This window comes from Vidua macroura, chromosome 1 (genome assembly GCF_024509145.1).
Source record: "Vidua macroura isolate BioBank_ID:100142 chromosome 1, ASM2450914v1, whole genome shotgun sequence".
Lineage (NCBI taxonomy): Eukaryota > Metazoa > Chordata > Aves > Passeriformes > Viduidae > Vidua > Vidua macroura.
Window position 1 is genome coordinate 21661703 of NC_071571.1, and position 144179 is coordinate 21805881.

Below are 144179 nucleotides of genomic sequence, written 5' to 3' on the forward strand. Positions count from 1 at the left end.
TATACCATCACCAAACTAACAGTACATGCTTAACAATTATCAACTATTTTACAACAGTTTCTAACCTATTTTTAACATTAATTTTTAGGTCAGTGCCTGACTGTTGCATGTGTTTTACTGGGCAGCACCTCTCTTAATTGCCGAAAATGGCTTACTTGGATATCCAGTGTAGAAAGCAGATGAATGTGCATCCTTATTTTCCTCCCCTGGGAAGGTCATAGTGTCTCTGAAGCGAATAACAAGCCCTGCCAGTGTATGGTCAGCAGATGCTTTGTGCACTGTGACTGCAGAGAAGAGTGAACTGCTGCCATTAATGACTGTCAGGGCTGTTCTTTCGCTTTACTTATTTCACCCTTTATTATGAGTACTGGTTAATGTGCTTTTCATCTCTTCTGTGCCTGCTCAGCAGCTGATGCCTCTCAAAGCAGGGACAAACTATCTTAAAGGATAAAAATGGGAAAAGATTCTATTTGCGCTGCTGACACCTGTGTCTTACCATTTTTTAGTGTCTTTGCCACGCTACGTACCCGTCAGGTTGCAAGAAGACTTGTACTGACATGGGCAAAAGGGTTGCATCTGTAGCAGTTCACAGGGTAAATAGCCCTAATTCAGGATTTTGCTATAATTATCCAACTTAAGCATCAAGACGAAGACTTTCTTATGAATTAACAACTATCATAATGATTAACTTGTTTTAATTGACCCTGGGGTCATTCTGTGGGTTTTTAATTTTTTTTGTAGGGTGTTATTACATTTTTATCTCTCCAAATTAATAAGCTTCTTGTTAAAAATCTCTATCTTCTGTACTGCCCTCAGACATCACCAGTAGGTTGTCCCTCACATTGAGGACGTTCATGCAGGAATGATAACTTACTGATTCAAGGAAATGGACAACCGAGTGCTATGGGCATTGGCAGAAAATGTGCCTTGCATGGTGCAAACCACAGCATGAACAGTGACCGTGTGCCTTGTGGAGGCAAAAATGTTGAACTTCTCTGTGCTGTAGCATTAGCCTACCTTGAGATATGGTATAAGGTCTGCTGGTGTGTGTTGCAGGTTTGTGACACGGCCATTGTAACCAGGCTGACCTTGTCTCATAGGAGATGACATTTAGCCTATTTTTTTTTCCCAGACTCTAGAGTGACCAGGTTCAATTTTAGAGCAGAAGTGGGTAAATGTGTTGCTCACCCTTATGACTGGCATATCTTTAAGAGCAGTCTGATTTCCTCTCATCTGATGCTGGACCATTCCCCAGTAGCTGGCAAAGGCCAGTGTGGAGGTTTGATTTGCTGAGATGGGCAATTATTGCTTTTGAGAGAGCAGAGAGAGGCTCTGTTAGCTATGGGAAGCCAATAGCTCTTCACAAAAGACCCTTGATGTTCTGGACTGAACTGTAGTTGGTGCTTATTTCAGCTTTTAAGGGAAGTCTTAATTATCATATAGGACCTGAATATTTTTAGGAAAAAAATGAAGATTTTTTTTCCCCAGCTTTTGTCTCTTTGCTGAAGATACCAATAGATAAGAACAGCAACCCCAGTCCTTCAGGGAGTGTTTCCAAGAGCAGAGTAAAAGAAGATAGATATGGTAATCATATTTAGTGTTTGGTGGTGTTAGGTCTCTCACATACTGTGATTTCTCTTCTAATACAGTGCATTTTATGGCACCACCTGCTATAAAACAGGTTTAGTACATGTCAAACCCAGCAAAATTTCAGCCTCAGCACTATAGTGAAGCAACAACACTGAACTTCTTGCCCAAAATTACACGTGCTTGAAAAAACCTGCCCTGTAGAGTGCCGTCATGTGTCCTGACTCTCAGTACAGAACCATAGAATCATAGACTCATTAAGGTTGGAAATTACTTCCAAGTTCGTTAAGTCCAACCTTTGACCAAAGACCACCAACTAAACCATGGCACTGAGTGCCACATCCAGTGGTTTCCTGAACACTTCAGTTCTCAGAATTTGTAGCTTTAAGTACCCATACAGCGGCCAAACCCAGAACCTTTGTGTTATTAGCACCATGCTCTAACCGCCTCAGGTAATCACATGCATCAAGTAGTTGGAAAAATACTATCCTCATTTAATGAAGTGAAAATAATTTTTTTTTAGCTTAAGTAAATTTTATTAACTGGTTTGAAGTGACTTATGTTATAATGATAGGAACATAAGTACATGCATAAAAAATATCTCCTGGATGTTAGCATATAACAAGGAATGTTTTGTAGTGATAAGAACTGGTCCTTGAGACTGAGATCATAGTTGTGTTTCTGTCTCCACCAGAATTACCATGAACTCTGGTAGATTGCTGAGTTGAATTGATTTGACTAAATAGAGTAGAATTTGTGTATCTCAATTGTATTTTTCCCAGACAAGAATTTAGAGCTGCTTTTCTTATATTTTTCTTTTCTAGATCTGTATGCATAATTTTTTTCCCATGGATTTATTACAGAATAAATTAATTTGGAAGTACTGTCATGGGAAATTTATTTGATTCTCATTTGGAAGATCAAATCACATTTTTGAGCCACAGACTGGATTCTTAGTATGAAAAAATGTTCCTCCTTTTGAAAAGACATGGTTTTGCAAACTAATGGAGCCTGAGATTCTATTTCTGGTACATATTAACTACATTTTCTGAGAACAAACCAATTTGTGTAATTACTCCAAATTCCTGCCACAGCTAGAAGTCTGTACAACTCCCTACTGATAGTCTTTCCAGTATTATTCCCATATCCATGCACTTATTCCAGTTATATCTTTAACTGGAATGCTACATCAGGAATTTTCTTTAGAGAGTATATTTTTGCTCATAAGACTTTAGATCATCCATATAGTTTGATTGATAGCTTTGTTTGCTAACTGGAGTCTCTCTTTGTTTACTTCTTATTCATATATTCCAAAAGGACCTGAAAATCTTAATCAGTTCCATGATCCTGTAGTGGGGGACACCCTACCGACTAAAAGAAAGAAAATCTCAAGTCAAGAGAGCTTAAAGTAGCTAACATATAGGAAGTAAATAGGTGTAGAAAAGGAGGATAAAATGGAGAAAATGAGCCAAGGTTTCAGGAAAAACAAAGAAGGATATAGTCTCTCTGAAATCAAATTAACTGAGGATATTGGTGGCTAAAATGTATGCGAGTGCAAAGCAGAAATTAAAATTCCTTTTCACTGTTACTTGATCTGCGTCCCAAGTTCTTGATAGTCATGAGAAACGTTGACCCAGGGGTGATGGGTCATACACCTGTAGGGAGTCCAACACTACCTGCGTGGCACCAGTTTCACTTCAGACATCTGAGCAGAGAGGTGTCCCTGGTGAGCAGCATGGTGGTTGCTCTGCAGGTCAGTGTGGTGAAGGACTTCCTTTGACCCAGCTGAGATCAAGGCTGTTTCCCTGTGAGCAGCTGTGCTCTAACAAACAGGCTCCTGTACTCTCTTAAGAGAGCACCTCAAACCAGAGGCACCCATACATTGTAGCTGCTTTCAACAATAGTTTCCACATCTTGTAGAAAACAGAACAGGGTTTCCTGATCAAAACACAAAATTGCCAGCATAGCCTACATGTTTTCTTACCTTTAGCCTGATCTTGATTATTTTTTTTTTCATATTTAAAAAGTAAAATCCAAAAGCATTTAATGTCAGATGTCTAAAATGACTGTGCTATGCATCATGCAAGTGACTGCTGGCTTCTGAAAAAGCTGTAATTACAATTTATTGTAATGCCTTTCCCTCCCTCTGGTAAATGGACATAAATATTCACAGGGCTGGGTACATTAGGCTAGGTAGATTATTTATTCATTTGCTAGAAGAAGTATTTGTAAATAAATGCTATTAAAAAAGAAAAGCATTGAAAATCTCCTTCATAGTCCTTTAACCAATGTTAGTGCATTACAGCATAGCTGAATTTGCTGAGACACTAATAGGTAAGTTATTCTGAAGAGTAGGTGTCAGTGAGAATTTAAGGGATGTTTGAATTGTTTTTCTAATTTTGCATACAAATATTGATATTATGCAATATTGAATAAATGTATTGCATGTCCAGTAGGGCTTACAGCCCTATCAGTGAAACCAGGGGGGATATTTTTGAGTAGAGTCAGCTGGATTTTATTTGAAAGGTTTACATTTTGTTTGCAGAAGAGAAGAGGCAAATATTCATTTTCACTATGTTCCTCTACTACTTATTTATTTTTTAGAATTTCCTTTAGCTTTGGAGTGCTAGTGACTATTCTGCTTTGGTCTTTTTTTTCAATCAAGCATTGTTATTACTTTGTTAGCATACCTTTCTCCTTAGAAGAAGGAAATTGCCTTACCCTCAGAGCAGAGTTCATCCTGTCTGATGTAGTCATGTGCAGAGCAGATGTTGAGTCTAAGCCCCCTACTTCCAACTCTTTTTCTAGTCAATGAAGAAAGATGAGCACTTCTGGAGTAATTTGTCTCTGAAATCCACCTCAGGATGTCAGGGATTTCACACTGGAATTGTGAAATACACCATTTGGTGTACAGTGTCAAGATGATGGTGCTTATCTAAGTACCAAACCAAGGCTCAAAGAAGATGGGATGAACACCCCTATGAGTGATAGTCAAGTCTTGGTGCCACGTCAATGGCTTGGCAAAGTGTTTATGAAAAAGCAGTCTTTGACAGGATGAAGTGTGATGCTGTGGAATGTTCCATGGATTTACAGTCTCAATTTCCAATTTCAGGGAGGAGAACATTGCTATTATCAGGGAAAAATTCGAGGAAATTCTGTATCATTTGTTGCCTTGTCAACATGCCATGGATTACAGTAAGTCTGCTGTTTTGTTTTTACTGACCTTTGTTTATCACTCTTTTAAGCAAAATCAAATTGTTTACAGTAAAATGATACATGTATATAGTAAAATAAGTGCTATTTATTTTCCTACCAGTTTGTCACCAATATTAAGAAATCAAAAATCTTCAAAATTTCCTTTTTTTTTTTTTTCAAAGCTGAGGACTAATGGCAGTGGCCAGGTATTGTTTTAAGATAATTTATTATAGAGATAGCAGAGTAGAAGTAGCTGAAAACATCTTATTCTAGAAGAATAAAAACAATGCCAGTGAATTATGTGGAAATTATGTTCTTTTCTTGTTGCTATAATGATGTATACTTAATTTTTTTCTAGTCTCTTTACAAAGAAAACGTCAGTTTAGAATTTATCTTGCATTATCCATTTTTGTTAACAGAATTTCTGGCCTTAAGCTGTGTGTATGGGACAATAACTTTAATATAGTAAAATCTTGAAAAATCTAGAAGAAAAGGTATAAGAGGGCGCAATAATTTCTATTTGAAGTACATAATTTTACTTATAATTAAAGGCTCTGTCAAGTGAAGGTTACATGAAGTTGTGTATGGATTGTGCATCTTTTGGACCTGTCTACTTTTGGCACTATTGAATGATGCTAGTCAGGTTTTCAGATCAACCAAGTGCCTGTCACATCTGGGAATTACAGGATCTCAGCACTACTAATACTGACATCAGCTTGAAAAGTCATGGCACCAAGTGAGCCTGTGTGGAGGTCACATGAGCTTTACTTTTTTTTTTGTGGAAGCAGAGTGGATGCTGACGGAAATCTTCTTCAGTCTATAGTCTATCTGCAATTGTTCTGTAGTTCAGTCATATAAGTACTTTTATTTGAGTCATATAAGTACTTTTATTTGAGTAGTGTCTTTCTTTTATAGTTGTATATTCTTTGGTATGAAGGGGAGAATGCATGCAGAAGACTTGTCATCCTTTCACTTGTCTGATTTACAGCTGTGCAGCTCAAGAAACTTGAGCCCAGTTTGAAGCATGGACAGTGAGCCTAAAAATAGCAGCTTCCTAATGCATCCTGAGCCACTGCATGGCTTCCATTAGCAGTGATCCATTAGGTCTTGGCCCCTGCTAACTCCTAGGAGAAAAAGCAGAAACAAAGGAGAGCCTGCATATGTCTTCTCCTGCTCTCTTTCTGTGAGTTTATGCTTAACACTGACTGTCCTGCTGCTCTGTATTCTTCAATGGCCTGATATCCAAATTGGTCCCTTCTAAAGTTACATGATAGATGATGCATTTTTTTCATTATATAATTCAGCTCTCTCTTGAGAGGTATCTCCCTGTCTCCTCTCCCCACCCCTCCCTCCATTTTCCCCCTGATATAAAAAAGTTTCAGCTGAGTTCTTTGACACAAGGTTACTCTAATCAGGCTGGTATTTCAAACATCCAATATGAGAAAGTAATGTTTCCTGAGCTGTATTAAACTCACATTCTCTGACACTGCATCTCCATCATTGCAACTAGCTCCTATACAGCTGATTTTAAATTATAAGTAATTACTAGAAACTCACACTGACAATCAGAGCTCCTTAGCTAAAACCACATTTTGCAGTATCTTGCTGGAATAAGGGCAGCTGGGCAGAGTTGTCTTCCGTAAGGTCTGTGGGATAGGAGCTTTGCTTTAATGAATTTTAGGAAGTACACAAGACAGAACAGATGCCTTTAAGAGAATAACAAGCTTCATATTTCTGATGGTCATGCCAGTCTCCTCTTTTGCATATTAGTACCTCTAGATCTCAGCCAGTAACAGCAGAATTATTCATACATGTGAAAAAATGTTGGGGATTTTTAATCATAAGTTACGAGTTCTTCTTCTAGTAATGTTTGCTTTGCATCCTTCCTTTTATTGTTAAATCAATCACATCTGGCTGACAGAATATCTGAAATTATGGATGTCTTCTTAATGACTTGGCTAATGACAAATGTATCTCTGCAACCTTAACTTCGAGCAAGCCATTTTGCTTGGATTTTTGTTTTGTTTTCGGTGGGATATGCAGTAACCACGGTTTCCTATGAGGTAGCCCAAGAAAGACTTTGAATGCAAAGGCCGGCGGTTGCTGGGATGTGAGTGAGCTGTAGTGAGGCACGACTCGCAGCCCGGGCTGGGAGCCGAGGGCACAGGCAGCGGGCACGGCTGGGATCTTGCTGCCGGCTGGTGGTGAATGCAAAAACTGCCGTTGCTGCTGTGAATTCCACTATCACGGCAACAGATGTGATTGTCTGAAGAATACACATCATCAAAATGCAGGCTTTTGAAATGTTTTGCTTTCTGTTTCACACACCCGTGAGCGTGTGGTTTATTCAGAGCACACTAGGTCTATGGTAGCTGGTGGGAAAAGAGCCATGAATGCCTTGAGTGGGAAGGTCAGGTCTGTAGGTCAGCTGTGACTATTTTTCTTGTCACTGTTGAGTGACTTGATCAGAGGTCAGTGCTGCTGGGAGCAGCAGTCTCACGAGAAGCTCTTCGCTGACAGCGCTTCAACTTGCAGACCCTACTTAACTAAAGCTGCAATTAGAGGGAAGGAAGTTTTGACTGATAAAGAGCTACAGGATCTTCCCCAATCTTATTTCCAAGCAAAGAAATGATGCTAGAATATTTTGCTTAAACTGTATAGATAGTATTTATTTCTAAAGAATAGGCACATATAATTTGAAAGGTGAAGCAGCTTTACATTGTAGTTATGTTCATACCTGATATATGTTATACAGTCAGTAACCCAGGTTACTTCTGTGAATGTCAATTTTGCTGATAAAAAATTACTGCATAAGAAAAAAGAAAAGGATCTGTTTTTGTTGCTTGTAATTCCTGTTAGTTTTGGGTGTTTTTAACAGTAAGGTAAGTAAGGTAAGTAAATAAATAATCTCACTTTCATGCTGTTGTTGTTGTGTGCTATGTGCCAAATTTGAACTTACAGCTCCTATTTAGGGCCAAGCTTAAACACCTTAGTAGTAGTAGACCCTTTGAAAAGGACATGCTGATACAGCCTAATCCCAGCCATGTGTGTATGCCACTGCAATAAAGGGAAAACTATTTAAAAATATTGTGGTTTGGTTGGAGATCAGAATGTATTGATATAAGAAATAACATTTGTTTTTCTGCTCTTACAGAATATATAATATTTGTATCAACATTTTATTTGAATGAAATGCTAAGGAAAGAGTTAATAAAAGACCCATTAAAACCTAAGGAAAATTCAATTCAATTCAATGCTATTTTTATCTGGGGAAAGCTATGCATGTGTTCCAAATATGTGTTCCAAATATATGTTCCTAAAGACAGATCCCTTATTTATCTGTTGCAGGTAGATATCTCCTGCATGGACTGGGGGCTTTGGACTTGATTTTCAGTTGGTTAAATTAGTCCATTTTGTGTTTAAATGCATTGTAGAGAAGGTTTGTGGGAGAAAGAAGTCTGCTTCACCACAGGAGAAAATCTGTCTTTCTAAAGTGAAGAAACAAAAAGATTGATCCAGGATTGCATTCAGTTCCTGAAACCATTTTAAACTCTTCCTTTCTCAACTATTTAAATTGTCAAAGTATATTAACTTTAAGAAGTTACTTCCATGTTGCACTACTGTTTGTTTATTAAATCTGTATTTACATTTCCTGCTCTTGACAGTGGGATGTTCTATGATGGAAATCATACTTACCTTATTGAACCAGATGAAAACTACACTTCAGATGTAAGTAGAACTTATAGTAGTCCCGCTGTGTTTTTTGACTGCAGTCATCCATGGGTATAGGGTAGGCATAAGGCCATGGGACCAAAGGGTTATCTTCTCATTCCCAACTAGTTTACCTTGGATGTGAGACTCCACAGACAAAAGCAGACCTGCAAAAATTAGACGGTGATGTGTCTATATGTGTGTGGTCTGTAGCTCTTGGCTGTAGAGCACTGCAGCACTAGAGGAGGGTCTCTTGGAGCCTGTGAGTGCCCAGTCCCCTTCTCTGGCACTGCTCTGGGTTTATTATATCACTCTCCTCCTGGTTCATCCTTGACTCCAGTTCAACAGCTCCTGGGACTTTCATTGACTCTCCCTGTGCAGCTCTGGGAGCTTAATTTAGGCCTAGCTCTATGTGCTCAGCCACTGTGTTTGAGGTACTCAGATATAAAAGGTGGTTAAATGTGGCATAAGCCATCACATTGCAGGTGGGAAAAGAAGAGTGTAAAGTGCCTTGCAACTTGCATGTTCTCTGGGGTATGTGTTGCGTAAAAATTGGAATTGTCTGTTTAATGCTCATGAGATGGATTAATTTTTCCTGATGTAATATGGGCAATTATTTACTATTTCAGGATGACTTCCATTTCCACTCTGTTTACAAATCCAAATTGTTTGAATTTCCTTCAGTCGACCTGCCGTCTGGTATGATTTTTTAGTATTCATGACTTGAGTGTTTTAGTCTAAGGCCAAATTTGTTGATTGTATTTGCTCGATCATCTTCTGAGAGTATATTGTTTTGTTATATATACTTTCTTTTACCCAAACAAATAAAAAAACACTGAAAAAGCCTCCCATTTTGAAACAGTGAAAGCACAGGAAAAGAATCTGAAATGATAAAAAAACCCTGAATCCAATGAATGAAACCTTTCCTACACCTTCAGGTTGTGATGCATGTTTCTTTTAACAGGTCATGTGGTCTGTGGGCTGGATTATATGCTGGTATTTGTAGAGAGGAAAGGACTGAGGTAGCCTAGAGGTGATGAAAATAAACACCACGTTGATGGTGGTTGATAACTCTTCATGAGATTTTCTTGTTTTGAGACACAGGGTGAGTACTATGGAGTGAGCATGAGTCTGGGAGACAAGAAGCTGCCCAATGTAGTTTCTGTTCAGTGACTCTGATCTCCAGTCTGATCAGCATCTTTCACGGTACTGGCTATGATGAGGGCTGTGCATTTCAGTGCAGATGAATTTGGAGGCAGAAATGGTTTCAAGTGCTTGTAGTGATGAATGCCCATATTGTGTGTGGAGGGAGAAAAGATATTTTTAAAAAAATGGGTTTTCATCTGAGAGGTTGGCTTGTTAATTGAAGCTAAAATTGCAGTAGTTGTGCCATATCCCCATTCTGTCAAGGATTTCCCAGTTTTACAGATGTGTTTTCCTGCCCTACAACGCATATCCTAGATAAACATAGCTGTACTTTGTAGATACTGACATTTTGGTAGAAACCACTTCCAGTCTGATTTCTTCAGGAGAATTGCAGATGTTTGGTTACCTTGTTACAAACTATTTGTCCTGTGGTAACATTTGGATCTGAGATCTCTAGGGTGCCGAGTACTGCACGCAGATGGGTCCATCCCTGGAGCACAGTTTGTGCAGGCTTGCCAGTTGTTAAGCAAAGTAGAATCATTCAGGGAGCTAATGAGAAAAGAACAAAAAAAGGAAATTGCTACCTGGGTTGCCTTAATTTCGGTTCTGAAGAAGGAATCTGTCTGAATCCAAACAAAAGCAGTGTCCCAGCTTGGTGCCTCCTGTCCTGTGATGATGATTGCCCAGGCAAGGTAGAGGCAAAGCTGGGATGAAGGGACATGAGCAAAAAGGCTCATGACATTTGTGCAAGGCATTAACTTCTGGGTCACAAAACTTCCTGTGTACCTGCACCTTACACACATATCATGCTTGCTACCTGTGCTTGCAGAGATGATAGTGTAATGAGAGCAATTTATTGAACATAGGGTCAAATAATAGAGTGCATCATTTATCACCTTTTCTTGAGGACATATAACTCCAAAGATTGGAAATAATGCAACCAATGCTGAGTTTAAAATAAGTCTTCTATCTCAGGTTGTTAAGCTAAGATACTGCTAGTGTTGGTACTTACTATCTATAAGCTGTTTTATAAGATTTCCTAATAGTGAATTTTATGTTTTCAAGATTATAGAATAAAATTGTTTTCTGCTTTTAAAATTATGAAAAGGGATTAATTGCAAGTAAATGCCTCATTTTCACCTCCACAAAAGCTTCTTGATTTTCAAAAAACTGTCAAACTAGGGTTTCACGGTCTTGTTTTGTTTATTTGTTTTCCCACAAAAATCCAGATATGCTTGTACAGTTTTGATTTTACTACAGATAACAAATAAATAGTTGCTGGATTTGCTGTACAAAGCCCAGTACGTGACATAATGGGACATGTTGCCATCTAGATTGAATTAGAATCACAGGATGGTAGAAAAATTAGAAAATTTGGTTGCAGAGTCCTAGTCTTCTCAGTTATGCAAGTATTTGTAATGTAGATGAAAGGTAGAGGGTGCTAATCTTCCATCACTTTATGTTTAGGGTCCCATTTCTGGAGAAATAGACTTAATTCACAGTCTACTCTCCCACATGCCCATACTTGTTTTTGTAAATTTGTTTGACAAGGTGTTTCTGATGTTTGTAGTGAAAATTACAGTACAAGTATAACATTATAGCCTCATTAGAACATCCACCATTTTTTTTGGTCTGTGATTATTCAATTTATCTCTCTGTAAGTCATCCTCCATACATAATCAGAACTCCAGTGAAGGATGAGAGTTCCACCAGTATCTCTATTTCTTCCTGGCCAGTCTGGAGAGGTCAGACTGCTGTCTTGACTTGACTTTTTTTTCTTTAATTAACATTTGCAGTTAATTGCTAAAAGGATTGTTGTGATTGATTTTTTGAAAGTACTACAACAAAATTACTGTTAGCAGTAGCAAGCACTGTGCTGGCATATATCATCATAGCTACTCTCATAATTTATCAATTTGACTGGCCTAATGAAATTTTGCCTGAAGCCAAGATTTTTCTCTTATCTTTAGAAGAGTGTGTGTGTAAGGTAAGATTTCCACTCAGCCTTTCCACTGCTTTAGGAATGAACTGGATAGATCACCAGTTTTAATACTGGTGTTAGAAAGGGAAAAAATTCAAGTGGTAGGGATTACTCAGTATCAGTGATAGTAAAAGCACACACTATTCTATCATGGTTAAATAGCAATATACTTTATTCATTCTTTTGCTCCCTGTGTATTAAAAAAACCCCACAAGCTGTTGCAGAAAAGAATTTATTGTACTGTACTTTGCAATGGTCTGAGGAATAATGAGGATTTTAAATAAGGAAGCTTGGACAGATGACTTGGCACACTTAGAGGATTTGACTTTGTGTTTACTAGACTGTGTTTTTTCTCACACTCTCTGTTGAGATCTACAATGCCCTGGCATGGTTTTAGATAACAATATGTTATCAAAGGTGCTGTTTTTCAAATAATACATAACAGATGTCCTTTTACTTTGGGATCACATGAAAAATATGGAGATACAACAGTTAGGAACGTTATTTAGTGCAACTTGATTAGATTTACAGTTGGATTTGATTTTAACAATCTTTTCCAATCAAGATGATTCTATGATTTTGTGAATCTTCATTACTTTTTTTTTTTTTTTTGAGGTAATATATTGCCATCAAAAAATCTGCTAGGCTCTCTCAACTGTCAACATTCCCTGTGATTTTGCTGGTCATGTTCTTTTGCCTGAGGCTCCTTGGCTGGAAATGCAACCTGTGTACATTTATCCATCTTGTGAGTTATAAGGCAGTGTTAATGTGTGTTAATGGTAATGGCTGCATCATTTCCCTTAGAGATGACTGAATTCTGATTGTGAGTAAAATAATCACATTTGCTGGTAAAGTTATCTGAGACCCTATATACATACTATAAATTATTATTTTATTGATTGAAAAGTGTTATTTTTACTAGTTTCATTAAGCATGTTATAAAATCAAAAATGACAGGTTGAGATCCAGTTGTGTGTCTAAACTAATTAACATACACAAAGCATAATCAAAAACATTGTAAAAAGGTTTTCAAGATTTAGTTTCTCATCATTGTTCAAGCTCAAAATCTACAAGTCTTTAAGCAATAAATAAGAAGCTTGGGTGTGATTTAATTTATCCGTGGTCTTTTTTCTAAAGAAAGTCCTCAAGTGCATTGATGTAACCATGAAAACATTTTTAAGCAGAGAGCCTGTGATTGTCCAGGTTGCTCCATGAAAAGCTATCTGCAAACCTCACATACCAAAATGACAGTATAGTCCCTAATTTACACAAGACGATACAGTCATGCTTTGTTTTCCTGGTTTGTCTTATTAGTAATTTGCCACTCCTGGTTAAGATTATCATTTAGGCCTGGCAATGTCTTGTCAGATGGGCAACTCAGCTTTGTGTTTTAAGATTTTGCTGATATGGCAGCCCTATCAAATTCCTATCAGCATGGTTTTTAATCCTGTTTTTGAACCTTATGCAGAAATTTTAAAATTAATGTACAGCAGGATGTGAAGCTGTGAGAAACTAGCCTGTCTCACCAGCAAAACTGAACTGGTCAGGAATTTGTAAAACAAGCAGAAGTTGTTTACTGGATATGTGAACTGGAAGATATGTGAACTGGAAGTCCCTTAATTTACACAGCTCCATCATCCTGTAGCACTATAGGGGTGTCCTATAAACACTATAGGACTATTTACTTCTCTGCATGACTGGTTAAATCACTGGAACACTGAAAGAAATTTTCAGTTCCTTGAAACTGAAAGGATGTCCAAAGGTGCAGAAAGCACAAAGGAGGGAAAACAGTGAAAGGAGAAAGACATTATTACAAACTTAGAAACTGTAAACATTTAATTTGCATGAATCAAGAAGATCTTCTTGGGGTTATGCGAATAGCAAACACATTTATACAAGAAAAGGAAAGAGCTTTATTTTGTGTAGAGAAAAGAGAGGCAGGGACTATGAATCTAAAATTAAAGATGGAAAATTACTTCTTGGACATTTGAAAGGATGAGAGCAAGTGTTATCTTCTGCTTAATTTATGATGTGTCCTTTTCCATGAGGGGCTAGTAATAGATTTGGTGAAAAGGATTTGGCAAAAGAATAAACTACTTGATGCTTACGTTTAGAGATTTAAGAAGTTAAAGACACAGAGGGATTAGCAGGGAGGAATATTGTGTTGGCAAGTGAGCATTGCCAAAATCTTGTAAGGCTTCTCCCAACTCTGACATATTTTGCTTTGTGAATATAATCGTCTTAAAGCATTAATTCTGCCTTCCATACTCTTCTTATTAATTTAGGTAGCTATTGCAAGAGCTCTGTGAATGTCTGCTGAATTCCTGAAAATGTGATTCACTCCATGGAAGCACTATGCTAATAATATTTCATGCCCAGTATTGGTGAAGTTTTGGCATAGAACATCTGCTCTGCTTTCTGAAGCGTGACACCCACAGATCATCTGTTTCAACAGACCCAGATTATCACTAGTAGAGTTTTTAATAAGAGCCCTGTTACTGGGAAGCATCTGTAGTCTTGCCTCCCTTCTAGCTGGAAACTTGAAAAAATGAGTTGATGCTGCATCTGAAATGCTGAAGAGTGCCATACTACTGTCATGTTGCATCAGGGTCACTAATTGCTGGGCTATAATTTTGTAAATATCCCATGTATTTGTCTGTGTTTTCTGCTTAGAGTTCTGGCAGACGAATACTACATCACAGAATTTTGTTGTAAGGCCAAGACACAAAAGAAGGAAAAGGCAGGTATGTGCCAATATGCTTGTTTATAACGAACATGCCATCAAGTTTGTTTCATGTCTGCTGAGTTAATTTGTCCAGCTGGAGTCCTGCTGCTCCTGCTGGTTTGGCATGAGATCTCTATATCAATACAGTTAATACAAAAAGAGTTGTCTAATGTAAGCTAAACATTGATGGGTGCTCTTGGACATTTCCTACCTGAAGAGTTAGAAAATTTTTATATACTGCTACATGGCAAATAAAAAAGTAGATAAAATAATCTTGATAATTTTGAGTATAGTTTTATCAGAAACTCCCATAATTAAACCTATATATTTTTTTATGTTGTAATAGTGACAAGTAGCTACTTTACCTCACTTAATTTTGTTTCAAAATAAATATTCTAAACAGAGACTTCATTCTCTGTTTATTAAAGTGGGGAAGCCACTAAGTGCAGATGTTTGTTACCAGTTACACTCTCTCTGTATTGTTAGACTCTAAGAGTTACATTCTCTCCATAGGTTCGTCAGATTCCCCGTAAAGTTGAAGAGGAAACAAAATACATTGAGTTGATGATTGTAAATGATCATCTAATGGTAAGACTGACACATTTCAACATCTTACAATTAGCATCAAATTGTCTTAATTTATCCAGAGGGCATAACAATAAAGAACACTATAAGGCCAGAATAAATTCAGTATGTCCTTAATAGAAGAGATTATGGTCTCATTTACTATCGATGAAGTTGGTTTTGAATTTTGACAAGTTAATTTCACCTAGAATGCAACTAGGCCCAAGGATCAGAAAGAAGGTTCAGAAAGTAACTAATGTCACTGTGACTTAAGCTGATGATTTTCTTTCTGGCTTTCCTGAGCATTTCTCTTAGTTACAGGCACTCAGCTATCCATAGTGCAGTTATTTCAGTTGTGCAGCAGCTGTTGAGAATGGGGAGATTAACAGTGACCAGATTTTTTTTGATACGTTCCAATCAATGTAGAGAAAATGATTTTGTTAAACTTTTATACTTTCTCTGGGAGAATAGTGGGGTTTTTAACATAGTGGAAAGACACATAATAACAGTGTGTTGAGGAAAAGCCAGACTCATTCAAGTGGGAAAAAGCACATATTTATATCAGTGAAGATGATTTATTAATCATTTAATGAAGAAATATCAAAGGAAATGGCAAATTCTTCATCACTTGCAGTTTTCAAAGGTAGGTTCAAACACAAACAATGGATTTCCTCTTGAAGTAACTGGATGAAGTTCAGCCTGGTAGTGCCCATCTGACTGGTGACATTAGATGTTTTTATGGTACCTTATGGCTTTAAAATCAAAATATTTCTATAAATCTTGTCTACTTCTTCTGTAATGTGAAGCAATTCTCTCACACAATACCTGAATTGGCAAAAATAGACATGAAAGTGTACAAAAAGTGTGCCACTGTCCTTAGACAGCATACTCCTCCACCAGCTCAGTTTGGTGAACACAGGAATAAATTCTTGGATTAAATTAATAATATTGGATGAAAATTCCTTAAATCAGTGTAACTGTGTTTGATCATAAGGACCTGAAGCCACAGCATTTCCCTTGGAATCCTCCTATCTGTTCAGGCTGATTTTCTTCAAGGACAATGTTTCCTAATTTTGTCTAATCACAGCTACTGCAAGAGTCAGTCCAGTTAGTTTATTCTCTGAGATGAGTGCCAGTGATCAAAGAAGCCAAATAATTTCCTCCTGTGAGAAGGAAATATCATTTTCTGTGGGCTTAACTTCCTTGTTTTTTGGTGTTTTTTTCCCCCCATTCCTGCTTGAAAGGATGCCTGTTCTATGCCCTAGTTCTGGGAAACTTCTTGCCCTCTAAAAGATCCTAACATCCAGAAAATATGGACAATTTTCATTCCAAAATCAAGCATCATGGGGCACAAGATGGCAAAACATTTCTGAAAATCTTGTACACTTTGTCTTAAATTCTTCTGATGTACCTGTGATTTTCATGTCCATGATGCTCATGCTCATTCATAACTGTGGGTTGTTTTTTTTTTTTTTTTCCGGAAATAGGAGTACCTGGACAGCTGTTTCTAGTGCCATTTTTATAACACTGCATTACAAATTTCACTAAAGGTGCCATTGGAGTCTGATTGCTGAAGTGGTTTGAACCAGTTACTATGGCTTTATAGAGTGTGCAACTATACAAGAAGAAAACCAGAAAACAGCTTAAAACAGGAAATTGGAAAAAAAAAGGAGCCTGATAGATTAAAACACATATGCAGGCACTTCTGGGATAACAGATCTTAAGGAGTCTCAGCTATGGAAATTTTTGTTGCTAATTTCTGCATTGGCTTTTGTGATTAATTTTAAAGTTGCCAACAATAATGATGGCAACAGAAGAGACTAACAGAATGTTCCTGTTCTTATGTAATTTTCCAGTAAAGATTCTAGGGTACTTTCTAAAGAAGTTGTGAGGACATTCATATGTCCTCACAACAGCTGTTGTAAAGTATATCAGTAATGTGCATTTCTGAGCAATTTTCTACTATTGGTTATTAACATTACACTCAGCACAAGAGACAAAACATCGTACAGGGGCTTTATTGTTGATATAATTGCTTTTTACTTCATGGTGTTTTGGAATTGGATGTTGTTTTTCTGAAATCTGTACCTGTCACTGGTCTGTGCTTGTTTCACAGTGTAAAAAGCACCGCTTGTCAGTTGGCCATACCAACAGCTATGCCAAATCAGTTGTGAACATGGCTGATTTGGTAAGTATCACTCAACTGTATGTTCTTTTACGTGTAAGATGAGTCATAAGATTCTCCTGATGATAGATGCAGAAGTTGTCAGTTCACGGTATAACAAAATAATGTATGTGAAGATTACAAATTTTCATCTAGAACCACAATCATTCACCTATAGAGCCTTTGTCTAACATAAAGCATCAGAGGGGTTTTATTTTGTGGCTTTAAACATTTAAGTATCCTGCTGGATTGGTCCCTTGAGTCGGAGTTTTAAAGAGCACCTTAGATATGACAATTTCTAGCACAGGATCCCTGTTTTGACAACTTTAAACCCAAAAGACAACCTGAAATTCTAATGCATTAAAATTTCTCCAGAAAAAGTGCACTTGAGTAAATCAGTTAGAATAGGGACACACAGGTGAACTGTGTGGACTATATTTAGTGCTAAATCAGACCAGCTGCTGGCTCTTGCACCTCACTGCAGCAAAGTATTAGAAAAAGAAAAGTATTACTAGAGGAAGAAAATACTTGAAAGTATTTGGTGTGGAGTGTCAACGCAGCATTGAAAGGGTGTCCCTTTTTTTGTGATTCAGCCAGCATGAGTTGAAATACTCCTGTAGACGTATACAACAATGAAAAATTATGGCTTTGTAGATCATTATTCCACATAAGAGGGCCCTTGTGTGTCATTGGGTGAGTTGGCTATTATAAAAGCCAACCATTAAATTAAAATCTTTGATCTATTTGGAATGTAGTAATTTTTTAAAAATCACATTTTTCTTCTATGTACCTCTGCCTGTGTAGGCTCAGAGAAGGCTAGGAGAACTGATTGAAGAATTAAGCTTAAAATTTTGGTTTTACCTGGTTTCCGTGTTTGTTGGTTAAGGGAGATAAAATCACCTACAAGAATGCAAAGTGTGCTAGAATAAGTGAAATATTTAGTTATGTAAAAATGCAAGCTCTTAAAAAAAAGCAGTAAACCTCATCTTTGTTCTATTTGACATAATATATTTGTTCATTCTGTTAATGTACTAGATATATAAAGAGCAACTTAACACGAGGATAGTATTGGTTGCCATGGAAACCTGGGCTACTGATAACAAGTTCACCATATCTGAAAACCCCTTGGTGACTCTTCGTGAGTTTATGAAATATAGGAGGGATTTTATCAGAGAGAAAAGTGACGCAGTTCACCTTTTTTCGTACGTAACCTTGTGTGATGTTATATTACTGGGGTTTTTTCTTTCCTTGGGGGTTGCTTCTCACAAGTGGCTGATGCATCTTCTTTCTGTTGTGTGTGTAATCCACAATAATTCAGAAAATAAAGTTTTGGATGGGAAGGTGGGAAAAAAATCAATGCAGAAACTGCTTGCCAGTGAAACTAGAGGTTTGACTTTTATTTTAGTTTTAACATACTAAGCCTGAGCTGCATGTGCTGTAATCCTTTGTTATTCTGTGCAACCACCTGTTCCACAAGTGCAGCTATATGAAGAGTCATGCATGGTTCCACCTCAGAGATTGACTTCTTCAGCAGGTTTTGAAACCAATGAGGTTTTCTGCTGAAGTGCACTATGGCCTGCTTTACTTTGTTGAATAACCTGCATGCTGCAGATTACTGAAGTGTTTCAGATTCTCAAAACAGTTTGTTCTCCCAAGACATTTGAGATATAAGTATGCTAAACTGAGAAGATATTATTTTCTCTAAGTATCTTGTTTTGAAAATAAGAAGATTGCAAAATTTTTATTTTGTAAATAAATATATTTACAAAAATACAGGAGAGATACATGGCTGAGATTTTTGATTCACATATGACATGCCAGATTAATATCTCTGTTGGAGTCCTTTTTTCTCTCTGCTGACTGTTTTAGGAGCCTGTAAGAATAAACTTAACCTAAACACCTCACTTCACATGACTTCAGTAGGGTTCCAGGATACCCAAGCCGGGTATCCACCCTCAGAATTTTTGCACATACCTAATTACTGCCACTGATTTCTGCCTTGAAGAAAGGTAGTAAGATCTGCAAGTGGTGCTTGCAGATTTTGGTTTCTCTGTGTCTCAGATCTTCATCTCTTAAATGGGAATCAGGTTTTCTCATATCCTTTGTGTGTCCTCTCTGGTGACATTGTAAAGTCTTTGAGGGGGAAGTCTGGTTTTTGTGAATGTGTGACTAGGACAAAAGAGAGCCTGATTTGGTCTGTGGCTGGGACTCTGGATACCACTGTAATGCTAATTCCAGTGCTATCCATAGCACCACCACCAATGGCTATTGTCGTATTGCATTCATAGATTGTTTAGAAACAGCACTTTCTGAAATTGTGTCTGTGAGTGAAACACAGCTAAGTTGGGAGGTGGGGGTAGCTGGTGTGATGGTACAATGGTTGCAAATGAGCTTCCACCTTTAGCACAGTTAGCCCACTGTGATCCTTCTTGATGTTTTTTCCTCTCACCTGAGAAAAATAATTTGCTGGATGGATCAGTACTCTCAGGTGGAGCAGAGTATATTTTGTCTCCAGTAACTGGCAGTCATTCATGCTGATGTGGTCAGCACCAAAGAGCTGATTATATTTAGGCTCAGAGTACATCTGTTCCTTGGATGAGATTGGCTGTAGTTCCAGGGAGTTTTCACCTACCACTGCATCTTCTGCTAATGCATCTACCCTTGAGTTTTACCACATCAGCACTGCCCAATTAGACACGTGTAGTTTCACTAGTCCCCTGCATTGGGAGCATGGTGGCCTCTCCTCAACTCTGCCTGGAGCATGTGCCAGCAGAAAGCACTTGCTGCAGTAGAATGTCAAGAAACAAGAGGCTGGGCAGATCCATGTGGTTTGGCAAAGTAGTCCCCTTTTTCTTATATTAGGTAGTCTGAAAAGGAGGAGGGAAGATGGTATAAGTTTTCTGGAGATAACTTGTCATGTGAGGTTTGTGACTGGTTATCTGTTTTTCCCATTTGGTTTTGCATAATTTGCAATGTAGTGGTGGCATCCAGCATTTGCAAATGGCAGCTTCTCATTTGGAAATCAGAGGGATAGATACTGGAATAGGCAGGTGCAAAACTCGTGGACTGAGCAGGGTAAACTTCTTTTCCTTTTCGTTTTTGTCAAAGGGGGAGTCGATTTCAGAGCAGTCGAAGTGGTGTAGCCCACACTGGTGGAATCTGCTCCTTGCTTAAAGGCGGAGGTGTGAATGAGGTAGGTGGGGATACTGGCATGAGCAAAAAGTGGTGGAAATTTATCTGCAGGGAATTCATCAGTGCAGACATGTTCCTCAAAATATTTTGCTTTCTTTTTTTTTGCTGATGTAGACTCTTACTGCAGCTCTATAGAAGGGACACTTCAATGAAGAGTGATGAGTGAATAAAGTCAATACACTTCAAATACACTTTTAAGCAAATTCTGCAATATCCTGTCATTCATATTTCCAGCCACAATGCCAAGAGAGAAGCAGACTTTCTCTTACTTATCTTGTCTATAAGCCAGTGTTTAGTTTTCATCTAGCTACCCTGAAGTAAGAATTCTAACACTGTGTATCTGATCTTACATTTTTTTGCCTTGATATGAGAAAAGCTTCACTTGAATCTGAGATACATGTATGTTACTGATTACTTTTCCTACCTTGCTTGTTTCTTTCAGTTTGGAAAGCCAGACTTAATGGCAGTTACCCTTGCACAGACCTTGGCCCAAAACATTGGCATTTTCTCAGACAGAAGAAAACTTCTAAGTGGTAATTTTATTTGCTTTTTCACTCTGTCTCAAGAGAAAAATCTTAAAAAGTGTCCCATCAGTGTTTTTCTGATATATACTTTATCCTTCTGTTTCTCATAATATTGAAATATTTTTATTTCTTGCAATAATGTGAGAAGGGTCTGACACACTAATTTTCCTCTATTTGAATGCTGTAGTATTGTCCTGCTTATAACTGCTGACGGCACTGGTGTCACCATTTCATCCAAACCAGACCATAATGGTGCCTGCTACTTCCATTCATTTCAGGGAGACTGGTGTCCCACCCACAGACCAAATGGCTGCCATCTTATGACACGAGGGTGGGAATATACATTATTAGATCAGGGTATAATGAAGAGCCTCCTCAGTACTGGTATATAGAACAGCTCAAACAATACAACTTTTTATCTGTTTTCCTTTATTGATTTCCTTTTGTAGATTACCCAAATATCTAGTATTTGGTACCGTACTGCTCCCACTTCTCTGCTGTAACCTTGGTATTCAGCTCCTTGTTTATGCCTGTTTACCTGCAATGCTTTAATCTCCACCATTTGCCCACAACAAGCGCCTCGCCTTCCCCCTTCCATGTTATATGAAGTCCCAGCTTGAAAGGATTAAAATAAAAATACAGTTTTGAAACAATTTAGATAATGAACTGGAGTATGGACTTACTGGACTGTGTGTGCTTATGTGGCCTACATTTTGAAAGATAAATTACTCTATTGATTAGTGGATTTTTTTTTTAGGCATTGTAAAGACATTATATAATGCAGAGATGCAGTTGCATTTAAAGGGTTTTTTGCAGATTATGTAGTACTATTTTTTAAAATACTCAGAAGTGTAGGACTGATATTCTATCCTACAGACACGCTCAGTATTCATTTTCCAGCCACATATTTTTGAGTGGATGTAGGGGCAGGGTAAAAGTGAAAATTATAATAGTGGTGACTCCCTTTCTTTATGGCTGAGAGGGTCAGGACACTGTTTTGGTAGGGAGAGAGGAGAATGCAGTTGTTAGAGCTTTGTTTCCTTTCTAATTGTACTTTTAAAATGGAAGCAATAAACTGATGTTCATGTATATGGTAAGAGAAGTTATGGAACATGCAAGTGGAAAGCATTTCTACTGAAATTAAAGCAAGACACAGCTTTGAAAGAGGAGGATTGAGACCAGAGCAAAATGATTCCAGCTGGCAGGGCAGAAGGAAGTTGCATGGGGAAGGGAGGCAGGCAAGGGAGGGAAGAAGGGAGGGAGGAAGAGCAGAGGAAAAAGCTGATAGATCCTGCTGTACTACCTTGTGTTCATTGATCATTCCATGCTTTTTTTTGGTCTGAATTATTGTTTGGGGTTTTCCAAGGGAAGATTTTCAAAATCACCTTACCATAGTCAAAGAAGAGAACTAAAAAAGTAGAAAAGTAAATGATTCTTTTTTTTTAACTCTGAAAATTTGGGAAATGAGTATCATCACACAGGACAAGACAAGAAAGCTGACTCATGATTTGCAAGTGCAGAAGGCTAACACTGCAGTTTCCTTTAAGAGAAGGAAAGAAAAACAGGACATGTTTTCAAAGCTCAGGATTGCATAGAATCATGCAGAGTTTCTAAAAATTTTGGCAAGATGCACTGATACACTTAAACTAAAGTGTGCAATAAACTAGCAAATTATTCTTTTCAACTTGTCTGGAAATACGAAATGGAATTGAGTACAGTGTGCTTTTTATGATAATAATTGTATTATTTTGGACTCACAAGACTTAAGATGTAACCTTTTATTTTATTTTTTTTTTTTTTTGGGCAGGTGAATGTAAATGTGAGGACATGTGGTCTGGATGCATAATGGGAGATATGGGGTAAGACATTTCACTGGAGAAAAGTCATGTTTTTCATACAATGACATAAAGGAAAGTTGTGAAAAGTTTTCTTTTTTGTGGCTCTGCAGAATATTTTTGATGACTCAATTTTCAGATGAGAAAGTAAAGTATTAGGTATATACCATACAGAGACTCCTTTAAAGAAGTGTAAGAATAAGTGAGTTCATGAGAAGGGCATGTGAGGATTTTTGGTGAATGCTGATTTAACTTGGAAAGCACAAGGCTCAACAGTCAAGCCAGGTCATTGCAGAGAAGCAGAAGCAGGCATAGCTTATTTTCTCATGCAAGATTGCTATTGAGTTGCAGAAAGAATGGCATACCCTAATTCTTGAAATCTTGTAATCAAATTTCTGAGGCATGTCTCATTTTCAGTGTTTTTGTTGGAATCTTTCATCTATCTCTATCACTTTTTCTTGCACAGTTTGTGTGATATTGTTAGAAAAACTGCCCCCATTGGAGGCTGAGTATGTTCATACCCATGTGTAGTGTCACTGGGGAGATTTTAACATGACTGGTGAATCAGCAAATTTTTTCTGCTGGATGAAATTTGATGCTTTCTGAAGTATATTCAGACACTAACACTTTTTATTACAGGCCTTTTTATTTCAGGTCTTTTATCATGCATATGAATTACATTGTAGTCTAGTTTTAGATATAAATTACATTGTATTCTAGTTTTAGATATAGACAGGGCTCAGTTTTTAATTAATTTCGAACGGATCCACAAATTTTCACAATAGCTTTGTGATCAGAAAAAATTTGAGCAAAGAAGTATGTCTCATTCAAACCTCTTTGAAAGTGTGAATGTGTGCCCTTTTCATCTTAGAATACCCGAAAACATACCTGGTGGGATTTTTCTGGTTTTTGGCAAGTGAAAAAGCCACTCTGACAGGCATTTTTGATTCTTATAAAAGTTATAAATTCCCATGTCGGGGCCTTTAAATTCTTTATCTGAAGCTCAAACCTTTCACATAATTTGGTACATGAAAAAGCCTTGTATTTACCTAGCTTACTGCTGAACTTTGGTGAAATCCACAGCCTCTGTAGTGTTTAGACCAAATTAATGAGCATTACAGATGGAAAAAAGCCAATTATGTTTTGGAAGCTATCTCTCCCAGCAGTGCAGGATAGCACTTTGTCTAATATTTTTTATATCCAGTGGTGAGCTGATAGAGGAAAGCCCTTGAGACTTCAAAATCTCCTTGAAGCATAAGTACTTTCATGACTATGGACCTGAGTATAAAGATCACTGCAGTTGCCTTGGGAAAAGTTATTTCCCTGTGAAAAGGATCCATGCAAAGATTCTCTGCATCACATTGTTTTTACATGGTGCACAGTGCCTCAGGGGCACTCTGTACTCAACTGAAATTTACTGAGTGGGACACATGACAGAGGGAAGCCGAAATGTTAGGTGGTGTTTTCTAGAAACATGTTTAAAATGGCATAACTCTATTATATAAAAATTCTGTGGGTCAGGGGAACCATTTCCTCTAAGAGAGAAACAAACCATAAGCTGTCTTTTTCTCCTGCAGTTTGTATGGGAGGAAATAAATGTATTTCTGAGATCAGGCCTGTTAGTGGAACAAGTCATACTTGTGTGAACTACACACTGTAATCAGATTTGTGCTGTTTGGCATGTAAAAACTTAGTGAAATATTCTAGACTTATCACATTCCATGAGCTTTGTGTCACTGTTGAAATTTCCTTGTTATTTACTGCAAGGATTTTCAAATAGAAAGAAATAGAATAGTCAGATAGATTTACAAACAGTCATTCTGATTCTGAACAGCATGTTTTCATTCTTTTTCTAAAGTATAATGTTATATTTCTTCTGTTTCAAAAAAAAAAAAAAGAAAATGCAAGTGTAAAAAGCACCAGAGAAAGTAATCCTTTTACCTTATTCTGTTAGGTACTATCTTCCAAGCAAGTTCTCTGAATGTGATATTGAAGAGTATCATGAATTTTTAAACAATGGAGGTGGAGCCTGTCTTTTCAATAAACCAACCAAAGTAAGCATTACATTAATGTTTAATATGATTTCTATTCTATTGCTGATTTTGATGAAACCAAGAAAAATGAAAATTATAATGTTGGGAAAAAAACATGTAGTTTTGATAGTTCTGGTTCTCTCTAAGTTCTAACTATTCTGGTAACATATGGGTGTAAGTATTTTAGTTAATAGTAGTTTAGAAATTACTTCTAAATAAATTGCTAATAAAGTGGTTTCATGTCCAGTAGATTATCCACAGCTTCTGATCGAGAATCATCCCTCACACAATTAGTTCTGAATATTGTGAATACAATACAGTTTTGTATTTACAACAGGTCTGCAATGCAGGATTTGCAGCATTTTCAGTATATTCCTGCTCCATTTACTGAAGCATGTGTTAAAATGTAAAGCAAGCAGGATAATGATCTTGACTCTTTTCTATATATAATTAATGTTAACCTGTATTTAATGGCTGTCTTTCAACAAGCAAAGGAAGAGAGGCTAATGCAAAAAGACAGTCCAATTTGGAAAAAGGACTTACCTGGTAACTGAAGTGGTCACAGATGTAAGAGAGAAGAAAGTCAATTCAGGAGTGTTTCATGTTCCTTTTGGTGAACGTGAGAAAAATTGCATCTTCTGATAACCACAGAATTTCAATAAAACTTAAAGAAGGAAAGACAAAACATAAATATGGACAAGCTGAGCCTGCTTATCTCTTAAAGGTCCCTTTTGATGAAAGACTATATTATTAAAAATAGAGAGAAAGCACTGTAATTCATTAATAAGATGTAAAATTTCTTATTTAAAATGTACCTAAGATTTAGAAGTTTGCCTTTTTCCCTCCTACAAAGGTGGAGAAATACTGGTAGATGTATTAACTTGCCAAGTGTATTGTTTATATAGTGTAATGTGTCTTACTTTCTTTTATTTAAGCGATTATGTTTATTTACACATCCTTCAGTTGGAAAAAAACCCAATTACTTTTATTTCAATTTAGTTTGGCAGCACTTTGTTTTTTTTTTTTTTTTTGTTTAGTTTTTTTTTTTTTTTTTTTTTTGTTTGTTGGTTTTTTGTGTTTTTTTTTTTTTTTTGATTGGATGCAGAAATGTGAGTTAGGTGTGGAAGCCAGGGTGATTTAGTCTCTTTTATGCATTGTGGTTTGGGTTGGTTTAAAGGTTTTGTCAATGGATGTCTGTCTAATTAGCTATGCTGTCAAAGGTGTTTCCTAGCAAGGGTGGTGAGACACAAACTTGTTTTTGTTTTTCAAGCATTATGAGATAAAGGAAAGCTGATGTGACAAGGTGCAGTGTTTGGCAGTGCTCCACTCTTAGATCAGCTATAATCCCAAACATCACATCAATGGCTCCTGGAGCAGATTGAACATATGCTCTTTTCAAATGAATGGATGAATGATATGACTTTGGGGAAAGGTTATCCAATTTGCTTTTAATGTTTGTTTTTTTCTTCAATTTCATTTTTAGCTGTTCCTATGTACTGCAGCAAATTGGCCCAATATTTCAAGGCAGTATTCTCTGTTACTGCTCTCTCTTTGTCTCTCCTGTACAGCACACTGAGAGATATTGAAGAAGTTATGCTTTCTGGAAAAATACATAGGAAACAAGCAGTTTTAACGACTCTTTAATAGTTCTAAAGGCTTGCCTACATTTAATGTTAAATTCTACATATGCATTGCATGCTGCAGTCAAATTTCCATTTCAATAGGGGATGTAATAATAACACATCAGCCTGTACCAGGCTGTGGTTTGTGGCACAGTGAGGTACGTGGGGTGATGCTCCATCCTGTGGGCTCCTGACAGAAAGGCAGCAGCCGGTGAGAAATGCTCTACACCATGTACAAAGTACTTGTGCAGATGGCTCAGGAGCAGAGTGATTTTTGGAATGGTCCTAGTTTAATTGGAAAACTTGAAGGCTGAGCAGCAAAATTTTAGTCTGGTGACACACTTAAATGCCTTCTCGTTTATGTAATAAAAGCTATTATTATGTTTTCTTATGTCCAAAGGAAAAAATTATTTTCTTTTAGAAGAACTACCTTTAAAAGTTTTAGGAAGACAGAAGAAGTTAAACTGGAAAGACCAGAATGTCAGTATCCCTTAGAAGAGGTTATGGCATACAAATATAAAGATTTTGATCTTTTAAGTTAGAGTCCAGTGGGAAGGCTGAAAGGAAAGGGAGGAAGGCTCATCAGCAATACTTGTGCACATCTGCCTGTGTGTGATACATACTTACAGAAAACTGCCAAAGTTCCCAACTGTGGTAGAGGAAAATGGAAAGAAAAATCCAACTGCAACAAAAACTGATAAAGAAACTGAGCATTTCTCCTTTCCAAGCATTTCTGAGCCACATAAAAGTACTACTTTTTATGACTGTTACTTCTGAACTTACAGTGCAGGCTTTAACCTTTCAGTCTTTGTCACTTGAACTTCAGAACAACAGCATTTGCAACCACTGTGAAGATAATGAAATTCTCATATCTTTAATTTTTTTTTCCTTTATTGTCATACCTTTTGTTTTTCATTGTGACTTCTGCTCAAACAGAATTTACTGTAAAGCTGACACCTATGCACAGAAGATACCATGTGACTCGGCAGCATTGCTGTATTAATTTTCAAGTGTTCATTCTCTGTATGTTTCACTTGTGTTGTGTCACTCTGTGTCTCCCTGAGTCATGGGGACTGCTTTTCAGTTAATGCATTTGGAGAGCTAGCTTAAAAACCATGTTGCACAGAGCAAATAAGACAATGATTCCCTTAAAAGAGACATGCCCTTTGATTTCTGAATTTCCATGCAGCTTCTGGATCCTCCAGAATGTGGCAATGGCTTTGTGGAAGATGGAGAGGAATGTGACTGTGGGACAATAGCGGTAAGTGCAATGTACTTTAAATTAGCAACTAGCTTTGTCCAAGAGTTGCGGAGGAAGGTAAGCAGGGTGAAGGTCGTGTGCCCAAGGATTCATAGTAATAGCTGCCTGTGCAGAATCAGACCTTCAAAGGCATGATGCCTCTAGGTGCCTAAAGGAATAAAAAAAATCCATTCAGGTAGTGTGCTAAGATGAGCAGTAATAAAAGCTTGGGGTTCATGTGCTTTTCCCATGTATTCTGTTCTCTGTGTGTGTGTGTTGCCAGGAGTGTGCCAGTGAAGGAGGAGAGTGCTGCAATACCTGCACCCTGACCGCGGGCTCCCAGTGCAGCAACGGGCTCTGCTGTCGGAAGTGCCGGGTAAGGGCAGTGGCCTTTACTGTAGCAGCCTGGTGGGAATGCATCCAGGTGGCTGCAGGCACTACAGCACTTGTGTTTTCCCTTGCAGAGCTTGTGATTACTCTTCTGAAAGCTTACCTTTTAAAACTGGCTGAAATCTGGTTTTTCTGAGGCTGTACTCTGTCTTTTAGGCTTGGCTTTTTTGGGGCAGGGACTGTCATCAAATGCAGAGGTAAATTGAATCCTTCCAGTTTCAGACAAGTTTGAATCAGGTTGAAGTTCTATGAGATCTCATTAGACATCCTTGCTTAAAGAATGAATTAACCATAAAGGTTTCATTAAATGTCCTTGTTTTTTCACTATGAGGATGGTGAAGCACTGGAACAAGCTGCCTAGAGAAGCTGTGGATGCCCCATCCCTGGAAGTGATCTAAGCCAGGTTGGATGGATCTTTGAGCTAGTGGAAGGTGTTCCTGCCCATGGCAGTGGTGTTGGAGCTAGACAATCTTTAAGGTCCCTCCCAACCCCAATCATTCTGTCATTCTGTGAACACGCCCATCCTTATCCAGGTGCCACTCTCAGTGCCGTATGTGTTGCTCTGGATTTGCCCCATGAGACTGAATGGGAAAATTGTACCACAGAGTGTCTGAGGGAAGGATAGAGTAAAAAACACAAAAGCGCAGCCAGCAGAATTACTCAGAAGGATTAATCTAAAAGACACCTGACTTCAGTTTCAGTTTGGTCTGCCTGTGTCTCCTTCTGTTTGGACTGACTGAAATCCCATTGAGTAAAGGGAATCAAGCCCTGTGTAAACTGTAAGTTATTCTTCTTGATACATCAGTAAATAGTGAAAGGAGGTTTAACCAGATCATGACTGTAAGGGAGCCCTGTTAAATATGACTTCAAATTGTTGTTTGTACTTGTTTAGTAATAAAGATAATTAATATTAATGTAGTTAAAACTGTGGTGTACTATGTGTGATATTTTTATCTTTGCACATTTGAGGGTTTCATTCCCTTAGGAGGATCATTAATAATAACTGTGGACCACATTCTTGACTTTGTGCTCATCCTAATGTTAAAAAAAAAAGCACAGATTATGCTGGAACAGATCACATTTCTTTAAGCACATTCCCTTTTAAAATGTAATAATAATTTGAAAAATCAGCAGATTGCCAGTGTGGGTGAATTTTGCTCAAGAATCCAAGTCACATAGGCACCATATTAAAGACTATCAGAACAAAACAAAGCTTTTGTATACCTATCTTATTTTTTTGCAAATGAGAGAAGGATTTATCTCATTTCAGAGTGGTAAGGGTGAGTGAATGAACAGAAAAGTAGAATTTTACTACTGTGTTTATCAGAACAACTCAAAAGACTCTATGTAATAGCTCCCAAACTTGGGGTTACTTTCCCCTGTAATATCCTGCCTGAAAGCAGGAGTGAAGGAGGGATTGCAAGCAATACATGGTGATTATAAATCCCAGAATCCTGTAGTGTCTCTGACAGCATTTGTGTCTGTCTGCATTTTTCCAGTGACTGGTAGAAAAAAGAAGCTGAGGGCTGAGAAAGTACCATAATCTAGCTCTTCCACTAATGTGTGACTGTTCACACCAGCTTGGAGTTAGCAGTTGTCCCCCAAAAAATGTATGTGCATGCAGATAAAAAAAAAAAAAAAAAAAAAAAAAAAAAAAAAAAAAAAAAAAAAAAAAAAAAAAAAAATCACAGGCCTGCAAAATGAACTGGGTATCACAGTCTTAAGAAAACTTTGAGGAAAAATAAGGAGTCTGTAATATGTCCATGACCAGAAACACTAAAAAATGCCTCAAATGAGATGTCTTCCTTATTTTCCAGGCCTTGAGACTTAGCACGTAATTCTTTAGCCAAAATGTCTGTATTAGGTTACTGGTACACTTTTCATTGTTAAGTATCCAGTCCCTTGGAAAATGGTGTCAAACTGTACAGAATTCAGGGCATTTATTAATAGTTCCTGTTCTGCAACAACAATGGAGGATTAAAATAACCAAAGTGTTTATACGTAGAGCTCTGTGGTGTTCTTCATCCCTAGAGAGAAGATCAGGATTACTTTTTCTGTTCTGTAAAGAAGAGTAAAATAGTCACAAAAAGGCACAGTGACCTGGTAGGATAATTGTCCTGGTTTAGGGCAAATTTGGGAGAGAACCTCTGAAGGGGTTCCTCTAGAAAGCTGATTCAATTGGCCCCTCCCCCAGCCAGTTCAGGAGAAATACTTCCTTGGAGAAAAGTGGAAAAATGAATAATGCTCCCAGCCACTGCAGTATGGGTTTGGACACCACCAGGGGTCCTCTGTCCCAGGAGAGACTTCTCCTGTTTGGGCCCACAGTCCATACCCTTGGGAGGGGGTGCCTCAGAGAGTGGTACCACTTGCACCAGTAAATGGCTTGAGTGGTGCAGCATACTCACCAGGGAAAAGAGAATCTTCCCACTTCAGTCAGTGTGTGGATATTTCCCATTTTTTATTTTAGATAAAACTGTAAGGAAGCATTGCGTTTAAGACAAGATATGGAGAAACGAAGACACTAATTTTCTATGCTTTCTTTTTCCAGTTTGAACCTAAAGGAGTTTTGTGTCGAGAAGCAGTGAATGATTGTGATATTGCAGAGAACTGCACAGGAAATTCCAGCCAGGTGATTTTTTTGTCTTCTATTCGTGAAACAAAAGAACCCCACCTATAATCTCAAAATCGCTATGAATGTTTTGTATAGTATGGTGTATAAAAATTGTGTTAAATCTGTTAATGCTGAAAAAAACCAGAATGATACTGAAATGATTTTTCATATGGCTTTTGTTGTATACTTTGCTTTCATGTTTGTCTGATCTATGATCTATTAATTATTTTCTCTTTCTATAGTGTTCTCCTAATATCCATAAAATGGATGGATATTCATGTGATAACAGACAGGTAATTAGGACTTCAGTTTGTTTTACATTCTTTCTGCTATTATAGATTGCTTTGTATGGATTTTGTTTTAGGATCTTTGGAAGTCACCTGCGACAGTTCTGCTAACATTCATGACTTCTGGATGCTAGTCATATTTTTAATGAAAAGAAGATAGAATCACATATTCTTTGCCTTAATATAAAGCATGTGACTAATCTTTCTATTATAGAAATACCTATTTTGGAAAATCAAGTAATTTGAACTATTTTCTGTGGTTTTTTTTTCTTTCTCTCTAGGGTATTTGCTTTGGAGGAAGATGTAAAACCAGGGACCGGCAGTGTAAATATATCTGGGGTGAAAGTAAGTGAATGCTTTTGTTTCTAAGTTGGTTGTAATACATGTGACTTGAAAGACTATCTTAACTAAGAAAAATTATGGAAGAGACATACTGAGAACCATTGAAAACATCTAGAACAGTGTGTCTCTCCCTTTCTTTCACCCATCATTTTGTCTTTCCATTCTCTTTTGCAGCTCCTTCTCTAGTGTTGGTTAACCTACTGGTGTTTGTTCTGAAATCTGAAACTTTAGTTCTCATTAATAACCATCTAGGAAGCCTGTACTCATGTTCATTAGTTTATTTCAGTGGGGACATTTTTGACCAATAAACTCTCATCAATCTGAACAAAATTTAACAAAAGTCCAGTGGTGGCATCATAAAGCTTTTAACTGAGAAGAGCACTGTACAGAGTTTCATGGGCCACGTGCAGATCATGGTGTGTCAGTTCACAAACTGGGAAGCTCTGCTTGCTTTGATTGTGTATCCCCATTTCTCATGACATGGCTTTTCAAAGTCATCATCTTAGAAGAGATTTGTTTCTGTTTTTAGAAGTGGCGGCTGCTGACAGGTACTGCTATGAGAAGCTGAATATTGAGGGGACTGAGAAAGGAAACTGTGGAAGAGACAAGGACTCTTGGATACAGTGCAATAAACAGTAAGTTGATCCATTTAGAAAGCTACTAGAATGAGGTTCTTACCCCTGATCCAGTTCTTAAGTTGGCAAGAAGAGACTCAAAAAGCCTCTCTATGGATCAGATTTCTGGCCTTCTTCTGCAGACCTTTGTGCAAGAAGTCCTGGAGGGAGTAGGATGCCAAGAAGAGATGATCCCTGACAAGAGAGCACTATCTGAGCTTGGGAGAGTTTGGACCAAAAGTGGTCCTAGAACTCAGTGAGGGTTAGCAGAGGAGAGAAGCCTTTGGTTTCACATCTTAGTGTGGTGTTCACTTTTTATGCTGTGCCATTGCATTGCTATGTTTTGTTCACTTTTCATGGTATTGTAACTTTCCAAGTATATTCCTGCAAGTCGCTGCCTAAAGCATTTTTTTCACATTGTGCATATATCCAGTTGATTATTTCTGCCAGTTTCTGAACCTTTCACCAGACCTTATCAAACTCTTTTTTCAGATTTCTCCATTCTGTCCATGACATTTGATTTCTAGTTCTGCCTACAGGTGAACTAATGCTCTTTCCCACTTTTTAAACTCAGATTTGCTAACCTTACTTCTGCTCTATTACAAATACATAAGTAAAAAATATTCAGTAATATGGGAGATGTTAGACCCTACTGTTCTGTCAGTGCAAAAGTCTCCACACATGAGTAGTGAAGTCCCTTCAGCAGTTGAATTAAACTTGGTGTCTGTAGTTCTCTTACATATGTGTCCTATGAGAGTGTATTTAGAACTAGTATCTATTGTTGCTCCTCTATGGACCAGTTACTGTATCTTAATAGATCATTAAATCAGCTTGATGTAGTTTATTCTTGACAGCTCTCTGCTTGTTATTACTCAGAGCATTTTTGATAATGTGTTATAAAAACAGAGTTTTCCCAATCTAACTTCCAAGGGAAAAATTTTCTTGGGAAACAGCATCATTTATGGGAGTTATTGTCAGTGGGAGAAAAGCAGGGAATAACAAATAGGTTACCAAGCAAGTGATCATATTTTTGATTGTCCATTTTCATTGAATTTTATTTTTTATGAGCATCTATTTATTCTTTCAATGCAGGGATGTGCTTTGTGGATACCTTCTGTGCTCCAATATATCCAGCGTGCCCAGACTTGGAGAACTTGATGGTGAAATCACAACATCAATCTTGCACTATGGAAAAGTCTACAATTGCAGGTAATTGGAAATCCTGAAAGCAGAACAATCAATATCCATCTTGCACAAAAAAGCAGCTTTTCTCATTCCTAAGTGGAGAGAAACTGTTTCCATTATTTTTTTTTCCTATTAACACATAACCATTAGTTCAGTTCAACCTTTGTTAAGCTTCAGAAAATTAACTGCCTGTGGGGCAGTTTCGCAGTCCCCTCAGTAGTTAATTTTGCCTGTAGAGATGTAATGCTCTTCTCAGGCCCTGTGATTTTACATTCTTTAATATTTGTGAAGTACTTCTTGTACCCAGAGTACTTAAGACATATGCCTGCACTGCCAAAGTTAACTGGTAGCCTAATTCATTGCTATATTGTAGCTGAAGTCTAATTATAGATGTGGTATGTTTTGATAGCTTCACACAACTGTAAGACGAAATGATGTCCTAAACAAGTAAACTGAATTTTGTCTAACTCAAGCTGTTTCACAGGAAAAATGGTCCTTGTGTTCATGATTTCATTTGTTTGATGTAGATACACTGATTTGGTCTGTTTCATGTTAGGCCCAGTGAGCTCACTTAAGGCAATACTTACTCTTACCTGGCCCTGGGCATTGTGTAGCACAGACATACAGGCAGCAGCCCTGGGCCCAGTTTCTCAAGCAGTCCCTTCTAATCACAGCACAAGTCTCCAAGGTCCTCTTGATTGTCTTGCAGTGGTGGCCACGTGAAGCTCGATGAGGACACGGACCTGGGCTATGTGGAGAACGGGACGCCGTGTGGGCCGGACATGGTGTGCCTCGACCATCGCTGCCTCCCCACCGAGGCCTTCAACTTCAGCACCTGCCCAGGCACCACTGACAGCCAGATTTGTTCAGGACACGGTGTATGTTCTTGCACTCTTTAGTGCTTTTTGCTGGTTTTGCTGAGTACCTGGCCTTGTGTAGTCTACTAGCTGGACCTTTCAGGAAGCAAGCAGTTTGACTAGAAGCCATAAAACTGGAGAAATTTTTGAAAAGGAAGAGGGAAAGAGGCACATAAATAAATATAATGCATTCCAGTCCAGGCATCTTAGACAATGAGTCATAGTTAGTAAGTATTAGTTTTACAGAGTTTTATCAATCAATGATTTTGCTCACTTTTGCTAACTTGATTGATATTTCCTTCAGCAATGTGCTGGAGGATAAATACAGAGGTTTTATGAACTGAGAAACTTGGGTCTCTGTTCTTCCAGAGACCTGTTCTTTTTAATTCCCTCTTTATTACATAAATAGCCAAGAAGATTCATGAAGTTGTTGATGATGTTGGATTTTGTGGGCTGAGAATTCCTTTACTCTGAAAAAGAGGGCAGCGAGCTGGCTCTTGGCTATTTTCTCTGCTCAGTGTGCAGTCTGTGGCTTTACTGTGGCCCTGGCAAGCCCCCTTGTCCCTCACACAGTTTGACACAACGTCCAAGGCCCTGTGACTGAGCTGGGATCAAGGAAGTTGTTCTCTCATAATGTCTTTTGTCTTGTGCACTGCATTAAAACTTCCTATTCCGTCTGAAATCATGCACTTCATCATATTTTGAAGGAAAAAAAATCATTAAGGTCAGTCTCCCAAAGCAATTATAAATGCTTCTATTAAATACAGATTATGTTAAAGTATGTACTGAATAAACATTACATCTATTTATATAAAATATAATAGCACATTTAATGCATTTATACCTAACATAAATTTAAAAAATTGCTATGTATTAAAAATTATATAGCAAAATTTTGTGAGCAGTAAAATCATGGCTTTATCACTGTACCTATACTTGAGGTATTAATTACAGGAATGGATGAATAATCTGATTTTTTTCTGAGCTACACTTTTGACTGCAGGTTTGTAGCAATGAAATAAAATGCGTCTGTGACCGATTCTGGGGAGGAGATGACTGCAGTTCTCACATCAAAGATGATCTATTTTTTGATAAGGATGCCATCAATAAAGGTATGTTGTTAAAATTTTTAACAACTGAAAATTCTTGGATTTGAAGAAAGTTCATTAAGCAAAACTAGGTCTCCTACTCTTTCAGTTAGTACACAACATGATGCAGCATCAGGAGCCTCATTCCCCTCTCTCCTCCCACAGCAGAAGCACTCAGTGTCTGTAAATGAAGCCTCAGCCTGTGCATCTTTGGGAGCTGATATCAGTGGGTCCAGTTCCACCATGCTTGTCCCAATCATCTGAGTGGCCTTATTAGGCATATTGATAGATTAGGACAAGCAAAAGGTTACTGGGACATTCCATATCTAGATGGAAAGCTAATGCCTGACTTTTATATTTTTGGAGTGGAAGTTTTTATTCCTCTTTAGTCTTGCGTACAAAAGAAAGATATATTGTGGAAAAATGAGATTGTAAATGTTGGTCATTAGAAATCCTTGTGGGGGGACATCTTCCAGAATCCTTCGTTTGATTAATTTATTCAGCTATGGAAGTCATTTGAGCAAAACCAAACAAGTAGTCTGGTTTTATTCCATGGTAAGCATGTATTTGTTAGGGCAGGTTGTAAGGATGTAACCTACAGCAGTTTAATATTGATAATACTGTTTTGGCATACCTGGCACAGGTTTCCCATGTAATAAACATTCAGTTAATGGAAACAGACACAAAAGTCAAAGCTTGATTTACAAGTGATCTTGTAAATCATTTGTAAATCAGTTGTAAAGTGGTCTTTTTATGTCCATGCTCTGCTTCAAGAGTGTATCATGGGTTACAATTCATCAGCCTAGTGAAAGTTGTTCCAACTGGTTTTAGAAAGATGGTGCATTTACAGGTTTTGTGTATTTTTCTCCTAAAACCATGTATATTTTTCGTCTTTCTTGTGTTTCCAGGTGTGGTTAGCACAAATATAATAATAGGGGCTATTGCTGGCACCATTTTAGTGTTGGCTCTCGTTTTAGGAATAACTGGTTGGGGTTACAAGTAAGTACATTTTATTCTTCTTTATCGAGTTTCAAAATATGTGAATTTCATGTGATAGCTGATTATGTTTTGAAAATAACAATTCAAAAAAATCTAAAGAATCCAAATTCAACAATATTTATACATTAACATTTTTATCATATTAACATTTTTCAAGCAATTCTTATCTTTGTATGTGGTTTTAGAGAGCTTGATCCAAATTTGAAATTTATTTATCACTTAGTAATTTCTTTTTCTTTTTTTTTTAGATGATCAGATTATGATTTTACTGTATGTGACAAAGGAAATACAAGAATATGATCTGATTAAATTATAAATTTTTCCTCATGATGAAGTAAATATAGCAAGATTAGCTCTCAGTTAGCCAGCAAAGCATTTAACCATAGGCTTCATTAAATAGATGATTATATTTAGTCAGCTTATCCTGAAATTAATTCAAGCACATTTTTTGTAGGAAAGATCTGCAATTTGCAAATAAGGCTCAAGTTCTCTCCTGGTGTAGAGATGTCAGTGCTCACTGAGAGGCAAAATTGATTATATTAGCCTGATTGGTCTTTTTAATTCTTTTATGAATTTCTTATAAAAACAGAGGGATTTATGTTTTTTGCTTGTAGTAAAAAAATATTCAAGGTACTGACTTTATCATCTGTGTTTGGATGAGACTGTCTCTTGAAGTCGTTTGTCCCTAGATCCTTGTTGTGCTTGGAGGGCAGGGCAGGCTCAGCTTCAGGCAGTGCGGTGGCTGGGGCACAGCCCCAGTGGTTTGGCATAATGAAGTGGCACAGCCCCTGCTGGTTTGCCAGACTGAGGTAGGCTGAGGGCAGCTCAGAAATACGTAAGGAAAGAAGCATTTGGAATAAAAACCATGAAGATGAGGATAGTAGAAAAGCAGGATATACTGTCTTCATATATCACCCTCAACTTCTGGCAGTATCTGAAAATCTGGACTTTTATTTAGAGTAAAACTCTAAAAGTTAATGGCTCATTTTGAGATCATGTCTAGCCAGTGGGATTAATTTTTGGAGGTTCAGGACGAGAGTGCACCTCTCACTAACAGCTTCACAGTGAACAGGCTTAAACCCAGCATGAACTGCACCTTACACTCAGCGCTGACAAGCCATCAACATGAATAATGAATATATTTTTCTTGTTTATTCTAATGTATAATACTTCTGATGTAGTATATTTGTGAATATGCTTATTTCAGAAGTGATTTTGTAGAAATATTTTGAGCAAAAATTTCATTCTGTATACAGTGCTTTTCTTTTTACATTTTTTTAGTCTTACTGACCATGTGTACCTGCATACTAAAAACTCATTCTTCTTCCTTTCTCTTCTATTTATATGGAAAGAAACTACAGAAGACAGAGGTATGTGATAGAAGTAGTGGAATGTATCTTAGAAGTCTCTGAAAATATCTTTTCTTCTCTTTCGCTCATTTACATGCTACAAAGAAAATATTGAGATGGGTTATCATATTTTAAATAATATGTGAAATCAGTATTCTATAATGCATTGCTTGAAATCCTGATTTCACTGGATTCAGGAGCAAAACCAATGTTTTTCATACTTCTGCAATAGACTGTTTCATTTAGGAAAACAGGAGAATATTTCCAATAAGAGACACTGAAAATCAGCTATTAGAGATAAAAGTGTTCTTGGGAGGCTAAGAACTGAATAATTAATATTAACATGATGTTCAGGAGCCTTTTGAGACAAATTAATTCCTGGAGCTTCTTTGCAGTTAAAAATACAATGCAATTAAATTGCTGTGTGGACAAAGAGCCCATTCTTTCCTGTCACCCTGTTCCATTGATTCATAGCTAAAGCACAGGATTGGTTTCAGCACAGGGCTGAGCTTTCTTCATCTCAAGCTTGTGGCCAAAAATAAGCAGTTTTCCTAGTGACTTATGTTTGGCTCCTGGAAGACTACCTCCCTTTGATCAGGCATCTGCCTGGCAGATGGGTCTTGTGGGAAGGAGTTGGCTCCTTCCTCTCCCAGTCCCCAACACATAAGAGGATTTCTCAAATTCCCCTGTTTTCTGCCTGTATCGTTGCCTTCTGCTCCAAGCTGCTGCTTTGTTTGTTGCTGCTACCCGTTGTGCTTGTTCTCCATTTCCCTTTGTGTAATGCTTTCTCTGCCAGGCTCAAAATATTTGTAAAAAGTGGAAAAGCCCTGTCAAGTGCTAGTTGCGTGCTACAGGGTCAGATAGGCCACAGGTACAGTAACAAGTAAAAGACAACACTATTGAAGTCAAGGTTTATACAGAGGCTGGTGGGTAGGGAATGCCACCCAGCTCAAGGAAGGCAGAATTTAAGGGTTTGGTGCTGCTTAGTGGAAACTGATGTATCTATAAACGGAGACTAACATGGCCATCAAGTCATGCTGCTGTGGATGTTTCAGTATTGGCTGAGGACAGAGCAGAAGAAACCTCAAAACAGAGTCCGCTCCATGTATGTTTGCATTGGAATACTAGAGAATGTAACTTCTTCAGATACCTTCATCTCCAGAAATTACTTTATGGCCAGAGAGCTGTGAGTGTGCAGCCAGTCTGCAGCTGTGTGTGAGAGCACAGGCAGAGTGGGAACCAACATGAGCTGAGGCTTCTGAAGGTAATGGAGGACTCCATAATTTTAAATATGAGGAAGATATTTAGTAACTAAATCTCCTTCATGCATAAAATTAAGTACTGTAGGCTGACTTCTAAATAGAATATTTTTGGGTTAGTACAAGGAGTGCTCCATAAATGAAAAAACATACCCACCAGATTGTCCAGACAGTCCCTTTAAAAAAAACAAAAAACAACAACAACAAAAAAACCCGACTCCTTAAATAACAATGAAAACAAGCCATTATAATATTTTTGAACATGACATAAGGATTATACTTGGTACTAAGCAAGTTGAAACAAGTAAACTGAAAGTGGTAAGTAGAGCCAATTAGCAAGGATTCTGCCAGCTGGAATAGTGTGGCTTTAAAGGGCACAGCTACATGGGAAAAGTTATATCTGATGGAGCAGTGAGAGAGCAGTTTGCTAGAGGAACTCTGGGGAGCAGATCTGCCCACATTGAGCCAACTCTGAAGACACCCATGTGCCAGTTGAGGAATGGGATAAGAACTGAAACTCTAGAGGTTTTAGAAGATGGAGAATTGAAATACTGCATTGCACTAATGATTTATGCCATATAGTTGTATACTTTACATACCTCAGAAGGATTAGAAATCTAGATATGGAATGGAGAGGTAACAGTTTAGGTCTGTAGTTGGACACAATATGAATCAACCTGGAGCAGCCTGTAGCAAAAATGTCTTGGAAAGTGTGTCATTGAATAAATACTGATGCTGATATTACGAAATAGTCAACTATAAAAGTAATTACCTGTACTTGGGAGGATTTTTAAACCTAGTGGAACTAAAACTGGAATATTTGCATGGCAGGTATTCTCTGCTGGTGATGAATTCGCCATCTGCAAAAACTTTGCATAACTTGATTAGCACTTTCTAGTGGTTTTTTTTTTTTTTTTGGTGGGTTTTTTTTGGTGTTTTTTTTTTTTTAACCATAGCTGAGCTTCTAGTTCTGGAAAAGGATAAACTATTACATTACTGTCGTGTGTCTTGGCAGATTGAGTCTACTGTGGTAATCAGGAGTAGCTGAGAATCTCTGACACTGGTGTTAGTTACCTTACACAAGAATTCAGTTAAAAAACTGGAGGTTTTTATCCTCCTGAGATTTAAACAGCTCAACAGATTGCTACTCTTGAATTCTATCATGATCACAAGTTAAATGGTAAGCATCTACCTCAGAAGGAAAAAAGCATTCACTATTCCTGAGCTCCTCTTTGATGCAGGCATGTATTCAGCTTAGACTCAGTACTGGTGTTTTTTGCAACCAGCGTGATGAGCTATTTGGAATGTCTGGACTGGTTATCCAGTATCTCAAGAATCACTAACTGTTCACTTTGAAATTTGTGGTCAGAGTTAACGTTTTTCCTTGTTTTCTCTTTCCAAAACCACATAATCCACTCTTCTGCACATAACAGAAGCGTTGTGGGAGTTTTCTCTCAGATGGTTGAATTATTTAATAACTTTATTGTGTGTGGTTAACAGGTTTTCTCAAGGATTGCTATCCTTGTCTCTTTCTTTTAAACTAATGTTCATGCATGTTTGTGTGCATTCTAGTTCCTGTCATGTTTTCTGACTCTACAATGTTTATTACACTTCAGACAAATACCCCAGGGAGATTATGTAAAAAAGCCGGGAGAGGCCGACTCTTTTTATAGCGACATGCCTCCTGGAGTCAGCACAAACTCTGCATCTAGTTCTAAGAAGAGGTCTGCTTTTCTGTCGCATTTTCAGATTTCTACCTGTTCCATCACCCATTATTCCATTAGTCAGAACATTTCATTGTTTTGCAGCAGGTTTGACTCTTTCTTCTTTCTTTGTGGAATGTTTGAAATAGCATCCTTTTTGCTTTGATTACTGATTTTTCTCCTGTGTCCTAGTTGCTAATTAGTATGATTCGGCCAGAATAAAAAAATTTTGCATTGCAAACCAATTTTTGTTTAATAAAATTTTCATAATATCCCTGCTTGGGAATTGATTTCAAGTAGACTGTAATAATAATTGCTGTCTGAAAAAAATTAAATAAAACACCAACAACTTTTTTAATCAATGTCATGTAATCAAAGAAAAGGAACATTGTCTTTCTTCAATAATAGTTATAAACATAAAATGTTAATATAAATGTTATTTTTATATCTTTATTTGTCAGTGTCATTAATCCAGTGTGTTGACTTAGACTTCTGCTGTCTCATATTAAAGAAGATAGTGATTGCATTTTATTCCACTTATTAGGCTAGGTCACCAAGTGTTATCTTAGAAAATAATTCTACAAAGATTAAATGGTCACCAAGTGTTATCTTAGAAAATAATTCTACAAAGACTTTCTGCAGTTTTCTGCTTGCTGTTGTTAGATTAAAGAGAATTAGCTTTTGCCCTTGATCAGATTTCACTAATCCCTTTATTGTTCCAGTTGCCTAAAAATGTCAACATTTTAAAAGGGAAGATTCATTTAAAAGCACTGTAATTGCTAAGATCATGATGTTCACTGTTCCTCTGCAGTTAAAGCTTCTTTATATGAAAATCTTCAGCTAGCACTGTAAAAGAATTTATGAGAAGCACTGTGTCCTAGAGGAATTGACAGTCATGAACTGCTCCACAGGAAAACTGCAATTCTCAATTCTTGCCCCACTAAGCAGCCTACAGCTGTGCAGTTGATGAAGCCATTTTCTTTGCTATTATTTCAATGAAAATAAAGAAAATGTATGGAAGGGACACATATGTAGTGACGTTTTCTATTTTGGTATAGCAGCTTGATCTTATACACAACTTCATTCAGTTTGTTCTAATGATTGTGTTATTAGGGAAACTCCAGTAGTGATTACTTAATTACCTCTGATTTTTAAATTCGGCTTTTTAGATGTGTGGGTGGTTTTTTTTTTTTCAGGAAGCAAGCATTAATCTTAAATGATGCACTGTTTATGTTAGACAATCTTTTTTAATTTGGTTAAAATTTTGAAATAAAGTCTTGGGAAAACAAGTTTTCATAGCTTTGTCTATCAGGTTTAAATACCAGTTAAAAAAAAAAGTTATTTTTAAATACTGTAACTTAATGTGTTTCTTCTTTCATGTAGTATCTGTGTTTATTTCATACTTCATTTATTTCATGTGTCTCTATTATTTGTTCCAAAAAACTAATGATTTCTAAGGTCTGTCTGTACTAGAGAGTTTTGTTGTTCCCACCACCAGTTCAGGTATGTTGTGCCACTGTCAAGTCTGGAAAAGTAAGTCTGACAAATATTCCATTAACATTGTGATACAGCTGACATAGTCCTTCCATTTGAATTCCCAGAGTGCTACCTCCTACCTTCCAAGCTGGTTTTGATTTGCTCTGTGTGCTGGTATGGATGGCATCTCTTGGGAGATGTTAGAGTGACTGGGCCATCAGCTGCCTGGGCTTCTCCATGCTGGAAAGCACTATGGAATATTAGCTGGTACTCAGAGGATGTTCAAGGATTAACACATAACTTTATGATAACTCTTGCTATTATGAAAGAGCAAACACCAAAACCATTATATAGCAAGACATTTCTGAACTTGAAAGAGACCTTGAAGAGGAGGAGGAAGTGTTTGAAAATTTGTCAGTGGATATGTTGTTTCTCAGATCTTTTGTGATGTGATTAAGTTTGAATTAATGAAACCCTGGGCTCACCTCAGTGTGGCTGTGATTAGCCTGAGCTTCTGAAAACTGAACAGCATCTCTGAGATGCCCCCAAGGAAAGCAGAGACTGAAAAATGCAAGTATCCAGACTTAAAAACTTCAAAAATAGTTCCTTTAAGCAAGGCTTTGTAATATGTAAGCCACCTATTGTGGATTTTTCAACTTCCTCTTCTCTTTTGGAAATAATTGTAGAGCTCATGGTAAACAGCTGAGCAGCAGCTCTAGTTCAACAAGAGGCAGCCTGTTGCAAAACCCCACATGTTGGACATCGCCACATACATCTCTGGCTCTTAAAAAGAATGCAAGAGGAAAGAAAAAACAGTTTGCACCAAACACCTAGATAAAAAGACTATTTTTGGCTTTGAGTTTAGCATTAGAAGTATATACTGCAGCAATTGGCTGATAAAATATAAGCGTTGAAAATTAGCAAAAATGAGGCAGAGTTACCTCTCCCCTGGCACTACCAGCTCTGGGTGGGAGGATGCTCGTCACCAATTCCTGAGCCCCTGAGACTAGAAGCAGTGGGTCGAGGGAAGCTGTCCTGGCTTTCCTGCAGCAGCATAAGGAGGGAGTGGGCAGCCTGCAAGCAAGATGTACTTGACTGTGAGATGAAAAAGCCTTGAAATGGGCACAGTAGTAAGAGCATCTACCATCTAGGAACTGAGGCAGAGCTGCAAATCCAAAGGAAATCTGGTGTGCGCCGGTGTTTGTGCATTCCACAGCAGACGAGTGAGAAAGCAGTGCTGATGCCTGGCTCTTGAATGTGGGCACATGGAACCACTGCAGGGACAGCTGCAAGGTGTAACTGCAGAGTTTAATCGGAAATCCTAGATGCTCTGCTAGTGCAGACAGACCTTAGGCTGTGTTTTGTCACTGGCCTCGGGAATGTGACCAAACCACTGAGCTAACATTGATGTGAGACAATACCCTTAACAATAACCGCATCTGAGCCCTCCTATTCCAGGTCAAATGGATTATCTCATTCCTGGAGTGAAAGGATCCCAGATACAAAACATATTTCAGACATTTGTGAAAATGGGAGGCCTAGGAGTAATTCTTGGCAAGGTAAGTGTGAACCACTGTGCTGGCCACAGTGGAAACCAGCCTCTGGACCACTGCTGCTCTGCTGGAAGTTTAGCTGATCTTAGGACAGCAGCATGACTCCTTAAAATTATGCTAGTTGTTATTAACTTGGAATTAGGATTTAGCAGCACCCTACATAAGTGCCTTTTTTGCACAGTGCTTTGTCACAAAGAAATTACACTTAATTTCTCCCTCCAGTGTGAGCTAACATGAAAAAGAGAAAGAAATCTATTTACTATTGCCAGCTTCTGTGATTTTATCAGGCAGTGTTAAGTGTTTTTCTTGAAGTGTAGTGATTTTGTCAAATAACAGCTGAAATAAAGGAGTTTTTTTCTCTGAACAGTTGCAGCAAAAAGTAGAGAAAGTGTCTGAGGTAATTCCAAGAGGAACATACTTGTGAGATTTAAATGGTTAAAGGTTAATGGTTAAAGTTAAAGGTAGCAAGTCTTTTGCTATGGATGCAAAAAGAATATACAGTTTGGCATGGGGCAGGTGAGTTTCAAGTTGTTTTACTGTCTTTGTCCTTTGATTTCTTTCAGGTAATATAGGAGGAAACAGAAAGAAAGTCAGAGGCAAAAGATTTAGGCCACGGTCTAATTCAACTGAGTAAGTCTGAATTTAAAAAAGCAAAGCCAAAAAGTAGAGTTTTCATATTTGTGTTTTGTAGATGGAAATTAAGACTACTTAAAAGTAGACAGCTGCATTTTTGCTCTGTGGCCCATTCTGATTGCTGACTGATAATCTGGTAAATGGTTTGGCTAATGTATTTCAACCTCTTTTTATGTATTCTTTAAAAATTAACTATTAATTTTCTTTTTTTATGTAGGCTTCCTCACAGTCGTTCCCATAGCAATTCCCAATCATGGTGGCAGCCTGCACCATCACTGCAGGCTTTTGTCTACAGTAAACTGCCATTGCTGAGTGTATCCTGGTTCAATGCTGAGTTTCTGATAACCTGACTGTTTCCTACCCTTGTCTTCACCCTGGGTTGGGCCATTGCAGATTTAGAGATTTGTATCTCTGCATACTTTCCTGGAGGTTTTAGGAGAGGTATTATCTGTCTGCTTTGAGAGTACCTTGAAGTTTGCCATTGCAAGCCTGAAACAGCCAGTCTTGACTAAGCCCTGCGATCAGTGGGTAATTAAAGTTTCTACCAAGTGACTGATCCCTAGACTTTTCCAATACAGCTTAGAGTTGATGGCTTATTGATTTATTGGTTACATTTCCTGAAGAGCCCATGTGTGCAGTGCTCCCCACACAGAAAGAGCCTTTCTTATGTACTGTTGGTTCAGGCCCCTCTTGTGAATGAGTGGTGAATGGCTGGAAACCTCTGTGCTCATCAAAAGCACTGGCCTGCTCTTACAGCACTTCCACCCCACATGAATGGCCCCTTCTTTGACCATGGTGGCAGTGACAGTGTCCTTCCCCATATTATGACTACTAACTTTGCACCTTGATGGGCAAACGGGCTTGATACCAACCCTGCTGGAAGCTGATAATGCTAATTGCTCTCTGGGCCCCATTTTCTTTGGTTTGGGAATTCTGAGTTTGTTTTGAAACTTTTATTTCACCTGCAGTGCACTGTCTTGAGGTGAGTAGGCTCAGAAAGGATTCCTAGAGAAAACCCCATGTTACAAATTACAGAAACAATACTTTGATGCACATTGCAATTATATTGCATGGCCAAAATAGCATCATGGAATCAGGAATTTTAGCCCTTGGAGAAGTTTATCTCAAGAGTCTCTGTGCTCTTTGTCTTTGTGTTGATAAACTCTGAAATGTTATTTTTCTCATTTTCTTTTCTCCTTGCATGAGATAGTTTGATAAAATCAAAATTAGTCTGGCTGAACTGCCAAAAACACAAATGAGATTTGCTCTGAGAACTTTGGAGCATCAAATAAGCAGGCAGACATAGATATTGTGAGTTGGAAATATTTTTCCCTGTATATTTGTTTCTCTTTTAAAGGTGCCCCTGAATTTCCACCTAATTCTCTACTTTCCTTCTTGCTGCTTGTTACGGTGGTGCCTCAACCCAGCAGCAGCCCTGATGCTACAGGGTGGAGGCTTGTACTTCCCAAGGGCCATGCAGCAACCTTTTGGGGATGAAGCACAGTGTGTGTGTTCCTGGGAGAGGCCTTCCAGGCAGGAAAATGCTCTTTCTCCTGATCAGGTCTGCACAGGCCTGAATGGCTTGTCCGAGTCTCCTTGGCAGTCCTGTCACCAGCTGGAGAGAGAGCTCCCATGGAATGATCCTCATGCTGTGTCAGTTCAGTGGGGAATGGAGAGAACTGCCAGGGCTGTTAGAGGGCAATTATCTCTGGTTAGAGAGACAGCTTGTTTTGCAAGGAGAAAAAATGGACTGAGAATGATCTAACTGTGACCAGCATTTAGTCATTTAGGAAAAAAAAAAGCCACACCAGCTGCTTTGAGGATGCTGCAGAATACATGGAGGCTTTTCCCAGACCAATTTACCTTTCTACCTTGTCAGGGAAATACAGAATAATATTGAAATCTGTTCTGAAGCAGTATTTAGAAAGTCAGCTTGTGTGGCCCTTAGGAGTCTAGTAAAGCATACTTGTTGATATGAAAGAAAAAGGATAACAGTGTTGGCCTCTTGTAATTAGCAGACTGTAGTTAACCATTATAAAATTTGGTTTATTAATGCCTTATCTTGTGCAGAATTCAATTTTTTTTAAGCAGAAGCACACTGGTGTGGTTGCCTACAAAGATACTTGTATGCATGGGTCTGCAGTAACTGCACACATTATGCACAGGGTTTTTTTTGTATACAGCCAAGAATCAAATCAAATTGTGCCATTAATGGTTTAAACAAAATTTCTTAAGGACTGAGCAAGGTTTGAAGTCTGCAGCCCTCATGAGCAGCACTGACAGGGAGTTGCGAACACTTTGGGCAGCTCCTGAAAAATGTTCTGCTCACACCTTTGCGTGACCCTTGGACCTAGCATACATGAACAAGGCTTATGCTGTGCATAGAGCTCTGAGGAGACTACTAAAGATATTTTGAGACATTTTTAATTGGTTTTGGATGTTCGATAACAAAATAATTGTTCTTTACTAAAGGCAGCTGTTTCATGGAATGCCAACAGGCCAAATGCTTTTTCGGAAACATGGCTGATGAAATAGCCCGATTAATAGTTCTCTGTTAAAATCAATTAGAATTATCCAGGAATTATGAGAGTTTTCTGAATAAGTTGACAGTTTAATTGGGAGCTTGTGTTAAAACAGGTCCCAGGAACAGATAGCAATTCAGACCTTTGTTAATTTGCACTGCTTTTCCTATTAGCATTTGTCTTCCTCGTTGTTGTAACTGATACAAACGTCTTTGGTTTAGACTTTCTATTATATATTGTCTTTTTGCAGCCGGGTAACCCATGCATCTGAGCCTGGGCTTTCTCTCGCCCACCAAATCCCTACCCAAGGCATAAGCCCAGGGGGTTCCGACCACCCCCAAACAGGGAGTCGGGATCACAGGTCAGTCTCACCTGCCCCTGCATTCTGGGCTGCCATTTTGTCCCGTGAAAAGTCCCTTCCCTAGTATCCGATAGTTTCACTGTGGCAAAACACCGTGACTGCTTGGAGGTGCTCCTGCTGATGCAGCGCTAGCTACCCTTCCTCCTCGCCAGCCTGAGGAGTACGAGTACTCTTGAGCCCAGGTCTTTTGCCTTGTTGCATGTTGCGCTAAGAGCCAAATCGAGCTGTCGGTCTAGCTCTAGGCTTATGCGTAAGGACACCTTGTTTCAAAGCAGAATTTCTCACCCAAAGAAAATGTGGATTCTGGCCATTACTAATGAACACGTGGCCAGAAACATCAGCCTGAGGCTTTCCAATGGTATCATGTAGTGGTCTGCAGTAACTTGAGTTTAACCTTTTTGTAAAAGATGGATTGAGGTGGTGAATGATGGTCTGTAATACACCCAGACCCAGGAAACCCTGCAACATGGTTGTGCAACAATTGCATGCTTTGATAGCACCTTACACTGTTTTCTAATGCAGGAAGCCAGATTGGGAGTGTTTCATGGTTACCAAAAGACCCTATCAAATGAAAAAATACCAGTTTAAAGTACTGCAGCAAGTACAAGAAAACGTACAATTAAAGCTAAAGCAGAACTTTATTAGTTCCTGGTGATGCTGGCATCAGTCTGCTGTTTCACTTGTGGTTCATCTGTTTTGCTGTGCTACCGCTTTTGACGTTTTCTTTCTCTAAGACCCCAAGCTGGAAAGCATAAAGCACTCCCATTTCCTGAGAGATAAGCGAGCTGAGGAAGCTACTTAGAAGCACTTGTGGCTGAGGGCGAGTACTTTCTGAGAGCTGTGGCTGTGCTTGCGCGGGGCGGGGAGGAGACGTTCCAGAGCAAAAAAGGAGCAAAAGAAGTTGAAAAAGTGCTGCTGCTTTTGTTGTCATCGTTGTTTGAAATATGGAGGGGGTTGAATGACATGATTTGGCCCAACTTTTATTCATCCGAGCAATAACTTGCAAGGCCTGTTCCCATATGTGAGGTCATTGGAGTCACTCCCATAAATAAGGGTGGCAAGAACTGCACCAGAGGTATCAAAAATAACTTAAAGAGGAATTTTCTTTCCCATTTTCCTTGGTTAAAATTTGTTTCCTATTTCATTGTGCTAGTTTCTATTGTATAAAGATGGTGATCACAAATAATCATTTGATTGTTGCCATTTATCTGTAACAAGAACAAACTTTAAATTGATCCAGGCAGACTCCTATTTTCTGCATCTCCCTTTTTTGTTGACGTGACAGAGGGGGAGGAATTTGCTTATCTTGTTATTGGGAAAAATTTGTTACAAAAAAGTTTTCTTCTTCCTTGGTAATTTGTTGTCAGATAATTAAACATCATCTTTATTTCATAATTTTTCATGTAACTAATATGAGTATACAACTCAGACTTTTTTTTCCTAAAAAATGTGGTTTTGGTGTCAACATTGCTTCTATAAAACATGAGATAACCCTGCAGCCTACCTCCATTAAAGCCAAACTAAATGAACATTGAAAAATCAGAAGGTTGTTTGCCTGTAAGTGTAAAAATTGTCACTATAGTGGCAAAAAATTCAAACCTTTTAACACGATGAGGCTGAAATTCATTCCTGTAAAAAGGGTCAAGCCCAAGATTCTGTGGTCTTTTAGCCATTATCTTACAATTTATCTAGATGGGTGTCAAAGTGTGTCTTTGGCAAGCAAACATCATGACTGAAGTCAAAATGCCCCTTCATCCTTATTTTGTAATCATGAGGGAGTTCAAACCATGAGCTTAATGCTGGCCCTCTGCATAGGAGTGAATTTTACCCTTAAGACATTAAATGAATGATGTATCCCAAAGAGTTTCCAGATTAATCAAACATGAGTTGTTGTAGGTCAGATTTTCTCATGCAGTTGTACACATTACCTAGTCCTCACCCAAATCCATACTGATTTATTTGCCATATTTTGCATTTTGGGGATGAAGACATCCTTGCTAAGCTTGTGCTGTGTGTTCTCAGATTTTCTATTCTTGTTCTTCTGCTTTCTCTGTTCCTTCCATTGCTTTCTGCAGGTATTTAAACCCATGGTTCAAAAGAGAATATAATGTAGCTAAGTGGGTAGAAGATGTGAATAAAAACACAGAAGGACCATACTTTAGGTATTTTGTAAATTAATTCTATAATTCTCATTTTTTAGAGCTGTTCCAGCATATACAAATATCTTGGGACTCCTACCTTGTATAAATCAATACAAGTTACTTAGGTGCAAAGGGCCCCTCTTCTTTTGCTGCATTTTGATGTCTGTTTTTGGCTTCATGTGCAATTTACAATTCTTTTTCTGAATGTTTTAATGAAGCCATTGAAAAGGGTGTGTGTAGTGCATGCGTTCCCACCATCATCTATAGCTTGTAGTAGCTTTCTCATCATTTTATGCCAAATAGTGTTTTTGGGCATGAGACATATTTATCACTAATAAAATAGTATTAACTTAAATAGATTGTTAATTTACTGAAGCAAGTGGTTTCATAATACATTCTACCTACTGTTTTATATAGTGCATACTAAAATTTAAATGAAAACAGTCTAAAATGTAGTGGTATTTTACCCTCAGCCTGCAATGAAATAATTTATATATTGTAATTGGAAAACTAAATGTATGAGAATATACTCTGTGCTCTAATTGTCAAACTGTTACACATCTGTTACAAGTGAGGTAGGGTTCAACCAAAACTATAACTTATTTTTGAAAGGGAAAAGTGTGCATTATCTGGTACATTCCAAGTTACAGAGAAAAAGCATGCATGAGGCTGGGCCCCTGTTGGACATGAATCAAGAGACTGAGAATGTTGCAGTATATTCCCAAAAGACACAGTCCCACAGCTGAGACAGACCTCTGCATCAGCTGAAGAAATGAGCCAGCATAGGAGAGAATTAGGAGAGAATGGAAGACAATTTCTGACAAATAACATAAAGCATGAACAAAATCCATGAAGCTGTAAGCTATAAGGGTAGTTACAGAAACACAAATCAAAACAATAATAAGCAAAATCTTCAGCCAAAACAGTTTGGCTGAAGGATGGTAAGAACAAGTAAATAGAATCTTAATAATTTTGCTACACAAGTAGACCTAATAATAGTGCAACAGGGCAGAAATGTGCACTAAATGTGTGCAGTGTGCATTTGGGGAAAAAAATGTGATGGGAGTTGTATCACAGGGTACTAATGAAACACTTTTATTGCAATAGTAACACTGACAGACATTAAATGGCGGGGTAGGAATTTTGTCATTTTTAGAGCTAAAAATGTCCCAAAGTCTTAAAACACCATAAAATTGTTACTTTTTAAACCATTTCTGTTTGTTTTCAACACCTTATTAATCACAGACAGAGTAAGCTGCAGGAAAGGTTTCCAGTGAACAATTAGGAAAAATGAGTAAACTTTAGCCTGTCAGCCCTGATCTCAGTCCTGAAAAGGGAGAAGAGATCCCTGATGCAAGAATCCAAGGCTTACAGGAGGTTGTTTTGATTGTGCCAGTTGGTATCAGACAGGTCTTGGTACTTGAACATTCCAGCAGGGAGTATTGTGAGTCTGGTTGTTTCAGGGCTGGGATACAGGGTCCAGGTCTGGTGTCTGCAGTTCATCAAGCACGTTCTAGAACTGGGGAGATCTAAGTCCAGAAAAACCACAGAAAGGACTGGAGAACCTTAGGCTGTTCAGTTTAAGGGAGCACCAGGAAGTCCACATCACTGCATATGGAGCAAAATCTCTGTGTGTGGGGGTTCCTTTAGATTTCCAAACTAAGACTGATAATGACCAAAGGTCACTGGAAGCTGAAATTAGGCAAATTCACATAAGAATTGAGGTGTGTTTTATTACCAAAACCTTTTCTAAATATAGCCTCTTGACCTTTATTGTTCAGGCAAGGTCAAGAGCTGCCCACCATAACATAACCCCATAGCTGTCTTTCAGGGTTTTCATATCAGAAGCCCTGTAGTAGCCATAAACAAAGACATTGATGTAATATGAAGATAGCACTGTTTTAATACAGGTTTAATACACTTGAAATGGTTTAGTTAAACAGGGTTAAAAATCTGTTTTCTTACTCATAATTTGGTTTTCATTTTTTAATATCAGTGTATTTTTATTTAGTAACTAGATTAAATTGATGGGAGTGTGCCCTGCCCCTGAGGGTATTCAGCTGTTACACTGAATGAGTCATATTTCTAATTGTATTTGAGATAAACCAAGCATTTTTGGCATGTAGATGAGGATTAAGCTGACCCATGTGAGTTTTAAAGGCTACGTATCAGCAGAGATGAAACATAAATCAATTTTTTTGCACCACAGAAGCTTACTAATCACTGCCTGCAGCAGTTACCCTTAGAAATCAGAGTGCAACTAGAATAAATTTAGAAATCTGTATTGTCCTAATTAAATGAGGTAATCATGGGGAAGTATTCTGCAGACACATGGAAGATCAGATCTCCTGAGATGAGTTGCTGTGGCTTTACAAGAGGTTGAACTAACAGTTTCTCCACAAAAATCAGATGCAATTTTGCTTAATGATAGTATGGACAGGAAAAGACTATTCTTAAGAATGTTGTGTCAGAACATCTTGTGGCTGAGTTTTGAGCCTGGGCCTGTGAAGTGATTCACAAACAGAACAAAGCGGATCTTACTTGATAAACTAGAGTGTCAGGCTGAAGTCAGACTGTGCAGCTGGTACTTTATTTTTGAGTCAGAGTCCCAGGATAAGGCATTTACACCAGATATTTAGCTGAGTAATTTTCATGTCGCTAACTGTCTTTGATTTCTCTGTTCTTTTAAATGTGCTCTGAAAGTAATACTGCTGTTTTGCTTGTTTCCCTGTAGTTTTAGGAATACTATGCTGATGACTGGTGATGTTGTAGGAAGAGCTGAAATAGAATAAGGAAAAATTACAAAAAACACTTTCTAGGAAAGTTGCAAATTTTCAGAATATAGGGATATTAATCATCACCAAGATTTTTTCCATCTACTTAAAAAACCCTGTATAAATCATAATTTGTCTCTCTAATACCTGATTTCCTAGTAAGTTTTTGTAGTCTACAAGTCGGATGGGTATTTCTATATAATTGCTTTTTATTATGATAGTAAAAATAGCATCTGGTGTCTCTGGCACCAGAAATCTCCCTAGTGTGGGATTCCTATCTTTAAGAAAATAAGATCTGTGAAGAGAACTCTCATTTTCTTGTTCAATATCTAGTCTAGATTTTAATTTTGTGTGCCAGACAATAACCACATAACCTCAGCAATAAAATCAGGCAGGTAGCTTCACCTTGATTTTAGCTTTGCTGTAAGGAACATTATTTTATGAATGCGCTACTACTGCTTATTCTTGTTACTGCCAATTACAATGTCCACTGCACAGGCTGACCTTCTGAAATATTATTAAGGATTACTCAGAATTCTCACTGAATCTGAAAGACTTGATGGAGCCCTGATGGAATCAGAGAACAAACTGCCAGAAATCCCAAACATGACGTTTCTGGAGATAATTATAAACAAAAAAGACTAGAAGGCACCTTCTAAAGCATTGAGCCACCTACATTTGATTTAATGCAAGTATTTACAATGAGTTATATTTTATGAATTATTTAAACACAAAAGTGGTTTACAAACAAAGGCTTTTTTTAGATGGAGACCCAGAGCACGTAACCAGAAGGAAAATGGCTGTCCCATATCAGAAGGGCATTGAGAAGGGGCATGGAAGGAGGAGACAGTAGGCTGCCATTTCCCTCCTATTTCTAATGTGCTTTTGTGCCCTTGATTTTTTTCTCAGTTCCTCTTCAGCTGACCATCTCCATTACCTTCTTTTCTGAGCATCCAGCTGAAGCAGAGCCGTGACCAGCCCTAGGCAAGCTGCTCTTGCTGAGGCAGCTCTCGACTGTGCTTAAAGTAAAAAACAAACAACCTATTTTCCCTATTACAACCAAAGCAAAATACTGGGTTTTTTTTAGCAGGCAATGAAAAAATGCCTACTGATGTCAGTAGGATCAGGATTTTGTTTCAAGAGTTAGGGAGAAGGGTTCATTGAAGCATGTGAGTGCCTGCTTCTGAGGCATAGTTCACTGCTCCAAGTGACACCTCAAGCCATAATCATTGTCTCTTCTGCAGCCCCTCCATGAGCCTCCTCTCCCCTCGGCTGCTGCTCTTTCTGAGGACATGTGTGCACGTCTGTGGCTTTAAAAAGGAACTTACTTTAAGATGTTTAGCCACACCAGTGTTCTTAGAAGATCCTAACTTCCTAATGTAGGATCTAGGCTGATGATGTCATACAAAGAGCTGAATCCACAGCAGCACAGGTCAGATTAGGCTGATAGGGTCTATATATGGGCTTTCAATGCTTTCACCAGGTTGAATGTTAATTGAATTTCATTACTTTATTTCAGTCTGCAAAAGAGAATCACTCACAGTTCATGAACAGTTCAGATCTGTCAGGGCCACCTGCCTTGAGTTCTGTTAAAATGACACTCAAAATTGCAAGATGTTTAGTTATGTGACCAGGTGACACATTTTGCACTGTTTCTTGTGGACCAACATTTGCTGTTTAGGGACAAAGAGGCCAAGCAGGTAGGCCCAAGGCTGCAGGGACTTCATTTGGGGTTGGCAGTAAAACCTCTGAATCTCTGTCCTGGTGTGTACTGGTTTCTTGTGTAAGTTTCAGCTGGAAGCAACATTTGGCATGAAAGCTAATGGACTTGATTGCAGGAGAACTGAAACCCTAGTGAAAGCTAAGTGGATCCCACCCTTGACCAAAACTGCCAAGTTTTCCTATCTTTTACCCCAGCATTACCTGCAAGTGTCCCTGAATGCTGTCTCTCCATCCTGTAAATGAGAAAGAGCCAGACATGACCTTTCTCATTTAAAGTATATGTAAATCTGGGATACACAGCACATACACAATTGCAGGGCACAACCTGAAAGGTGATCAAAACCACCTCAAACAATGTTGTTTATCACAGAAAACATACTGTAAGATCTGCGAGCATATGCTGAGTCGTGTATGCTCACGGTCTCAGTAGTTGTCACTAAAGATGAGAAAAACCACCACGTAACTCTATAACAAAAATAAGTGGTGAGGCCCTGTGAGGGGAGGGCAAGGTCATTTCTCTAAGTGTGCAACTGCATTCTCAACGTATTGGCTGCAGTGTTGCAGGTGCAGCTGAGCTGCAAAGCTCACATCAGTTAGATGTGCAAACTGCAGGTGAGCAGACAGTGCAAAGTGGGGTTGAGAATAAGGATATGTAGGCAGCTACATTGGAGGCTTGGCCTTCAAAATCTTTGGAAAAGGCAGCATTGTGTTTGAGTTATGGTGCCAAGCTTCCTGGCTGAAAGGCTCAGTTAGGGATCCTGGTCAGAGAACCTGCATGTGCAGGGAAAATATTCAAGATGCCCCATCCTTCTGGGGATTTTTACTCCTTCCAGGGTCACCTGCTCAGATGGATGGACAGGAAGATTGGCCGTGGCTTTTCCTCTCACTGTGGCCTTCTCTTAGAGTATCTAAAATGTGAAGAGCCTATGGTGTGTTGGAAGTGTCATGCCTGGTGTGGTGAAAAAGATAGGAGATGCCTTCATTCTGTGCCACACCCCTGGGCTGTGCTACCTTATAAATGGCTTTCTGATAGGGCTTGCCAAGTCAGATTCCACTAGCCCAGTTCCTTGTTTCTGATCTCCAAGTACAAATTTTAAAATGAAAACTTAAAATTATACTGCAGCAATGGGGTAAAATTTGTGAATAATTGGATTACTAATGATATGTAAAATCTGCTCTCCTTATTTTCCCCCTTCCCTCTTTTCCTTATATTCTTCATTCTAGAGCCACAAATAGTTTATTAGTGATAGTCCAAGTGGGGGCAGAGATGAGAGGACTTGTATGGATAGTGAACAGCAGGGCACTGTTGACAACCTTTCCCTGGAATTTTTTTTTTAAATTAACCTGTTTTCTTGCATGCACAGTTTGGTGCCCAGATCCATGATGTCGGACATATTAAAACCTTGTTTTATACTGCAGTAACTGTTTCAGGGTTTTTCTTCCTGAAAACATTGATGTATGTCCAGTTCATCTTAATGGGTGATCAATGTGCAGCTACTGAAGATGTATGCTTCCATGTTTGGATAATTGTATCAATGTAGATCTCTTAAGTACTGTTGAACTTAGAGGCTACCACATGAGGCGTTAGAGGATCATGAGCCAGAGTGGAGAGCTCTCATCATATAATTTCCATTGACACCTTGTTGCTTGTGGCTACCATCAGTCATTGTTTGTATGGGAGGCAACAGAATCTGCTATTGTAGGGAGCTACAGACACAACAAAATGATACAATACTCCAAAATAAAAGTACAATTATTTAAAGGTTAATAAATTTCACTTATTGTTATGGAAACTTTCCATCTTCAGGGACACATTAACTCAGAAGATACTAGATTGCAGTGCTCAGGGAGGGCTGAGTGATGTGCCTGCAGTATTAAGAGGCCTCGTGTGGTGAATGCCCTTGGTCTGCACAAGAGAACAAGGTGGCCAGGATAGCTCAATTTTTCTACTTTGAGGCTTTTTTCTGTTTTACTCTACCTAGATTTAGAGCCTGATAGGAACCTCTCAAGTGGGAAAAGTGCAGAATCTCAAAACAGAAGCATAAGAGTTTTTCTTGGGTATAAAATTTCAGTCAATAATGTGCTGTTGCCTTATTGACATGAAAAAAAATGCCTTTCATGTGATACAAACATTTACTTGCTCCTGCTTACTCTACTCACCTTGTACAGAAATGCTGATTGCCATTGACTAATCAGTCCATTTTTGTATATTCTCATCAGACTCTTTCTTTGGCTGGAACAATATGCACTGTATGATGCTTGCATGTATAACAATTTGTTATTAGCACTTTGTATATGCCTTTGTTACTTCACAACTAACAGTTTGGCCTCCAAATGCATGCATTTGTGTAAATTAATGTTACAAAAATAATATATTTATTTGCTATGTTTGTATCAATTTAGGAGATGTGTAAGATATGCATAAAGACACATAATTGCCATTTAGTCACTGGGAGAAGACATTTGTTCAGCTTGTATTTATACAATTACTGTTTCTATTTAGGCTTTATTATACCATGTTTATATTTTAGTTCTGTATTTATTCAATTGCAGATTTTGTTTTAAATAATTTTATAATGATTAATTACGGTACCATGTAAAACAGTTTAAGAAATAATTTTTGCTATACAATTCTATTAAGAAGTAGCAAATTTTTTTCTTCCAGTGTTCCTGAAATCTCTAAATACCTTTATTCATATAATGAAATTATAAGACTACTGATCAAGCAATTTTATCCCCCTGATATTGAGCTAATAATAAGCTATATTCTTGGCTCTGAACCAAGCTTCAGAGTAATGGCAGTTGCTGTTGCAGTGCTAGAATGCAAAGACATCACATTTATTTTATGTGTTTCAACATCTCAGGACACTGTCTCCTGCAAAGTCTCCGTCTTCATCCACTGGATCTATTGCTTCCAGCAGAAAATACCCTTACCCGATGCCACCACTTCCTGATGAAGAGAAAAAAGTCAACAGGCAAAGTGCCAGGGTATGTGTCCCTCTTCTCTCTGCATTTCACCAGTGTCTTGATTTACTGGTAGTTTTTCAAAAGGAAACTGTGGCAGATCAACACCTTTGACCAACAAGGAGAGCTGGAATGGCATTTCCTTTGCACGCTGAAGTTCTGAAGCTGCTGAGCTGCTGGCAGTGATGAAGACCTTGACAGCTGTGTTTACAGGCAGCTTGTCAGGTTGCTCATAAAGCTGCCCTGAAGCCCAGATTTCACTACTTTTCTTATTTCGAGCTGAAAATGTGCCCTGGACAGCCTTTGGGCTGCAGAGTACAGGCAGCCCTGGAGCAAGTAGTGTATTTGGCTCTCCTTTCTTATCCCTTCTCCCAGCAACTCTCATTCAGGCTGTGGGGATAGCTGCCTCCCAGCTTTATGGAAATGTAAAAATTTCCAGTTATGCAGCATGCGGAGTGCTTGCAGGGCTGGAGGGAGCCCACCCTGGTCTTCCTGGAATGACCAGGAGCTGCTGGAATGTGTGGTGGATAGTAACACCTCATATGGAGAGATTTCCAGCTGCTCCAAAAGGCTTTTATTTCCTTTGTGTCAATTCAGACATAGCAGGTATCTGAATAAGCAAAAAAGTCCTGAAATTTACTTTAGGAGCTTTACTTGCAATACCCTTGGTTCATATTGCTGATGGTGATGAGATTCTCATCACTGTTCTCTGTCCTTTTTTTTTCAAGAAAAAAAGAATGGAGTGGTGTTGAGGGAACCTGCAAGCTGCTCCCCCAGTGCTGCTTGGGGCAGAAGATTGTGTGAGGTGCAGCACAGGGTCTCCCAAGGCAGCTTGGAATCTGGGCTGTACTGATGTGTCTCAGCCCTGGAGCTGCTTTGGCAGCAGCTCAAACCCACAGCAGGAAGTCATACTGCTCTGAGCAGAGTTAGGCAGATGAAAATGGGAAGTTATCTCTCCACTAATATTAGTGTAACTCTAAGGTAAAAGCTATCTAGTACAAGTTTGATGCTACACTGACTCTTTCAAAAAGAAGACTGAACTCCTGCCCATGGGCATTTACTATGCTGACTGCAAACAGCCTTTACCATGCTTGTGCTGAAATGCTCAAGACTGTCTGCTCACTTGGTGAACACATACCCACCAGAGGCTGGGAGGAGATGTGGTGACCCAAGTGATGTAGATGCAGCTCCCCAGACAAGTTCCTTGCACTGTTTGGGCGACAGCCTGTTTTATCTTGGTGTTCAATGTGTATTTGTGTTCCTTTTCCCCCTCTCCAGCTATGGGAGACATCCATCTAGCTGCAGTGTTTTCCTGGGGTCACATCAGAACTGTTTACTTTGGATTTTATAGAAACTCAGCATCACTGAGTCACTGCACATTCATCTGCTCTTCAGACAATTCGAAAGATCAACAGAGGTGCCCGTGATATCGCAGTGATAACCTCCTGTCATGTGGAAAGGAAAAAAACAGTCTTTTTTTTTTCTTTCTTTCTTTTTTGTTGACTTGTATTTTATGGATTTGATGAACAACCGAAATCATATCCTTTGAGAGAGAATAATTAGCCCAGAAGTGACAAGGCTGTTCCGCATGGTGACCTAGAATCCCAACTGCAGTCCATTTGCCGGTCCTGTGTAAGAGAGGTTTTTCTCTGATTTACTGCAGTCCTGAGTCAGACCAGAGTGGAACTGGGAATGTGCCTCACAGAGAGCCCAGCTGATGTAAACTAGTATGCTGTATGCATGAACCTTGTGTTCTTTACTTTCCACATGTAAGGGAAAAACAACATACTGTAGTAGAGATTAGCATGCAGGAGTAAGAAATATAGGATTTTTTTTTGTGACAGGATTTCAAGCTTTCAAAGGCAACTATTTGACACAAATGGCAAACAAACAAAGATTATATCTTTTTTTTTTTTACCTTACATGTTTATAATCTCAGTATACAGATTGTATATATGTATGTAAACATTCAATAATGTCAAAAATAGCTGTTATATGTATGTGTATTTTGCCAAATGCCTAAAGGAACAGTCATGACTAACATCATCACACTTCAGATTTTTCTAATGTTATGAGCAGACATCCTTGGAAATACAGAAAGTACAGTACTGTAAAAATGTGTCTCTCAGAAACTGGTGTTTGACCAAAATCTATACAACTTTTTCAGCATCTTATACTGTCTTGACAATCTCAATTGTACAGCAGACTGCGGAAACCAGTACAGCAGCACTTTGTCTTAAATCATCATAAAAGGAACCAGCCAAAATCCCTTGTTTAGTAAGATAACCACTGTATCCTCTCACAGGTGTAATCAAGAATGATTCAGCAGACAACAGTCTTTAAGTCATGTGCAGCCCAAACTTACTGGACATTTGGGAATACTTCTAAGTAGTCAATTCAGGATGTGGTGATGTGAAGTCTGTCTGTGAGAGTTGCTGTGTATTTTTGATAGAAAATTTCAGTCACTGTTTTAGATGGCAAGGCATAGGCTTATGAGAAGCATAATAATTTCACTGCACTAGATAATAACAGTGCTGGGCAAGTGGCCAGTTTCATTGCTGTCTTTCAACTTTTATTCATTACTGGAATCGCATTTACCACGCACTTGAATGCTATGCTTGCTGCCCCTGAAGCCCCCTTGACAATTTTCTGGGGCATTAAACTGAGCACAAGTGAATTTAGCTTAAAAAGAACGGGGTGGGGGGGGAACAACTCTTTACCATGTTAATCTTGTCTGTAAGTTGATGGTTGTATTTCTAACACCCAAGACTTCTAAAGGTTGTTGTAAAGCAAATGCCTTCTGGTTGGGAATTTTCAGTTAGTGAGAAACTGGACCATATTAAATCAGTTTATAATTCTCTAGTTTTCCAAAACTGACTACTTTTTAACTTCAGGTAGTACCATTGCAGAAAAAAAGACCCGACTCTGTGGTGCAGTTGAATACCCTACCCAACAACTGTATGATTAATTAGATATTATTGTAATGGGAACATCTATGGTGTTTCTGAATCTTCTACCTCTTTCATGTATTTTCTTTAGTAGGTGAACCCAACACTTGCAGCCTTTTAATGTATTTTTTTAACTTTTATGTCTCTCAATAAAGTCAGAGATATGTAAGATTAAATTAAGAAATGTTTAAAGATGTTGGCAGCTGTAAAATATGTAAGATTTTTAGAAACACTATATTTTATGATCAGGCTGTATGTTGGATTATGACAATATATTTGCCTTGGCATTCAAATGATTTTCTCACAGTCAACAGGTTCTGGTAAGTATTTGGAAAATGACAAACACCAGTGAGCACAAGTGGGTGCAGACTGACCATCTGGAAAGAGAGAGTCACTTGTAACTGCTTTAGGGAAAGATTCTGCATTTTTGTGAAAGGTAAATCTATCAATCAGCACTGAAGAATATTTTTTTGCAAAGATTTCCTTTGAGTGTAGCTATCTGGATTAAAGATAGTTGATAGCATGTAGCTTATGAAATTAGGGTCTGAGCCATAACTTGAAATCAATATGTCTTTTGTTGATTTCACTGGACTTTGAGCAGGACCCTCAAGAGGTTCACCCACATTAGGACATTATGATAACCCGATCATCGCTGTATTACTCTGTCGCCTGGAAGCTGGTTTTCCCTCCCATATTCATATTTTGTCTTTAGTAACTGGACTGTTCACATGTGCCTTTTATGGTATTTTTTTTGGATACAAACTGGCTTGTAGTTTTGAATGATCCCATTAGATTTCTGTGCATATCTTATATTTACCACTGTTTACTCTCCCCTTTCCATTTTGCCTTACCAAGAAGCAGCAAGATTTGGCAGACAGGACTGGACATAACATGCAGGCTCTTTCTGCTATGTTCATAGCTTCTTGTTTTGCAAACAAATGGCCCTCCTGACTGTATTTCAATGTAGTATGTACTTCCAGCTTCTTTTGTTTTGGTATAATTCATTTGTAGCATGTGATGATACACTTATGTGTGTAGTGTACCTTTAACAATCACCCTCACATTTGGAGATATGTAGTGACTGGAAGTCTAGTTCTGGGCACTAAGTTTAAGTTAAATAAATGTTGACTTTCACTTTGGTGGTCTAGCATGAGAATATCACAGGACTTGTGTTCTGGCAAAATTCTTCTGCAGAGAACTTTGCATCAGGTTGGTAACTTGGGAGACCTGAACTGGCAGGGCTGTGTGAGCCTCCCAAGCCAGTGGAGGTTGGACAGAGAAGTTGTTTGCTTACAAAGCTGTCATTTCCTACTTTTAAAGTGTAGTATGTTAGAAAGCTGCCAGATTAATAACCTTGAAGATTGCAAATATTTTTATCCACTGTAGTTAGTTATGCTGGCAATAGCAATATAAACTGCTGTATAATACCTCATCCAGACTAAAATAGAGTACTTGTCACTAATATAGCTCAGACATTTTGACTCATTGAGACTCATGCTTTTATTTTGGTTTTATTTTAATAAATGAACTAGTTGTTGCCAACTATGCTGTACATGCCTGTTGAAGTGAGAAAGCCATCAGTTCTCAACTAGAAGTAATTGTTTATATGAGCATAGGATCGGCAGGATGAGATATACTTAAGTTACCGTTATGTATTTCAATGTGGGAGAAGAATCTTGTGTTATTTATAATAAAATTAATGTGACTAACTGATGGAGACTGGAAAATTGAGATTGTATCTAAAAATAATGCTGCACAATGATGCCACAGTTTAACAAGTAAAGATTTACCTACTAAGTCTGGATTTGCTGACTTAAGAATTTTAGTAATGTCAGGCAATATACCAGAGATGGGTGTGACTGATAATTTACATATAGTTTTGTTATATTTAAGTAAGTAGATTCAAGAAGATTGTTAATTTTATAGAGCCTATCTTTGCTTAAATTGTGACTAAAGTCACAACTTGCCAGTCACCTGATGTGTGACTTGACTTCAAAGACGGCTTCTTCCAAATGATTTAAAGAGTTCCTGATTTATGAGATGTTGAACCTGCTGACCTCATGTGCTCATGAAATAATTTTGATTGTGCTATTGAACAAGTGAACCTTTGAGGTATATTCTGAATTAAAATCAGAAAGAAATTGTGACAATAGTTAGTGTACTGAAATCCTCTTACTCAAATCCCTATTTCTGCTTTGGACTGATTGGACTTGTCAATGCTAATGCAACAACTGAAAACCAGAGGTAAGAATGGCTACATACACTATTATAGGCATGCATATACTACAAATTCTGACCAAATTTGCTGTAACTTCATTAATGAATTGATTAATGGATAGAATGTAATGTGAAAGAAGGATAAGATTCCATAATCCTAAAGGATATACTCTTCAGTTAGCCCTTAGGACTTGCTCTGACATCAAATCCTGTAGCTAGTTGTAAGCAAAGTTCTCACACTCCAGTGTAAAACTCAGTGAGCTCCTGTTCTCTTCCATCCCCTTTTCACTTCTACTGAAAAGAATTTTCATGAAATATTCATCCACTAACAGCCTCTGTGAGTTGGCTGACATCAGAGAGCCGCTAAGTTGGTCACCTTTCCACACTATGGATAGGGTCTTCCCAATACTGTTAATAATAGTAGGTTAAATGAGGTATTAGGAAGAAATTCTTTACTCTAAGGGTGGTGGGACACTGGCACAGGTTGCCCAGAGGAGGTGTGGATGTCTCATCCCTGGAAGTGTTCAAGGCCAGGTTGGATGGTGTTCTGAACAACCTGGTCTAATGGAAAGTCCTGCCCATGGCAGAGGGGTTGGAACGAGATGATCTTTATTGTCCCTTCCAACCCAGACCATTTAATGATTCTGTGTTCTTTTGCTTGTGCTATAATCAGGTGATGATGCCTCATGTCTTGTTGATTTTGCACTGGTTTTGCTTGGGGATGAGTTAATTTTCTTAATTGTAGCTGGTATGAGGCTGTGGTTTGGATTTGTGCTGAAAACACTGCAGATAATGCAAGGATTTTTTCAGTTATTGCTGAGCAGTGCTTGCAATGAGCCAAGGCCTTTTCTGCTCTTAATATGCCCCGCCAGCAATTGGGCTTGGGGTCCACAAGGAGTTGAGAGGGGACACAGCCCGGACAGTAGACCCAAGGGATATCCTAAACCATATGATGCCATGCTCAGCAGCAATCCAGGGGGAAGGCTGGCAGTGAAGAACTGCAACTCAGGGACTGGCTGAGCACTTGTCTATTGATGGTGAACAATTGTTTTCATTTCACTTGTCTTTTTTGGGTTTTAGTTCTCTCTCTGTTAATTCCCTTTTCATTTTTTTTTTGTTATTACTACAGTTATTTAATTTTAATTATTTAATTGTTCTTATGTCAACCCGTAAATTTTCTCACTTTTACCTTTACAATTCTCTTGCCATCCCACTGGGGGTGGGGACTGAGCAAGCGGCTGTTTTGGGGCTTAATTACTTGTGGTTAAACCAGAATACTACTGGTAAAACCACTTGATGACTCAGCCATCCTGTGTCTCTCTCACCTTCTAGCATTTTTGAAGGCTAAGCCTCTTAAATTACCGAGTCTGTGAACCTAACAGCTGAGCTGTTTCCTGTTTCTCTTGCTCCAAGTCTGAAAATGTGTTTCTTTCTCTAAATTGAGTATCAGTGTCATGGGATAACAGTGGACTGTATGAACCACTGTTTTTAACCACAAGATGATGTTATTACCTCATTTTTAAAGAGCTTGAGCATTTCAGTCTCCAATGAATTCCAAGAATGGATGAGCTGATGAGCCACTATTTGCATGGCTTCCAAATCCTATGTATCAGCAATATGGGATTTGACTTGGATCACATTTGGTGTGCTCAGTTGGTTGGAGCTCGGTGTTAATAACACCAGGGTCACAGGTTCAATCCCCCTATGGGTCATTCACTTAAGAGTTGTACAGGATTATCCTTGTGGGTCCCTTCCCCAGAATATTCTGTGATTCCTGAAGACAAATTTGAATAAACTGCAAAAATATGTGCAGGTCGTGATCCCATGACTGGACAGTGGAGCAAGATTCCTGTGTGCACATAACTATTATCCTAATAAGGCAAGAAAAAAATGAAACAGTGAAGCTAATTGTGTAAACATAGCTGCAATACAGACAGGACTCTCTTAAGTGTGATTTTGTCAGAAACAGGAAAGGAAGTAACAGTTTCTATAATCTATGCTAAAAATCTCCTCTGACACAAGTAGTTTCTAAGTCAGCTTACGAAAACAATTTCTGGTGTCTCAAGTATGGATGCTGATGTAAATTGCAGCTTTGGAAACAGCATCTTGTGCACACAGTATCTTGTCATTCCACAAGAGTTTTCTGCAAGTATTTAGAGAAAAGCACAACAGTCAACATTCCTATGTTATCCCAGACAAGTAAGAAAAACAAGCAGTAAAAATAAGTTCAGAGCACACATATTGCTCACACTTGAGATAATGTACCTGGCTTCAAACTTGGCACACCTAGCCAGATCTGGCAGTTCTAGCTCTTTAAAATCCAGTCTATACCAGTTTCAAAATCACTTCAGCTAAACCAGCTTTAAACTGTTTAAAAACTTCTGCTACTTAAGACGGGCCATAATTGCCATATAACTCAGAATGAGATGAGGAAAATTTGGGAAAATAAGCACAGAGCAGTTAAAAAGAAACATGTTATCTAGGGGAGAAGTAAAGGTGTCAACACAGTTTTTAATTGCTAGAGCATAAAATGTCAAAGCAACAATCTTTTATTTTTCTGTTTCTGTATTCCTCTGAATAAAAAGATAAAGCTTTTGTTTTAAAAAATATGAACATGAGGCCTTAAGACCTTATATATTCTAACTTTAGCATGAAGAGTCTATTTTTACAACCATGTTAGAAATTCTGTACATAGGCCTGACTGACCTTGTAAGTGGAGTGGTGCAAGCAGCTAATCATGCAATATTGTAAGGCTCTGTAGAACAGCAAATGCTCATTTAGTTTGATTATTGGTACAAGAACTCCTGCTCACTGCCTGTGTAGACTCTGCATACTTTACGCTTGGAAATACAGTCCAGAACATACTCAAACTGTGAATATATAACCTAATTTTTCTTTTCTTAAGGATAAAAATATATTACAATAGGTAATGTTTTATATAGAATACAGTACTTATTTTTATTGTTGCATAAATGCAAAATATTTTTTTCAGAATAGCAAAGCATTACAGAATTTTTAATATGCTGGAGAAAACACTATTTACTGTATGACCAGTTCTTTCAGCAAAGCTTTTGGGGTGGTAATACCAACTGGCTCTGCCAGCTTCATTTTGTGCTGATGTTTAACTTGGGCATTGCTGTAAAAAAAAAAGCTATTTTTTCACTCATACCAGCCGTTATTGAAAGAGGCAAGGAGAATCATGTTTCACCAGTGTGGCTGGGCTAGTATTGGCGAAAACAATGAGTTGCATCATATCATTGTCTTTGCTAGTTAAAATTCCTTAAAAATCATACCTGATGTAATAAAAGCGCAAGATTTTGACAAACATCAAAATGAAGCACTGCAGTTTACAACTTTCTAGCCTTGAGTGTGATATTTTTGTCATAAACATTACAGGCATTGGGCTGTTGAATGAATCTGGCTTTCATGTAGCTAAACAAAACGTTGCTTTTTATAAAATCAAATAATTGTAATTTGGGGTTCTAAATTCCTGCTCGCTTTTAATAATAACAGCATCACAGTATCCATACAAATGCCTGTGGTTTTCAATGTTACTAACATATTGTAACATCAGTAAAGTGACTTCCAATGACAAAGACTGTTGCCTGTATTTTGTTCTTCTAAGTCACTGTATTTAGCACTTTCTGTTTTATAGATCTCTATAAAATAAAGATGTTGCATGCATGGGAAAAGGCTAATAGAAGAATATAGATGTTATTTTTCACATTCCGAGGTTGAAAACAGGAATTCAGTGACCTTCTCAAATCTTTGAGAAGGAGCCTACTGTTCTCAAAGCAAATCTAAAATTACTATTCCTTAGTTTGCATGTTTGAGGGCAACCTAGGAAAAATACCTATTGGAAACCATGCCCAGTGGTTGGCTCAAAGGTTGAGAGCAATCACCCCACTTGGTGTCATGTGAGTATTCTTCCCAGTATGCCTTGTGGGAAAGAGAAACTATCAATTCTGAGAATAACTGTTTCTCTAGCAGGTAATTTGCATATTCAATCTGTCCACTGAATCTACTCTTAATGGGGAAGCAATATTCGCAAAGGTTTCAGGTGGCTTTTTTTTAGCTATGACAGCAAACTCTGTACTAACTCCTTGGCATCTCTATGTATTAGCTTAGTTTCTCTCTAAACTTGAAAGATGATGTATCTCATCAGTCCTTGTGAATACACTGGATTTTTGAAATACTGATGTAAAACAAAAAGCTATTTTTTCCTTGAGGAAGCCAGAATTTTCTCCTGGTTTTGGAAATTTTTTTTTTTCCAGTTTTCTCTGGTTTATGTTTACAAGATCACTGAAGAAAACCCTATTGGTTCACACTGTTTTCTTGCAGCATTTCACTGCCCGGTAACTGGCTGGTGCCAAAATACTGGTTCAGCCTGGGGAAATAAAATGAGCAAAACTTGAGTTTTGGGTCCTTGGGTCTTGAGTGCTTTGGCCCACTTGAGTCAGCTGCCCTCACTGAATTCCTACCCAGCCTCTTGCCCACACTCAGCCTACTCACTGTGATTGCAGAGTGAGAAACTGAGAAGACCTGGATTCTGTGCAAGCACTGCCCAGCAACAGCTGAAACACTGCTCTGTTATTGATGCCGATTAGTTAGAAATCTGAACCTTTAGGCTGCTATAAAGAAAATTAATTCTATCCCAGCAAAGCCACTACAAGACCAGAAACACAACTAAGCAGAAATAAAGATGTGTGGGAAATGAACATTTTGGTAAAGATCTCTTAGTATTCTTAGGGTAAAATGAACTGTAAGGATGAGCACTATATTTATACAAAATAGTCTACTCAAATCCCTACAGGAAGAACAGCCTTTTTTTCACACTCTTACTAACCTCATCAGCTGTCAAAGGTTTGAACTGCAGCAGAACTGATGTTGGCTGCTACACTCAAACCTTTATGGATTTTGGTCATTCCATTAGAAATACTTCCGGTAGTATTCCATCTATTTCCCCACTTTACATGCAACAGGACATGTACTATCAGAATGTAAATGCATAATGCTGTCTATGCCTTTGAAATTCATTATGAGGATAGAAAGAGAACTAGCTTCTGTAATGAAACTACAAGCAATACCCAAAGGATTCTAAATTTAAGCAGTAAGTACAACTTGCTTCTTTAGGGAAGATGAGACTGCTTTGAATTTACAGCCCAGAAACTAAAGTGCTGAATTTAATAGACATCTCCACAAAGCAGGGTACAATACAGTATCTGAGTGAGATTCCTGCTCTGAGGAGCTCATTTCTCCAATGATGTATAATTATATGTGTTTATATTTATGCACAGGTGTGTAGTTTTGCTTTCATTCCTTAATGCAAAGGTTCCTCCCCAAAACTGCCCTAAACTACATATTTAAGAAATATACTTCTTTTAACATTCTTCTGGCATTGTATTCACAAGCAACAAAACAACTTATATCACTCCTCTGTGATAGGCAGAAGTGACCAAAATAAACAAAAGTTTCATTAACTTATTTTATTGGAAAAAAGGTTGTACTACCTCTGTACAGTTGTGCTGTTCCCTCTTTCCATACAATATCCATCTTTCCCTCAAAAATCCTACAACAAAAGCAACAATAAAACCTCCACCAAACAAAAATCCCATGTTTTTTTCCCCGAAGAGCCTCAGGCAAGTAAGCCTTGCCTGTCTGTATCTGCTTTCATTGGTAACTACTGCTGTGATCTGAAAGAGTAGCATGGCAAGAATTTTTTCCCAGTGAGTTTTGGCCCTTGTGTGTTAGTTGGCATATTGAGGCACGAAGACCACTTGCTGGGCGTTAAAGTGGAGGAGATAGAAACATTTATTTACGTGTAACTGAAGTTTGTCTGCCTGTGAAGGGAGAGTTGATGCACAAACTGACACAGCACAGCTTTTTTATGTTTAAAAGTGTTTTATGCAGTGACACAAACAAAGCAAGAATCTTACAAGAACAAAGACCCCTGTACCAGGGCACAAGGCTAGAAGAGTTTTCTGCTGTATTTTGTTGCATCCCTGCTTAGAAGAATTTCTAGCAGGTAGTCTTACACTCAGTGCATGGTGTCACAGGCTTCATCTTCAAAAGAGCTGACAAAGTAAGTAACCAAAACTTACTGATGTGTTAACAGACCAGTGCAAAATGACCATTCCAAAATCCCTTTTAGTTTGTACATCTGTCTTACCTTGTCAAAGACAAGAAAATATGTATCCTCTTAAGTCATACACATGTTACTGTTTAAGTCAGAAAATAGTAAGTTGCATTCCAGAAACTGATTTTAATGAATCATGGGAAAAAAGTAGACACATGACTGAAAATCTTACCATTTGTGTGATCTGAGCTATACATAGTGAATTGCAAGTTTATGAAAATAAAAGCAACTTTAATAATCACAGATTGGAAGTTAAAGACAACAGTACATGAGTAGTTCATATTCATTATCAAGACTAAAAAATGTGTGAAAAGGGATGCCTTCATAAAATATGCAATTTCCAATATTGGGATACACAATCATTGGAGAACTTGGCAAAGCAAAACACATACTGGAATGTTAAATCATGATCATCCACAGCTTGCTTCATTTTGATTAAGATGCTCATAAAACTGGAATGTTAAATCATGATCATCCACAGCTTGCTTCCTTTTGATTTAGATGCTCATAACACACTGTATGAACTGAAAAGAGAATAACCACTTATTAGATGTATGACAGAGAACAAATTTTTACTTTTTCACCTACAATTGTCATTACACTTTTCTGTAAAGAAATTCAGCCCACAAATAGTAAAGCTTTAAAATACATGTGAAAATAAGCAAATAGTTAATAAAGCAAAGCATCTCCTTAATGATAACAACAACAACAACAAAAACTAGCACACATGGTCCTCCCCTCTCCCATTCCAAAAAAGAACCCCAAAACACCCAAATCCAGGATGACTTGAATCTCTTTTTGCTGCACAGATGTGGCTAGGAAGCCAAGACCCAGAAGCCTGACTGAGTGTGATTCATCCACCAGACCTCCACCAACCTTTTCCAGGAAAAATGCCTACCAAGGTTTAAAACAGAAAATGAAAAAAAAAAAAAAAAGTCACAGAAAATGATGCTAGCAGGTGATGTAGCTTCTTGGATCTTCTTGAACCACACTGGTTAGAAGTTCAGAAAAAAGTACACAACATTTTATAGAACTCTGTAAAATACACAAAAGCTTTCTGAGACAATACTCAACAAGCCCCAGAACTTCTGGGTTCTCACTGCATATGTAGGGAAGATAGGCACAAACTCAAATCATTAAGTTTTTCTTTTGTTTTACCCTGGAATTTTAATAGGTTTTTTAAAATGTACTTACATCATCATAGTGGAAGTTGACAAAACCCTGCTGAGTTGCATCCCTTCTTCTAAAGCATTCTGCAAAAATTCATTAAGAAAACAGAAACCAGGTAAGAAGAATTACAAATAAACAATTTTTAAAGTGTATAGTACTTCCCTAAAATTTCCCAAGTCACATGAAAGAGAACATGATGAAGAATACGGCAATTCATTCCAAGACTTAATTTCCCATTCTAAATTTTTTGTGTGTATCATATACAAGCCTTTATGTTGTGTTAATAAACCAAGTTTCCCAATTTTGGTAACATTACTCTTACAGTCTCTGGAGTAAACCCTGCATTAGTATAAGGTCCATTTTTTAATAGGAATTTAAAAAAAATCCTGATCTATAATTGTCTGTAGACTATTGATAGAAATCTCTTTTGTAGTATGCCAAAGTTAAACTTGAGATAAGTGAACAAACAGGTTTTATTAAATAAAAATATATTATGGGGATGACAGTAGCAAGGCTATAATCCAGCATACCAGTGAGAGCTCGGAGTTTCACACAGCAGGCAATGTAATCATCAAATGCAATCTTTCCTTGAGTGCTGTATCGCTTTGTGATTGCAGTCACAGCCTGTGGGCTCAGTCTAAATCCTATTTGAAAATAAAAAGTCTTATTTTGAAAAGCCAGGTAACTTAATAGAATCCAACACGTTTTCATTGGAAATATCATGTGTTAGTTACTGCAGGATGATAACTGGGAAATGGTGTAAGTCAGTGTCAGAAGCAAGAACATTTCACAACTTACCCATAGTCATCAAGGCTTTCTCCAGTTCCTGACGATCCACTGTGCCACTTCCATCACTGTCAAAACTTACAAAGTGTTGCTTCCAGCCATTGACCACAGCCCAGAGTTCTTTAAACTCATTAAATCCCAATGTGCCAGACATATCCCTCTGATTTCAAAGCTAAGAAAAACATTTCTTAACTAAACAAAACCACCAACAAAAAGTGACCAAAAGAACAAATAAAAAAAGCATCTACTCTCTGTAGTTAGAAACTCTTACTTGAAGGCCAATATTAATACAATTTTACTATTATTACTATTTATTATTATTATTATTATTTACTATTATTACTATTATTAATTTCTGTTGTAGAAAACTAACTAAAGCATACTCCAGGCACAGATTGGATAATACCCAAAACCTAAGGTCAGAAAACCTAATCTCCCCACTTCTTCCCAATGAAACCTGCTAAAGCCTTTTTCTCTTTTTGAATTCTACTTTAGTTGACACATTTCTTTAACCTGCTGCTACATAATTGTAACAAATTAAATACATAGCTGAAATAAAAACAGATGCCAAAAGAATAAATTGTTATAATATTAGTTCTCTTGTATTCTAAGTGGTTTGTTTAAGATGACAGTTTAATTTCTGCTTTTTTTCTTTTTAAGCAGCAAAACTTTCAATTCAAGTTTTGGCTAACAAACCTCCAAAGATTCCAACCTTACACAGTATATCTAAGTCTTCCACAGGTCCTACTGCTGCCATATACCATTCCATTAGATACTCAAACCTGATTCATTAATGGAACGGGATTTAGGGGGACTTAGATTGTATTCAGATGACGTACTGCAAATGCTTAAAATTCATTAGGTAGGATGAGAAATTGGAAAGTTGTCCTATTTGAAAAGCACAAGTGATTTACATAATACTTTATTCTGGGCCACCAGACCTGACTGTTCATGCATTCAATGGAGAAACAGTTCCCCAGGCTTAGAGGGATACCACTTGCTGTAACATGATTGGTCACTGAGAGCCTAATTTATTTACTATTTCTTCATTTGTTAAAATTAGTGAGAATGAAGTTTTGTAGCTTCCCAATCACAATGATCACAAGACTTAAAGGCTGAATGGAAACCACAAAGCATTTCCCAGATGTTTTGGTGCTCTCTCTCATCTTTGCTCAGATAATGCAAAAATGTTTACATTTCATACTAAAGGATACATCCAGCATTGAGATCATAAGTCTGCAAGTCTCTAAGTTGAAAGCTGTTAAAATAAGAAAAAGGAAAAATAAATTATGTTAAGAGAATATTCTTCAGTTTTACCTAAACATAAAATTTCAGATTATAAATTTAAATTATATACTGATTATATATTATAATGTATAAACTATTATCTAATTGGTTCCTCTGTATATAGCCATACCATATTTTTCATCCAAGTAAGAGCCATTACTTGTTAGAAAAACTGACAACAGACAGAATTTGGAGGCAATTCAAGTTATATTTAAAACTAACTTGCTCTTATCTTAATCCACAACAGTTTTGGGTTTCAAAGTGGTCATTTATACTCCCCCCTCAATAGACACCACTTGAGCAAGCCAGTTTCAGAAGCTGTAAACTGAACAGGAGGTATCCCAGCAGAGGAGTCCTGCCACAGATTTTGGTCAATATCAAAGCTCAGTTCAAACCAAAGCAAAGCATCTTTTTAAGACCTGTCTGTCCACTACAAAACAAACCACTTCAACACCACAGCCCAGCAGAGTGGGGAACTAAGGAAGCTGAGAAGGCAAATCCTTGACACACAAAACTGAATACAGAGAATTTACATGTCCAAAATATGGAAAGGAAACCCATTTTCCATGCAAAGAAAAAACCCCAGCTCTGCAGAAAGCACAGCTACACGTTTTCTAGGGAAGAAGAATTAGTGTGCTTTAGATTTGCTTGTTTATTCAAATCATTAACTTACGTTTATATGCTCCTGCAATCCCTGACTGGGTGAGACATCTCTGTAGCTCATCAGCATCTATTTGTCCATCCTTTCGATAACAGAAGACGTATCAGCTATTAATGCCCTCTCCCAGGCCGCTTATTCCCAGTACCCACTCCCTTTCCAGTGACATTCAATTAGTTATCCTTCTCAAGACATCCTCACAACTCACAAATATAAAAATTCCTGTTTTTTTTTTTTTTTAATATTAAGTTGCTAGCAGAACAAGCAAATGTAGAAAGCAAAGAACTTTGAAAGAAAACTCAGAAAAGATACCTATCCACATGGCTTGGAAAATGCCTCACTTCCAACAAATCCTGCTCAGGGCCAAATAGAGAAAACAACTGCCAATTCATGGAAAGCAGTTGTCATAAGCGGAGCTGCCAGAAGCGGAGGTGGAGTTCTAAGTTTTATTCCTCACATCCCCAACATGAAGTTTGGTTCACACAGAGTTTAATTTAACCTCATTCAGGAATGGAACATTATGTCTGTAGACATAAAAAATGATGACACTTCTGCAAAGCATTAGAAGATGAAAAGCCAAGTCAGGGGAGGTTTAAGTTGGCTATCAGGAAAAGGTTTTTCGCCCAGAGAGTGGCTGAGCACTGGAATGGGCTTCCCAGCAAAGTGATCACAGCACCAAGTCTGACAGAGTTCAAGAAGTATTTGGACAACACACTTGAGCACTTGGTTTGACTCTTGGGGTGTCTTTAGCAGTGCCAGGAGCTGGACTCAATGATCCTTGTGGGTCCCTTCCAACTCACCATATTCTGCGATTCTGTTTGCTACAGCATTTTCCTAATTCTTTAAATCCACTTTTGAAAGCTCTTTTTTTTCAACAACAGATATGCTACTGAATGATATGATGGGAACAGCACAGCCTGATAATTTTCAGAAATTAAGTATCATTGTTTATAGGACAAATAGTAGTTCTATGTTCAATGATATTTGACAGGATCTGGAAAAAAGGCAACAATGTTTTGATTCTATGTAAAGTTACTGGCAGATAAACCCAAATTTGCTTCCTATCTACTCCATCAGTCTAATTATACAGATATATTAAATACTTTATATTCATGGGAGGGGGGGGAAGAGATTTCAAATAGCCATTAACATTAAGTAACTAATCTCTTCAAAGGCTTTGTATCTTCTGAAATAAAAATAGGAACTGCATAGCTTTAAAATAGAGGAAGACAGAAAATCATGACTGTAATCAAGATTAACATTACCAAAAAAATGCTTGTCTTTTTTGTTTTTTTTAGTAGAACATAAGCAAGTTAAACTAGACAATGCATATGAGCTTTGCAAACAGGCTAAAAAATAAATTATTACTTCCAACAAATTCAGACTCAATTGAATAAAGATTTGAAACAATACTTTTGACTTTCTTCTGTAAACAAAGAAAACTAATTCATCAAGTCAAAGACAAGATCCCTACTGTAAACTACTTCAAAGAAAGCTCAGATAAAACATCAAATATTATATAGGCATAAAAACAACACAGCAGCAAACCATAACCAAAACATACTAATTCTACAGTAAGTACAGATGGATAACTGAGATGTGGCTTTCTACAGAGTTGCATGGATGGCCATAAAAGCAACTGATAATTTATCTGTTACTTCTCACTGTCTCCTTACAGGGTTTTTACTTCTGCACAGCCACTGGTACCAGAAACAGACACCTCAGATTCCAAGGATAACTTAAAAAGCTACTGAGTTAATTTCAGTAAGGAATGATTTCTACAAATAGAAAGCATTTCAGAGTGTTAACTTAAGTATTCTTAAGTGCTAACTTGATGATACCCATCAACCCACTGATTCCCCAGCTTCCAGTATCCATGCCTCACTTGAGAAAGCTGGGCATGGTCTATGCTTTGCTGAGATCCAGCTCCTGCCACCTCTTCTCCACCGTTCTGTATCCTGTTTGCTGCTACTCCCTTTCTCTTTACAATAGGAGCTCATTAATTTGTCCAGCCTCAGTTACTGGCTCTGCTGCTGATTCCTGGCACACATCCAGGACGCACCTGCATGCAGACACATCTCAGCTGGCAGAGAAATTGTCAGCATATTCAGCAGAGCTCAACTCTGGGCTCCACCTTCTCAGAAAGGCCTCATTACACAGAAGTCATTCCAGTGTTCTCCTTTACTACAAAAACACACGGTCTAAATATTTTCATAAGCAGTTAGAACGAAGTAAGATATAGACTGCAAGATGCATTATTAATTCAAAAGAGTAATATAGAGAACAAAATCTAAGTTATGTTGGGAATCTGAACATCAGCTAATATTGCTGAATTTAAATTTTCACGTTGTGGTTGCATCTACCTGAGGATAGCAGATCCAAGAGCAGAATTGTAGATTTGCACACACCCTACAAGTGTGCAATAAATAGCTATAATATGGCAAACAAACACGGAACTTCAGCTCAATAAACCTAACGTAATTGCTCCTAAACTCTGTAATACGGTTCAAAGAGCACTTGTTTCTAGCAACATACATGATAATACAAAAACATTACATGCCACAAAATTACAGGAAAGAAATTAAAAATGCAATGCAGAATGACAGGGAAGGAAAAAAAAAAAGTTGTGAAAGCCTTTCCTCTAGAAGAATAATCACTCTATGTTAACAGTAAACCCAGATGTTGGCACAATCCATGACTGCTTTTCCATTTGTGAGTCTATTAAGATAATGTAATGACCTCTTTCCTGTTATAATTTCCTGCTTTTAGCCAGGCCATCTCCACAGCCCATGCTTTCCACTGTTTCTCTTTTCTTTCTCCTAAACCTGGCAGCATTCACCAGCCCAGAGCTGAGTCACAACTCAGTTACAAAACTTCATGCATCTATATATCCCCTGCATATACCTATATAGGAAGTAGAGGCATACATCCCTATGTTTGTGTATGTATGTATGTATTTACACATACAATGCAGAAACTAACAGCATTATTCAAATTATATAGTTCCTGTATGTATACAGCTATAACATAGGCCAATACAGCTATATATAGCAAATAGGCTAAGTAAAACAATTATGGATTTTTTTTTTAACTAGAAACATCAGTTTTTCTCCCTGGGGTATTGGGGCTGCAAATACTAGGCATTTCTCCTTCCAAAGGTAGAGAGTATTCCCCAGGAAGAAAAAAAAATCCAATAAGTAAATAACATTTTATAAGTTTACCTGCCCTCCAACTGCAGCAAAATAACCATACAGAGGATCCTGAGCTTGTCCAGGGAATGCTGGTCCTCCTGGAGCTCCTCCATACTATGGAAACAAAAAAGAAAATTAATTTTAAATCAATAATTCAGTTAAGGATCTGTACTTATCAATGTACGTTTTTATGTACACACCATGCCTTAAAAAAAATAAAAATCAAACCAACCAAAAACGAAACTCCTCATGAAAAGAATCCCCCAAACCAACTCTGAATTTCAGAACTGACATACTAATGTATTGTAATGTAAGCAGATCAGTGTAAAACATTGCACAGGAGCAATCGACTGATCTAGATACAGCCTGGTCTATCTCACCAAGGTTTCGTTTTATTCTACCCCCAGCAGAAAACGGCGTGCTGAAGAAATACTAAGGCACTACAAATTTTTTTTTCCACTTCAGAAAAGTTGAGCAAAAGAGATGTCTACGGCAAATACATGGAAGAATATATATTAAGTGTGAAAACCCTTAAATAAAACTGATTCCTAAGTGAAAATCATGGAGTGACGCCCTCAGCACTGACTTTCTCCCCCGGCAGCAGCTGCGGGGGAGGTGCCTCCTCCCTCCCTTCTCCCGCCGGCGCAGCCCCGAGCCGGCGCCTGCGGCCCCCCCGGCGGGAGCGGCGGCCGGAGGCCGGGCAGACCCCGCCTGACCCGGCTCCCGCCGCTCTCCCCGGGCCGCCGGCCACCTCCCCCCGCGGGCCCCGGCCCCGCTCACCCCGCCCTGGTAGAACCCGCCGGGTGCCGGCTGCCCGGGATACGCCATCTTCGCCTGGCACCGGCTCCGGCGGTCCGGCTGCGCCCGGGAGCAACCACCCGGATACGGAGGGAGAGCGGAGACTTCCAGCCCCGGCCCTTCCCGAAGCCCGCGTCCCGCCACCGCCCGGGCGGGGCAAGCGGTGACCTTCCGTTACCAGGGCACAGGGCGGTGCCGGGCGGTGCCGTCGGGAGGTGAGGGAACACCCCCTCCGATCTCCTCCCCTCCGAGTTCCCCCTCCGGCACAGTGGTACAGGCCCGTGGCCCCGCGGCGGCATTTCCTGGCGCAGCGGGGCGGGGCGCGGCGCTGCCTGGGGCCCGCCCGTACCGCGGGGCGGGATGCGGGGTGGACGTGCTCTGTCAGTGCGGGATGCGGCGGGACGTGGCGGGACGTGGCTCTGTCAGTGCGGGATGCGGCGGGACGTGGCGGGACGTGGCTCTGTCAGTGCGGGATGCGGGGCGGGACGTGGCGGGACGTGGCTCTGTCAGTGCGGGATGCGGGGCGGGACGTGGCTCTGTCAGTGCGGGAGGCGGCGGGACGTGGCGGGACGTGGCTCTGTCAGTGCGGGATGCGGGGCGGGACGTGGCTCTGTCAGTGCGGGATGCGGGCAGGGACCGCTGAGGGCGCTGGCTCAGCGCGGGGCTGCCGGCCAAGGCCTGCGCGCTCAGATCGCCGGCAGCTCCCAGCCAGCGGCTCTCAGAGAGCCGCGGGAGGCGGCGCCCGTGGACGGAACCGCTCCGCTGAGGAGGAGGAGGAGGCCGCTGCCCGGAGGCAGCGGCCGCGGGCAGCGGAGGTGGAGCCAGTCCCTGGCGCATCCCGGGCCTGCCGCTCCCGGGAAAACGGTGTTCTGTGGCGGCTGTCACCCACTAAGGTGACAGGAAAGCTCCCGACATGTTCACCGGTGAATCGGTTGATTATTTCAGAACCACCGACTCGTGGTTTACCAAAAGACCGCAAGACTCATAGACTGAGCAGTCGGTGCATGCGTATCGTGTATCCCAAAACGCATCCTTACGTGTTCTCTGTTGGTACCGTTGCTTTTTTTTCAGAATCAGACCACCCGTCCCTGCTCCCAAAGACACAGAACAAGCTGTATAATTTCTTTTGGGTCTGTAGGTCCAAATTCCGGAGTAGGAGCTGGGGGAATGCCCGTATCCCACTGGAGCGAGGGGGCCCTTTTCTGCTCAATCGGGGCCGCTCCGGGTTTGGGGATTATCTGGAAGAGCCCCAGCTTTGATCCAAGAGCCTCGTCCCGGCTGGCGGCGCTCCCCGGTAGAGCCCGTGCTTTTCTCCCGCTGACCACCCAACACCCCGGGGAGCAGCATCAGCCAGAACGGCCACGGCTTGGTCTGAGCTGGTCTTGCGACTTTGCAAAACATAGAACTCCCTTCCTCTCCTAGTGAGCACTATTTAATTCAGACACAAGACGATGAGAAATCAGTTGCTGGAGTCTGTATGACTGAAACAGATCTAATAGAGACCTTCCAGGACAAATGGCCTGCTATCAGAAATCTGGAAGCATAATTTTTTTTTGTTTATTGACATAATTTCTGAAGAACGTTATAAATTTGAGTAGCACCTTAATTAATTAAAGTATGTTAATTTGTAGTAAACTTTCCATTTAAAGTGAGTCACCCTTCTCAGCTTCTAAGTCATCCAGTAAACAGGACTTTCAGACATTATCTACATGGAATATATTTTACTATTTTAGCACTATTTGCACCTTATAACTGCTAACAATTGCCAGTGACATGAAAACAAAACTGGTGTTCTGTGTAATTTAATAACCAATAGAGTTGCCAAATGAGACAAATAATTATTTGATAAGAATATTTTATCACACAGAATAGCATATATGAAGCGATGAAGCAACTGAGAAAAAAATAGTGACCCTGTATAATTTCTTGGCTTAAGAAATACCTATCTCACAAGGGTATTTAACTAAGACTGTTGACACCAAGCTCTGTGGTGGTCAAATAGTTGTTTTGACCCGAATTAATCACGTGCAGTGCAGGTTATTGCAGGCTGTGTGCTGAACTTTGTTAGACTACATATATTAAAGTCTGGGCAAAAAGCCCTCCTAATTAAAATAGGACCTAGGAACAAAGATAAAAATATTAAAGGCTGGAAAGATTGAAAATAAGTGGCAAAGAATATAAGTGATAAGATTTGAAGAGTTATACACTGATAAACAAAATGTCAAATGGTATATATATATTGCCAGTAACTTAATAGGAATGATTTTTCATTGCTTCAGTGAGAAAAAAACAGGTATGATTTATACCAGTTGGTAGATAAAGACACTTAAACTGTACAGCTGTAGTTGTATAGAAAAGGAAGATGTTTCATAATTTGGGGTAGGGTTTTTCTGTACTTAAACTCAGTGTAAATAGCTGACCATTCTCCATTTTCAGTACTTCTACTGATACTCCTGGCACTCATCAAATCATAGCGTTTAGGCTGTAAAAGATCTGTTAGAACATTGAGACCACCTGTTAATCCAGCACTGCCAGGCCCACCACTAAACCATGTCCCTCAGTGCCACATCTACAGATCTTTTAATTCCCCCAGGGATGGTGATTGGGCCACTTCTTTGGGCAGTCTGTTCCAAAGCTCAACAATGCTTTCAATAGAGACATTTCTCCAAATATCCAAAAAGCTCCCCTGGCACAGCTTGAGTCCATTTCCTCTTTTGTTACTTGCTGACCCCCAGCTCACTACAACCTTTCTTCAGGCAGTTGTAGAGAGTTCTACTGTCCCCGTTCAGCCTCCTTTTCTCCAGGCTAATGACCCCAGGTCTTTCAGCTTCTCTTCATCAGACTTGTTTTCCATACTGTTCATCAACTCTGTTGCCCTTCTCTGATCTTGCCCCACCACCTCGGTGTCCTTCTTGTAGTGAGGGGCCCAAATGCACTACATTCAGTAGTTAGCATTTGCAAGATTATTTCTATTTAAACATACCATGAGCAAAAGAGCTAGGAGACAGATGTAACCAAGGGATGTATTTTAAATGGATTGTTGGGTAGGCATTTTGTTTGCACTGGTGCATTTACTTATTCCTTATCTGAGGAAAATGAAGGCTGCAAAGGAAGGATATTCGAGGAGATTAATGAGTACACATCTGCCTTCTGAAGGATGACTGAGCTGTGGTAACCTTTTAAGTTTCCATAAGTTCATCATATTACAAACACACCAGTAAGAAATCTGTGTGGAATAAATAGCTTCTGATTTTACAGATCTCAAAGAGTGTGTGATCCCTCTAGTGGGAAAATTGAAGTCAAGCAACAGAGGATGTTAGTACTATTGCTTTTTTTTTTTTTTTTTTTTTTTTTTTTTTGAGATAATTCACTGTATTTTTCTAAGAAAAGGCCTTGGTAAAATAATTTTGTTTAGAAAGGGAAAATTATGTGCACAGTTTTCATTCCATAGCTTTTTCTGCATTCTTTGTAGTAGGATTTTAAGAAAGACTTCAGAACAGAGCTACAGTAATAGTGCTACTGCCTTATACTCTGGTCACAAGTCACATTCCTTATGTGTGCAATGCTTCCTCACAGTGAACCAAGGCTAGCATAAACCCAAGACAAGTCACAGACTTTCTGCTTGCCCATCTGCTCTACTTCTGTTCCTTCTAAGTCAGGGTACATTTAACCCTGACATGAGCTCACACATGATGTGGGAATTTGGTCACCCTGAACTGAAAGCCTTGAGCTGGATCGTGCTGCCAGTTACATTCCCATCTGGTGTAGTGGCTGGGAGCTTGGTGCTGGTGTGCTGAGGTGTCACGCTTTCCTGACAACTGCAATAAAGCTAGGGAGGAGAAAGGGAATTAAAGTGTAAAGTTCAATTTTCTTGAGGTATTTACTTAGCACAGCTGAGGGGATAAAAATTTCAGAATAAGTATACTACTTAAGGAAGGCCACGAAATAATCTCCTCACCCTTTTAATTGCAATACTTGAAAAGAGGCATAATTTTAAACAGTGGAAAAATAAATATAGTACAGACCAGATGTCTCTATTATAATGCCTGACTTGGTGCCCAAAGGAATGGTGCTTCTGTGTTGTGCTACTTTTTTTTTGCCTTTAATGCCACCCTTTCATTTTTTATTTACTGCACATTATTTATACTCAGTTCTGCAGACAAGTATTTTGTACAGGATTTCCTTTAATAACCAAGTTTTACGCTGGATTCATCATGTAATGTATTTGAAAGGATAGGGGGCAAGGGAAAGGCATTTATATCACTTCATAGATACAGAGAATATGGAGAACAAAATTTTCTATAGATTTTAGTCATCCAGTTTGAGTTGCCTCAGTATTTTTGCAACTTTATCTATCTTCCAGACTTTTCTCTCTTAGCTGCAACTTCCTTAAGAGATGGTTCAGAGGTGACCAACTCCCTTGCTTCATACTCATTCCCTTATTTAGCTAGTGTGGTTTTGATATTGAGATTTTTTTAGGCTAACACTCAGCTTTTATTCAATGCTGTACAATAACACAATTTACCTTGTCCATTTAATTATAAACACAACAGTTTGTACATTCCCCAGGCATGAGTTCTTTACAGAACAGAAGCTGAAATGCACTTTTTCAGTAATAACATTAATTTCTTAGATCTGGTACGTTGCAGTCAGATGGGTCTCAAGATGGTCTTTAACTAAAGATATAATTAGATATATAAAGATATCTGATGATAACAGTGATACGTGCCTATGACTTGAAAAATACATTTACAATGCTGCTTACTTTGCATGTCACTTTTCAACTGATCTTTATTCCTTTACCATCCACATACCTTATTTGAAAACCTTCAATACCAAGAGCTTGGAGAATTTGAAACAGATTGATGACAACCAAAGCAAGTCATGCAAGCTCTTTTAATTATTTTGTTGAATAACATGGGGTCAGGATTCAGGTCTCTGTTTTTGCTGGACAGAAGCCAGAATATGAAAATGAACTGTGTATAAAGGATTGAAGCACAGAACAAGTTCAGCAATAAGGCATCTGATTCCTTCTGTACAACAGTTTTTGCAATCCTATGTGTCAGCATATATGGTCTCATATAAATCAGAATATTTATTATGCTACTTTACTTTCTGAAAGGCTAGGATTCTGCTGTACCAGCTAGATGGTAAACAAAGGCTTGTAAAACTCTCAGGTGCAGATGGAAAGGAATTGCTGTGAAGCCTTATTCTTCTGAAGCAGTGCCATGGGTATCCAGCTACAAAAGGGATATTCCTGAAGATTTAGGCATTATGCTCTGCAGCACCACCACTGGTGATAGGTGAGAAATGAGCTCATAGCTGGTCAGCAGTGGTTCAGGGACAGTACTTCTGGGCACAGAAACAGCATACACAGCACAGAAATGATGCTTCAGGTGTCTGAATTCTATGATTGTCACCCATGAGGTGCCTGATGTCCATTAGAGCTCTCATTCTTAGCTCCAAAATTTATTGAGAACCTAGGCAGATGGCGTTTATTTTCTCCATGTCTAGCGCTTGAACTCAGTTGACACCAGTGCAGTACAACCAGAATTAATTTTCATTTGCTGATCCATAATTTCCATAATCAATGAGACTGGCCAAATTACTGGGGAAATGTCTTGGGCTGGTTTGCATGTGACTCATGTAGTAAAAGGGACACGGAAATAAACAACTCCAGGAAAATAAAGTTTAGGTTTTATTGACTTGTTTTTAAGTGCCCCACTACCACCTATGATGCAATGGAGTTTTTAGCATTTGGGGGATTCCCAAGTTTCAGCATACTGGAAGTGTAAGGTGTGTCACACTCTGTGGAGAAAAGTCACTTTCCTAATCATGATGTCTCCTCTTGATGCTTGTTTTGGTTAATGCTTCTGTTGCAGCATGGGGTGTGTGTTGAAAATGCCTCAAATATTGCAACACATATCCCCAAGTGGCCAACATGAGATGTATTTTCAATTCCTGTCAGTCATACTTGAGTACACTCTGAAGCAATACCAGTGAACACAAAAACTCCTTGATCCACCTCTGGCTTTTGTAGATATTTTTTACTCACATGTATAGTCTGTGGCTGTTTTCTTTGTTACTTGTATTAGCTTCTTTGCTCCTTTTGTTCAATTTATTGAAACCTGTTATCTCAGTGGGTAGAGCATGGTGCTAATAACGCCAGGGTCATGAATTCAATCCCTGTACGGGCCATTCACTTAAGAGTCGGAATTGATGGTCCTTGTGGGTCCCTTTCAACTCAGAATGTTCTCTGATCTGTGAGCTTTTATGAGTTGCTAAAAAGAAATAAGCCTATTGCTGTCCCAAAAAGAGCCCACTAGATGTCACACTGCTACTTCTAATTCAGGCACATCAGCTCTTGCTTGTTGGCTGTCTAACCCATGCCTTTTTTTTACAATATCCAAATATAAGTTCTGCCGAAGGTAGAAACAGAACTCACCTAGACAGGCCTCTGGTACCAGCTGTGGGAGCAGCTCCTTGGATCCCAGCACTCCTCTCTAGTAGGAGCTGTAGTATTCCTAAGTCTAAAGAAATTTCTGCCAAAAGTCCCTTTTAAAATGTCTAAGAGTGATTTAGCAGTTTATATATAGGTTTTTCTATTGGAAAAAATTTAACACATATGCATGCATATATGTTTGAGAATAAATTCTGAAGATTATGGATAATATTTAAATGTTTGAGTATGAGAGTTCTAAATAACTAGATTGGTCGAGAAGTGTAATTTCTAAAATTAGCCACAAATCTGCCACTGAAAGTATTCCAGTTTGCCACATTTTATGTGAACTGTATCACAGAGAATATTTCTTCTCCCTTTGTTGAGCATAACAATCTTTTTGGCTGCCTAGAAAGAATGAGCATGATGTACAAATAAGGTCATAATTAGTAAAGCCAAGTCAGAAATCATTAGCCAGTTATGCATAATAATGTATCAAAACATAATAATATTTAATTCAGAACATGGTACCATAGCTGTTAGGAGAGCTGATGATGTAGTTTGTTCTTACTTCATGTTTGTGGGATGGCTGGTACAGGTTTTTTTTGTTGTTGTTGTCATATTGATGCTTCTTTCTTGCTCAGTACTTTTGCAGCTGGATTCTTTCATACATTGTTAATATGTACATTATAGCTGATTATTCCTTATTTTTTCAGTAAAATGATTAGAATTTTCATGAAGAAAATGAAAGGTTCTACATCACCTCTAAGTAAGAACATCCACAAATGTTTATAGAATCATGCACAGGACTTATGGAAAAACAAGGTGGTAAATAGGCCAGGCAGGTTTTCAGTTGTACTCTGTGCTCCAAAATGTATAGGGCTTACCAGTTGATATTTTTATATAATTGACCTGTCCCTGGAATCTTTGCAGATGCTAATAATCACTTGGTGGTTTCCATTTGTGTTGTATATGCTTAACCTGCTACAGCCAGGAATGAATTGGCATTGAACTAAGAGCACTCCACAAGTTGACAGAAAAGCTTTCTGATTTCATTTGAAATTTATTTAAACAAAAGTTAGAACAGTTTGTTGCTGGCAGTAAACATAAAAACAAGGCTATGAATTTTGGAATTTCTCTCAAATGTGGCAGCCCAGTCTGTTTAAGCACAGTCATCTCCACACTCTTCTGGATTAGAGCTTTTATATAACTCTGAGGATGTTCCCATCCTCTTTCTGCTTTCATCCACAGGTTTTGTGTCTTTGTTCATTTTTGAGATGGTTTTCATCACCTTTTGTATTGGCTAATAGCTAATAATGTCTTTCCAATAGTTTAGCTTAAGCACAATACCTCCACATCTAACACTTCAAAGCATTTGCAGGCTTCCACACATGTATTTCAAATACACACTTAAAAAATTTGGTCACAACTACTGTTCTCATCATGTTCTGGCATGGAGGCTAACAAAACATTGAAGACTTTTTAGGGAAAAAAGCCCTAAAAGACATGGTCTGAAAAAGCCACAGATATGCTCAGGGCAGAGCCACAGTTGTTTTGACTTGTAAAATGGTTTTATGGTAGCTCATGATCACCATTATCTTGGACCCAGTTATTCACTGGTAGTGGGCACAGTGAATTATACTTGCAGAGTCCTATTTTGCACAGGAGTCAGACTTGTGAAGGTCTCTGCTGAAAACCTAGCTGGGATCAGAGGTCACAGGTATCTATCTTCATGCTTGTTGAAGTGGCCAGGCTTGTTTTATCTGAGCAATAAATAAGTCTGCTTGCTCTGGAGGTTTGTGAGTGCCAGGAGAGAAGGGTGGAAAATAAGTATGGATTAAGTGCTTTATTTTGTTTCCCTCATGGACTCTATTAATAAAACCAGTCAGAAAAAAATTATCTGCAAATACTGCCCTTTCCTCTCTGGAACATAACATGGAGGCATGTTAAGGGGTGTCATTATCCTGACTGAAAGATCTGGTTTTAAAAGTTGTCTTCACTGTAGATATACATTAGGTATAAGTGTTTTGCACCAGAGAGAAGTGCTTGATTTTCTTCTGCTGCAGTAGTAAGAGCTGAAGGTTTCAGGAGTGGTCAGATGCTTCTAGTTCTGTCTGCCTTTGAACAGTACCTCTTTATCTCCTTGTAGAAAAGCTGGTGGTTTTTTTTTTTCCTGTGTCTTTCCATTTATTTAATTTGTAAAATCTTTAGGTAGTACTTCTATAATTTAACTAGTTACAGCATGAATATTCAGCAGAAGTAATCTTGTTTAAACCTTTATTAAGTCCAAGGTTGGGATTTATGGCACATTCCCAGAGTACATTAGCACTGCACCTAGTTCTAGGACTATGATGCTTTCTTAGCTTGCTCCTTCTGTTGTGTGTAACAGATTGAATGGAATTAGTCTATTTTATTACTACATGTTTTCGAAAAACTTAACAACCCTACTTAGGAAGTTGTTGATATTGTATTTCTGCTAAATTTATTTCTATTGTTTTTCCTGGCACATCTCTGACAAAACAGTGTTTGGACTGATCACTGAAATTTCTCTCCAGATAGCTAAGGGGAAAATCCATGGCTCTTTATTTACACATACTCTGTGCTTGTGCTAGAGTGACCTACTTAAGAAAGTCTTCACTTACTTTTTTCTCTCATAACTGTGTGGAGAAAGAAAGAGAAGATGAAACAACATGATTGATTTTTCAATTGTCTGTTCATATAAAATTTCAGACAGATAAACAAAAGGTATGCAGGTGGTAGCATTCACACAGTCCTCCCCCTATTTAGATGATTAAAAAAGGATTTTGCAGTGCAGTATATATAACCTTCTGTATTACACAGGCAATTAACATTTAATTTAATGCTGGTGTCCCTATGCTAAACTCAGTGATTCAAGCTTGACTAAAGCATCCGTGCTTGACTTTGTGTTTGCAAGAGTGAATCCACCCATACTAAAAAATAGTCACCTGACCAACAAGGATAATTATTTTCACTGGTTTTGTCTTCAAGGCACATCCAGAAGGTTTTTAATCTCATTTGAATAGTTTTAACTCTAAGCTTTTTTGTTGTCTCCTTCTCGTGTTGGGATAATGATATTTGGTATTGATGTTTTGTCTCTCAAATGGTTCTAATACTTCTCCTAACCCAAGCATTTACAGCTTATTAGTCTTTATGTTCTTTTCTTTAGAAAGAGAAGTTGTAATTGAGCCATATATTTCCTTATGTGCGTTCTTTGAAAGTAAGTGCAGCAACATCAGATGTCAAATACCTAAACTTGTAAAGAAATGAACAAGTTTCTTTACTCTCAGCCTCTAGGTAGAATGATTTAAATAGAATTTCACCTTTAAACCTAGTCAAAGCTGCCTAATTACACTTGTGGTTTTATCTGAAGCTTATATGATACTCTCTGTGTGCTTTTCTCACACCTGGTGCTCTGTTAAACAATCCCAGAGTTGCATATATTTGTACAGATTATGTTTTTTTCTGCTGTCTCATAGAAGAAACAAACTGCTTTTTCTCACTTTTCCAGTTACTGGATTATGACATTCCATCACTAGTGGAATAGTGACTTGGGTACTTTTTATTGCATTCAACTCTACCTTTTTTTTTTTTTTTAATGAACAAATTAAATTACTATAATCTGTGGATGTAAGATTTTTTTCCACATTCTTACAACAACATTCTTACTCTAACATTTTTGGTGTTAATGGAGATCATTCCAGAGAGTTCATTGTCCCTTTCACAGTGTGAAACAGTATGCAGCCACTGCTCCCTGAAGCAGTGGAGTTCTCTTTTCTATGCATCTGAAAATCACAAAACCATGATAGATCTTTGTCCTGCCCTCTTTTTCCTACTCCCTTAGCATTTTTGAGCAAGGTTCATAACCCTTTCTAGTAGGCCCTCTGTGAATGGTTTTCCGCTTGTGCTGCTTTCCAGGCTACATCTCCTTGGGCTGGAATTGTGACAAGTCTTTGTTCCTCTACAATCACCTTCTGGGGAGCTGGATTCAATGGGGTTGTGGCTGAAAATGCACCATCCATTGAATGGCTTCCATCTGTTTCTGTCCTCATTGAGGATTTCCAGGGTAGAATGGTTTGTACATTTCTTCAGCAGTGATTTTATGTTTGTTGAGACTTGTTATGTGTAATGGTGGGTCTGCAACTAATTCCTGAGACACTCTTTAGGAACCTGCTTATGTGGTAGCTGTTCTTCGTTTAAATTTAACAGAGTAGGTTACAAAAACTGTAAACATGCAGGTAATATCCTTGCTGTTTTCACACTGTTATTAACAAATATTTATTAGGATGTGTTTGTTTTTTTTTTTTTTGTGAAATTATGGTAAGGTTTGAGGTTATCCACATTGACAGTAAATATTTTAATTTTTTACTTTACTAGGTTAAAAAAAAATTGGAAATACATTGACTCTTTCTCTTTCATCACCATGAAGTTTCAGTATGTCATTGAATTTCCACATGTGCAATAGGAGCACTAGAATTTATATTTCTCCATGTATATATATATATATATATATATATATATATATATGTATAAATCACACTTTTCTTCTTACATCTGGGCTTCTTCTCAGGAGTAATATATGTCACCATTCTGGACACTTCAGATAAATCTTGGGAATCATAAATTATGTTTACTGAATACTACAGTTAAAAAAAAAAAATCTAGGCTATGTATTGAAGTGAGGGTAATCAGCTGTCAAAATAATTTGCCAGAAGTTGTGGTGAGCTCTCTAACGTTTAAATCAAGTTCAGCAGTTCCTTCAGAATATCTTTAATGCAGCCTGTTTTCATGGATTACTTGCCAGCAATAGCAAATGGTAGCTAGGATAAAACTGCATGTTGTCAGGAAGCTTAAACTTTACAGCGATCTGTATTACTGTTGGAAAATTTGTAGCAGGGCTGTGAACCAAAAAAATATGACAACTCCTGATAATTCAGAAAGGAATTAATTTAGGCAGTGTCTACAGGAAGAGAGAATAGCTAATCACAAGGTTGCCTTCTAGCTTTCTAATCTGTAAAGCTCCTTGTAATTAGAGAACTATCCTTAGCTTCAGGAAATCCAATTCCTCTCCTCGCCTCTGACTTCCTGCATGATGTTGTATGAGTCACTGACACAGGGATCATTAAAGAAACTTGGGATATGTCTGTGAAGACAGTAAGTGTGAATCTAAGTGTCAGCTTTTTTGTGAAAGACAGGGAAGACAGCTTTGCCAGGAAACATGGGTGTTTGAAGAAGAGCTAGAAGTTATTTGGTAGTATTCAGTGATACTTGGGTATTTGGTATTTTTCCAAGTTAGGGCCTTTATCTTTCCCAGACTTCTGTAACTGGACAGAAGGCATCCCTCAGGCAAGAATGGCTATCCTAAGTTCTTGGGTTTATTTATCTCAACAATGCTCGGCAGGCTTGCCAGTAAGAACAGACTGGACTTTCTGAAGTGTGACTTGAGGTTTAACCTTTAGACCAATCCAATTAAAGATGGGATTTGATTTCCAGTTTTTACTTATGGGATTGGAAAACAGAAGCTACTAGAAAAACAAACAAACTATAATTCTGTATATGTTTAACATAATTCCCTGCAATTACACCCATCGCCTCTGATTGCCTGGGCTGGTTCTAAATCACAGTGACACAACATCTGTCCCATTCCAGTGCTCCCAGAGCTCTGGATCATCACTAGACAAGTGGGGAGAAAAAAGGACTGCCCTTCCAGACACCTCTTCAGGTCCTGCTCACCCTGCCCGGCTCTCACTTGTCTTCTTCACCAAGTACTGTAGGATTTCTTTTAGTTCCAGTTTTCATGCCGTGTGAATGATTTACTCTTTCTTCAATGAGATTCTGTGTTTGATTTTGCTTCTTTAACTATAAAATGAAGATGATGGTGTCTTGCATTGCAACAGAGCAGTCCATTATCTGTCCTTAGCCTGTAGAGTTGGGCTATGGCATATTTTCTGGCTTTTTTTACCCCAAGGAAAGAGTTCGTCCAACTATATTTAATGCCAAGACATACAAGCCCTGTGTCTGATGCACAGTGAGGTTTGCTACTGCTGCTGCTCAACCGTGAGCGGTGTGGTGTGGAGTGGCAGCTACCTTTGGAATAGTTGTTGTAAAGAATGAGGAAATATGCATATTTGTACCTGTTTGGACTGGGGAAAGAAGGCTATGGTGAGATCCTGAAGGGTAGTTTGAACTCCAGGGCAGCCAAGATCAAATTCTTCATTTAATTATTTACAAAGTACTGAAATAATTGGTAATTTGATTTATAATTGCAATCAAAAATGTGTGATGTTTTCTGCCATGGAGCCAGAAGGAAAGAAGAAAACCAGCTTTTTCTTCCTCATCCTTCTTTCCTTCTCTCTCTCTCTCATTCATTCTAATAGCTTTTAAATTTTGTTCCATATACTTTTCTCCAGTATGTTTCTTCAAAAATACCTCTCCCTTTTGATGCCAACACTCTGTCATAGATAATGTGCCCCAAAGATGCCTTTTATGGGATATTCTAGTTTGGTCTAGTGATGTTCAACCACTTGAGTCCTGTAATGGTTAGCATATTAGAATAACTTTTTTTTTTTTCCATTTTGATTTATCTATTTTCTGAAGGGTCATAAAGAGAGGTTTATAAAGATTAGATTTCCCCATCTCCCATAAAACTGGAGCAAAAATTTAATGGATAGCTAGGAAATTAGGAAAGGCCTTTGCACTATTACTACTACTGTTGCTACTATCTTGAGTCTACTGACTGCAGTTAAGCTATTCCTAGTTAAATCTGAGCACATGTGAAGAGAAGCACAGTGAAGGGATTGTATCTCAAATAACAAGCAAATCTGGATGTGGAAGCAAAAAGAGAGACAGGAATAGAGTGTGTTTGTGAAGACATATGAACAAAATTTACCACTTCTAGCTTGCAGCATTTGGAGGTGTTAGCTAAGTTTCGTGCAGTTCTCTGAGGTCTGTGCTTGTCCTGTAAAGATTCTGCAGTGTATTTTTCTTGTAGCACAGAGGTTGCTTATAAGAAAGGAATATGTAGGGGTCTAGTCTTGTCAGAGCCAGTATTTATGTCAGTTCTGGGTTCCCAGAATCAAGAACATTAAGGCAATGTGCAAGAATAAGAGATGTGTAGTTTTCCACGATGATAGATAAAAATTATATCTTGAGGAATGTCAGCTTCCTCAAGGGAGAAAATCATTCATGTTAGTAAGGAATTACTGATACAAATGGAGATCCACAACAAAAATCTGTATAATGCAGATGAAAAAAATAGTCTTTGTAGGAGAGAAAAGCTTCCAAATTGTGTGAGACAGACCATATTTAGGCTATTACTGGTACACTGAATGCTTATTAAATATGCTAATCATAATAAGGATGAACAGACAAACATGGGTTACATAGCTACTGTGAGTGTTCACAATATTCACTAGTTCTTGATTTGGGCCAGTGAATCCAACATGCTCAACAGCATTTGAAACAAAAGATGCTCTTGCAAAATCTTGTGTCTGGTAGGAGTTAACAAGAGTGAAGCTGCAAAAGCCTGACGTACACGAATAAAGGGCTTTTTTAGAGAGGGTCACAAAATGTCATATCTTGGAGTGAAAGGTGACTGTTAGATAAAGAAGAGAAACCTGACAGAAGGCTGTGCTGCAGAGTAAAAATAAGTTGAAGATCTCAGGACTCAAGTACACAGTGTGGTGGAACTGAAGGGAATTGCTCAGATCTTCATGGTTCAGGATCCAGCAGTATCTGTGGTGTCAGCTGCATCCCCTGGGGCCAGTGTGTGTCTGAAATCCCATTCTGTTTCAAGGAACTCTAATTAATTAAAATACCTTATTTTCATTAATAAGTATATATTTTGGTTGAAATAGATATTCCCCAGGTATAACAAAAAGGCAAAGAGTTAAATTAACCCTATCATGAATGATGTAGAGGTCTACCCACACTATGCTGTCTATCCCACTATGCTGTAGTGCATCAGAATAAAACTTTCTTATATAATGAATTCCAAACTTAGTCGTTACTGTGACAATATCCATGTGACCATTTATTTTAAATGCTGCAATTTGTATTTTCTAAGTGCTGACTGATTTAGAAGTAGATCTAAGAATCAATGCTTTATTCAATGCTATAATCAATGCAGGAGTTCTTAGAATGGCATTACGTACACATGCACATAAAAGCTTTTCTTGGCTTCTGGGAACCATATGGAAAACACCCTTTCCAAAATTCCTTTAATGATCTTTCTGATCTCCTTTTTCACCAGGCTTTGTCAGTATGTAAAAGGAAAAAAAAAAAAAATAGAATCAGCCGTGAGTAATGCATACAAGCCACCAACAAGTTTCCTGGCACTGGCTATTGTTTTCAAAATACTACCACTGAATACTTTCACTACCAGTCTGATTACTGAATTTGTTTTCTCTACCATGTTCAGGAAGTAAATTTGTAGATTTGTAAATCAAATCCTCCTCAGCTGCCCTAGTACATGAGGATATGAAGAGAACATGAAATCCCTCACTCAGATGAGAGTGATGAAGATTTGACCTATTACCTACTGAAGTCAACAAAGCACCTGCTGTCGAGTTCAGATGCAAGGGCTCTGGATCTGCTCCTGAGAGCTTTTATACACCCCCCTCGCAGCAAACAGCATCACCTCCTCGGTTTGTACACAGCCAATATTGGCACTTTATCCTTGGAGTAAATAGCAAATTGCAAATCGTACCCAGCTGCTTTGCATTTCCAGTACATCTTGGTCTGTTTTCCTTTGACAAAACAACGTGATATCCATCCCCAAAGAAGTTCCTTTGTCTTGCCTGCAGAAGGACAGTCCTGTGGGTGTTTGAGACTATGGATTAGCTGTGAGTGAGTGTACAAAGCAGCATTCAGTCCGGCCATGGTAACTTTGTGCTAGTTCCCTGTCAGGGTAAAGGAGACTTGGTTTGGCCTCTTTTAACACAAGGCCCTCAGAAAACAAAAGGAGCTTGTTTGCTTGGAGGAAAAGATGCAGAGCACTTGCACTGTTTGTATTTCATAAAGCACAGCTTTTAAATGGGACTTGCCATGGCTGTCAGAGTTTAAACTCCAACCCACAGGCTTAGCTGTGAGAGAGGGAGGGCAGGTTTTAAATCTGTACTGGGAGAGAGGTAGAAACCCTGAGAATAAATCCTTTATAAAGTAATATCAAAAACCAGTATGTGTCAGTGCTTTGGAACTCTTGCTACTGGTAATAACATAAATCTGGAGTACCTGTCACTGAGACTAGAATCTACCACCAAAATGGCAAATCTAGAGGATATTCCCTCAGACTGCTGCTACTTCTTTTCCTGCTTGATTATCCCTTTGTGCAAACACAATATCTCTCTCTCTCTCGTTCTCTCTTGTTTTCCTCCTGTCTTTCTGCTGCTTCCATCTCTCCTCCAGGGAGCTGTAAGGAGGTGTTACAGGCATCCTCACAACAGTGTTGTCACTTGGGCCTGTTGAGCCTATACCTGATCCCTGCTGCAATAAATGATTCTGTGGAAAATCACTGAAGGAAACTTGAAGTGTAGTACTACTCCATCATGGCACAGGTCAAGAAAAATTTCTGTAAAGACTTACATCAGCATATGCATATGAGTTTAGGACAAGTATAACATATGCACCAGTGCTGGTTAGTAAGAGTACTTGGTGCCAGAATTCTTTCTAAGAAATCTGGCTCTGTCAATTGCTGATATCCCAGACTACTCTACCATTCTTTTGGGCATAAAGAGCAGATTATGGGACAGAGGATGACATGAAGAGAGGGTATATTGCTCTGCTCAGAATTAAAAAAGACTTCATTGTTGTGAAATGTTTTCAGAACTGTTGTTTAGATAGTTGTTTATTTTGTTGTTTTGAGTTAGTTGCTTTTATTTAGTTGTTTTGAGTTTTTAAAAATTTATTTTATTTTTTTAAAGCTGCTTGATAATGCTAGTTTGAAAGCACAGCTAGCTATACTAGGTAGCATACTTATGCTTTTATGTATGTGGGTGTTCTTTGTATGGACAGGGAGAACAGCAGAGAGGTAAAAAAACAGTAAGCAATTTTCTTCCTACAAAATCAGCATATTTTTTTTCTTTTCTTTATTCTCCAGTCCAAAGGAGACTGTTGGATTTTCTGTTTGCAATTTAACAGGACATCACCATCCCAGCTGGAACCTGTGTTTCCCCAACATCCTCAGCCTACCTGGATGACTAAGCAAAGACCTGCTTATGTGATCATCCAAAAAGCAAACAAAGATGGAGGAAGACAAGTCCAGGCTGAAGACAGGATCCCATTTTATTATTTGTTCCAAGACTTCCCAACACCTTTGTGCAACTGAGCACACCAGCAGCTGGACCTTAGCAGAACAGGTTTCCAAAATGATAACAGAGCTCAACGTGTAAAGAAAATATTTATTGTCTTTAAAACATGCATATTTTCATAGGATTTCTGTCATATCACATCCAATGATTTATTTTTTTGAAAAATCAACAGTATTATCTTCATGAGATATGACTATGACATATAACCCCTCAAATAAACGGATTTTCCTTCAGTTTCTTCTCTTACAACTCAATGCTTACACAAAAAAATCACCGATCATTTTTTGCCTATACTTTAAAAGCTGAGGCTTGTAAGCACTTGTCACATCTCTGCCATTTTTATCTCTACTCCTTCCCCTTGCCCCTGAATTTCTGGTAGAGCAAAGCAAAGATTTTGGTAGAGTACAAGCAAAGATTCAGCAGTCCTTGACCCACAAACTTTGAACATCAGGGTTCTTGTACACAAACCAAACAAATCTTACTCAACTATCTCTAAGGCATCAACACAGCTCTCTCCTTGGATCGGATATTAATGGAGGATAAACAATGGTGGGAGGCGAAGCTCTGTTCCTTAGCTAGCATCCATTATGCACCTGTTCTGTTGATGCTGGTGGCTTCTGGGATTAGAAACAGGGAAATGTGTGGAAACTCATGCAGGTGTGCATATGGATCTCTGTGGATATGTGTAGGTGCACGTAGAGCTGAGTCCTGATGGGCAGGATAAGAAAGAGGAGCAAACACGGTCTAACACCAAAGGTTTCTGTGGTTCTGCCCAGCTCTGGAGGAGTTCAGGACAATAGAAGAGGGACATGGAACACCACCTAGTTCTCACGTACCCTTCTTAGGATGGAGGGTAAATAGGCAAGGGGAAATAAACAAAGTGAAAGAGAGGGTCTGCACCTGTGTGAAAGCATGCCTGGGGTGCAGAAACTCAGTGGCCTCATTTGTATTTAAAGCTTGTCATTGGGGTGGCTTTGTTTTATACAGAGCCTGGCCAAGTTTTCACTTTTTCTCTCCCTTTCCAGATAGGGTAGGCTTAAGACTTCATTTTGATATGGCCTCATAATATTTTTTTTTAATAATAGAGTGTAGTCTAATTATACAGCAGACTTGTTGATAATGCAATTTGACTGTTCTGAGTATTTGGGATTTCTCTCCGAGCCCTGCCGAATTTGTGTGAGAGGTTTGTCTACACAAGGAAATACCAGCAGAAATTTGACAACCAGTACAGCACATGGAATAATGAGGGAGAGGATATAGATGTCTGGAAGATACCACTTGTACGCTAATGGGTTCAGGAACCATTTTCCACCATAAACCAGCGTGTGTGCAGTGCACAAAATCAGTGACAGATATCCCAGTTTGGACTAAAGGAGAAGGAAGAAAAAAAGAAGGAAAGAAATGGAGGTTAAAATAGTAAATTAAACCAGAACAAATGCAAATTTAAGGACACAGTAAGAACTGTGGCATGTGCCAACTTGGGGACTGGTGAAATGAAACTATTTTATATAGCATAAAGGCTCATTATTTTTTTTTAAATAAATTAAAATGGTTATAGATTAAATAGTTTGGGTTTTTTTCTCCATCAATAACACTTACAGTCTTTCCTAGCTCACATGTACTGCCTAGTGGCTGTCATATTTGTGACAAAGCAGAGAAAATTCTGACATTCAGTGGAGAAATTCAAGATTTTTTTATGCTTTAGTGCTAATCCATCCAGAAGTATCATACTGTGCAAGTTTTTTGCCTTGATAAAACATCCATTGATAGTAATTTCCCCTTCTCTTGCCTCCCCTCCCCTCCAGCCCAGCTCCTGCAGAGGCACGGCAGCTTGCACTAAACTTCCTCCAAATGGAGAGCTGAGATTATAGTGTTACCAAGGGCAGCCTGTTTATTGTCACAGCAGTTTTTACAGTCTGCAGAAATTGCAAATTCTCTTTAGATGCTTGGCATTGAGAAGATTTGAGTTATAAAGGAATTCAGATCCATTTTAACCTAATTATCTTGTGAACCAAAAAAATTAACCCAATAAAATGGCTAAATTATTTTGTGACTTCGTACAATTGTGGAATTTGATGTCAAAGTCAACTTTCTGTTTTTCATTTAGGAGCTCACATCTTCCCAGCTTTCTCTTGTTAATGCCAGTAATCTCAGTGGTACCATACGCAGCCATCAGAGCAATTGTGGATTTTTACAGCTGTATGGCCATGTAGACGTTTTTTTCACTGTGTGATGGTGGATAAGGCAAAGATCACATTTGAAGATAATAATGGAGGAAAGCCACAAGTCTCTAGTAAACCTGCCCATGGGCACTGTTGATAAGGGAAGGAGGATTTTTTAGAAGAAGGTTTTTTTAGAGATGGTCTTACCTGAACAAATCGAAATTCTCGCCAGTTGACATTGTTGCTGACTGAAGGCAAGGAAGTTATTCCCAGAAGAACAAATAAAAAAAATCCTAAAATTCCCAAAGCCAAATAAGAGTCACTAAGCCAGGCATTAGTGTGGTCGAGTGGTTCTGTTTGATTGTTCAGTGCCTGAAGAAAAGAAGACCAGGTGTATTTTAGTGATAGCACCAATAAGGAGAAAAAGTTTCCTTACAGGTAAGTAGGATATAAATGTTATACATTAACTCTGTGATCATCAGAGATTTAATTTGAATGCCTGTTCAAAAATCAGGAGAGGAATTATATTACATATAGGTTCTATGTAACTGTAATTGAGGTACATATTTTACTGTTCTGTGGACTTGTTGAAGAGACTTCTGTGGACTTTGTTATGTAAGATCGGAAAGTCATAATATATTATATTCTTGAAGGTATATGAAGAAATAGTGTTTACATTTTCCCTGATTATTTTATGGATATGTCAACTGTCTAGGAGGAAGATGGAGGCCAGAAATCCCCTCAGCTCAACATAGTATCAACAAAATGTATATATATATCAATGTCTAAAAGATACAAAAGCTAGGAATATTACTCTATTTTAAAGAACACTGGATTTTAAAGAGCATGTCCAAATGGATTTCTGAAGCTCCAGGTAGATGGTATTATTTTAACGGGGCCAGAAGAAAGGAAGACTTAGAGCAGGGAACAAAACTTACTTGGGAGATGATTCTTTTGCTGGTTCTCCAACTTACGAAGGCACGCATTGGAGTAACAAGAGTGAACACAACATGCAGGGAAGCAAATGCCAAGGCTATTAGACCAAGCTGTTTCCTACACAGCATCCATTTGTCCAGCCAGTCTGGAAAACGGCGGTACTTGGTACCTCTGTATAACTGAATAATTGCAGCAAATATACCAGGCAGATACACCAAGGCAAGAAGGATTAGTGCCATTACAGGGCAGACCCGATTTGGAATGGTAATTGCAATAAAAAATGAAAAGTCATTGTTTTCATAAATATAAGTGTAAATTATCTCAAGAGCCACACAGTAGAAGAAGAAGAATGCAGTTAAGCTGAGGGACAAAAAGATGGGAAACTTCCACATTGGAAAGAGTTGCAGAGGGTAGTTTTCTATTTCCTGAGCAGCCAAGAGGGATCCCTTATCTAGTGGAGTGAGACCCAGTGCACGAACAATATTCATGACCGTTTGTTTAGCTTTCAAATCATCTCCACAGACAAATACCTGCAGATAAAAACAAACAGAAGTTTATTTTTTACAGTTTTTTGTGATTTTCTCTAATGCCATCCTACCTGGATATATATGGACAGTAAGCGCAAGCTTCCTAGGCTGCTTCTTTGTTTACTTGTCTTACTGCTGATCTTAATTAATACAGGCAAAAAAGTACCCTATAGGTACTTTTGGCAAACAAGACAAACAACTTTGAATATGATTCTTTACTTTAGGAAAGACGATTGTTTCAAGTGGCAAAATTTTATATCTGGAAATAACAATGTATAAAAGGCTTAGTATATGTCTTTGAGTAGAAGACTTGACATATTTTTCTGAAGATCTGCAAGTAGCTTGTAAGCACAAGATTTTATAGGGCTAAATGGAAGCAAAATTTTCAATAGCAGTAAGTAAGAGCAAAATTTTCAGTTGCTGCTATAGTGTTCCATAAATCTCCAGGGAAGTGAGGACAGAGATCTTTAAAACATGATTTCCCTGTCACAAAAGTAAATAGTTCTTTCCAGGTCTAGTACAATAGTGAAGAAATCATATTTTCTGTGAGTGTGTAAGACAATAGTCCTTTTGGAAAAGGGAGGAAAGGGGCAATTTCTGTTCTTGTTGAGATGGTGAAGGTTTATAGAACCTAGACTTGGAAGCCCTTGGATCTCTAGCCAAAACCATTTATTTGTTGGCAGACAGCAAAGTTAGCAGTGGTTTGAGTAGCTGGATGATTTCATGTGTTATACAAGAGCATTGTCCTTTGAAGTGACAGAAAACATAACATAATAAACATAGTAAATTATTTGTCTTCAAGTAACCTGCTGTGTTGCTTCCTTTGGCCAACTCTGTGCCTGCTGGCCTGTGGTTGAGGAGCTGGTTAAAGCAGTTTGCACACACTGATGTTGTGTTAAATTTAGATGACGATGATTTAAAAAACTTTAGTAATTTATTCACCTTTCAGCATACTTCTTTTGCCAATACTCATTGCCTGCCCTATCACATCCCTTACCTCCCTTGTTTTGCTTTCTTCATTTTATTCTTGCTATGAAAATTCCTCCTATCTCATTTCTGTTTAACTTTACAACTCTGATAACCAAATGATGTAACACTCCTGATTTTTGTCTCTCTTGCAGCTCTGCTATCTTTCTTCTCTTGCTTCTCTAGTGTCTCTAAACACCTTTTTGAGTTGAGGCAGGCTATTTATATTCCCTGTCATGCCATATTAAAAATCCTAAGTAAATTTTAGCTCACATTTAGTTTGAAATGAGAGACTATAGTGAAAATACCATCTCAACTCTGCCTAATTCCACTATCCCAGGTGTGTTGTGTGTAGCTTAGAAGAAGCCATGTGGTGTGTAACTCTGTGACAGAGGAAATCCCCGTGCTCAGCCTTACCTGCCGGCTTGCATCCAGCATGCCTGACTGCAAGGCCCAGGCTGACACGGTGTTAAAGGCTTTCACAACCTTACTGCCAGGCAGCAGCTGAGCCAGGTGCTCTGCGTTCGATTCCGGATACTGGTTTAATTTCAAGTTGTTGCTTATGTCCACCAAGACTTTTCCACGGAGAACCTCTGCTAACGGTGTAAGAAAGTTGTAGTGCTGCCTCTGGATTGCTATGATGATGATGGCAGCTTTCTGCGCTGCCTCTGTGTGGCCCAACACCTCTGCATCCTTGGGAATCAGGTTGGATATCTGGGTCCTTCGGCTTCCATACACCACTGGGTAGCCAGACTGAATCATCTTATGCCCCAGAGCTCGTCCAAAATCTCCAGTTCCAAATATGCACACTGTCTCTCTTTTTTCAGAAGTGTTAGGAGCCAAAGCCATCATGTTGGAAGAATTTTTATTCATCTGTTAAAGAAAAACCAAGTAATTGGAACAAACTAAGCAAAACATCAATCTCTTGAAAATAAAAGGTTTGTATTCACAATGGGTGTACAAAATAGACATCTTAGCCTCTCCTTATCCTTTAATATGATTCTTGCTCACTCTTCTGAATACACACTCTCAGAAGATTTATGTAGAAATTAAAAAAAAAATCTGACTATTCAATCCTCCATGTCTTACAGCACTCTCTTTTCCATCCATTTTATGGATTTTAACATCCAGCTGAACTGTTTCAGTTTTCCTCTCTCAAAGAGAAAATAGGAGGAAAAGAGAGGAGAACAGAGAGCAAGGGTAGCACACTTTTCAGAGCAATTGCTGCTTATTTATGCTATAGAAAAGCATTGATGAGGAGTCTGTTTCTAATCAGATTAGAATCTGGAAGGTCTTTTTCAAAATAATTTATGAAGGGTTATTATAAAAGGTATCTATAAATCAATCTGTTGTTCTCAGTATTTCCTTAATGCAAGTAGTCAGTGCCAGTTTGTTTTATTGTTGTTCTTCAATTTCCTGAAGAATGTTCCATGAAGCATTTGGACAGTGGACTTGAATATTTCATGTTGAAAATAGATTTTTGATATTTATATATTACACATAGTAAAATTCTCTTTGAGGTTTTATCTCTCTTCCTTTATCACTGTACCTGGCAACTTCAAAGTCTTTAATGTATTATCCATGCAATAGCAGTGTGCTCACTCTGTACTTGCAGAGCGAGACCCATGATACAAACACAGAATCAAAAAGGTCTGTTCCATAGGTCTTGCAGTAGGTCCACACGCTGTTGTCCCTTAACAAAAGGTGGACTCAGAGCAGAGCACCTAAGACATCTACCGGGAGAGCCTGGTCTCAGGGTCTGTCCATCAGACAGACCTGTCTGACCCAGTCTCTTGGACTGGCCATCAATTTGGTACTTAGAGCATCAATTTAATTTGCAGGAGCCTCAGTTCAATTCTTTTGCTGCCTCATAGCTAACTGTCCTAATTAGAGCTGTGGGACCAACAGGTCTTACAGTTTGCAGGTGAAACTGTAAAGAAAAGATGAAATTGTAAAGAAAAGAAATGCATGAATTGTTTAGCTAGAACCAAAACAACTTCTTTGCTCCTGTTGTTTATGACCCTTTGCTTACATTCTTCTGTGAAGCACCATTCAGAATGCTGCAATTTATACATACTGCTTTGTTGTATAAATGTTCTTTACTTTATTTTGTATTTTTCTCTAGCCAGAACAGTTTTTGCTTTTTAAAAATCTGACATGATTTTAAATTATTTGACCCAAAACTTGCATTTGTTTGGTGAATGAAAAAAATCAAGCCTCAGCTTCCCCCTACCTGCCATGACTTAGGGATAAGAGCTGTGAGTCAAGGATGCAAACAGCTGTGGCCTGTGCTGTAGGGTTCAAGCTTTGCTAGCAAGATAGACACATAAATTCTTATTCTGAGAATCACATGTGACGATTTTGTTTTGGACTACTTCTGTATGTAGCTAGGTAACCCTCAGCTGGTATCAGTGCTTGCCCAGATGCATTCTTGCACTGAGCTGTGGGAGCCCTGGTTTGAGAGGTGCCAAGGCAGCTGCTCCTGGTCATTAGGGAAAGTGAGGATTCAGGCAGAGAAGAGCTGAGCACCTGTGTGCTGGAGGATCTGTGTGGAGGCTTTGCAGTGCAGCACAAGGGGTTAACCCTGGCTCTCTGCAGCTGGATTCCATGTACTTTGACAAGTAGTACACTGAGCATGAAAATAGATCCTCAAAGGGACCCATCTGAATGTGTCTTGCATATTTGTGTGCTCTGACACATGCATAAAATTGCAAGGTCCTTTAACATATTTGAAAATCATTCTCGGAGGACTTTATTAATGTCCCACAAGGCTCTAATGTGACTAAAGCTATGAAATTCCTTTCTGGGGATAGTCTATATTTCAAAAAGAACAGAAGGGTTGCTTGTGTAATATCAATAAATGGTCCAACTCAGTACCTAATAAGACTCAACTCTCTTTCCTTAATTTTAGTTTTTAGCAAAGTAGTCTCCTATCTAAAACAAAAAGTAAAACTTATGTGTAACATGCAGTCATCCAGTTGAAATCATCTGTATGTGTCCTCAAGAAATCCCCAAGTTATTGCTGAGTGAACTGTGCAATTCATTCTCCTCTCCAATCTAAGGATGGAAAAAACCAAAACTCAGACGGATGATATCAAGTATTATATTTGGTAGATAGTAGAGTTATGTTTTGTTTGGGCTTATAAACATATTTAACATAGAAATGGATCCACCAGGAAGAAATAAGTCTATAAAGTACTTCCATTGTTCACTTATGCTGAACACCTCATTTACTAGTAAACCCTGAGCTTGTCTTGCCAGAGAAGAAAAAAGGAGCAAGATGAAAAGAAAAAAAAATGGAAGAAATTGTTTTTTTTTTCCAAAATATGGTTTTATGAAGTGCTATGTAAGATGTAAAGGGAGTGTAAAAAGCATAGAAAGATGAAGAGAGTTAATGTTTTCTTTAGCACTTGTGGTCTAATATAGCTTAATACCATTTTTAACAAGAGAGACAATTTGCTTAACTAAATTGAGCAGAAATCACCTTTTCATTGTAAGATATAATAAGGATGCCCATAGCTATTATGAAAGCACAAATTATATATTAGAAATAAACTATTCAGCAATTAATTTTTAACAAATGGATTATATTGTAAAAATGATAGTGCATCTGTTATTTCTGAAAATCACATGTAAGACAAAGCAAGTTTACTTTTAAATTCCAGGTCTTCTGGACCATGCCTTCTTCTAAAAAATATAGTAATTGAGTTAATTTTCTCAATATAATCCTTCTCTTTCTTGCTTTTGACATTTCTTTGTGTCAGCTGGCTCTAACTGAACCAAAAGGAGGTTGTAGGCTTGGCAGTGAATATCTGGAGGTTAATTCAGGCAGTAGGATACGAGCATATAGAGACTGTAAAGGCACATCCTGGCACTGCTGCCTGTGTTTGAAGAAAATGCAGCATCTCATGGCAACTGTGTTGTAAAGCCAAAAGAAGGAAATTGGACTCACAGATTCATGAGAGCAGTAACTGGAATCTAAGAAGATAGTAATTTTCTATAGAATGAGATGTTTTATTGTGGTGTATCACCATGACAGATGGGAAGCAGAAATATATCACAAGGGACACAAGGGTTTTTGGTAACTGGGAGCTCAGCCCAAAGGCTGACACTGGGCTGTCACTCAGCAGCTGGTGGTAGTGGAGCTCTGCTCCATGCCCATGGGTTATGCTGGGTGCTCTCAAAGCACCAGAGGAAAGCAGAAATACCAACGAAGAAACACGCAGTAATCATTATCTGTCCTTTTACATATGTAGCTGTATATTATCTGAGAAAAAGCCATAGAGATTTCTATGCATACATAATATTTTTCCTTATATCCATCCCCATAACATTAGAGCACTAGTAATGCCTTTTGTTATTTGAAAGATGATCTATGTAAACTTCTGCAGTGATTGGCTGTGGCCTTTCTCCTCTGCATTGTTGTTGTATTCTTCTACAATGAGTTACCCTATTTTAAGGAAAATGGTGGTAATCTCTGGGTTTTCTTGGTCAGTAAAGATAAAAGGAGATGCTGAAAAAAAGAAGTCACCTGCAACACTGTAATTTTTCCCCATTACATAAACACTAAGGGGAAGTGAACAATGGGGAAGGGGAAGGTACAGTGTTTAGTTAAGTAGTTTTATGCAAATACTTGATTATGTAGGAAATTAAATTAAGACAGGTAGATTGCTTTGCACATGGGAAAAAGGAGAGATAGTCTAGTAGAAGCAATACCACAGATGAAGTACAATGCCAAAAGTGGAAAAGTGGAGATGGGATGGATAATGAAAACATCAGAAAGATGTAACATGAAATGCAGACGGAAGATCAGTGGAATGATTAAAAAGTTAGAAAGACAAGATGAAAGGAGGAGGAAATAGTAATTTTATTATTTACATTTTAAAAAGGAACAAAAAAATTGCTCTGGTTGTGGTCTTAAGAGGTCCTTTCTACAGCAGAATGAACTGTGGTTAAACCAAGGCTGGCAGATGCTTGTCTCACCTGTTTGTGAGACCTTCCTGTGTTGTGGATCCTGAAGCTCCTTGCTTACTGCTTTCTCAGCCATTTTATTAGGCAAATTTTTGCATGAGCAATCTGTATTGCCTCCCCCACAGTAGACACAGCTGTCAAAGGTGTCAGTTTATCTCCCTTCTCTTTGCAGCAGCCTTTGTTGGACATGAAAGCTGTTACCATTTTACCCTTTTCTTCTAGAAATAAAACAGTCCCACATCTTTCCTGCAACTTGTGTTTCTGAGAGTGGTGATCTTTCTCATGGCTTTCTCCTAATGTTTCTAGGCTAAACTGCTCCAACTGTTAATTAAAAGTGTGGTGCTGACTGCAGCACTCTCACAGAGATAGTAGATAGAAAAGGATTGTTTTAGTTGCCTCACAGTCCACACGTAATCCTGCTGTCACATTTGTCTCACTCACAGCACAGACAATTCAATAGTCCCATTAAGGCGATGAATGCTTTAACAAGGGGTGTGTGGCAACAGGGACCAAGATGTGGAGTGCAGCAGCTGGTGCTGAGCTCATGATTTGCATAGCATCCACATGTCAGATTTCCACCTTGGACTAACTTTAGTCTAGAACTGCAGCCTGCGTGCCCACTAGCAGCTGAATGCATTTGGGTCCACTTAAAACATGTCTTCTGGCTCACCTTTTGTGGTAAGGAATCTAGTTTCCTATGTTTCAAGATAACTCTGTAGTGTAAAGCAAAGCTTGAAAGTGATGATCTGCTTCTGCATCTGAGCAGAACTGAAATACCAATGCAAATGCATCCTCTTACATCCAGTCCTTTAATTATACTTCTCCCATGCCACTTGCTCCATCCTTGATTTCTGTAGTGTTTTCAGAGCTGTATCATGCACTTGTCCCTGTTGAATAGTACCATATTTTTTTCAAACTGTAGCTTCAATTTGTCAAGATCATTCTGATTTCCAGGCTGTCCTCTAACTTGCTTGCAGCCCTTTTCAACTTTGTCAGATTGTCAGCTTTAATAAGTAGAGTGTCTATTCCAGCATCCATGACATTTAATGAAAGGAATAGCAGTTTTGCCAGGAGAAACCCCCTCTATATCTGCAGTAGATGCAGTCTTCTATTTTGACAATGGTTAACTGAAAGATTCAAAAATGTTTCTTTTTCTAGTTCCACAGAACCCTACCTTGTATTAGCTTAATCTAAACTGCATTTTTGTAGCTTGCTTTTGACATTTTTTCTAACATTTACCATACTAAAAAAATTGCTCATGTCAAGTTGTGTCACTTCTGTGATTCACAAGGCCTGTTATCCTTTTATAAGAAATAATGGGGTTGGTTTGGAATGACTTATTCTTGATTAATCCATGTAACTATCATCTCTTTCTTTCTTATTTTCTATTTGCTTCCTCTATTTGTTTGAGAATTGTATTTAAATGGATTACTTAAAAGGGCCATAATTCTGCACCTCCTCTTTTGTCTTACAATTTAAAATAGCTGTTACTACCTTTCCAGTCTTTCAAAACTTCACCTCTTTCACACAATTCTTAAAGACAGCATTTACAACCGTGGAAATGCTTCAGTTATCACCTAAATGGTGTGAGATGAATTCCATCAGCCTCGCTGATCTCAGGTCATTTAACTCACATAACCATGGCCTAATCTCATTCTATCATTTAGCAAGTATTTCCAGCTCTTCACTACTGATGTAAACCCTTCTGTCATGGCTGACCCTTCCAGTGAACAAAAGCAAAATAGCCATTACACAGCTGGCTTTTTTGGAGTCATTAGTCAATAGTTTCTCTCAGTTGAGTGGTGGATCAATGCTCTCCTTGATTTTTCTTTAACAGTTTATGCTTTTACAAGAAACTTTTTGTTATCCTACATGTACCCTACTAATTATATTTCTTTTTGTGCTGTGGCTTTTCAAATCATACCAACATATTGACGCAATTCTGTGCTTTTCCATAGATTTTGGTTTATGTGTGTTATTTGAATTTGAAGTTTTGAAGAACTGACAGATCCAGCCACATGATTCTCTTATGGCAGTCCTTGCACTGCATTGCAGTCTTTATGTCTCTGCTTTTAACAGTTTCTTTAAGCAGCTGCCAATCTCCTGACCTAATTTTCTTCTCAAATTGTACTTCCCATGTAACATCACCTTCTCACCTTCAGGATCTAGTGTACTCTGCTTGTTATTCTGCTTGGGGAGCAAATCCATTTTCGAGCACTTGATGTTTCTTTGTTGTCTGTGGTTGCTCCATGCTGTGACAGCTCTGTATTTCCCCCTTTTTTTCCACAATCTTTTATTTGGATTATATTCTTTTATCTCTTGATTCAGGGCAAAATTTTAGAAGACAAAGCAGGATATAAGGACTATAAGAAGAGAAAAGGCCAAAGAAATTTGACCTGTTGCCATGTAAAAGAAAGGTTTATAAGTAGGTTATGGTAGGTCATGGTGTTGTCTACTGTAGGAACTAGTCCCAGGATTTACAACACTAGTCCATTTATGTTTCTCTCTTTTTTTTTTTTTTTTTTTTTAAGCTCATTGTAAGAATCTTAATTCCAAAGGTGGACATAAGGATTATACACACAGCAAATATTGTGTGATTTTAACTATAAAAATTATGGGTCAAAGGCCTTCTTCTTATGTAAACTAATTGTTTTTACTGCTATTTCCATGTAAATAACAGCAAGGATTCTGTTACTCTGTGCAAATAATAGAGAGTATTGGGGATGGAATGGCCTTTCAGGATCAGCTTGCCATTGCTCTAGTAGAGCATTCTGGAGGCAAATAAAAGTTCTGACTTAATACATCTTGCTCGTTATATAGCATGCTGAGGGTAGATTCATATGTGTGAATTCATATATGGTTATGCAGAAGTCATGACAACAGTATTGAGTGTGTATTCCAGTGATTCTTTGTAGTAGACTTTGGATATAAAATCTGTTTTGTAGGTTCACCTGTCCAGGAAAACCTTGTTTTTTCATATTTAAAAAGAGTTATTCTTCTAAAATGATGGAGAGACACTTGGATTGACAGTTGGGAGCTTATTAAATGGAGTCCATTTCACAGATGAACTCTAACAGTACCTTGCTACATGGAGAAGTTAATTCTTTGCTCGGGTTCCCTAACCTGCAATATTTAAGTCTGCTTGAACAGTAGTGAACCTGGGGCATCTGGGACAAGCAGTTTGGCTTCAGACTGTGCTCTCATTTTAAGCTACCAACATGACTTCTTACATCACGCCATAACCACACTACTCTTTTAACATGGAGAATTTAGCTGTTTCTGATTTGGTTTTTTTTTTTTTTTTTTTTTTTTTTTTTTTTTTTTTTGTTTTGTTTTGTTTTAGTTTTTGTTTTTGTTTGTTTTTGGTTTTGTTTGGTTTTGTTTTTTGGCTTCCGTATCTCTTGTTTTCATTACAGCAAAGATGAGCTGAGCTTTCTCACATAGCATCCACATAGATAAGTCCTCAAGCCTCTGCTAGAGGCTTTTTTCAGTCAGAGTTCTGTATCTCTCTAATCAGGAAACACCTGGAAGCATGCAGTTCCTTGCATGGATTCAATATGTATGCCGTATGTCAAACTATGCTTACATAGTTTGAACCACTCAGGCGGGGCTGAGCACATGACAGCTCATTTCAATAACAGAGGTGCAGAGCATTCTCTTCCAAAACATTTTGAGAAGAGGTTCCCACCACCACTACAGAGAGTATGTCCTGAGCACTGTTGAACCTGATGTAATTATTTATTTCGGTTTTGCTGGGCTACTGTGAACTGATCTTGAGTTGGCATTTAATGTTGAAATGGTGAAAATAAAGCCTTGTCATGTCCTGCAGACCTTCCTCATGCCTCTTTGAACAGACCAAACAGGTTCAGGCAGTTTTGCTTCCTAATGCCTCCTTGTACCCCTAATCCCTCCCTACCTGACAAAGACACATCCTTCTCAGTCATGGTTGAGCACTCCTGGTAAACGCAGTGCTTTGACACCAACCCAATGGCTTGTACTTATGCTGGTGGCAACAAAGAGCACTGCCTATGACCAAAGGTGCCAAAGGCAGTGGACATGGCCAGGATTATTTTTTAATTTATTTTATTTTTTTAATATCAGGCCTTTGTTTCTCATTGTTTCCTTTAAATTCTATGTACCCATTGGTGGGCATGGTGAACTTGAAACAAATAACTAAATGGGTACATATGTTTATTTGGATTTATACTTTTTTCTCTGGTAATTCTTAGTTTTCCATACTGTCAAGTTCTCCAAAGTTAAACTTTATTTCTCAAATAAAGGTAATTCTCATTATTGTCTTAAATGTTTATTGCAAGTACTGGCAAGCAGAAGTCATCCCCAACTGCTGGGTTTTTTTTTTTTTTGTAAATAAGACTCCCGCTTTGTCTTGTAATTTATGATCAAAAGGTGTATATTAGATAAAAATGTCCTAATACAGTAAAATTACACATAGTAGCCCATTAAATATAGTACAAAAAGAAGAAATTATTACTTTATTTCTTGCATAATTGGTACTTCATCTTTGGAATACTTCATGAAATATTTCACACATGCTTAATATACAGTAATCCTGTTGTAATGTGGAAACCAGGTGAAATGAGATTTAGAAATTCTCCTCAGAAAGAGGAGGCAATCCCATTTACTTAAAATTTCATTTTACTATTCCCACAGAGAGAGAAAGAAGACACTCTATAACAAATACTGTTTCTTACAAGATGACATCTGTGGAACCAAATCTGCCCTAAAATACAAATTGCATTTTCTGTTTCTTGATACACCTAAAACTAAAAGGCATGTGGCTAAACTACTATCCCATGATTAATCCAATACTTAAACACATCAAGAAAACAGCAGAATAGCTCCAACAAACCTATTACAATAAATTATGCGTGCATTTTCTTTCAAGCAAATTAATATCTGCTGTTCTTCTCAGCAGAAAATCCTGGGCTCCAAGTTTTGACAAAGCTGATAAAAAATAATTTTTTGAGACAATAAATCTTTCTATGGAGGACATTGCATTTCACACATCTTCACTTTTTATCAGGAGTACACTAAAACTGTCTGGAGGCTCTTCAAACAGATGAAATATAGTCCTAAATAGACGTACTTAATGTTATCTAAATCATAGCAAAATACTGAGAGGGCTGGAAATCTCACCACCTCCAGCTGCTCCCATGAACACACAATACACAGCTATAACTTGAGTAATTTCCTGTCTCTTCAGGGCTGTTGTTCTATTCTGAGGTTTGTAGGTATTAAGCTTTAATCCAGCCTCTTCAACTGCAAGAAGAATGAAAATATTTCTTAAAACACGTGAAGGTGAGCAATTGTGAGGGAGAGCAGACCTGCCTACAGTGCAGGGGCGCTGGGTTTATCCCAGCTGGCCCAGGAGATGTTCTGAGGCCTTGAAAGCCATGCTTGAAGATCCACCAGGCATGGAGGGGCACCTCTTGGACTCCTGCTGAGGCGTTCCCTCACTGTGAAACGATTTTCTTGAGCATCTTTTATCTGCCATTTAGAGACAGTAACAAGTAGCTGTATCTCACAGAGAAATAACACTAGAAATAATGAAGCCTGGCTTCCTAGGGGTTTGTGTTTCTTGGCTGATTACAGGCTCTGATTGAAACTGTTTCTAATCACAGGAGGTGACTCCTATAACATTTCTTCTAGTGGATTTTAGGTATTTCAAATGTACGTAGTCACATTATAGTCTTTCATTTTTCAGGACTCTTCTGTGGGGTCTTCAGCTGCCCTCTTTCATGCAACATGAGAAGAAGCAAACACTCTGCCCTTCTGCTATATTTGTTTGAAATCAACAGTAAATAAATGATTGAGGAACACACATAAATGTGAGACACTCACGTACTGCTGCACGAGTGAGAGGATTTCTCACTTCCTACAGAAATGAAGCTAAAATAATGGACACCCTAAAAATTTGTGAAGTACACACATCCAAATGCATACCTGTACCACCAAAAGAGAAAGAAGTGAATGAAGCAGTTTTGACCCAACATCATTGTGGGCTCTTGACAGTAATGGAGAACAAGGAGGGGATGTTATTTGGGAAGCTTTTACTGACAGCCATCAATGCCTTGCAGAGACTGGGATTAGCTGAAATTACACCAACAACTGACCAAAACCAGACATTCCAAACACTAAAAATGTAAGAGTTCATGCCACATATTTATTATGAGCTCTAGGAGAGCATGAAAAGCCTGACTCTCTTCCCATTTACAGTAATGAATTCTTGATTTACAGTTCTCTTGTTTTTGGACTGTGTTGCACAAATGGGGAAATGAAGCCCAGTTGTTTTGTTGCACCTTTCACAAAAGAAAGGGCAAGGTGGCTGCAGTGGTGTAGCAACAATGTTCTTGCCTGTCTTACACTCTTAGAAATCTGAGAAGTGAGAATCTGATGAAAGATTTAAGAAAACAGCATGAATATGAAATTTTCTTGCCAAAACGAATAAATGTGGATTTGCAACATTTCGGGAATGAGGCCAAGCACATTTTACAGAAAGTTCATTAATCTATGTTTAAAGACATATGATTGAACAATCAAAAACAGTGGATAACTTCATCAGTTCCCTTACTCACTTGATGTGAAGTGTACTAATTGTATTTACTTGCTTCTTTTGGTTTCCTTTATTTATTTTATGTGGACTTGAACATTTTCCTCTCTCATTTGACTGAATCTGAGCAGCATCTGCAGAGACATGCCTGCCTCCAGGACAAAATGAACACTGATATTTTCAAAAGACATTATTCCTCAAAAAAAACCCAACCCCACAGATAAAACAAGAAAAACCAACCCACCAACCCAAAATACCCCAAAAACAAAAGGAAAAAAATAAGAGAGTGAGATAGATATTTTTTTATGCTGTTGAATTTTTCAACAAGGAAAAATCCTTATCAGGCAAACTTTAAAATTCTTTTCAAGATGGAAGAAGTTCCCCTTCTTACTGAGCCACTGATTTCAAAACTCTCTGAGCAATAACCTTAAGTTACAGGCTTTGAAAATTAATTGCTGAGAAGCCTGAATTTAGAAACATGCTTTTAAAATAGAAAAAAAAAAAAAAAACAAACAGTGACAGGATTAGTAAAATATTGAGAGAGCTGTTCAGGGCAGCATCCTATGCTGAGAAAAGGAAACATATAGGGTTTGTGGGGGTTTTTTTTTGGGTTTTTTTTTGACCAAAGCCTCCTTTGAGTTCAGCCCAGGCTTTGCAGATGCACGAGATGCTGCTGGCGATTCCTGCCTGGCAAGCAGGGATGGGTGTGCACAGCAGTGAGTCATTAGCTCCTCTCCCAGCCCAGATGTTGGTCCAAATGACATCTGCCAGAGAACTGCCTTTGGGCACTGCTCTTGGGGCACAGCACTGCCACCAACTTGCTTATAGGGCAGCCAGAGCTATCCTGTGCCACTTCATGGGGGATAAGAACCCTTACAAAACATTTCATACAAATCCCTGCTGCCTGTGACCTCTTACATAGGGGCTGTGGCCTTCAGGGAAAGCTCACCCTGATTTCTGTCTTCTGCTTGCTCCTGGGTCTCAGTCAGGGTGTGAGACCTACTCCCATTTCCTACCCCTGTGAAATATGTGGGGTTGAGGCAGAAGTCACTCTTGGTTCTGCATGTCAAGACAATGCAATAAGCAAAAAAGGAGTGAAAGAAAAAGTGGATATTTGGAACAGAGACAAATGAAGAGCTTTTTACTAAACTTAGCTGAAGAGCAAAGAAGAGGTTGCCAGGAGGTAGGAAACAGTGTCACGCTGCTTCTGTAATTGCCTAATTGGACAAAATAATTCCCTCCTGCAGGGTGACCCTCTCTTGCATCTCCAGCAAGGAAATTCAATACAAAATAAGGAACTGACTTTTCTGAATAAGCCCATTGTCTTTATTGAATTACCATTTTATGCTATTATTATTATTGCATAATTATCCACTTTTTGTGAGTACTCATGTCTTTTTACATATTTCCTGCTCTTGCAGTCATCGTAGCATGGGACCACCCCAGAGAAATCGTTTGTCAAACTATCCTCTGCTTTAATGATGCCAGAAAGTGTTTTGCTCTTTGGCAATCAACTTCTCCGCTTAATTTCTTAGCACTTAAGGCTTGTTTATCTAGAGGCCTCCAGAAACTTGCTCACAGAGTTGGCATCACTAAAGGTGGTAGGCAGCAGTTAAACTCTTTGATCCCAGTCCTCAGGTGCTGTAACTTGTCTGAATTGGATGGCTAAGCCTTTTCACCATTGATCAAGCAGTTTGTAGCAGATTATTATAATTGAGCACCTTTGAAGTGCCAAGTTATAAGAAGCTCTGGAGCAGTTCATGTTTCAGAATTCAAATCAAATTTATTAATATTCTAATATTTTAGGGACATCGTGCTGTTTATGAAAGTGGTTTTTCTGCACATTCTTATTTGTCCGGGGGAGGCTGCTCCACTTGGAAAAAACACATGTAGGGAAGTCATCCATAGCTAAAAACCTGTCCTCACTCCTGATTTAATCTTAACCTCATGTTTTCCAAAGACAGTCATGGGAACTGCTTGTCCCAGTGGAAGGTTAGATCTAGCCTTGCTGCTGAGCCAGGCTGATCTGTGTGGCTCTGCCAGTGCACAAACAAGGCAGCTCAGCCAAGCATCGGAAGAGCAGTCCCAAGCCAGGCAGCCTGAGCCTGTCTCCAGCACAGTGCCACCACCAAAGTTAGGGCACTTCTCTGGTAATCCCACTGGGAGAGACAGCACTCAACAGTTTAGTAAAGTAAAATCAACAGCTGAAAGTCACCTTTGCAGTGGTGCCTCCAGGTCTGCGCACAGTAGTCCCTATGAAGCCGGGAGGAAGCTGTCAGCCCTCTAATGAATGCTTGTGCTGGCAGCTATTCCCTGTCTCCAAGAAGCACCAGTATAACCAGTGCTCACCTGAGCTGCTGCCTGGCACAGTCCCAGCACCCTGCCCAGACCTCCACAGCTGGGAGGACAGAGCTGTCGGGAGTTCAGGAAAGGCTCACCAGGACATTTGGGAATGCACCTGCTTCTCACAGCCCTGCCTACAAACATCTCGTAAGTGAATTAAATGAGTATTTTATTGACAGTGCTCTCACTAAATTTTAAAAAAGGTAAAAGTATCTGGGTCTAAGCAGTGAGGTCAAAAGAGGAATAAAAGACCAGTATTTTGTTTTAGAGCATGCAGGGACAAAAAGCTCCCTACATTTGAACTGCAGTAAGCATTCAAATGTTACATTTACATACCTGTCCCTACCTTTTCTTCCCAAAACCCGGCTTTTGAACCCTGAAGTCAATATACATGAAAATATGAATAGAATAAAGTAAAAATGCCAACACCTCTAAAATGTCCCACAGAAAATAAGATATTGTAAATGTTGCAGCTCCGCTCTGCTAGTTCAGCAACCAAGATGAGAAAGGAAGAAATGTTTGCTCAAATCTTGAAGTTACCAAATAAAAAGGTTTAAATACAAAATAGACTGGGGAGCAGTGAAAGAGACCTTAAAATATGTAGATTTTAATTACTCTGGAAGTTTCAGTTACTGTCTGTATTTTTGAGAGACTGGGTTTATAGGGAGCACCCAATGCCCACACTGATAGGGTTTTTTCTTTGGAGTAGCTCTGGTCTGGTCCTGTGAGCTTAACTGCAATTAGCTGTGAGATTGTTTTGTTTCACCCATGAGCAGCCAAGATTGCATGTCCCCAGCTGCTCTGCAGTGTGAGACATGGAATGATATGTGGTGGAGGGCAGCGGATTCATTCCAAGTGAGCTCCTGCTCTGAAACCAACTACTAGTAGGCTATGCACTTTCTTCTATATTTGTATGAGAAAAGTCCAATATGGAGGAAGAAAACACAGTCATGTTTGATTTCTCAGTGACTATTGCAATATTTTGGTATGTAGTTACAGTGCTACTTCATGCTAGTCTAAATCATTGCTATTAACAAACCTAGGAGCTTCAGAAAGGCCACATCTAAAAAAGAATTTTCATTTTCCACTAATTGCATCATTTTATGAAGTCTTAACAGACTTGAAAAAATTGACCTACAGTCTGAGTGACAGTTTGTGTTACAGATTTAGAGAGGATATGAAATTTTCCTATATCAAAGCTGAAGAACAGTTCTGACAGCTGCAAATGTTCTCTGAATTAATAATGTGGAGCTGGTATAAGACAATATTTAAGAAAAATCCATTTCTTTCTGCATCATTGAAGCCCCTTGCTTATAAAATATTAAACAGGATTAAAATTGGTATGCTGCTTGAATGGAAAAGGAAAACTTGAAATCCACATATGAATCCAGAAGGAAAAATAATCATTAGTTCCAACTTTTATTAGTGATAACTTATAATTCAGGGTAAAACAAGACCCTGCCCTTGCTGCTAAAATTCAAACCAATATTTTGGCTCTGGCATAGGAAAGAAAATCCACTTTCTAGCTTCATTATTTAAACCCCACTGACCAATCCTTATTTGCAGAAGCTTTCTTCACTTTAACTATAACAAACACCTCTGGAAGATTAAATACGCCTGTTATCTGCTGTGTAAGCTCTCTGAATATTAACTGACAGATCTGAAGTTCTGGTTTGTCCTGACTTTACAGATAAAATTACTTTCTTATTTCTCAGTGCTTCCTTACATCAGCTCTTAGTTACAAATAGATTGTATAATGTCAATAGAAACCCAGGAGACATGGCCTGGCTTTGTGGTTTTTTTGACTAGCAGAGAGAAAGGCTCGGCTAAAATTTCATCAAGAGACTTAAAAATTTAACTTCAAGCCCACCTAAACTTTTCAGTTTGGCAGTTTAGCCATTTTGTTCCCCATTCTCACCTGCAGGAATGAAACCTCTGTCATCTGTGTAAAACTCACCTGCGCACTCAACCTGATGCAGTCACCCTGAGCAAGCCAATGCTTTCCCAGCTGGTGAGATGCTGTACATGGACCAAGGGAAACCTCAGGAGCTGCAGAGAGGTCCTACTGCCTGGAGCAGGCACAGGAACCCTGGCAGCCCAGCTGGTATTTATCTAGAGGAAGCCAGGGTGAGTGTTCAGGGCAGGAATATGTGAGGGGATGTTGCAAGCCTTTTCTGTCTGCACGGGATGAAAGAACTTCCCATCAAAGTCTCAGGGAAAGTCCCAGCCCTTGTATTTACAGCTGAGGTGAAGCTGTGGTTGCTTTTATCATGCTGGCACTGACTTGCCCCTTGGCTATTGGCCAGACCTAAGGTTTGGCTGCCTTTCCCCACTCTTATAAGACTAACCAGAATTGCATAAGCTAGAAATGTTTTAGAAGCACAACAACAAATATTTGCCTGGAAGGAAAGCTGCTTTTTTTTTTTTGTCTTGGCTCTTCTGTGCCATTCCACCTCTAGGTAAGGACAGTAAGATTGCCACATTGGGATAAAAGGAATTTGGCATGGGGTGGTTGAAAGTAGCTTATCTTTAAAATTCTCTGGATAGTCTTGGTAAGTGCAGCTATCCTGTGATGCCAGAGTCTGTGATGGATAAGTATTGAGAAATGAGTCTTTGAAGGATAAGCCACTGTGAATATTGTGATGTTACATATCTGTTTGAATTTTGTGATGTTACATATCTGTTTGAAATGGGACAAAATTCAAAACAGATGACTTGAGCATCATTGAACTAGGTCATAATCCAGATAAGAGTAAGGGCTAAGAAAGTCCCACTAGCACTGAAATTTTGTAAGTTTAAAAAATTACTTGAAGGGGGATTTAAATAATACAGTGCTCTAGACTTGCAAGCAATTTCTGACATTAAAGAGGAAGATAGTAAAAGAAAAATATTTTTACACAATCTTGACTTTGGGAGACTTACTGTAAACTAATTAGAAAAACACACTAAAGAAAGAGTCATAGAATATATAAAATACAGAGGGAATTTCTAAAAACAGAAAGATAGGACAATAAGAAGTTTCATTCAGAACAATCTGTGACTGCACTAGGGCTGAAGAAGGTATATTTGAGAACTTGAGTTCTAGAAAAGAGATCAGGTCATGTTTGAGATTTAGAACAGGAATAGCCTGTGTCATTTGTACACTGTGATTAAAAGTACAAGCCAGTGTGATGCCTGAACCACTGGAAGAGATCCAGGAGTTGAGAAAGGTGATATCACTTTGAAAGAGGTTGGAAGATTCAACAAGGTGCACCTGGCATGTGCAAAGTGTTCGACCTGGCTCAGAATGTCCACTGAGGCAGTGGATGTGTCTGGAGATAACCAGCGTAGTATTCATTTTCAGGTGACACTTACAAGAAGATGCTGCCAAGAATTGTTTTACACTTATATTAAAGGGAATGGAGAGAAAAATAGTTGACTTGCAGAGTTTAAAAGCACAAGGCTAAGCCCACAGAAGATATATGAGAAATAAATGTACAAATTCATAATAGATGGGAAAAAGGGCAAGTGCTATGCAATTCAGTGCATCAAGTTTATCTAAGCATTGAGTTCCTGTGCAATAACATGAGAAAAAAAAATCTGAAAATAATTTGAGGCTATTTTCCAATGGATAAATACCTTGTGAATACTAAAAAAAACAGGAAAGCATTGAATTGTCCAACATTTCGCACACCTATGCAATCCCTTCACATTGTAAAGCAATGCTTTAAAGAGGAGCTGAATATGCTCATTCCTCTGGAATGACTGGAAGAACAGACAAAATAATTCTTGTAATTATAGGAAAGATGAATGAAACTCCTTGTTCATCCATTGATGGGCCTGAAGAAACAAAAGAGCTCTGTGACAGGAGTCTGGTGGCTGTTCATATTAGCAAAAATAAAAGAGGGTTTTCAAAAACTTTTTGAAACATTTGTGAGCTGCATTCTTTTCTCAGATGTGTATTTAGGCTGCATTTAGCATCTGAGGAAAATTGTGATGAATTTTGCCAACTTTTCAGGTTATTAAGATTTATACAGATGACATTTAGATTTGGTGAAAAAATACCGTCTCAGAGTAGCCACAGAAAGAAACTGTGCTTCTGGGCTGAAGGTGGACAAACAACACTGTAAATACCATGTAACACAAATAATAACATACTTGAAAAAAGTTGGCAGAAACCCAAGTAAATCACCAGAAAATATTCAGCAATTTGTGTTCTCCAAAAGTATTAGGGTGCTGAATTATAAAGATAAATATGTACCTACTGTAACTTCTTGAGAGCACTGTCTTGATCATCTCACATGTAATTATTGAAGAAAATGAGAAATAGGAGGAATTAATTAGACATTTCAAAGTTTAAAGTAAATTATCCATGGAGGATTTCAGGGCAAATGTTGATGTGGTCATTTTAAACAGTGTGGAAAATGAAAAAAAAAAAGAAAAAAAAAAAAAAGAGAGACTGCAGTAGTTTATGAGTTGACAAAACTTTGGTATACTCATAGGGGAAAAAAAGAAGCTTTAATCTTAGTCATGGAAATAAACAAACCCATACATTTTTATTTACTGAAGGCCAGTGCCACTTGGAACCGATTATAAATCATAAGGAATCACCAAACAAAGCTTGGCCAATGGCCATTTTTCATTATTTTTCTGTTATGGAGTGTGACTTGCAGCTTCAATATATCCTTGAAATTGCAAGCTGGATTTCTAGAGCATTTAACAATGGAACTAAGTCCAGAGAGATATGTGCTCATCACTCTTATTGCCACAATGGTTACTGAAGCTAAGATGCTTCAGAAAGCTCATACCATTGAATGCAAGATTGAATTTAGCCTGAAAACATGGGAGTGGTGAACTTGAAAGCACTACTGGGGAAGATCTTCCAAAACATATGTGCCAAAAATTTCAAGATTTGAATGCATAAGGAAAAGTCCAGGGACATGGGGGGTGTGTGCTCTGCTCTGTGTCCATTTCTCACACTTCACGCTTCTTTTATTTTTTTTATTTTTTAATTTTTTAAAAATTAAAAAAAAAAAAAAAAGTTGTTTCCTATCATCACTTGTCTGTGCTCTTTTTCTTTTGGGAAAAATAAAAAAGAGCAATGGTGTTACAAAGCTGCATGTTGTTTGTAGGAGGTTGTTTCCCCAGGCTCATAGTTACAGTGGAAGAAGAGATGACAACCTTCGAAAAAAACCCAGAAGGGAAAAAGAGGCACAAAGCCTGTCACTTTGTGCTGTGAAATCTCCATCAGACAGCGAACTCACCCTGGGACCAGGGAGACCCAGGACACTCAGCTAGGATGGTGCCCCTGAGAGAAGCAGTGCTGGTGCCCTAGGGGAGCCAGCATGCCCACAGGGACACCACAGGGCACCTCAAAGGCTGGTGGAAATTTACTGATAAAAGCAGCCTCAAGGCTTCTGATAAACATTTGTATCCCTCTGTTCTATCCCTGTTTGAAATATACTTGGTTTTATGTTTTCCTTGGCAGGGAAGGTATAGCCTTGGGAATATACATTAAAGTTTTAGCCTGTGAAAAAAAAATTCTGGCTATAGCTTTGGAAAGCCTGCCTTTGCTATGTGCAGCCTTCACAGAGAGAGGAACATCATTTTGCTGGGGGTTTATTCTGAGGTCCAAGATTACACAGGGATTCAGGATGGAAGTCTTTGAGGATTTATATATTAGAGATGGCGAAACACCACCAAGCACACTAGCTTACCCAGATCTCAGACATGCCAGAGTAAATGGATTTCTCCCTGAAAACAGGGTACACAGTAACACGGTTTAGACATAAGCTTTATCCTGTATTCTTTGTCCCTATCATGGCATTTCTGCACAAAGCTTAGTTTCCTGAGAGTGAAGTACTGATTCCTCATTGTTTAGGGGAAGCTGACTTGACATCAGCTTTCCCAGAAACTGGGGAAAAAAAATCACCCTTCACAAAATCACAGCTACAGGTGTCACTTTTAAATTAATGGATTTCCCATACAATGGCATTGTCTGATTGGAAACAGTTCAGAGTAATTTCAGTGAAACTTGATTTAAAAAAAAAAGGGGGGTTAGGAGACAAACTGGATCATATTTCCCTTTCAAATAAAGTCAACAAACTTTCTTTCTTGAACTTTGTTTGACACTGTTTCATGTGATGGTTCACTTGCTTCCTTGTGCTCAAACTGAAGCTGTTGACTGTAAGTGTTTGCTGTCAATTTCGACAGGGTGGGAATATCCAGACCATTTCTGAACATAAGCTCCAGAATTCTTGACAGCTTAAGATTTCTTTCTTGCACAGTACTTTATCCATGAAGCCTATGAAGGAAGCACTGAGCATGCAAGCAGGTGGGCAACATAGGTCACTTGAAGTTGAAGACCAGGATAAACAGAATTTCTTAAGGTGCTCAGTGAGTGAAAACATGAGACAAAACCAAACATACAGAGATGAGCTGTTGTGTGACCAGGTATTCAAAGTTAGGGAACAGGTGAGTTTTTGGAGGAGACAGTAAATTATAACTTATTTCTTTCTATATAAATTACTAACCTCATCCAGCCTGTCCATGCTTCATTTTGATCATCTTCTGTTTGAGAAGTGAAGGACATGAGAAGGGGTATAATTTTTCTTGTCAGAGGTGACACTGACACATAGGAGGCTGAAAGTCAATAATGGCTGAAGCATTTTTCCATTTGTTGTTCTCATCTTGGCTGAAGCCAAATCCCAGCTTGGAATCCTTCCTCTAAAGTTAATATTTTCAAAGGAACTACACTCAAATATGTGTGAGATGTCTCAGGTTTTTATTGTGTCTCATTAGTTTTCAACACACATGTGAAGATCAGTAAAGATCCTGGAGGGACCTCTTATAATACTGTCAGTAGGAGATGGGAAAATGTAACTGTATAAGCTTTTACATTCTTAGTGTTATTTTCTGGTTTTTGGCTACCTGCCATTTGATTTTAAGTGGGGATTAAAGGCACTGAAAACACATGCAGCTAAAATATCACAGGCTTTTTTATGCTAAATAAAGGTAATTTTGTTCAGCTGGTGTTTATCACCTATTCACAGAGTGACACTTTCATTTCTGAGATGATAATAACCATTCAGTATCAGCATTCCTTGCTGTTTCAGCAGATAAAGTTATGCTGTGACCAGAGATAGCTGTTGTGCATGCGTTTGTGAAGGCTGCTCTGGATTCCTGCTGCATTCAAGCTTGTTGCTTCATTTCTAAACAGTCTTTCCTTAAAAAACAACAAAGAATGTGACACTATTGTTCACTTAGTTTCACTTAGGAGCATACTCTGTGGATGACAGTGCCTACCAGGAGGCCAAAGTATCCCCTAAGATAGTTATTGTCTGATGCAGAGAAATATGCAGGATTTTAACTTCTTACTGTTTCACAGATAAACTGTATTGTGATTTTGTGTGAGATGGAAGGCAAAATACTTGTTACAAGTATTCTGGGAAGAACATTTGGGTACAGTTACAGAAATGCATAAAGTGAAGCACACTGAAGTATTTCAATCAATGCCCAAAGCAAAGCCTAGATTATGATCTGACTGATCCATTCTGGACTTGGAAAGCTGTATTTTCCCTTAGGCTGCAGGGAGGCATGAACACTGCACAAAAGCAATGGTGTCATACTGGGAGTGTTTTAGTTCTGTAGAGTGTCCTCAATAACTGGAAACACCATAGTTGGAAGATCATGGGAATGGGTGCTGTATTTAGGCTGTGTGTTAATGTCCAATACTATTTCAAAATGAGGCTAGGAAGAAAAGGTGAATTGAAGAAATTGACTTGAAATCTGCCTAGGCTGTGTTGAATATATCTTTATGGTCTACGAGCCATGCGTGTCCAATAAGTCATTCTAGTACATCTAGTGATTTTTCTAGAAAGAATTTACAAATATCCTTAAGTCAGGGATGATGGTTCTTCCTGCATCATACTTCTATCTGAAATTGCTTCATGAAGCTGAACTGTCATATTTAGAGGAGGTCAACAAGGGATGTTTGATGTATTCTGAAAAGACGAATATCTCTTTCGGATATTTATATACCTGAAAAACTTCGTAGATTTTTCAACTGAAACTATTTTTAAAATTTCCCTTAACCACTCCCCTCACCAAAATTGTATTTGGGATGCAACAATATTCTGAAATTTAGAACTGCTTGTGAGAGAGAAAATAGGCTGTAGAACTTCTGCCCATAACCATAGCAGATCATTGTATCCTATTTATGTAATGCCTTTATAACTACTGCACAGCTAATTAAAAAATGAGCTGCAAGGAGAAATATAAACCCTAATGAAGCAGCATAGAAATGTAGAAAGATTAACTGGTCAATTTTATGGACTCAAAGGGAATACAAAAGCCCCAAATCCATTTTGAGCAGCTCACTCCAGCAGCAAGTCACACCACTGGCACAGCCAGAATTTTTACTGAGTTCCATAGCTGACAAAATCACCCCTACTGCCAAAATGCTCAAATATATGACTGTGTCACAGGAGCTGAACAAATTACTCCATATCAGTTTAGCCATACTACTTCTTCATGTCCATGTTCTTGGCTTGCTCCAGTAAATACTACCATACTAGTTTAAATGTCTTCCTCTGAGCTCTGCAGGCCTAAGTCCCCTGTCTGACCAAGTCTGACTGCATGTGCAGGGTATTTGCTTTAATCCTGCCTGACACTTTGTAAAAATAAATTTTCCAGACAGACTTCTTAATATATATTCCTTTGTATCATCCAGTACAGGAAGAGCTTGAAAAACAGCATTTTTCTTCTAGGCTATTTAGACATACATAATCTGTTTTTGTTTCCCTCCTTTTTTTTTTTTTTTGATTTCCTTTTAAAAATGAGGACCTCATTATCATGTAAGCATTAACCAAATGACACAGATAGAAATAAAAGTTAACATTTAGTCAAGGAGAAATAATTTTGATATTTTTATAGCTATACTTCCTTTAGAAGAGTAGAACTTCTTTTCCAGTGATACATTTATGGTATTATAATTAATCAGAGAAAAAAGAAATTGTACTGCATTATGAAAGAAAGCAATAAGGAGGGGACATGAAGATGAATAGCCTACTTAAGTGAGTAAACGATTTCTGGTGCCAGCCTGACAATGGCATAGAGTACTTTAGTGTCTGTAGTGCTATCAGGTCCCTCAGACTCCTCAGTAGTTTTATTTGGGACTTTCGAGGGCTTATGATGATGCTATGCTTGGCCACCAAGCAGAAGACAGAAGAGGAAGTTATTTATAAGGTGCTGATTTCACTGAGTAAGATGAGTTTCACTGGAAAGGATGAGTTTGAGGTCTTCAGAAATGATAGTGATCTGTTATTCAATGACATAATCCTTCCAAATGTCTTGCTTTTGGTCATGGCACAACAAATGTTCTATCCTCAGCGTTACTTCCCCTCACAGTTCCCTCTCACTGACCCTGCAGCACTGACCATTCTCTCTCTGCTCCTCTTCTCTTCTACATTCCCTGTCCTTTAAACTCCCTTCAAAGTACGCTTATTTCTAGCAGTGATCTCCCTGTTTTTTTTGTCAGACACTATCCCAGCCGCATTAAGGTTACTTTTTGTGAAGGTGGTGTTTACATCTAACTCAATGAAGTGGGAATGAGAGGTCTCCCAGACCAAGTAAGGATGCAGACTTTCAGGTTTCACAAGAAGCATTTCACAGACTGGTGAATATGGAGAGTAAGATATGCTGACAGCAGCCCTGTATATGAAAGACTGTACATGAACAAGAGGAAAATTTCTGTCCTCTGTTTCCCAGTCCACTTTGTTATTTAGAAAAATCAAAACATTGACAGTCAGAAGGTTCAGGTAGACTGTATTTGATGCTAATAATGGGACTGGAAACACTGGCATGTATTGCAGTAGAGCTATTTTCATCTTGACCATTCCCATCTACATACTTTTATTTCTGTAAGAAGTTATTTAAATGTGTGCATATACCTCAGACAAGTAGTCTGTGTTTTTAATTTTTTTAAAGAATGTCAGGAAGTTAGAATAAATATGTCCATGAAATTTGTTTAATAAGAATTTTCAGAAGCATTTGTCATATTTCTACTGGCAAAGTCAACTGAAAGACTAATTTTAGCAATGTGAAAAGCTGCTTCTATTGTGGCAAAAATTATGGCCTAAGGGACAGATCCACCCCCTCTAGAAATTAATACTTACAAAACAACATTTCTCTCAACAATCTGATGGTAATGCCATGGGAAGTTACTAATGGGAAAGCAGAGCTGTCAGAATAAAAGGTATTCACCTTCTCTAAACCAAGGAGGCTTTATTTATTCTTCCAAGCAATAGGCATAATTGAACTGTCTCTCTGAAATCTTTGTCTCCTGTAGATAATATGCTCGGTTTAGTACTAACTCGTACTTCAACTTCTGTTTCATGTACTTGGTATTTTTTGGCATCGTGTAGACCTTATGCTCTGGGGAATAACAACTTTCTTAATATCTTTTTGTGTTGCATCTGCAATTACAGTACAGGTATACAAATATACAAGAAAAAACCCCACACCATGAATTTTATATGGGCTGAAAAATGAAATCTTTCATATCAATACAAGTATTAAGGCATTAGCAGTCTAATTAAAGCATTCTTATTAGTCCCATTTTGTAAAAACCAACACTTCAAATTTTCCAATTATTTTAGCTCACCCCTGGTCATGGTGCAATTGATGCTAGTACCCACTAATTTCCTCATCTCCACCCCTTTCTGCAGAATTATGCTCACCCTTCTCTTGGTCCTCAAGAAGCAAGGGAGAGGGTTCTGATGAGTTTTAGTATCCTGGGTTCTTCACTGGGAGAAGTATGATGCTGCTGAGGATTTCTTCCAGCTTACTCTAGGATCAGTGTGGGGCTACTTTTATATGGTTCTTAGCACGTACTGCACGTTACTCTTTCCTCATTGGTTTGCAATTCCTCTTTGTATCTAAATATAGTATATATAGTAAGTTTTAATTACCTGCATTGAATATTTGTTCTTTGTTCCCTTTGTTATCTCTAAAGTCAGTTTTACCCGCCTCCCAAGGGCTTAGTAACCAGTAATTGACCAATAGTAATTCATTTATAGCCCAGGAGGGTCTGGTTTTATCCCATCTCCACACACTGAGAACCCCTCCTATAATCCGTTACTTGTATAATCCTCTACCCCAGTTTTATTTCAGATAATAACTGCCTCTATGCAAAGCAGCTACTGCTCCTCTGCTATTACATACAGAAGTAGCAAAAGTCTCATAAAAATAGGCATTAAAATACACAAACCTACAAAGCTAAGGTAAAACTTAAATTAGGTAATATTCACCTGGCAGGTAAACAATTTTTGATACAGCTCACCTAGGTAAAATGAAGGAAAAAGCAATCCAGGATAATATAAGGTTATCCTGATGTGTCCCAGCTCCCAGGCTTTGGAGATGTAGCGGGGTTTTTGGGCTCCTACTCACAATGGCAATGCCCTGCTTTTCAGGTGTGCTGCTCTGCCCTGTGGAAGCAGGCAAAGAAGTCTTGGCCATGGGGCTCGTCAGCCTTATGAGGTGAGACCTAAAGAGAAGACCCTGGAGGAGATGGGTTCCTATGTTCCAGGTTAGATTTTATTGTCTGAGAGCTGTGGTTCCTCAATATAAAGCAAACTGCAGGCAATCAAGCCCCATTACAGTGTAAAATCTGCTATGTGGAAAGAAAATAAAAAGTACTTCCTTCAAAGTAGCTTCATTTTCTTGCCTAAGTCCTACTGATATCTGCAGCTTATCTCTACTGACTAGCCAGGTCTGACTGATGCATAATAAAAGTAAATACAGATGTTGTGGAAATGAGGGCAAAAGGGGGATTTCTAACCACCTGCTTCATGGGACAGCATTCCTTCCAGGCTGGAGCTTTGTGTCCCAGTTTGGCCTCAGGCTGGTTCAGTGCCTGCCCTGGGAGGGAGAAGGTCAAGTTCCAGATGGGGAAGAAGGAGCACTTTCTGGTGGACAACAAGCAATTCTTTTCTGTCAAAACTGACTTGTCACTGGCTCTTGCCCAGCAATGTTGCTTGAATCAAACACAAAAGGAAGCAGAATTAAGTCTATTGGTGGTGCTTTTTTAACTATTTCCAATAAAACCTGTTCCTTCCCAGGGTTTGTGCCATCTTAAATGCAGCTTCCTTTTCAGAGTTTGGGTGAGAGCAGGGGCAGGCAGGACAGTGGCAGAGGTGTTATATGGACGTACATTTGTGCATCTCCTGGTTGTCTGGATGTGTGTTGCATGGGGGAGCAGACTTCCCAATTTTCCTCATGGGAGTGAAAACCCTGCTTTTTGCTGCAGAGCTGTGAGCTAAGAGCACTGTCAGGGAATCCTCATGTGGATTTCTTCTCTCCAGATACATATTGTGCCCTTTTCTGCAGCATGCAATAGCCCCTCACAGTAAAACTCAGGTGTAATAAATGACACGAATCATAAAGCATCTGCCAGTAAGGAAAGTAACTGTCCCAGCTCAATATTGCAGAGACTCCTGTTAATTTATTATAGCCAGTTTACAGGATTTATTTCTGTTTGACACTGGGAATAATTCTCAAAATCTCTCTAAGACAGAAGAAAATAATTAAATGTTCAATTGCTTCTACTTTGATGGTAATGTAATCTTCTCACATCAAGAAGAGAGGTTAAATTTAAACGGTTTCTTAAATTCCATCTTGAATTGTCAGAACTGCATACATCCAATATATATTTTTTTTGTTTTCAATAGAAGAATATGCAGTTCCCATGTAGATTTCTGCATTCTGTTTCTCATATAAAATAAGCTTTTTTAATAAACTCAGAGGCTATAAAATTACCAGAGAAAAAGGAATTAAATGATTGTTTAAAATTAAATGCTTCTTTAAAAAAACACAAAGGGCGTGGTACTCCAATACTTTACATGTCATGTGGTCACTTGTTACATTCTGATAGCCACAAAAAATTACTGGTTTTGTCTAGTGGAGCGTAATTTCTATGCTATACTGACAAATATGTGATTGTTTGAAAATAAATTTATAATAGCTTTCAGAAAAATCTGATTTATTGTTACATTTTAGTCCTATGATCAGGTGTACACTTAACTGATGCCCACAAATGTCATGTTGATATAAAATTGTTTTATGTGGACTTGTTTCACAAATACCACTAAGAAATAATATTGAAAGATCTTTTATCCTAAAGATTTTTTCTACCTATTTTTGCAGTAATTGGGAAAAACAAGAGTGACAAGTTAAATAACCTAAGCAGAAATTATCCAGTTACAGGAGCAAAAGTTCAGTAGGGAGATGGTTGTTGAATGTGTGCTCATCACAGAAAGTTGTTAACATTGATCATCACAAAAAATATTCATTTGAAGTGTGCTCAGATGTAGGACATGGTAGTGACATTCCTTTTAAGTGACAGTGATTGAACTGAAGATGAAAAGCCCCATCTTGTTATGTATTATTAAATAATTAATTTTGCAATGATCCATTATAAACCGAGAAGTGTGTATCTGAATAATTGCAATTGGTGCACAAAAGAGCATATTGGTCATTTTTATGGTTATCAGATGTTGATCCTGTTGATCAATTTTATTATAACGATGGTGTCTGAAGCAGATTTTATGTTTTAGCTATATGTAGCTAGTGATCACAGAATAAAAATCTTCATAATCTACCTAAAAATCTTGCACATTGGTCGTAAAAACATACTGAACTGGGTGGGACTACACATACTGATTACACTGCAAATTGAGAGAAAGCCTGTCAGATTGATTGTCTCACTCTCCTCAGAAGCAATGTTCTACTGTGAGCAGGTAGAAAGCAAATATGGAAAGACAGGCCAGCAGTGGAACTGTAAGTGTGTGGGAAGGCAGTGCCACTGAAGTACCAACAACAGTGTCTTCAAAAAGAAAGCATAACATAAATGCAAATATAAATACAAAGGAGGCCATGTGGAAGGTCCATGAAATTGGTACGTGGTCCTGCAGACCCAGTGAAAAACATTTTGAGAGAGTTTGTAGAGGTGTGAGTAACACTACTGTAGATTTATAGTAGGAAAACCAAGCACTGTCAGATGTGGTATTTTCTGTAAAAACAGAAAAAATGCATCACACAGCAGAATTTTCTTCACTTACAGAGGTTTTGTGCTTCTAATGTGTAATTTCATGTTGTAGAAAACTCTGCTATCAAACACTTGCTGGAAAACTCTTTGAAAGGGAATCATCAATACTGGATCACTTGGCAAAACAGGTTGAAGTGCTTTGAAAATCATGTGAATAGACTGAAAAGACAGTTGAAAGAAGGCAATGTAGAAGCTTAATGTAGCACACTGTTGTAAGAGCTTGTTCTTTTCCCAGGAACAAAAGCAGATAACCTCAGAGCAATGGAAATATCTAAACCAAGAGCCACTTGTGCCAGTATTCTCCAGGTGTGACAAAGACTTGAACTCAACCAAATCAACAGCTAAATATAATATACATAAGTATTTTATAGCTATTTCATAGTTGAAGAAAAATATTCCTAATAGCCACCTTTTCTTTGCATCATTTATACACCTTATTATAGGAAGTGCTTATTTACTCTTTTTTGAATATAACTTAGCAAGATACTTTTTCTCTGTCCTTATATTGCTCTGGGAGCCTAATGGTTCTCACTGGCATGAGAGGTAGAAAGATTTAATTTTCTTAAAAAGGGGCCTTGTGAGATGTGCAATCCAATACAATGTAAAATTCAGTATCAAGAAACAGTCTAAATAAAAAAAAAAAAAAAAAGCTATTTTCCATGACAAATAAAAAGCGAAACTTTTTGGCTCCCAGTGTTTTAATTGTACCTGTTAGTTTGGATGACTTAGTGATAGTGTCACTAGTACTTAAAACTTTGGTATACCTTGGGTTTGTTAAAATTACATTAATCAGTAACCTCTCAGTCAAAATTGCTTTCCCTCTTCATCTGTGCCTTTTAATATTCTAAAAACTACAGTGTAAGAATTGTCTTTAATTTTAATTACATGGATCTGTTATATTAACATTTATAATGTGCTGGATGAGTACTTATTTTTTAATTTTGGCCAAGGATGCAGGTTGTCTAGAGGCTCCCATAAAAACTCTCATTGACTCCAGCAGTATAATTTGGAAACACTAATTTATGTATCCACTAATCGCACTGGTTGGAATTTTTTTCCCTGTGAGTAACTCAAGGGTTCCTGAAAACAGAAAAAAAAAGGTTTTTTTCTGTTCATGGGTGTAAGTAGGGCTGTAAGATCTAGCTTTAGGTAACTGTATTATCCCAGCTTTAAACTGACAGGTTAATATTAATCAGGAGTCAGTTTCACACCAAAAGATAAAGTCCTACCGGATTTTGCTGGGACTCTGTTAGCAATCCAAATAAGGATGAAGGATATATTCTTAAGTCATACAGCTGTGTGAACAACTGAAATCGATTGTAGCCATTGCTGAGCTCGCTTGGATCCCTAGTCTCACAGATATTTATGGAAATAATTACACAACTAAAGTAGAAAAAAAGTATTAAGAGGGATTATGCTGATATTCTAGTTTCACTGTCTAGGGGTGAAAACACATCTCTTATCTACTCATGAGAAATAAAACCTGCTCTTCTAGGAAAAAAAAAGTGATCAATATAAAAAATATTTTATTGTACAATGTGTTTAGGTGTAACCAGAGATTTGGCATGAAAAAGTTCAATGGAAAGCCTAATTCAATTAGAAGAAAAAGTCTTGTTACTTATTTCAGGAGATGGGCAAATTGTTCACTCATTTTTAAATTGTAGATGATTTCTTCTTTGTCCCTGCTATTCCATTATCCCTCCTGGAACTCTTTACTCAAAGGCTGGTGTTCATTCTCCTGTTTGCCTGGTCCCACAGCCTGCTGTGCTCGATGCTGCTACTGAGCTTTCTGCTCACTGCTGAGTGAGGTAGCACTGTTGGTAGGAAACAGGTCTGGCAGTGCCTCTGCAAGTGGTGCAAAGAATTGAGAATATGCCAGGTCAGCAGATAAATCCCACATCAAATAAAGACTTTTTAAAGCCTCGGTAATCTATTTAAAATGCCACTCTGCTGGCTTAAGAGACTCTTATTGCCTACAGCTTAATTGACCTAATATGAAAGATTTGATTTCTGTTTATTGTGCGCTGTTATAACTGGATGCTACTCGAGCTGTCATTATTGATTATCAGCGCTGCTGTCACTGATTAGGGCTGTTTGTGGAGAGCGCCCAGCGGCTCCACAGAGCCAGCAGGGCTGCCCGGGAGCCGGGGCAGGGCTGGACGCGGCCGTGACGGGGCGCAGGGACGCGGGTGGTGCCCGGGTGTGCGCCCGGGCACGGCAGCGCCGCGGCTGCCCTGACGGCGCGGGCTGCCTTCGATTTCTCCCTCTCTGCTCGCAGAGAGGCACGTCCACACCGGCATCCTTTCTCCACAGAGCAGCCCAGTGCAGGTAGCCCTAAGGAGATTGCAACAGCATATTTAACGATACATTAAATGGCTCCTGCATCTCTGTGTCCCGCTGTGCACTGTTGCATTCACCAGTACTTTGCCAAATCCCTTTGTAAACTTCTCAATCTCCATCTCCACCTGGCTTTGGATTTGTGTTTGCAATTCTCTATTTAAGGAAGCTGCTACAGTACCTTATTTTCTAATGTGTGGGAAATTTGGCTCCTATTTCTAGCCTAGGAAGCCCAGAGTGGTTTCTAATATTCAAACAGTTATCAGTTGTTAAGATAACAGAAGTAGCAGTTCCTGTATTTGAGAAGAAGCATCAAAAGAGAAGAGAATAATAAAGGACATGTGTGTACCTGTTTTCTTTTGAGAAGAAAAATGTGTATACCTCTGCTGTGATTGATATCAATGCATAATACATAAATATCTGTGGTTCCAAAAGCTGACAACCTTGCCTGGACTGATGAATGTTCAATTTCTGTAGAGATAATTTAATAACATATTAGAAACATCCTTTAAAATAATAATGTCTGACTCAATTTGAATGATCTGAAAGCCTTAAAGAGGGAACAAATGAGTACTGAAAACCCTACAATGCTTTTGTGTTTGACAGTTATAAATATTTTTTAAAGATCTCAACTAGTTGCTTGTCTGACAATTCAATTATTCAACCTTGCTGGAGAACATCATAACAAAATTTGTCTCTGTACTGACACTGTAGTAAGTCTGAACTAAAAGATGTCTTTGGAATGAACGAAGAATCTACTTGTTAATATTATTTATGTGATATCAAAGGAAAAACCAGCCAATTCACCTACTCATGTGATATCTCTTTCAGCAGCCTAGCACACTAAAATGTGAAAATCATCCTTCCATGTTAAGAACTGCCTCTTTTCTGACTGCACAGTAGTTCTTTGCATGAGATTTGTACTGGATAAATATTGGGAAATTAGCCCTTAAAAATCAGGAACCCAAAGGAGGGCCTGGATGAAGCTGCTGGAGGCAAAGAGATTCCTGTGGTGCTGAGGGGTCCGAGCTGGTGCCTGTCTGGCCCAGCCAGGAGATGCATGGCTGCAAGCAGTGTGGATGTGGTCAGTGCAGTGTCAGTCCTGTAGGGTTTCCCTCTGCAGACAAATATCCCTTCTCCATTCATGGGACAGTGAAACTCTGTGTTTCTGATGTCCTTCACTAATAGTATATGAGCCAGAAACAGCACTGATCATACACCTTGGAAGACCTTCACAGTGGCCGAGACAAATTTTCTGTCAGTATAATATGTAGCCATCACTCTGGGACCTCCATTAGTTTTCCTAGCAGGAAGTAGTGCACAATCATTAGTGATGGCCATCCCTTGCTCTGAATCTTGGCAGCCCATCTCTATTGTCCAGGTTCCTGTGGAGAAAACAAATAGATGCACTCATTTTGAAATGCTTACTGTACTTTTAACTGTAAGGCTGAGAGGAACATTGGCACCAGGCTGCAAAATTGTAATTGAAATATGTTAAATTCCTAAAAAAGATTTAAATTCTGGTCTTAAGCTCACAGATATGAATGGTTTCCTCCAATTCCTTCACTTGCATTTATGTGGGGCGAAAAAAGAGAAAAAAAAGGTAAAAATTGTTCTTGAAGAGACGCAGGACTTTTAAGGGAAAAGCCATAAGCCATTGTGGAGAAAATAAAAACTTTAGATGTTGATGTATTCCTGATCAGTGCTCAGACTTATGCTTGAAGACCAAAAAAGGAAGAAGTCACAACAATATGGATCAGTGCGAAAAGGAAATCCAGAAAAGAACAGTTACAGAGAGGTAACTAGCTGTTGACTGCAAGGAAGAGAGGACACATCTGAAGCTCAGTGCCCTTTGTGTGCTGTTTGTGGAAGAGCTTGGTGAACTAGAGGCAGCCTCTGCTCTTTGCAGGGAACAAGTATGGGCAGGTTTCCAAGGCAGAATAGACAAAATGAAAGTGTCTGGAAAAACCAAACAATTGTAGAGATAAGGAATACCTTTCTGGAAAGTTCTGTCTTTTGACTTTGTATGCAAACACTCAGACCTCATAGTTGACACTCATAATGCAAAGCTTTTCTCTCTTTCTGGGTCTCAGGCATGGGTCAGTTTTGCAGAGTGGTAGACCTGACATTACAGGGGGAATAGCTAATGAGTTTAGCTGCTCCTAGCATGAACATGAGCACATTTCCCCTAGTTTTGGTTTCCTGGTATTACTGTTTCACTCATATCACTCTCTGCAAAGATGTTTTGGAGTAAGGAGAAAGGAGTAAAGGTGTGTTTTGAGAAAAATGCCATAGTTAGTACAAGACATTCTCAGGGACTATTCTACTTGCACTGATAATGCATTTCTTGTATGTATAGCAACAGACAGTACAAAGATAAGGTTAAACAGCCCTCTCCATGAATAAAACTTGGACTTTAACATTCTACCGTATCAGCAATAAATGCAGAAGCCAAAGACTGTATTTATATTGATTCCTGCTGGAATACTGGTGAGAGAGCTGCCAGCGGTTAACTTCACACACACTATCAGCTCTCCCTTTGCTAGAGGATGGAGCCTGTGATAAAGGCTGAGGATGAGGAATGTGGTATACAGAAGATGAGGAAAGAGTCAAAGAAATTGTTGACGTCTCCACAGATGACATTGTGATGAGTGTGTAGGTCTTAGTTCAGCTCATAAGCACAGCTCATAAGCTCTGTGGGTGTGGTGCTCGAGGTGAGGCAGGGCGGGGGGGGGGGGTGGGCTGGACGCTCTTGATGCTGCCTGCAGTAGGGGGGTGCCAGTGCTGCAGGGCAGAGCTTCAGTGCAGCCACTTTAGCAAAATTCATAGGTACCAATGGCCTTGTTAATGACCTTCCTTTTGGCTTGGTGAGACACAGAGGAACTTGCCTGCAATCAGTACTGTGCAAGGCAGCAGATCAGCTCAGGTCAGGACAAGCAGCAGGGAGTAGAGGTCACAAGCCTGGGAGTTTCTGGGCTGTTTTTCCATTGGACCTCAGTGCTTACAGCTGTCTTTGGTGATGGCTAATGTGAATGACAGGCACAGGAAGATGAATCACAAAGAATAAAAGACTCGCACATTGGCTGGAAAGAGAGTTTGGTGGCTGGAAAGAGAGTTTGGAGAGTTTGGCTGCTGTGGAAGCAGCCTGGGTTTCTCACTAGCCTCCGTGTTTTGTAAATGCAAATTATTCTTTATAAATCCTTTGCTGCACCACATAAGGGCAAGGGTAATTGTTTTTTTCCCCTTCAACTGATTGCTCATCATTATAGCAAAAAAGCGTGGGATTGCTTAGAAGGAAATCCAGTCCGAATAATTCTTTCCCTGACTGTGTTAGTACATTCTTTATTTAGGTTTTTGTCAGAAAACCAGTTTTATTACTTCAGATATTACTACACCCTCTCACTATTAGTCTTTTATGACATTATCTTTGTTTTTATGATGGTTGTCGTTATGTATCAATTTGAAGAGATCCTCCAGGAACATCATGCTCAGGTTGTTTTCTCTCATCACAGTGGGCAGCTGCTTTTCTTTTCTGTTTTCTGGTAAGGTGCCATTTCTTTCAGTCACAAGGGTGTATTTTTGCTGGTGCAGATAATGAGCACAAGATTAACTCACAAGGCAGGCCCTTGCTGAGAAGCTTAGCATTAGCTCATGGAATAGGAAACAAACCACTGTAACTGCCTATCCTGTAAAAGCTGAAATTAAATGAGCTTCCATTGTTATGGGAGCAAAAGGGCCATGAATTGTCTTGAGAAGTATACATTCATATTCTAACAAATGTATCATTTTTATAATAAATATATCATGCTTCATATATAAAAATGTAAATATAAATAACACAAATATAACAAAACCACCTCAAATTTTACTGATAAATTTGAGGTCTCAGGACATGTGACTTCTCAATGCTCTTCAGAAAAAGCAGCTGATTTTCAGGAAACAAGGCAAACTGAGCAGTCTTGTGCCTAGTTTTCAGAAAATTACACGTCTACACTAGGAGCCGAGCACCTGATAATCTCTAAAGGAAGCAAATTAAATAACCTGAAAAAAAAATACAGAGGGATTAAAGACTGAACTTTTAAAAGCAGATAGCCTCAACCTACAGTATTTTACAGCAGATTTCCAGAGTTTTTAGAAATATGTATTAATAAGAATAGTATATTTAGTTATATGAGTTCAGATAAAATTGTTATTGCTAATATTTCTCTAAAGCATCTGGTTCTGCAGTTATAAGAAACTGTAAGTTTCAGAGCCTGGAAAAAAGAAGATCTGTTGTGTCATCAGATTTGGTGCTGTTTTTATCTTGTTCTTTCTCTTTAGAGAAAGAAAACAGCAAAAGGGAGATTTTAAATTATCCTCACCAGCCAAAGTTAAGTGGGAGCTGGCTCAGTGCCTCAAGTGCCTATGCCCACGGAGAAAATCCAGACTGGGACATGGATGCTAAGGCGAAGTCTACCCCACCTTCTGAGACTGTGGCAATCACAGGCTGAGGAAGGGCAGCTTCAGGTAAACCCAAATCACAGTCCTTCCCCCCCACTCCTCTGGGCTGCAAGACATGTAGCTGCAGTCATTGATTTCTACTAACACAGTTCTCCTCTGGGAGAGACAAACGTGTCTCAAAGAGGTTGAGCCTACCTACTACCTGTAGATAGTAGTTCAATTTTCAGCTGCCACAGAATATTGGTCAGGATGTCCACTATGGCATGGGCAGAGAGCCTCTCTGGTGTGGCCTGTGGTGGCCTTGCAACAACTCTAGTTCCCAGGATAGGGGAGATGAGTGCTTAGTGCTCCAAGAACTCTGAATGCAGCACAAAGCACAGAGGGAATGATTGGTTTTTGTTTAGAGACATGACTGGCAATGGACTAACTCCTGCTTCAAAAAGATCTTATGAATTTTACATTGGAGGAATTGTTGGATAATGCACACAGATGCTGTTGGGAGCTTGGTGAAAACATCAGTGTCCTGTGTAGCACTGTCCAAGTGAAAGCAGAAATGGCTAGCCTGAAAATTTTTCTGAGTTTTTGTTGGTTCTTCCCATCTCATGTATTTGTGTCAACTGAAGTCATGCTGACCTCTTTTCTTGGGGCTTAAATGCTTATATAAGACAGATGCCAAGGCTGTAGGATAATTACAATACTAATTACTATTTTTGACATGTATTTCTAGTGATTAGGACTGTTTCCAGAATGCCTTTGATGCTGTTTGCAAGGGTACTGAGCTGAGATTTTATTTTTTATATTATTTTTCAATGCTGATGTTTGCTTGTTCTGTTCTTTTAGATGTAGAAATATAACAGCAGACAGTAAAGCAAATTCAGCCATAGGTTTTCTATGCAATAGGAGGCACAAAGTAAACCAAGCAATAGATTTTTGCTACAGGGAAAAGATATTTCTGTTTTCCTCAGTAGTTTTGCTATGCATTACCCTTATTTAATTTACTCTTGTATCCTTAAAAACGGGACAGGAATCACCTAAAGGTAAAAGTTGAGAGTCATGACGAAACATAAACACGTGTCTCCTGCCAGTTTCCAGCTTCAACCTCCTTGTCAGTAGTTCTTTCATGTCTTCGTTACATTTGCTCTCCTAAGGAGAGACTTTGCTCACATGAACTGTACTTGCCCTGTGGGGAGAAACTGAAGGACTGGCACTGGTTCAGCTGTGAGGCAAGACCACTTCAGGAGGGACCAAACTCCCCAGACCAGACAAGGGAGTTATGAAAACACATCATGGGGATGTGTGCCGGGGAGGGTATGGGACAGTGTAAACTGAACAACCTTGACACAGACTGCGTGCAGTCTCCATGGGGACAGTGGAGCTGTGGAGGAGTTGGACAGTATAAGTTGTGCTATCTCTGTCCTTGCAGGTTTTTAAGACCTTACCAGACAAGTATTCTAAGAAAGTTCTTCTGATCTCATCTTTATCCTTCCTTGAGCAGGAAGGTGGACCAGAGACTTTCTGGGGCTTGTTCCACCCTGAATTATCTGTGAGAAGTACTTGATTCCTGTTCAGAGCTCTGTTGTTTCAGGGAAGTAGGAGAAGTGTTGGGAAATCAAGGGGTCAAGACAGATGGGGAGCATGTGGTAAATGCAAGGCTGGCTGTTAGTTTGAAAATTTCCTTTTTGAGATGGACTTGACTCATCTTACTGCTTTGAACAGCATTGATCCTTACAGTGTTTATTCCTCTGTAGGACTTCATAGGCAGGTGAGTATGGAGTTCCAGATGGAGCACAGTTTCTAGTGGAGCTGGGTAGAAAAGCAACAGATTGTCCATTGCTTATTTTTCTTTTGTGAATAAGTAATGGGCTTTTGAATGCTCATTTTTTTTTTTTTTCCTAATGAGTCTCATGCAAGAGCATTTCCTGTCCTTTACTAATAGTGCTGAAACCCATGGCCTAATTGCAACCAAATCTGTTGGAGCATCCTAGTGAAAGGCTGTATTTAAAGGCCCCCATCCCACTATTCCTCTCACTATTCTTCTTTGTTCTGGACATAGGGACGAGTGGGAGCCTCAGTGATATGCCACCTCTAGATGGCATGATGTTACTATAAAATGTGCAAGATTGTTTTATATATTAAGCAATTATTAAACTATTGGCAGGGTAAGGATGTATTCCAAAGACCAACTGTTAGGACTCCTATTAGATGATACTGATTCCTAGCATGCCTGGAGTGGTCATGATGCTAATATTCAACATGGATTTAAAGAACCAAAAGAAAATAGCTGGAAATGTATTATAGACACATTTTCAAATATTACTTATTCATTCATTTTTCAAGTGCTAAGAGGCAATAATATCATAATTTATGAAAGCATCAGTTCATTATTCAGTTTTTGTAGCAGTCATGTTTGCGTTGCAAGAATGCAAAATAAGGCTGTATTTGCTAATTTCTGACAGGATTTTCATTTCTAGATCAACTTGCGTTTGAAGAAAAATAAGGTGTAATAATATCTGTGCATACTGTTCATGTAGATTCTAGTGTGTCTGCAAATAAATATTAAGAGGGTCCCAGAAAATTATTTACACTTCACTAAGTGCATGAAACTCCTTACAAACTTCAGTGGGATATGTGCACATGTATTTGACTGCATTCCTAAATTTTGCTTGTGGGCATGGAAGAAGTCCAAATGATAATTTTAAAGATTAAAAAAAAAATCAGTGGTTTTGTGTTTTGTAGTTTTGGTTTTGGTGTTTTTTTTTTTTTTTTTTACTATATTGTGTTATTTTTCTGGATGATGCTTTCTTTGAGCTCATCAGTTTATAGCTGTCAAAGAATGCCCCAAATGCCAAATCTTGAGTAGTCTTCACTTTTGAACTATCACTGAAATGAGTTCCATAATAAGAAGAATTTGCACTAGCTCAGGAGATCCCCTGTGGTTCCCTGCTCTGAAAACCAACAAAAACAGGACTGAGATAGGTAGATGAAGTGTGTTATTTGACAGAGCAAACCCCGTGCTAGTGAGAAATTGCTTATGGAAGCAGCTGAAGAAATGAAAAGTAATTATATACTGCAGAAGAAGGAATAGTTCCAAAAATAACTTTCTGCTCTGCAGTCTCCTGTGACACTAGACAGCCTCTTTGGGTCCTGTCACGTTTTGCAGAAGCCATTCTACATCTGCTCCAGCATTTAGATTGGCACTTTTAAAAGCAGATCTGCCAGGCTAGAGCTGAGATGCCTGGTTTTGCAGACCACTCAGTTCCTGTACCTCAGGAGCCACTGCTCCTTACACCATAAGATGACTTTGAAGAAGAGAAGCAATTCCCAGAAATGCTTGAAACTGTGATGCACTGGCTGTGAAAATGAGCTTATAACTTCGTTCTTCTGCAGTAGTTAAAAATCCTGGTCTGCTTAGTAAGAAAGGTGATGAGATGATCCCTGTGTCTTGTGCACCACAGTTTGCATAATTCCCTTACTACATTACCCAGTAAGCAAATACTAAAGTGCAAGTCAAATTTGGGAAAGTTGTGAAATTCTAGATTGAAGGTTTTCTTTGCACAATAAATTCAGCTACTTTGGATTTATGCAGCATGTTACTGCCTTGAACCATGTGCTCCTTTCTCCAAGGACAGCCTTTGTCCATTCCATGTATAGATAACTATGGAATATGTCTTTTAGCTTTCTAGAATTGAGTTTTCAATGTCCAACCAAATAACTAACAAAACCAAAGACCTCCACCAAACTGAATACACAGAAATTCAGTCATAAAATATGTGTGGACTTATTCCTACAGTCTGCCAACATGAATGCATCCTCATTTGTCTTCTAGCCATTGCAAAATCCATTAATATTCTGAGTGCCTCGGTGATGGCAGACCCTCACAAGGCATAATCATGCGATGCAGCTCCCAGTGGCTCGCTCAGCTCACACTTGTGTGATGGATTTCAGATGACTGGCCCTCAGGATAGGCCCATATGGTGTGGTATGACACACTTTCTGTTTTTTTCCAGCCTGGCTGAGAAAAACAGTACAGAAGAGGAATTGTAAGAAAGAAATTCAGAACAAGGTCTCTGGTTTGGGGTTTCAGAGGAGCAATCTGTGCTGCATGTCCTGCTCTGCTCCCTCCTCCCATCACTGCAGTATTCTGCCCGGGTCCTCATCACCACTCTGCCTCCAACCGATTTGCTGCCATCCCACCTGGCCTCCAGTCCCCTGCTTCCAGACCTTCTCTCTTTAGTTAGCTCTTTCTCAAAACCCAGCTATTTCTTCCACTCTGCTAATAGATTACCTTTTACTTTCTTTTCCTGGATACTTTCCCTGTTCTTCCCTATTTCCAAGTGTATTTCTCTGTGCTCTGAGGTCTTGATTACCTCTTCTCTGAAGTGCATGGAAGGTGTCTTCGGGACCACAGAGAGCAGCCCTTAACAGCCTGAGTTCTTGGTGCTTCCTTCCCCAGATGAATCCTTCCTGAGACTGTCTCCACTCTTTACCCAGGACCTTCATAATTTTATGTCAAATAAGATTTCCTCTGAAGCCCTGTAGTTTTGGTTGACCTTTGAGTTCTCATAGGAACAATGCCATTTCCAGCACCTCAGAAGCCCCTGCCATGCTGACTTTCAAAACCTTCATTCAGATCTTAACGACAAAACAGATGAGAATAACGTATGGCCCAAGTGTTATATATTTTCCTCATGCTCATGGGACTGTTGGGAGTGCTCTTGTGGTCAGATCTGTGCACCTGAAGGTTTAATTGCACTATCATGCCTGTTACTCAGTAGTAGTTGATGGTGCAAGCTTTGGTTGCTGCAGTGGTAAGGGAAACCTGTTGGGGAGGTGATTTATCAGAGCATTTGGAACCAATTGCACTCACCTCACTGGTAATGCACTTGCTCTGGGAACAGAAAAAACATTTGATCTGAAATTTTAACTTAAGACAGGCCTCTGGGTCATAAAACCTCTGACTCAATAGCAAAATGATAAGCAACTGAATCTGGAGCCTGATACAAGACCTTAACTGCAGGCATTGCTCACACTTAAGCTTATATTTCGCATTCCTAACATCCCTGTTTATAAAAGTGTTATATTCACTGGATATATTTTTCAGTGTTTGGAGCTTACAACAACCATGTGGTGTGAGTTGTGAAAAGCTGCTCGGCTGTGCTGAACTTGTGGTAGATATTTCTATAGTGCCCTCTATGAAGGTTTGTGTATGTGTGTATAGAGTTGCAATTTGAAAGCACTTTAGGTCCCTGAGCCTGGGCAAAGCTCAGTTGAGGAAGTCAAAATTCAGGTTTTATAATAGCACCTAAGAAATGGCAAATCATTCACACTATTTAGATAATACATCCTGTTCTGCTGCTGCTGGAAATGTAAAAAGTTACAAAAGCAGCCAAAAAAATTAACAACATGGTGTTTCTTACTAAGAATAACATAGATTGAAATAGTGATTTTCTTGTTCAAGGAATCAAATTGTAGCATGTCGTCAATAGTAATATATTGGCCTGCATGGTACTCTAAGCAGATTCAGCAAGGGCAGAAAAGCATGTGGAGGAGGAATCAGGTTGTTGTTTCCTTCTCCCTTATTTATAAGGGAATATAATGGGATTCCCTTTACATTTCTGGTAATATGCATGTTGGTTTACCTTTCTAAAATAGCTGCAAACTGATGCCTTAAAAACACTTCTGTATGTATTTTTCCCTGATTTATATTTTAAAAATCTTGGTTTTTCTTAAAATCTCACATGACTTGAAAACTTTCATATTTAATAAGATGGGTTTGCAGCTACTTCTGTCTTATGAATGCATGGATTTGTCCAGCTTCCAGAGGAGAAGCTTAGTCCACCAGACACAGGATGGAGCTGGGGGTGGCTATCCATCTGCTAATCACACTCCAGGCTTGACATTGGGAATTTCTTTTCATAGAAAAATTTCTTCATTATCCAGTCTCCTAGGTCCTATAAGGTCTTATAAGGTCCTAGTCTTGTGATATCTAATACCACTAGACTACATTTTTTCGGGCATGAGGAAAAATTATTGGCCCTGGAATGGATTTCAACCCCAATTCACAATAATTAGTTAAAATAAATTATTTGCTTCAACATGGATTTCCACTAGTATAAATTAGGTCTGACTCCAGCTATATTTCTTTTGAGCAGAGTCTGCAGGTTGCTAGAGCCTGAAAATTATGATATCTTTCTGTGCTGAGGCTGGTTTTTTGTGATGATCTCCCTGTAATTTTCTTTAGTTGAGGGACATCTGTTATCTCCTCAGTGCATTAGTGATTCTTGTAGCAATGTTTAAATCAAGGGGAATTTGAGTAGTGAATGGGTTTTGAGTGCATCCACCACCTCCTTAATTCCTTAAAAAGTCCTATATCCTCATCCATATTTATTACGAATGTCTTTATTATGGCAAATGTAAACCTCTTTTCTTCATGAAATTTTCATCTCACATTACTTTTTTTCATTCAAAAAAAGAGAAACAAAAGGGGCACATGATATTTTCCTTCACCTTCACTAATTCACTCACTAAATCACTAAGGCAGCTATTTCACTCCATTTGGACAGCACCCTCCAAACTGATCTTTCAAGCAAGCCTGCACCAAAATTGTCATCTTAGTGCTCTCTCTTCCTCCCCTTCAGCTAGAAATGCCTGAACAGACTAGGGGCTGGTTAATTTGGATATGGATTTTATGTCTTATTTTAATTTTGCCCCTCTGGAGGTCGAGGCATTAACTGGACAATATCAGCTCCATGAAATGTCAGAAAATTTACTGCAGCTGATGAGAGTTGTGAAGTCTGTTTGCATTCTGTCTCTGCAGATTTCTCTAGTCCTCACAGTCTTTCTCCAAACTGACTGCTGTTCTGCAGAACAGCCTGGTAATGTCACCTGCACTTCTTTTTGCCACTTTTTCCATGTGGGGGGTTGAGTAAATTATTTAACCTGCCTGGGGTTCAGTGTCCTCTGCCATCATGCTGCTCATATCAATACCATGTTCACAAATAAAATCACCACTCTCATTATTTATTATTCATACTTAATTTTGAAAAATGATCTTATATACTCAGTAATAGCATGAGAACTCTGAGGTTTTTTTTGATGAATGATAAGCAAAAGTGGTAAAAACAGAAATTAGGAAAAGTTGAAAAATTTACAGCTTTAAAACCAGCTTTTGATTTCTTTTTCTGTGGTAATAGAATTGCACTACTCTTGCCCCTGTAGTGTTAATTGTTATCTAGGACTTTACATTTCTGTCATTAGGAAAATTCAGGAGGCAACATACTTGTGCATTTATGAGAAATATAAAAAGAAGAGATCCAACTGTGAGTGCATCTCCCACTGAGCCAAAATTTACTGTGTTCTCTCTTTTCAAATTGGTCTTTTTGCAACATCAAGGAAAAGTGGCAAAGGAAATGAAAGTAGCTATATTTAATACAGTGTTCATTGAAATTAAAAGAACAAAAACTCTTCTGGCTTAAATTAATTCAGGACTGATAAATAATGCTAACAGAGCAATTAACACAAACAAACCAACTTGCAATTTAGCTACTGTGCAGCACACTCGGTGTCAGTGTTAATTACTTGGGACAAAACTGCATCTTTGTCACAGGATAGTAGATCTTAGAGTTTTCATATTTTTAAAGTTCTGTCCCTGCCTATTAATTACAGGGTTCTCTATGTCAGCAAGCCAATGGATGGCAGGATAGTAAAGGACTTCAAATAATGTGCTGAAGATTGGATAGCTGCAAAATATAAAACATCATTTGGATGGAAAACTAATAAAAGCTGGTGAGGAGAAACCTGAGGCTCTCACAAATTTTGTATTGGAGTAAAAGGTTTCTGTTAGAACATGGAACATATTGATGGATCAAGCTGGAGCTTTGGTTCTCAGAGAGGCTGGTGTTTCCTGCGGTGAGTACACACACACACACTGTGACATCATTGGTTTTACATTTATTGGAAAAATTAATCTACAGGAATTAACATATTTCACACTTTTGAACAAGGAGAAATAAGAGGTTACAACGTTCTTTCCTAAAATAAAATTGATCTGGAAATGAACATCAGTTCAGGATGGACAACTATTAAAAAATGCAGAGAATTATCACAATGTGAGTTCTTGTTGCTTGATTAAAAATGATTGAAGAAATTATTTGTGATTGAAGTAATCCCTTAGGAATTTCCACAACATATTTCTGCAATTCTTCTTGTGTTACTCCCTCTCTCCCTTCCCTTTCCTTATACTTAGGAAGGAAAGTAAAACAGAAAATATGTGGGGAGAGTAGAATGCAAAGGAACCTGAAACAGGGAGAAAAAGTAGAGTTAGCAAGCTGTCTTACAAAAAGCTGACTTACATTTTCAGTAGGTGGATTGAGTAACTTTACAGTTTAACTCAACTATCATGCACTCTGAAGTGCTGCTTATCCCTAATTTGCCACAAAATAAATAGCCACCCATTTAAACAATTTGGAAACAGTACACAGTTGCAAAATGCAAAGATCTTAGAAAAAAACCCCAAAATGCAAAGATCTTAGAAAAAAAAAAATAGAGATAAAAGGTTAATGCAGCATAAAATGGCTTTTTCAGCTGGCAAATGCCATGCAAGCAATGAACTCATCAACTCACCTTAACATAATATTCTGACTTGCCCAGTCCTTTCTAAAATATATCAGTTAGAATTGGGCTGTGTGTGCAGCACTGGGAATAAGGGAATAGCAAGGGAAGATGCTGATGTGCTGTTTAAAAAGTTTCATACATAACTTCAGATCTTGCATAACATACTGAGCATGTGCTCCAGCTCTGCAGAAGGTTTACAGCATCATAGTCCTGTAATATCTGCTGTAACATTTGATCCCTTATAAAACTGAAATCATGAGCTTGTGATAAGCCCTGCAGTAACCTATTATTGTGCATCACTTCACCATTGTAGGTCACATGAAATAAAATGGTTTGGTTGTATTTCTAGGTTGTCACCTAGAAGTACTGTACAGTTGTCTTTCTATCTTTCTAGAACTGTGGGAGGTACCAAGGTTGTGGAGTTGATTGGGTCACTGCAGATTTAGCCCTGTATTTGTTTACAGGTCCTTGTCAAACAAATAGTGATTTTTTCAGCTACAGCTGGTATTTCTGACCATCTATTTACCAGGTAGTCTGAACAGTGTTTCAATTCATAAGCATTACATGACTACTTGTTTCAGCTATTTTCTTTTTGCTAATCATAGCATCTATATGCTCACCTAAGTAACATAAAAAAATAGATAAATTTTGTTTCTCCAATTAGAAAGTTTATTTACTGTACAGTGAGCTCCAGTAAATGATAAGGATTAAATAAAGGTCTTCAAATACAATAGAATTTGTGAATGCTATGATTTAAAACCGTAAAGATACAGAATAGTGAGCCTCATGGATTAAATTTTGATCCTCATTTAAATAATTCTATATCCCTTTGTGCCAGCTGGCTGTAGGAAATGGTCCAGCAGTTTTAGCACTTTGTGTTCTACCTTTCTGACTTCATCCACAGTTCAAAGTAAGCTCTTTATTTTAAATTATTTTCAGTAGATTTCTACCTACTAAGCCTTAGGACTGACACATTATGCAGAATTTACTTTGGTGTCTTTGCTTTTTCAGGCTTTGTTTTATATTTCACATAGGTGATTTCCTGGTTGCATAAAGACTCTCCTCAAATATACTGGTGATACTTTCATTGTCTTTTCCCTGGAATGTATATAAAGCAGTCTTGCTTTTTCTGCAGCTGTGTGGCTTCCCTTCCTGTGCTTCCTTCCTTCTGCTTTTTTTCTGCAGCATTCATTCTTCCTTGCCTAATACCACCCTTTTCAAAGCTAGACTGTTAAAAGAATGGTATTTCCAATATCTGAAATCTATTGATAAGATCAAACTCATCACCCCAGAAAACCATACTGACTAACCTATTGTGTTTAGGTGATAGGGCAGAGCAGGAGTGATGGCTGCAGTGTGTCTCTCATACTGCTCAGTCAGCTCTGACTCAGTGCCTGCTCTGTGCCCAAAGCAAGAACAAGCTCATCTGTCTGTCCACAGCAGAAACCCTCAGAACCCTGGATTCCTCTGTGTGGAGGAGCATTAAATCTTGCTGCAGAAGGACTAGAAAATGGTAGTGAATTGTGTGTGCTGTATTGGTCTATGACAGAAGCTGCTGTGGGTGCCAAAACAATTTGGCCATGGTTTTCTATTTAGACTTTGCTGTGGCCTTTTCCACCCATGAGCGAGCAGTTCGTGGGTCTGTTGTCACCAGCTGACTCTTGGTCTGTGTCACTCAGAGCAGTCCTCAGACCTCCTTCCCTTTTGAAAAAGCCTTCTGCTAGGAAAGTCATGAGCATCCCAAAACACTGGCAAGCAAGGTCAGAAAGCTTCAGTGAGAAGGGGATGGGAGAAGAGTGCTGCTGAGGGAAAGGTGATGGTTGGTTTGGCTCAGTAGGACTCTGTGGGCACAGGAGTGTGTGGATTTGGAGCTCCTGCACCAGGGGTGGCTAGAGAAACACACAGGCCTCGAGAGAAAACATTCCTTGCTGGCACATGCACTTTTCTTTATACAGTTGGATTTTATTAAGTGACTTGCCACCTAAAGAGCAATGATTGCAAACAACATGTAGGGGTTAGGGACCATCTGTTCAGTGCACTGATCCCCCACACAGTACAGCAGCCCTTCCCCAGGCAGGAAAAAAGAAGAATAAGTATTTACAAACTGCACTTGTAAAAACTGCTGGGAAGCTTACAGAATCTATACTTTTGCTATGAAGGTGAGGCAATCCCTGTTGTCTAGTGATTTCATAAGCACCAGATTATTAGTTCATTCTGCAGTCAAACTTCCCAAGAGAAAGCAAATTACAATAATAAAATCAATATTAGAAGGATAAGATGCTAATGCTATGTATTCATGGAATAATTAAGGTGGAAGGGATCTCTGGAGGCTATCTAGTCCAAGTTCCTGCTTAAAGTTAGATCAGGCTGCTGGTGGATCTGCACAACTGACTTTCAAATAGCTTCAAAGATGGAGATTTATTATGCTTTCATTAATAACTATAAGAGTATATCTTTGTGTGGATCATGAGAAAAATTAATTTTCTGCAAACATCTGCCTATGAATCAACTAAAAAATGTTAAGATTAGTATATTTTCACCTAAACTCCATGTCTGAATAAACACAATTATCAGAAAAGTTGCTCAGAAAAGTGAACAACACATCACAGTTTGCACCATGCGAAGGCTGAAGACTCTTAGTGCTACAAGTGTGACAGAGAATCAAAATCATAAAGCAGACCCAGGACGGGAAGGCAGACTCAGTTCTGAGGTTGAGACTGCAAATATTCAGCACATCTATCAAACCACTCAACCCCAGGCAGAGACATGTGGGAACTAAATTGTGTTGATTTGCTTTCATAGGGTTTTCATGCACTCTCTGCTCAGAGGATAGTAGCAACAATATTGCCTCATAAAATGTATCATAAGAACCATTGTCAATATTGCAGCAAAAGTTTAGAGACCTGCCAGCATGAAAGGAAATGTGATATTTATTAATTTCAAGCTGGATAAGGATATGGAGCCAGCAGCTGAGATATTACTTCTGAAAGAAAATCCACAAACAGTAGAGGGTGAAGAGGTAAAATTTGTGCTTGCTGAGGTGACCTAACCTCCTAAAGAAATATATGGACTAAATTTACCAGTAAATAAGCTCAAGCAGATGCAATTCTTAATACTATCAGGCAATAAAAGGCCCATTATTAGTTTGAGGGTATACAAAATCCTTCCTTTCATTTGAGGGTGTGTTCACTGGAAAAGGATCTAAATAGGAGATGAGAAAAATTTTAAAATATCTTTCTTGAATACAAAAACCTCTCAATAGAATATGGAAGAATACACAGGAAATTTCATACATTTCTGATGTTTTTAGAGAGTTCACCTTAAGGTAAAGACAGGAAAAGCTTAGTAAGTTGCTTTCTCTGGAAATCATAGAGCCAGAGGGAGGAGAAAAAAAGATGTGGTGATGCTTTCATTGATTGCTGTATTAGCAATAACTGAGCCCTCCACTTGAGAGTAAATCTCAATCTAAAAAAGGAAAAAAAAATTAGGCTGCATGTGCTCAGAGATTTATCAATAGGAGAAAACGCTTTTTTTTTTTTTTTTTTTCCATTTTCTTCATTAAAAAACCAGGTGGCCTCTGACAGTTTCCATTAGAGCAATCAAATAGATTTTAATGTACTGGCAATATTTGTTTGTGGGGGCACATCTTCTGCAGACAATGCTTTTTAGGTCTATGTTACCCAAGATGTACACAAGACAATGACAGAAGTGCATGTATCAGACATTAAAATTCTGTTCCAAAATATATTGGATAATTGTATAAAAATAAAAAGGTGGAGAAATTCCAGCAGGAGAAATGAAAACATAATTTAACAGTCAGGATATTCTTGCTGGAAGTCTGTGTTTATACTGAGATGTCTTGCAAGGTGGAGAAGGAGAAGGGATTTGGATCAGGCACTTTTACATCAATGGTGAACAACACAGCA

At 38.6% G+C, this 144179-nt stretch overlaps 4 protein-coding genes across 8 annotated transcripts; 2 read left to right on the plus strand and 2 right to left on the minus strand.

Moving 5' to 3' along the window:
- The first annotated feature begins 4706 nt into the window (after positions 1-4706).
- On the plus strand, positions 4707-73327 carry ADAM22 (ADAM metallopeptidase domain 22). Of its 4 annotated transcripts, XM_053985600.1 has the most exons (28): positions 4707-4782; positions 8448-8511; positions 9123-9192; positions 14294-14364; positions 14859-14933; positions 17026-17097; positions 18109-18275; positions 20182-20266; positions 20708-20798; positions 22597-22648; positions 24579-24678; positions 27469-27540; positions 27803-27895; positions 30458-30538; positions 30763-30813; positions 31089-31152; positions 31679-31784; positions 32856-32972; positions 33658-33826; positions 34809-34917; positions 35802-35892; positions 37245-37262; positions 40117-40224; positions 43138-43238; positions 43796-43862; positions 48824-48910; positions 56250-56373; positions 57628-61010. In XM_053985600.1, the coding sequence occupies exons 2-28, from the start codon at positions 8452-8454 to the stop codon at positions 57646-57648; spliced, it is 2322 nt and encodes a 773-aa protein (XP_053841575.1). In that variant the 5' UTR covers positions 4707-4782; positions 8448-8451; the 3' UTR covers positions 57649-61010. The 4 variants fall into 4 exon arrangements, with proteins under 4 accessions (XP_053841575.1, XP_053841501.1, XP_053841648.1 ...); XM_053985526.1 differs by lacking the exons at positions 48824-48910; positions 57628-61010 and adding an exon at positions 73230-73327 and having other exon boundaries at positions 40117-40311; XM_053985673.1 differs by lacking the exons at positions 48824-48910; positions 57628-61010 and adding an exon at positions 73230-73327.
- On the minus strand, positions 67302-75663 carry SRI (sorcin). The gene is made up of 8 exons (XM_053986101.1): positions 75523-75663; positions 74773-74856; positions 71567-71636; positions 70821-70864; positions 69619-69766; positions 69351-69464; positions 68845-68903; positions 67302-68174 (listed from the first exon to the last, which is right to left on the minus strand). The coding sequence occupies exons 1-8, from the start codon at positions 75568-75570 to the stop codon at positions 68148-68150; spliced, it is 594 nt and encodes a 197-aa protein (XP_053842076.1). The 5' UTR covers positions 75571-75663; the 3' UTR covers positions 67302-68147.
- A 480-nt stretch (positions 75664-76143) lies between these two features.
- Positions 76144-77322, plus strand: LOC128811935 (uncharacterized). The gene is made up of 2 exons (XM_053985973.1): positions 76144-76834; positions 76963-77322. Exon 1 carries the CDS (start codon positions 76164-76166, stop codon positions 76797-76799), a length of 636 nt encoding a protein of 211 aa, XP_053841948.1. The 5' UTR covers positions 76144-76163; the 3' UTR covers positions 76800-76834; positions 76963-77322.
- A 14790-nt stretch (positions 77323-92112) lies between these two features.
- On the minus strand, positions 92113-112812 carry STEAP4 (STEAP4 metalloreductase). 2 transcript variants are annotated; one of them, XM_053985790.1, is made up of 5 exons: positions 112738-112812; positions 97313-97768; positions 95405-95932; positions 94674-94838; positions 92113-93671 (listed from the first exon to the last, which is right to left on the minus strand). In XM_053985790.1, exons 2-5 carry the CDS (start codon positions 97766-97768, stop codon positions 93402-93404), a joined length of 1419 nt encoding a protein of 472 aa, XP_053841765.1. In that variant the 5' UTR covers positions 112738-112812; the 3' UTR covers positions 92113-93401. The 2 variants fall into 2 exon arrangements, with proteins under 2 accessions (XP_053841765.1, XP_053841824.1); XM_053985849.1 differs by lacking the exon at positions 95405-95932.
- Between the last annotated feature and the right edge of the window lie 31367 nt (positions 112813-144179).

Bases quoted from the DNA above. Each gene is read 5' to 3' on its own strand.
- STEAP4 (XM_053985790.1), bottom strand. From the start codon at position 97,768: ATGAATAAAAATTCTTCCAACATGATGGCTTTGGCTCCTAACACTTCT. The intron at 94,839-95,404 runs GTAAGTTTTGTT...TCTTTTCTTCAG, and splicing joins GCAAAAGAATCATCTCCCAA to GCACTGAACAATCAAACAGA. The intron at 93,672-94,673 runs GTAAGACCATCT...CTTCTCCTTTAG, and splicing joins GAGAATTTCGATTTGTTCAG to TCCAAACTGGGATATCTGTC.
- ADAM22 (XM_053985447.1), top strand. From the start codon at position 8,452: ATGTTCTATGATGGAAATCATACTTACCTTATTGAACCAGATGAAAAC. The intron at 9,193-14,293 runs GTATGATTTTTT...TTTTCTGCTTAG, and splicing joins TTCAGTCGACCTGCCGTCTG to AGTTCTGGCAGACGAATACT. The intron at 43,239-43,795 runs GTAAGTGTGAAC...GATTTCTTTCAG, and splicing joins TAGGAGTAATTCTTGGCAAG to GTAATATAGGAGGAAACAGA.
- SRI (XM_053986101.1), bottom strand. From the start codon at position 75,570: ATGGCGTATCCCGGGCAGCCGGCACCCGGCGGGTTCTACCAGGGCGGG. The intron at 69,465-69,618 runs GTAAGTTGTGAA...ATTTTCAAATAG, and splicing joins GAAAGCCTTGATGACTATGG to GATTTAGACTGAGCCCACAG. The intron at 68,904-69,350 runs GTATGCTGGATT...GAATTTTTGCAG, and splicing joins GAAACTCCGAGCTCTCACTG to AATGCTTTAGAAGAAGGGAT.
- LOC128811935 (XM_053985973.1), top strand. From the start codon at position 76,164: ATGCGGGCAGGGACCGCTGAGGGCGCTGGCTCAGCGCGGGGCTGCCGG.